The sequence below is a fragment of the Osmia bicornis genome, chromosome 4 (genome assembly GCF_907164935.1).
Source record: "Osmia bicornis bicornis chromosome 4, iOsmBic2.1, whole genome shotgun sequence".
Lineage (NCBI taxonomy): Eukaryota > Metazoa > Arthropoda > Insecta > Hymenoptera > Megachilidae > Osmia > Osmia bicornis.
This window is the reverse complement of record NC_060219.1, coordinates 11,072,748-11,183,938: the sequence shown is the minus strand read 5'-3', so window position 1 is coordinate 11,183,938 and position 111,191 is coordinate 11,072,748. Positions and strand designations below refer to the sequence as shown.

The 111,191-nt window shown below is 39.0% G+C and overlaps 11 protein-coding genes and 1 long non-coding RNA gene across 30 annotated transcripts; 5 read left to right on the top strand and 7 right to left on the bottom strand.

Annotated features, from left to right (window-relative positions):
• Nucleotides 1-655: 655 nt before the first annotated feature.
• Nucleotides 656-3,305, top strand: LOC114875365 (heart- and neural crest derivatives-expressed protein 2). Its single transcript, XM_029185559.2, has 3 exons — nt 656-1,039; nt 1,214-1,857; nt 2,623-3,305. The coding sequence occupies exons 1-3, from the start codon at nt 958-960 to the stop codon at nt 2,755-2,757; spliced, it is 861 nt and encodes a 286-aa protein (XP_029041392.1). The 5' UTR covers nt 656-957; the 3' UTR covers nt 2,758-3,305.
• Nucleotides 3,306-3,806: 501 nt separating this feature from the next.
• LOC114875373 (PBAN-type neuropeptides-like) lies at nt 3,807-6,925 on the top strand. The gene is made up of 3 exons (XM_029185573.2): nt 3,807-6,169; nt 6,280-6,519; nt 6,651-6,925. The coding sequence occupies exons 1-3, from the start codon at nt 6,073-6,075 to the stop codon at nt 6,893-6,895; spliced, it is 582 nt and encodes a 193-aa protein (XP_029041406.1). The 5' UTR covers nt 3,807-6,072; the 3' UTR covers nt 6,896-6,925.
• A 437-nt stretch (nt 6,926-7,362) lies between these two features.
• Nucleotides 7,363-28,396, bottom strand: LOC114875347 (la-related protein 1B). 5 transcript variants are annotated; one of them, XR_003789246.2, is made up of 18 exons: nt 26,570-28,396; nt 19,584-19,657; nt 19,295-19,348; nt 18,831-18,999; nt 18,655-18,759; nt 18,404-18,573; nt 18,071-18,192; nt 17,808-17,997; nt 17,030-17,572; nt 16,809-16,966; nt 16,518-16,743; nt 16,289-16,456; nt 15,958-16,217; nt 15,719-15,879; nt 15,257-15,511; nt 14,942-15,075; nt 14,059-14,865; nt 7,363-13,972 (listed from the first exon to the last, which is right to left on the bottom strand). XR_003789246.2 is itself a non-coding variant. In XM_029185529.2 (18 exons), exons 2-18 carry the CDS (start codon nt 21,583-21,585, stop codon nt 14,374-14,376), a joined length of 3,318 nt encoding a protein of 1,105 aa, XP_029041362.1. In that variant the 5' UTR covers nt 21,586-21,723; nt 22,320-22,539; the 3' UTR covers nt 7,363-14,373. The 5 variants fall into 5 exon arrangements, 4 of the variants coding, with proteins under 4 accessions (XP_029041362.1, XP_029041372.1, XP_029041382.1 ...); XM_029185529.2 differs by lacking the exon at nt 26,570-28,396 and adding exons at nt 21,549-21,723; nt 22,320-22,539 and having other exon boundaries at nt 7,363-14,865; XM_029185539.2 differs by lacking the exon at nt 26,570-28,396 and adding exons at nt 21,549-21,687; nt 22,320-22,539 and having other exon boundaries at nt 7,363-14,865.
• LOC123987735 lies at nt 19,754-21,534 on the bottom strand. Its single transcript, XR_006829340.1, has 3 exons — nt 21,098-21,534; nt 20,723-21,007; nt 19,754-20,658 (listed from the first exon to the last, which is right to left on the bottom strand). It is a non-coding gene; the product is annotated as an uncharacterized LOC123987735 (long non-coding RNA).
• Nucleotides 28,397-28,615: 219 nt separating the features above from the next.
• LOC114874966 (protein ABHD18) lies at nt 28,616-32,354 on the bottom strand. Of its 4 annotated transcripts, none has more exons than XM_029184766.2 (10): nt 32,054-32,354; nt 31,213-31,293; nt 30,895-30,979; nt 30,653-30,835; nt 30,436-30,548; nt 30,204-30,342; nt 29,934-30,131; nt 29,578-29,854; nt 29,094-29,379; nt 28,616-29,018 (listed from the first exon to the last, which is right to left on the bottom strand). In XM_029184766.2, exons 1-10 carry the CDS (start codon nt 32,065-32,067, stop codon nt 28,958-28,960), a joined length of 1,437 nt encoding a protein of 478 aa, XP_029040599.1. In that variant the 5' UTR covers nt 32,068-32,354; the 3' UTR covers nt 28,616-28,957. The 4 variants fall into 4 exon arrangements, with proteins under 4 accessions (XP_029040599.1, XP_029040618.1, XP_029040625.1 ...); XM_029184785.2 differs by having other exon boundaries at nt 29,689-29,854; XM_029184792.2 differs by having other exon boundaries at nt 29,094-29,361; nt 29,689-29,854.
• A 228-nt stretch (nt 32,355-32,582) lies between these two features.
• Nucleotides 32,583-35,334, top strand: LOC114881271 (guanine nucleotide-binding protein-like 1). The gene is made up of 5 exons (XM_029198010.2): nt 32,583-32,888; nt 32,965-33,290; nt 33,367-34,012; nt 34,087-34,509; nt 34,575-35,334. The coding sequence occupies exons 1-5, from the start codon at nt 32,795-32,797 to the stop codon at nt 34,817-34,819; spliced, it is 1,734 nt and encodes a 577-aa protein (XP_029053843.1). The 5' UTR covers nt 32,583-32,794; the 3' UTR covers nt 34,820-35,334.
• On the bottom strand, nt 34,808-51,624 carry LOC114881269 (otoferlin-like). 4 transcript variants are annotated; one of them, XM_046285453.1, is made up of 26 exons: nt 50,809-51,624; nt 47,642-47,700; nt 46,030-46,218; nt 45,634-45,914; nt 45,142-45,409; nt 44,562-44,738; nt 44,359-44,421; nt 43,918-44,002; nt 42,792-43,135; nt 42,061-42,371; nt 41,697-41,940; nt 41,232-41,468; nt 40,841-41,149; nt 40,570-40,722; nt 40,030-40,230; nt 39,696-39,947; nt 39,513-39,563; nt 38,782-39,083; nt 37,436-38,716; nt 37,199-37,369; nt 36,902-37,071; nt 36,522-36,840; nt 36,242-36,440; nt 35,956-36,174; nt 35,794-35,894; nt 34,808-35,659 (listed from the first exon to the last, which is right to left on the bottom strand). In XM_046285453.1, the coding sequence occupies exons 1-26, from the start codon at nt 50,885-50,887 to the stop codon at nt 35,479-35,481; spliced, it is 6,246 nt and encodes a 2,081-aa protein (XP_046141409.1). In that variant the 5' UTR covers nt 50,888-51,624; the 3' UTR covers nt 34,808-35,478. The 4 variants fall into 4 exon arrangements, with proteins under 4 accessions (XP_046141409.1, XP_029053840.1, XP_029053842.1 ...); XM_029198007.2 differs by lacking the exon at nt 39,513-39,563; XM_029198009.2 differs by lacking the exon at nt 39,513-39,563 and having other exon boundaries at nt 39,699-39,947.
• Nucleotides 51,625-52,768: 1,144 nt separating this feature from the next.
• On the bottom strand, nt 52,769-55,396 carry LOC114881272 (putative fatty acyl-CoA reductase CG5065). The gene is given in 9 exon segments (XM_029198011.2): nt 52,769-53,181; nt 53,248-53,505; nt 53,584-53,823; nt 53,902-54,097; nt 54,181-54,290; nt 54,539-54,735; nt 54,911-55,108; nt 55,200-55,372; nt 55,375-55,396. Coding segments are annotated over 9 exon segments (1,557 nt in total). The 3' UTR covers nt 52,769-53,018.
• A 13,790-nt stretch (nt 55,397-69,186) lies between these two features.
• On the top strand, nt 69,187-70,272 carry LOC114875701 (biogenesis of lysosome-related organelles complex 1 subunit 4). The gene is made up of 5 exons (XM_029186304.2): nt 69,187-69,367; nt 69,473-69,544; nt 69,621-69,842; nt 69,904-70,078; nt 70,165-70,272. Exons 1-4 carry the CDS (start codon nt 69,287-69,289, stop codon nt 69,994-69,996), a joined length of 468 nt encoding a protein of 155 aa, XP_029042137.1. The 5' UTR covers nt 69,187-69,286; the 3' UTR covers nt 69,997-70,078; nt 70,165-70,272.
• Nucleotides 70,273-70,722: 450 nt separating this feature from the next.
• On the bottom strand, nt 70,723-71,935 carry LOC114877148 (thrombospondin-1-like). The gene is made up of 2 exons (XM_029189365.2): nt 71,347-71,935; nt 70,723-71,256 (listed from the first exon to the last, which is right to left on the bottom strand). The coding sequence occupies exons 1-2, from the start codon at nt 71,525-71,527 to the stop codon at nt 71,063-71,065; spliced, it is 375 nt and encodes a 124-aa protein (XP_029045198.1). The 5' UTR covers nt 71,528-71,935; the 3' UTR covers nt 70,723-71,062.
• Nucleotides 71,936-72,025: 90 nt separating this feature from the next.
• On the bottom strand, nt 72,026-73,685 carry LOC114877141 (transcription initiation factor TFIID subunit 11). Its single transcript, XM_029189352.2, has 5 exons — nt 73,202-73,685; nt 72,866-73,125; nt 72,699-72,786; nt 72,532-72,628; nt 72,026-72,465 (listed from the first exon to the last, which is right to left on the bottom strand). Exons 1-5 carry the CDS (start codon nt 73,343-73,345, stop codon nt 72,332-72,334), a joined length of 723 nt encoding a protein of 240 aa, XP_029045185.1. The 5' UTR covers nt 73,346-73,685; the 3' UTR covers nt 72,026-72,331.
• Nucleotides 73,686-74,051: 366 nt separating this feature from the next.
• LOC114877193 (serine/threonine-protein kinase tricornered) lies at nt 74,052-110,559 on the top strand. 9 transcript variants are annotated; one of them, XM_029189461.2, is made up of 11 exons: nt 74,052-74,453; nt 76,841-76,974; nt 106,598-106,674; nt 106,794-107,027; nt 107,090-107,297; nt 107,371-107,488; nt 107,564-107,703; nt 107,943-108,143; nt 108,270-108,422; nt 108,503-108,661; nt 108,745-110,559. In XM_029189461.2, coding segments are annotated over exons 1-11 (1,542 nt in total). In that variant the 5' UTR covers nt 74,052-74,451; the 3' UTR covers nt 108,861-110,559. The 9 variants fall into 9 exon arrangements, with proteins under 9 accessions (XP_029045294.1, XP_029045312.1, XP_029045284.2 ...); XM_029189479.2 differs by lacking the exon at nt 74,052-74,453 and adding an exon at nt 74,519-74,603; XM_029189470.2 differs by lacking the exons at nt 74,052-74,453; nt 76,841-76,974 and adding exons at nt 92,909-93,065; nt 94,166-94,465.
• Nucleotides 110,560-111,191: the final 632 nt, after the last annotated feature.

The window sequence follows — 111,191 nt, the reverse complement described above, 5'->3', positions numbered from 1 at the left end:
TCATATCTTGGAAGATACAATTTTTAATTCATTAAACACCGAGTCGACGAAGAAACTGATGAACGATGGCGTTGACGGTAATGAATTGTGACAGAAAGATGGTTTTTTGTCATTTAGAGAAGCATCGCCCTGGGAAAAAGGGAGATAAAGCCACTTACGCTTGTAAGTTGGCTTGAAAGCGAGCTTCGTACGCTGACCGATACTATTTTCAGCCGTTTTTGCCGCTAATTACGGCGCTCGTGGAAGGAGCGACCTTTATCGAAAGCCACTCGACTAACTAAGGCTCGATGCTTCAGATTAAAAGCCCGCCACGAATTTAAAATAGAATACTCTTCGGTGGAATTCAGAGTATTTCCTTCAATAATTTAGTCGGAAGTGAAGGGGGTTGAAAGGGGTCTGGTATCCTGGAATCCTTTTTAAAATAAAAAAGAAGAAATTTATAGTTGCACGATCGATATCGACAGAATCGCGAATAGGACGTGGAAGTTCCGATGGTGGTATCCTAAATCATTTCCCTCCGCTGAATCCCCTTTCAATTTACTAATTGAATCGAAAAAGTCCGCATGGGCGTAAACGAAACGAAGCTCCGCCTTTCTGCTTGGCTACACGATCCTCTCGTTCGTGTCTACACCCACTACATTGGATAACGCAGGCAGCAACGCATGCTGTGGGTGCGCGTCACCCAAATCTCCCTTCTTCTCAGTGGCACTTGGACTGCATCCGGAAACGCATGTCTCTTGCATCCCTCGCGACCTCGTTGATTTTTCTTCGCTGGCATTGCAGCCATTCGAATAACAAAGGGTTGTTCTCGGTCATTGGGTGTCGCGGTGAATTTCAGGAATATTCTATGAGGAAGGTGAACGGTGAACGGTGTGACAAATTAGTGTTTATTTTAGACGAAATTAAATAGTTCTGTTGGTGGATTCTCTTGTGAAAGTTTGTGATAAAGAGGGTGCAATGCTGGGGGGTTACGAGACGCAGCCGGATTATTATCCGCAGTGGCATCAGCCCTACAATTATGTCACACAATTACCATATGGTAAGTGGTATTTGATTATTATTCTTTAAACCGGGGAAAAGCATTGACTCACCGACCCGACGCTTCTCACAGCTTCTTTCCATATTACACTGTAAAATTAGTCTCAATGCTAATTAAAGTAAATTAGTAGCGACGAAAGGAATCGAATCGAAAAGCAACCATTTCTGAATGCAGGTCCATTGAACGTTCCCGACGCGGACAGCCAATCAACGTATTGGGGTGCGGATTCCGGGATCTCCGGGGGTAGTTCCGGCGCAGGAAGTCCCACCGCCTCTACGCCACCCTTGATCGAAGAAATTGGTGTCCAAGAGACCAGTTACTCCCCTTTGCAACAATACTCTCACCCTTCCATCAACCAACACTACTCGAACCTAATGTATCCACCTCAACAAGAGCTTCCCCATCATCTCCATCACCACCATCATCATCAGCAACAACAGCCACAAAATCATCGAAGAGACAGCAGTTATTCAACGATCACCTCGATGAATCAGGTGGATGTTTCTCTTCAACAACACTTGAGACAAGGTACAAGAGAGGGTGGTGTCGTGATCAGACCCAAAAGAAGGAACACAGCTAACAAGAAGGAACGAAGACGAACGCAGAGTATAAACAACGCGTTTGCCGATCTTCGTGATTGCATACCGAACGTTCCTGCTGACACGAAATTGTCGAAGATTAAGACGTTAAGGCTGGCAGCCTCGTACATCGGGTATCTTATGGCGGTACTCGAGAGCGACGAGGGAGAGGAACCGCAGACATTCAGAGCGGAAATTCTGTCGAACGGAAGGAGGAACAAAACGGCTCAAGCAAATCAGGTTGGTGATTTTTTCAGAAATCGAACGACAAATATGGATAGTGTATTAAAAACTAGGCCTTTAAAATTTTTATAAGAACATTACCGAAGAACGAATGCACTCTAAATCTCTCCCGGAACACTTTCGTAAGCGTTGCCATCGAGTAAACATCGCTCGTTTTAATTGGGCCTCGTTCTTCGACTCTTAAAAACTCGACCTTAAACTCGTCATCGTACCACGAAGTTGTTGAAGAGCGAGGGAGAAGAGAAAAATCTCTTGTACCGTTCGCGTGCTGTTGAATTCTTGATTTGTCCCCATCGTGTTGTGACAGAAAAACGTTTTTTATCGTCGTCGTACCAGATTTTAGTTTCACTCCGACACGTGGAGCTGAGAAATTGAAGGGAAACACGAATAAATCCGAAGGGAGGACTCGAATTGTCAAAATGTTACTGATTAGAAATTTATTCTCAAAACTATTTGAAATATGCGCTTAGAGTAATCGTAAAATTAACAGAATCGAGGAGGAATTTAATGGGAGGAGATGGATCGCGGTTAGATCGCCAGGTACCGCAGGTTTTCGGACGATTATTTCAAATTTCATTTTAGGGACACGCGTTTTCATCAGACCCTGTAGTTTGTGGTTTTCCCTGTTTTCTTGCCACCCACGCTGTATTTTCTTCCCTTCTAAGGTCGTAAACCTTCTCCCAAGATTTCCTATTTCTATTCTACTGATTATTAAACGTTCGAATAATTATTACAATAAAGTATTGTTATTTTTTATTGCAGAACGAGTCGTGTTTGCACGCCGCGTCGAGTCTCGGCTCGGAGGAATCGTCGAAGAGTAAAGGAAGAACCGGATGGCCGCAACATATGTGGGCCCTCGAATTGAAACAGGAATCAAACACCAACCAAATGCAATAAAATCATCGATTTCTGTCTATCTATTCCACCCATGTTTTTGCAACGATTCGATGTCGATAGAGTAGATGTAAAAAAAAAAAAGAAGCGATAAGTGATCGTTCTGTAAATACGCGTTTACGAGTGTACGTTACATGTGTAAATAGAAGTGTCTTGTTTCTTAGTTGATAATTAGTATTAATTAGTCCCCTGCATTATCTTCGTTTCTATTCATCGATTACGGTGAGTAAATGTTTCATTTAATTTTTTCAAAATTCTAATAATTAGGAGAAATGCAGGGGGCTAATTAAAGTATAAGATGTATATCCATTAACCTATGAAAAATAAGGGATGAAGGAGTGTAATTAATTACGTAACTGGTAGGACTACTTCCTTGATTATTTCAATGCAATATTAAATTCATTATCATTAAAATTCATTCCATTTTAACTCGACAAGATAAAACTGTTCGTATTTCAATTTCTACCTGTTCTAATTAATTATTTTTAATCAATTGGGTTTAAGTTGCCTGTAAACTTTTGTATAAAGTACCGTCAGCGACGTATGAAAAGTCACTAGCAATAAATGGATTATCGTAATTTAAATTCTCAAGATTTTCTTTCACCCTTCTCCAAACAATTCTTCGCCGAATCGAACGATTTTTATTTTTCTTCGAAATCGGAAGTTTTATAAACAGTTTAACAGGCGCAGATTTCTTTTTCCGTCCCTCAAGGTTTTCCCATTGCGTGGAAAACGTGTTTTCCTTAGCTACATGCTGAGAAAGCATTGTTCAACGGCGACGGTTTCGGATTTCCTGGATATCCTGGCGCCGGTACTTGATCTCTTAATCCTCGCCTCTCCCTGATACGTTCATCGAAAAAGAAGAAGACGCTTTTGACTCCCGCGTGATCCTATCGAAGCCACTTAGCCATTTATTCGAATGATATGTTACAATTTTAATTCTCAGATAGTGGATCGTTGAAAAAAAAAACTATCTCTTACATCATCGAACTGTCATTCGCGTCTTCAATGATCCTCTAGATCGCTTAGCCGAGTGTAAAATAAACAGTTACTCGTCCGACGATCGATGGAGACTAAATATTTGCGGTACCTTTCGAAGACATCTCTTCCATTGTTTAATCCAGCCGATAACTTCACGCTGACGACATATTCTACATTGTTTATTGTAAATTAGCTTAACATCTAATTAGTCTCGTCTCCTTTGAGAAAATTCACGTTCGAAACGGTCCAAGAAATTGACTGAAGTGTTTAAGACGCAAATGCGTATTTACGTGACTATAATATAGTACCACTCGACGTACATTCCAATAAACAAACAGTCATCAATCGGTTTGCTGGTGTTGGCCTTCGGCTTACCGTCGCTTCAACACAACATCTCTGCCCGAGGAGATAAAGTTTTTCTTCTTTAATGACTTCGTTTAATCAATTCTCGATTATTGAGTCATTCTTCGTTCCGCTGCATATTTGAAGAAAAAAAGAATAATGAAAGGGTTAAGAAAACGTGGCACGTGGTATCCAGCTAGAAGGTGTTAAACACGAGAAGGTAAATCGCTACCGCTTTGTAAACTCTTCCCTTGACGAAGCCCAGAACACCTCCCAACCCCAAATCGACGATATAAACACTCCTCGCCACCTAAGGAACTCGGTTATTCTCGGTAGCAGCGAAGAGATCGTTGCTTCCTTGTTAAAAATCATGGCTACATTAGAAAGATTGTCCTTATGGCTGTAAGATGGAAGGAGAGATAGGGCAGAGGGAGAAATAGAAATTGATGGAGCACTCCAATATGGTAGCCACGAGTTTGATGCGATCGATCACCATCATCGGTGCTGATCAAGATTAAACGGAAATGCTTTTGGTAATGTCGTTTGGTGAATTTCGAAATGAAATTAATTTTGAACCTGCATCTGGATCTGATTAAGTAAACGTCGAGCGAGAAGGAAAAAGATTTCTTTACGTGGGAATATTTTCAAGACATTAATTCTAGGGAACAGCGTGTAATCGCGAGTTCCAAATGTGTAGAACGCAAGTAAAGAAAGAGAAAAAAAGTATGAAGCGAGCGTTTGTTTGCTTTGACAAGTATCGAAGGTCTAAGTACAGAGCAATAACTCGGCCACTTGGCCTGGTTATGAAAAACTGTCCCTTCTCTCTCGCATGTGTCTGCCTTCCTTAATTGACCCAACGGGAATCAAAGAACAAACCCTGCTACTGGTAAATGAAATCGTAGAGAAAATGAGGAAACGTTTGCGAGGAATGCTACAAATCTTCCATCGAATTGTTTATCCTTCGAAACTACTGCGCTTTGGTAAACAATGCTGTTCACCGAGAGATGGTTCGCGTCTTCTGCTCGAATTTAGTGTCTCGCAAATAGCGAACGGAACACTTGTTGTGACGTGAACGCTTTTAGGTGTAACAAACAATTTTAGGTATATCCAGGGTAATTTATAATTATTTCAAACGACACGCGTGGCTCGGCGATCGGGCAATAAATGCGTCGATCAACGGGGACAATCGAGCTTTTATAGAGGAAACGGTCGATATTCAACGCGCCACCATCTCGTCGATCCCGAAATTGAATTGGTTAATTGACAAGCTTAATCGAGAACAGATTGTCCCGACGGAACCCTCCTGTGTTTCCGACGATAGGAAACCGAGGGTGATCCGTCGATTCTCGCTTCCAGATTCAACTTTATTTTTCCTCCTATCGCGTTGAACATTGCAAGTCATTGTTTTAAATTTTCTGAAATCATTGATCGCCAATCAACGGCTTAATTTTAAGAAAATCTCCTTTTACTTGAGAATTTATCAAAATAACGAAATTACCAAAATATCCTATCGTTGAAAGAACTATTTGAAATTCTTACTATATTAGGCCTAGGAACGTTATTTAGCCTTCCAACGAGAAAAAGAATAAATAAGAGAAACAAAGGGAAAGGTGGAGACAAATGGCGGTGAAATCCCAGTCGAGTCAATGAATGGAAAGCGTAGAAAGCGTTTCCGGCTTGCAGAGGCGTCAGGGGTGGTTTTGCAGCACGCATACCTCCACTCATTAAGTATGGAAGAGCGTGGATCACGATTGAAATTGAGACGAATCGCTTCGTAGGACGTCAAGATTGTCCCCAGCGGGGTTAGATGTTTGCGTTCGAATTGAAATCGAACAAAGAAAAGGGAGAGAATAACGTGAAGAACAGAGAAAGAAACGGAAACGTAAGCAACCCCCGAAGAAGGGTAGCTTCTGCGACCCTATAAAACCTGTGCTTCGCCACTGTATCGACATCATTCGGCGACGATTCTCTTGATACGGTGCATTTCAGTGAGAGATGATCGGTTCCGTTGTGATTTCACCCCATCGCGCCACCACCTTTTGCGCCCTGCTTTGCCTGCTATGCGTGGTGTCCTCCACTTCCGGCGAATACGGTACGTCCTTTTAATTCAAATTATTATTAAAATTATTATGTTTTAGAAGTGAAATAAATTATTATTCTGAAAAATCACGGCATTGCTTACATCTAAGAATAATTAATTAGAAGGTAGAGAATCATCGAGCAGCGTGAGCAATGACAGAACACCGGGGAACGAGTTTGGCTCGTGCACCGACGGCAAGTGCATAAAACGTACGGCACAGGATATCAGCAGTGGCGGCATGTGGTTCGGTCCGCGATTAGGTCGACGACGAAGAGCCGACAGGAAGTTGGAAACCGATCCGGATCTCGAGACTCTCGCGAACATCCTCGATGGCTCCCGTTGGGCCGTCATCACGATTCCAGGTATTTTTGCCAACCAGTTAAACATTTATTTTCTCAGCGTGTTTAGTCTCGATCGTGTTTTCCTCGAATACGTGAAATCGGGTAATATTTTTGACAACGTCTAATTAGGAACTCTGTTAATTTCTTTGCAGGAGGCGAGAAGAGACAACCGACTCAATTCACTCCTCGGTTGGGAAGAGAATCGGGAGAGGAATTCTTCTCCTACGCTTTCCCGAAGGATCAAGAGGAATTGTACGCCGAAGAACAATTGCTTCCACCCCTTTTCGCGCCTCGTCTAGGACGTCGAGTACCATGGACACCATCCCCTCGACTGGGTCGTCAATTACACAGCTTTCTCGAGAAATCAAGACAGTACCCGGAGGATTCACGTTTTTAAGACTGGTTCGACTGGCTGGAAGATAGATAAAAGACATAGTGTAATTAAGAGCGTCAGAAAATAAAGGACTTGTATTTATTTGTATTATAACGAAGCCGCGAGAACTCGTTACCCTATCCTATTTTCCTTTTATTAGTAAAAATTCGTAATTTGTGATGTAATTAAAATGAAAAAATCGAAATAGGAAACGGGTGTTATTCCTGTGTCCCGTTGCGATGGTAAATGGTTACTCGGGCAAAGAGAGGCAGAAGGTTAAATTGTATCTGCTGGCAATGTTTCCAAGCTTTATGGTTACGAGCGGAGTTGTACGTTGCCACATGGCCCACGGTAGTTCCGGTCGAGAAATTACAAGCGTAGTTACCCTCCCCCGCGTCTCCTTTACACTAAAAAAAGAAATTCAACCATAATCCATTGCACTTGCCTCTATTCTACAAAATGAATAGAGAAATAAATAAATCGACGCGATACTTTCTTTTGCAGTCCGGTTTTTTTGTCCTTTTTTTTTTCTTTTGTTTTATTTTATACATTCACAAACGTTACAACCTTACTATTCATACAGGATCCGGAGATCGTTCACACGACACCTCTCTTCACCACAATTTTCACCCTTAATTTCGCGTACGTCCCTAGGCAAATATACTACATCTATAATATGTAAATTATATTATATATATATATAATATATATATATCTATATTTTTTTCTTTTTTTCATTTTGCTTTCTCCGTGTATTCAATCACACACACGCATACACAATTGCTCCTCGCGCACGTATTTTTCACCTTTCTATTTATTATTTTATGTATATTGCTCATTACGCTAATATATGTATACCGTTATTTACATGGTCGAAGTCAGCTCGACGTCGTTTATTTTTTTATTTTTTTCAATTTTTTAAATCGTGTATTATGCAAAAAAGATCGTCGTACGTTCAGATCGGTAAGAAACCACTATCTATCATTGTCTAAGTGCTCGTCTAAATCTGAAAAAATACATCGGTTTATCCTCCATTCTAGCGAAAATGACCGGATTTAATCGCCTGGTTCTTTTATTTAAAGGACTCGGCGAGTTCGCTGTGAATAAATACGTTTTTTTATTTTTTATTGGAAAATTAATTAGGTGGCGTGTTTCTCGTTATCGAGTGATACAGCTATGATAGTCTTTAAACGTTTTTCTGCGGATTTTTCGTCAGTTCTGTGTCGTGAAGCTTTACAGTGGTTTGAAATCACGAAGATACGGCGATAACATAAAATAATTGAAACTTGGAAATCAGTGTTAGTTCGTTAATTATATTATGAAATTGGTGCCATGTTTCTATGATTTCATACCACTGGAAGCGTTGATCGCTCGAGTGAAAAAATGCTCGAAATTGGTATTTTTTTTCAGTCAGGCACCTTTTTTAAATCCAGAGCAGAATTAGAAGAACCGAAGAACGAACTGGCGAGTGTTGAAGATACATTTCAGTCGAAGGCACTACCGCGCGAATGAAAATCTTCCATATATTTCCCTGCGACCCTTAAAGCGTATAAATTTATAAAAAGGAGAAATAAAAGAATTTTTTTTTTTCTCTTCGACCATTTTCATCTCAACGAGCTGCATTTCTATCGCAAAGTCCCGCCAGTTTCTTTTTTGCCAAATTTCGTCTATTATTTTCACGGCGTTTGGTACATCCCGCTGTTCATTAAGACTATTTATATTTAATTAGTGTAAAAATTTATGTGAGCCAAAATCGATTGAAACACGAGATCATCGTAACAACGGAAAAGATAAATAATCGTAATATTTTCATTTCGTGTTTGTAAAAAATAGGAACAATATAGTCTATAAAATAATGTACGATTGAAATGAGGTTTGAATAATCCAGCTTGAATCTCCTTAACATTTCGTGCGAATGAAATTCAATTGGTGACAAACCACGTGCACGAAACTGGTATGGAGTACATTTTCTACAGGAAACATTGTTTTTCTAAACACGTTATCTTCTTTTTTAACCCCCCCATCCCATGTGAGTGTACGTTTAGCATAAGCCTTAAGTGTAAAATTAATATTTTATTAGCAAAATACATATATATAGAATATATATATAGAATATATATGTATGTATGTATATAAGTAACAGTATAAGAACTTGCAATATGTGCTATCTTTTTTATTTTTTTTTTTTTCTCCCCTTTATAACAGGGTATTGGCCTGGTGACGTGATTCCAAGGACTTCCGGTAAAAATTATTTACATTTATTTTATAGAATCGTCGTTTGTGGAGAAATGTACGAGGGTGAGTTGAAATGCTTTCTTTTTCTGATTCTTTTAATTAATTTTGCACTATTATCTCTGTATAAATAAAGCTTTCATATTTTGTATAATTTAGTTGAATAAAAATGATAACTTGTTTATTTTCTTTACTGAAATGAAAACAAAACTTTTCGACCCATCCTCGTAGATCACTTTCAACCCCTTATCGTACCATTTAATTATTATTTCCTTCTGTTATTAAGTTTCGTGGCAGCCAAATGTATCTTGGACTCCACGTTGAGATCAAAGTATCATTGTCTATTGGAAGCAGGATTTTTTTTATTAAACAACAATGATGTAAAGTACAATCGGTATTCTATTTTCCACTAACACAATTAAACTACCCCCTCTATTTTCATATCACATTTCAGAGCACAGATTTGAACACAAGATTTCATTTTCTTCAACAATTGCCAGAGCTTATTAAACCTATTAAACTTCTGATAAACATAGAACAATATCGATGAAACATTGAAAAATAATTGATAAAGATATTCACCATAAGCCCCACACAGTATTAATCGAAGGAAAGCGAAGAGTGGTAGCATTATAATCCATAAATCTCCATCATAAATGAAGTCTACTGTTTTATTTTACTCTAGCACTGTAACAATAAATAACTAAGACAAGGGATTAAATCATTCTAAAAAAAAGAAATGATTTATTTTTCTAGATCATCCAGAATACTTGCAAACTATAAATAATTCTATTCATATTCAACTGTAACAATCTTTTGTAACGAAAGTGTTCACCGACACGTAATTTTATTTTTTTTATATATTATTGTTTTTAGAAATTTCACTGTCGATTTAAAAACTACGTAAGAAATTGTTTAAACAATTTTTAAATGAATCGTTCTTAAACGGTAGAGTACGATAAGGGGGTGAATCAATTTAATATACAAAATCCGCGTTGATGAGCGATCACTATGAAAAATCTATCATTATTTCTAATCATACTTCGATTAATCCTACGATCATTCATTTTTTTTCCTTTTGTAACATTACTTTTTATTCTTTTTTTTTTTCTTTTTTAAAGTAGAGAATCGTCATTCGCTTAAAAGCTAGCCTAGTTAATTCTACAAGTGTCACCGTGTACAAAATGGCAAAACGGAGACTGTTATGTACGTAAAGTAACCGCGGGACATTTTTTCTTTTTTTAAATTATTTTTTTAACTTCTGGCACCGTTTTTCTAGCATTCGCGTTGTGCTAATCGATCTTCGTCCGCTCGATATTTCGTCTAAGTTTAAATGGTCGGTCAGTCAAAGAAAATGAAGGGTCAAATTTTGACCGATTGCCATTCTTTCCCCTGTTATATATAAAGTAAAAAAAGAACACGATCGAGTGACTTGAAAGATGACCAGTTAATTTTGAAACTATTGTAATACTGCATATTTTCACGGGATTTTAATGACAGGAAATTGAAGATAAATAACAAAAACAGAAGCTTAACAGGAAGTTATAACGAGTCATTAAAAACCGGAAGTCTGATGCAAACAATTATCGATTGGAAATCAATGAATAATCCTTTGATCGTTAATTCGAACGGGACATATAGGAACTCTAAAATCATATCACTATTTCCAAAGACAAGTAGATCGTCTTTTTGATTTCTTTTTCGTTAGAACGAGTTTAGCAAGGACTTGCACAATTATGAATCTGTTGGGTGTCTATGAAAAAAATGGTCTTTTTAATTACTTAAGGATTCTCTGTCAAAAGTTTTCAGATACTGAAAATGTATTACTTAAGGAGGCCATCTTCTTCAGACACCCTTGTGTATTTTACAATTACAATTGATTCAAAGAGGCAAGAAGTACTAACTAAGTGAATCTGTGAACCTCGTCGATTTAATATCTTTCTGGTGCAAAAATAAAGTTGTGGATGAAGTTTGGAAAACTGTAATATGAACTTCATGTTTTGGTTCTAGCAAAGATTCAATGGGAAGACGATGGAGGGAAGAAACTGTATGAATGCAGAGAGCTTTTTGTTATTCCTCTATTGACACTTTGCATTCGTATGTCCATTCTGATTCGAGTTGATATTACTCTCATCTAATAAATAAATAATTGTATATTTCTGTTATTCACTTTGAGAGGATCACACAATTAGAAGATACATGCAAATTCTTGAAAATGTAAAAAGTTAGGTCGATTTCTGCTCTGAGATAATTGCATGGATGCGTATAAATGATCGCGCAAAGAATGAAAATATTCTTTGCTGTTTCACGAAACTAATGAACACATGAAAGATTATCAATTTTTCAGATGGTAACGAAACCATACGTATCGCTTAAGGTAGTCTTTGTCATTTTGTCTATTACAAAATTTCCTATGCTTTCTCTGGAGGATAAAATCTCTCCTGAGCCATTGAAAAGTTGAGAAAGTAAGTTGCAATAGATGAAACTTTAATATTTCTAATTTCATTTGGAACTTTCCTCAGTGGCCTCTGGCTAAACAGAACTCGGACGAAGTTCGACGCGCGATTAAATTCATTTTTCTATTTTTAACGCCACTGAAAAAAAGAAATTTCAATAAGTTCCGGTAGCTAATTGCAATATTGCTATCTACTTGATCATCGTCAAGATTTCTCTATGGATTTAACCAACGATATATCCAAATATTTAAAACAAAAAAAAAAACAGAAAAAAAGAAGTATCATCTGGATATTAAAAGAAAAAAAATAATTCGTAGCCACAGAAAAGAGCGAAACATTGATACTTTCAATCATTCAAAATTTCCAAACGTGTTAAGGAACATAAGAACAAGAAATCTTTTATCCTATCTGGATAAATTGTTCTGTTGTAAGTACTCCGTCAATGAAGAATGCAAACGAAGATGATCTCTTTCGCTATGAGACGAATAAGCAAGTTTTCAGAAAAGAAACTCAACTTTGTTACAAACAATTTCAAGAGAACTACTATGGTGTTACAATTATACTTGTTGCATTTGTTACAAGCACGATATTCGGTTGACTGAAGTTCAGAACGGTGCATTTCGACTGCATTTGACTCAGTGCGTGACTAGTACCATTTAAAAAGCTAGAACATCATGTTTCAAAGAGTGTAAAGCGTTCGTTATGCGTGCATTATGTCGACTTTTCAACCCTTTCGCATTCTGCAAAAAAAAAAGAAACTGAGAACACTGGGTATCCAGAGAATGAGCCAGCCATTCGTCTCTCAAGATACTTTTTCTGTTGTTCCTCGTAAACAATAAAATTCATTGAAAGTTTTTGCCAAGTTAACAATTTTTCTAATAAACTACTTCAACTACATCTCCATGCAACTACTCAATTTGCATTCTTTATAAAACCATTAGTACTTTGCAAACAATTGTACGTGTTTCTTTTATCCAAGTGAAAGATCTTAGATATTTTATTTTGCTTTTAATCACTTTGACTCACAAAGGGAAGTTGAATGGAAGTTTTGTGGAGTCCAATCCTTTTCACTTTCTAGATTGATTGTACACTCGTTAGGCTTATAGAAATATCATCTATACATAAAACTTATTTCTGAATCTTGATTATTTTTAAAGGAAAAGCGACTCTTGGCCAGCAATAGTCCAAGGTTGTGTTCACCGTCTATGCGAAAGGGGAAAAAGTAGACAAATGTGCCTTTTTTCTGATTCACAAAGAATTGGAGAAATGGATTCGCAAAGAAATTTGATTAGAAGCTCTATGTTTTGAGTCCACGAGTCAAAGCACACATGGCAGAGAACGTTTTTGGTGATAAAATTGACTTTTTTTCTCACTGACAGTGCAAGTAAAACGAAGCAAAGTATTATGTATCTAAAATTGACATAACTGTTCACCATTGGTAACTGATCCTTGGTAATAGTTCTTTTCTATCAGCATTAACAGAATTAAGTGTATTTTTATAGAAAAAAAAAAAAAGAAAAGAAAAGAAAGCCTTGTACATTTCTATACTTAAAACTAATAATAATTCATTGTGCACCGGCCACGAACTGAGTACGTTTCATTTATCAACTTTTATACAACCTCATGTGTAATTTTGAAAGGTTCACTTGACTCGACCCTTTAAGCACTGATGTCGTTTAACAATCTAATTATTTTGCCGTGTAACTAAACGTTTACCTAAATCGATGTATCTTTTAGAGCTTTTCCTGGCCAGTAATTCAACACTTTGTGCAAATTACACGAAGACATTACAGTTATTGGTATTGAAAAATGACGAGTAACAAAAGCACACGCGTGATATGTTTGGTAAATTTAAAAATTGAAACCAGCGCAAACGCTGCCGTTAAATATTTGTACATTTTGACGTTCTCAGTAACTTGAAGTGTCAGTGTCCATTCGAAATGAGAATTTTGAGTACGATCAATTATATTCTTAAAGAACATTAAAAAAGGAGTAAACAAATTAGATATGTCTGCCAATAATTAAAGAGACAATATTTAGTACCGTTCACTTTGAAAATCACGAGGAATCTGTACCTCTTGAGGTATAAAAATTTCATTATAAATCACCCTCGATAAATGTGAAAATAACAATCGAATAATAAAAAAATAATCAGAAAAGTATTTTTCATTTTTCAATCGTTATCGGTAACGAATCAGGTGTTTGAAGAACGATGACAAACCTATGACTTCGTGTCTCGTCTCTTCGTAAAAAGAAAAGAAATTCGCTCGAACGATCATTTTAATCAAACGTATGAATTCAAACTGACCTTATCAAACGTACACGCTATCGTACCTGGATTTTTCATTTACTCGTCCACTCTGGGTCCTTCTCATTTCCGCTACGGTATTTAACGAGCATCCTAACAGGACAACTGAGCAAAGTTTAATTCAGTACAATCCTGATGCAAGCAAGAACAGCCGAATATATATATCCGTAAATACAACCTTAACGAACTACCTTAAAAACAGCTCGATGAACTTTTTGTCTCGTTGACGAAGGTATCCTTCTTTCTCTCACCTTCGTCCACAGGGGTGTTTCACTTATATTCTTTCCTAACGATCCTCAACGTCAAGGATCTGACATACTTTGTCTATATACAGAAAAGTTTTGTGCTCACAGTTTTACGCGTTTACCAGTACTTCCTGGGTTTACTTCAAATGTTCGTCTCTTTGTTTAGAACACAAAGTATCCTATTTTCCAGGAGTGAACGCGTTTCGTATCGATTTAGCAAATCGAGCAAGTGCTTTGCGCGCACTTACCCTTCGGTTGATCTCACTTTTGAGAAATCAACGTGCTCTCCGTCTTGATCGTAACCGATTTCGTCTGCTCAGACTTGAAGGTCGCTTGCAACCGATCTCTGGCAGTGGACTGAGATTTGCTCACTTCCTGCGGCTTCGTACAGGAACCGGAATTGTGTCTGCTTCGGGGTGGCTGTTTATTCAAATCACGTTGGCTGGTCGAAGAGGAAGCGGTATCGTTCCGTCTTCTGGAATGCCCTAACCGGCCGGAACCGAACGAACCGGTTCTGTTACGAAGCTGAGAAAGATTAACCGAATCAACGCGAAGCTTCAACGCGTTATGATTGTTTTCGGAACCCAATGTTGGCAGTGTTACGGTGCTGGAACCACCGGACAATCGACGAACTCTACTCGTCGGTGAAGCCTCGCCATCGCCGGCACTTTCGGATACGCTTCTGTTGCGTCTCTTTGCAGCCTGAGATCGCGAGTGCGCGGCAAACCCTTGCAACATTTCATTTATTTGAGGCTGCAACATATATCATTCTCAGTGTTACCGGAAAAGTTGATCAATCACCAGTGAGAATGAAAACTGACGTATTTACCTCAACCACTCTGAAATCTTCGATGCTCTTAAACTTGGATAAATACTCCTGTAATTTTGGATCTACCTGAAGTTGATCGGAGTATTTGTAATACTTTAAAAACGCCCAGAATTTCTCTAATCCATACAACTGACCTGCACGACACAAAGAAAGAGATAAACCTGTTGCTATGTTATATGCCACGTCCGAGGTGATTGCAAATAAACATATAGTTTGCTGTAGCACAAGTTAACTGTTCAGCTATCAAAGAAAATTGATAGCTAAACAACCTATCGTGTGCATCAAGTTCAGTATTGATTAATTAAATATACTTACCAGTCTCGTAATCGTGTATCGTTTCGATTTGGAAATCTCTGTATAGGTGATGTCTAAATCTTTTTTCCAAACCGTAGCTATAGAATCTGAAAAGACATTCCAGACCGTATCGATAACCTTCGGACGCATCTTCTTTGGCTATACTTCTGAATTCTTCGTACATGGTACGATTGAAATTTTCCCGTAAAAAGAACGACCAGAAACGGAAAAGTGTATTCATTTCTTGAGACTGACCGATTCCTAGCCTCTTGCGTTCTGAAATAAAATATCACGTGATTAGGATCGATATCCTTGAATCGTTTAAAGCGTTTCACGAAACGTTAAGAAAGCTTCAGATCATCTTTTCTCATCACTACTATCCCTCAGCCGGGAAAAGAAGACAAAATAATATGTATCATCATTTAGTTTAAAATAAAATAATCTTAGATACGGGTTGGCTAATAAATACTTGGGGATTGGTACCTTTTAAGCAACGCGAATGATACTTGTGATAAGCTTGCTGGGTGAAGCCGTTCTCTTTTAAGAGAGCATGACTTGGATGCTGGAAAGCGGGCAAAGATTGCGGCACGCTTCCATAACTGCTTGCAAGGTAACCTTCGTTTGGACTTGTTCCTGCGCTACTTCTAAAATCAGAAATGAAGTACTTGTTTAGCAAGCAATGACAATTTGAGCTTAGTTTCGTTTGCATAACGAAAACATACCCTGTAGAATATGTACGCGGTCGATGTTCCCGAACGTCCATGATCCAACCGACATGGTGTTCGACAGGAGGATTATTACTGTGTCGTGTTTTTCTTTTCCGGGGTGTTCTAGGATCTACCGATGGTTCGTCCTTCACTACAGCGAAGAAACGAGGAACCACCCCTCTTCTACCACTTCTACTGAGTCTTGATTTATCATTCCACCGGTTTCTATCCATTCGACGATTCCTTCTCTCTTGATTGTCCAAGCCTATTGGCACCTGACGATTTAAAAAATAAAAATGTAAACATTGTAAATTTAAGTAACACTCGAAAGAGAAAAACGAAGTACCTGTGTTGGAAGCGAATGAGATACCTCGAGATCATCCATCGCGGAAGGAGGTGGCGGAGGAACTTCTGGATTAGCTTTCTTAGGCATTTTTGGTGCCATTTTTTCAAAATCTTCTTGACTAATCACATTAACAGTTTTATAACTTCCAATTGAGGAAGATGATCCATACTATAAAATGATGATTCAGTTTAAATATACTACTAAAATGTTTTAGAATGTTTCAACTTACCCTTTGACCATCTTTTATCCATAAATCTTCTTCGTAATAATACAATCCATCATTGATGGCTTGTTCAAGATCTTGAGTCATTTTTACCCTAGTTGTCCAATCACCAGTTCGATCATGACCCTCGTGTTTTGGAATTCGTGTAGGCATAGATACCGTCGTTTGTGTAAAAATTAATAGCTTATTGACATCTCCATCTGACAATTCATTATCTTCTTCGTCTTCGGACCTATCAAATTAATTACACATTAACTTAAATTACACGAAGAAAATGTTGAATGAACAGTAACAAACCATTCAGAGAAGGCATTGTGACGACCAGTCGGAGGTGGAGTATCGAGTTCTTCGTCAAACTGGAAATCCAACTCTTCTCTTTCTTGGCTTTTAACGTTATCAATTTTCTCTCTTTCTTCATTTCTCTCCTTATGCGATGATTTCACCCTTCGCCTTACCTATCATTTTCATTAACTCAAGTTATTCGAGGTGACGTTGAGGATATACGAAAAAGAATTTACCTCTTTCCAAACGTTAACGCCAGATTGCGAGTCTCCATTAATTTGTACCTCCGACGCTTGGGTTGGACTAGAACACTTGACCGTTGTTGACATTTTAGATGATTCACTGCTCGAAACCGTCTCTGAATCATCGTTATTCGACGATGCTGGAATGCTATTCAGTTCATCCGACTGTTCCTCGGTTTTTGCTGGTTCATTATCACTGTTAGGCGCAACAGCTTCATTATTCTTGTTTGTCAATTCATTCGGTATAAACTCCGGCACGTCAGGATTCAAACTGTCGCCTAACGACGAGGATACACTTTCTGATTCACTGACTCTTCCTACTGTTGAGACAATGTGGTTGGATTGAAGAACACGTGGAACTGGGGGAATAGGAATCGTTGGTAAGGGTCTGGCAGCGGGGCAAAAATCGGACGATTCGGACGCGGAAAGTATTACTTCATTTTGAGACGGATTTGCAATGTCAGACGATTCCGAGAACACAGGATTTCCGGCTGCGTCCAAAATAGGCCACTTCAAAGGATCTATTTTTGTTCTCACCTGATAAATAGAAAAATAATATTATCGTTTCAAATTTAATTAATCTAATGTCTTTTTAAAATCGTTTGTGAGGAGGTCTACTTTCAAACCCCATTCATTGGACTTTAAGCCCGAACAGTGTCAGCGAATCCTCTTCTATATTTTCTCTAGCACAAATCTTTGTATCCGATACACGTGAAATGTAGTTGGATTTAAATTACAATTTGTGCAACATTTTCAAATCATATTCGTTTACCTTGAATCCATCAACTAATTCCAACTTATCCGATCCCATAATCGCTTCGATAACGAGTCCTACGTCCATCGTTAAAGTCTGTACCCGATGGAAGGACGCTATTAAAGTAATAGGTAAAAAGCCTTGCGCGTCCATTTTACGACGCAGGAAGAAGTCTCTCAAAAGATTTTCCTCGCTGAAGTAATATTCTCTGAAAAGTTACAATATTGCAATATAAGATCTAAACATCAGTTTACTCGTCTAAAACGAATCGTTAAATTTACATTTGATTCCTTATGTATTCCTTCAGCGTTACCGTGTCTAAGACGCAATTTGTGCTATTGTAATAAAACGTTCCTACGTAAGGCATCATATAAGGAGGATCCAGATGTCCGAATTTATGCATCTATAAAAACAAAGCATCATTTTTAATACTTGTTCCAAAAAGGTTGTCTTTATTTTAAAATGTTTAGTGTAAAATCAGGTCTACTTTCATTTGTTCTCAACATATAATGTTCTGAGAGATTCCCAACAAATTGTTTCATCATGTTTATCATTATCCAATTATTTTAATTGCTTACTTATTAAGTTATAATACAATGAACGTAAATAATCACCTGCATATAATCTGCTGTGAAATTTGAATAGTCTTGCCTATGCCTAAAGCTACCACGATAAGCACCTCGTCCACCTCGTCCTCCTCTGCCCCTATAACTTCTGCCACCCCGTCCACCTCTTGTATTATAAGTCGGTCTATCGTGTTCTCTGTTTCTGTAAGAATCTGTGTCTGTTGAAAAAATTGTTTTAAAATTATTATCCAGCAACATTTCAAACTACCATCAGCAACGAACTAAGCTAAATTAAATACCGTCTCCACTTTTGTCTCTTTGATTGTGATACTTTGGAGAGCGTTCCCTTTTACCTCGGTTCTTCGTTATGTCTATTTCCAATGGTACCCATTTTTGCTTATTCACTGAAAATTTCAAAGACAATTAGTTTTACCTTATTTATATTATACCGACAAGAGAAAATCAAAGATTATACCTTTTTTTTTCTTTTCAGTGACATCTGTATTTTCATCACTGTCCTCCTGACAGTGATTCTGCTCCTTGTTCTCCTTCCCTCTATTTTCAGTAGGGGTTCCACTACTTTCTTTAACAGTATTTTGTTCAACCACACCATTCTGCTTCGGCGCGGTCACAGCTGTCTTTTTCTAATGAAAAATATTATTTGTTCGGTGAACGTGTACAGAAATATTAACTACTGTATAATAGAACTTTAGTCGTCAATTACTGTACGAGTCGAATAATAACCCCACGGACAAACAGTTTGTCCGTAATGAGGCCAGATTCGACGTTACTTTGGCAAAAGTTCTACGCTCATAGGTATATTAATCATACTCTATAAGTTCTAGCTTTTGCATTTTCAAAATACTGCCATAACAATGTAGAACAGTGACAAAGACGATACATAAATATGAATAAGAACAGTAAATAAAGTCAACCTACATCTCCTTGAGCTCCCAATGAGGGCCAATCACCGATGTCTGAGAAATCGCTCGCCTGTTAAAGTTACAAACTAAATTCTAATTATATCCCGTAAACAAAAAATCTGAAATTATATTTATTAACCCTTTCGTTACCGTTTTATACAAAAATTTTTGCCATTTCTCTACCCCTTTTCTTGGTAACGAAAGGATTAACAGATAAATTATTTACATATTTCCAGTTAATGCATAAAATATTGATTAATATTATTCTGCTGCTATGATTGATCAATGATAGAATCACCACGAACCTTTTGATTAAATTTTCTCCTATCCTTTGACGCTGTAACAATGGTAGGGTGGTTTCCTGCGTTGATACCGTTCTCTGTAACAAACAGCAGAGCACTAGATTAATATTAAATTTATAGAATTAAGGATGACTTTTTCAATTGAAACTTGCATTCTTATCGTGACACTTATAATCTATACAGAACTTGGTGACCTCGATTATCTTCGGCACACGTGTTTCGTAAATATTTTTATCTATAACTGTCCGCAGCTAGAGTTGAAAAAAATGTGGTAAGAAATAAAAGTGATACTTATTGTCGCGTTTTATTGCTACATCGTGCAAAAATAGTTAAAACTTAACATCAAAGTACAATGTAGTAATCTATTTCTAAGGTAGATTGCACTTAATCCGATCGATATTATTGACGAGATAAAACGTTATAAAAATGCTTCTGTCTCTTCCAGAGGCAATCTTTCTTTGAAATGTAAATTTCTGAATATTTTAAGAATACACGATCGTAAACACCGAGGGTGTCCCATAAATATTTCACGAATATTTCAACGGACACCACTGTCGCTGGACAGAGTTTGACATTATCGTTGATTTCCTTATTTTCTATAAATAATCAATGCAGCGTGCGGCCGGTAGAAGTGAACAGCTAACTCTAACCACAGCCTGGTTACGCAAGTGATACAGTCGTAGATTTTCTCGTTGACCTCTTTTTCACTCGTAGTCGATCTTTCCGTTTGCTTCAAAAACACAAATCAGCGCAAAAGCGAAAGTAACCTGCCACCGTTGCGCTTCTCGTCTTACAGACTCGATTATCTCATACCCTGTCGAGCTGGAGAAAACTTATCTCCGATGTAGAATTCCAAGGAAATTCAACGAGTAACGAACTATTGATGAAACTGCAGGTGTTCTTTAGACGAGAACGCGAATGATAATCAACTAGCGCCTGTTATAAAAACGTCATACGGTTATTAAAGTGAATCATTGCGTTCGCGTTTCTCCGGTCAGTCTTGATTATTCAATCGGCTAAAGTTAATCCTCTATTTGTCGACATGTTGTGACACCGATGTAGACTTCTTGTATCTTTCCTGTACAAAAGTTTTGTTAGAAAAAGAAAAAGAAACAAAGCGGGAGGTAAATTATTAGTGTCACCTTGTAAAGAACCGCAAAAAGTCGTTCTGTGTTTAAAGAACACGCGTGACTTGAACGTTCCAGGTTTAAAAAGAAAAGAATACTGATCGAATTGAGTAACTTCCTCCTTTTTCTAAGTTGGTTAAAAAACTTTTTTAGCCTGTTTTTCTGACACCGTCAGAATGGTTGGAATTTTAACTGATTGTTTGCTGGTGCGGGAGCTATCTAACAGCATTATCTCGTTGGCAGACCGGGCTACCCGAATTTTGTCTCGTAGCCAAATTAGCTCTCGAGAGGGGTGGAAGCCTGAATATTAATGGCCAGGTGTAAATTTGCATTATCAACAACCGCCAGATTAAAAATAATGAACAACATTGTTTAGTAATATACAATTACCGTATAGCTAAGTACGAATACCTTGGCGGTGTGTTTGAAAACTGGCACACCGACAGCTATTGACACCTAGTGTCTGAAATTTCAATTTAAAAGGGGTGCGATTTAAGCTGTTATTTACTCATTGTAACCACCCTTACGTATCTCGAGTGCCGGGAAGAATTGAAAATAAAAGGCTAAGAAACAAAGCAAAGGAGATAAAAGAATTATGAACGATTATATTACATACAGTATTATTCCACGCGAGGAAAGAGATCGTTAAAATGCAAACGGCTTGTTTTTTCCTGCAGATTACATTTAAAACTTCATACTTTACTCCATATTAAAATTCACCTTAAGTATAATAAACGTGTGTGCAGAATGTTCGCGATGAGATAAGAGTGTATCGTTGGATTATTTATTACGTGGTACTCTGTAAATATCGGTCGTACGAAAAAGAGTGCGAGGAACTCACGTTGAACGATGTCACCTTTATTTTTATTGATCTTCATTGTAACAACCGAGCGTAATTTTCTTCTTTCAACACTCTACTTTATTATATTTTCACTAGACTTCACTTCGCGTCGTTCGCACGTAGAAGAGGATACCTCCAACTTTTACATAACGTTTACATAAAGCGCGTATACTTTCTAAGAACGAGAGAGAAATAATAAAAAATAAAAAAAGATAATACAATGGGACTGTACTCGACGTTACAATTGCATACGTATTTAACGCTCAAACGGTCACTTTACCGTGGCTTATTTCGAGCAACCTTTGAAATAGTGCAACAGGTGTGCTCGTATACGACTTCATTCATTTTTCCCTTGCTCTGTAATTAAATATTTTTTCCAATTGGAACCGGAGAAAAAGAAAAACACGAGAGCTGATGTAGAAAAAATATAAAAAGAAAACACAAATTTTTTTTAATATTCCATCAACTTAACGATTCGAAAGAGATAATTTTAAATATTTACTCGAGTTTTATTTCACCGGCATAATAAACGTAAAAAAAGGACAGATAAAAGTAGCGTAAATTCCTTGCCATATGCTATGAAAATTTTGCACTGCCTTTTGTCGAAGATAACGAATAGCACAAACAAAATACATAAATATATTTTACTGGAAATTATCGTTTTTTAAGGAACACAATACGAGCAATGTACGTCGAATTTTATCGCTTTAAAACCGGTAAAAGATGCATTCCCAAGGTATGATGCAATTGCACGAAGAAATATTCCCCTACCTCCTAAATTACGATATTTTTATTGGATATTAAAGCTTTTTCTGTTTGTTTTCTTTTTGAAAAGTTCTCTTAAATTTGATGATTTTTAAAAAATATTTTAAATCACTCCCGTTATTGAACACACCGAGAGAAAATTGTCCCCTTTTTCAAGTCAAAGACGTAACGAAAAGCCCGCCATTCTGTTAACGCAGCTGCAGCTCGAGAGTCAACGGTGCACTGAGCTGGCAGGCAAAAAGGGAGAATCGAAGAAGGCTTGCAGCGACCAAGCACGGTAAATACTGGCAGCTGCTGGTTCGCTAGGCCTTTTCACGTGCAAGCAGCATTAAATGCAATTTTCATCTCCTTCGAAACCAGCCGGGAGCCCTTTTGTCATCGATTTCGGAAAGTCCGTTACCGGTTAGATAGCAACAGAAACGGATACACGAGGAATAAAGCGATACCGATTTCGTTTCCTTCAAGTACTACATAAATATTTTTTACCCCGTTATCTATATGTTACATACACACTGGCAACTAGCCAACGAGTTAGATTACAAAATAACAATTGAACAAATATACTGATACATCAAACAAATCTGATCAAGTACCTGTAATCATATTCATTTATGAACAGGTGAGCCACTTGTCCACGATATTTCCAAAAATTAACTGGAAATACTTATGATAAAAATGAAATTCTTTAGAATTGCTCCGGGCCCAGCAAATTCTAACAACGGCTATGCCTTCGATATTACTTAAGAGTATACCGATAACTCTATCGCGTACTTGTAAAAGAGAATTTTCATCTTTTTTTATCATCAAAGTCAAGGTTTCAAGATCTTTTTAACAAATTTTTATCCCGAATGACGTAAATAGGTCCTAAAAAATATTTGCTTGTGGTTAAAGATTATACATTATTATCCCTACATCATCAAATTAGTCTCCTTACCGATCAAATCCGAAACACGTACCTAAATAATAATAAAAGTTCAAAATATATAATATAGAAAAAAAAAAAAAATGAAACGATACCGTTTTTATTACTATTATCGTTATCGTGTCGTAGCGTTGCGAATATTAAATTTTTCCATATCATGCCGCACGCAGGAAATCAATGTGTTTCTCGTGAGTGTAGTAAAGAAGTAAAGTTTGATATGGCAACCGATTTGTTCCATCTTGTTACATCGATAATCAACTAACACAATACTGCACGTACGCACGTTGAACAACTTCCGGTTAATTCAATACATAAATTCGTCGCAGGAACAAGCCATGGGTGCTGGTTACGAGAAGGTTTATAGGGAAAACCCGGTTTCAATTTAGCAACAATTTGATAATCTTGCTGATAATGAATTTTTTAATCGCGCGAGTTTTGCCGCAAAAGTATAATAATTTTACGTTTCACGCACCTGCGGATGAAAAAGAAAAATCAAAATCAAATTAAAATAAAAGCTACAGATTTCAATAATTCAATATTTTTGAAAAATATCTCTTTTGCACCTGGTGAAAGTAAAATTTCCGAAGGAAGAAGACAAGTTTACAAATTGCATCGGGTATGTTTTACCGTTTCGGAGGCGAATATTCGAACCGTTTAGGTTCATCAATATTCCAAAGCTGTCTACGCGTACGTTTATCACGTAACTACATTTGTTCGAAAACAAAAGGAAATGATCTTGACACTTTACTTCGTCTCTTTTTTTCCTATTCTTTATATTCTTATTTGAAATACTTGTTCTACGCGTGTATACATTTGAAAGGCATTCATTGGCCTTTACGATTCTACTTTAATCGAAGGTAGAAGGCCTACAACTTGAAACTGGTTTCACCTCTCACCACTCTCACTTTCTGCGACACATTTTCATACAAATATCGACCGTCCGTTTAACAAGGAAATCGATAACAGTCGATCAATTCTTTTTTTTTCATCCGCAGGTGTGTGAAACGTATAATTATTATACTTTTCCTGCAAAACTGACGCGATTAAAAAATTCAAAAATTGATTATTAGCAAGATTATCAAATTGTTGCTAAATTGAAATCGGTAGCTTTTATTTTAATTTTATTTTGATTTTATTTTTTCATCCACAGGTGTGTGAAACGTATAATTATTATACTTTTACTGCAAAACTCGCACGATTCAAAAATTCATCATTAGCAAGATTATCAAATTGTTGCTAAATTGAAATCGGTAGCTTTTATTTTAATTTTACTTAAAATCCCGTGTATTTTATATTTACGGATCAATCGTGTTTGCTGTTTAGCGGGTAGATACTATAAGGATTCCAGAGTGAATGTCTCGATTACAGCGAAAAATGTAATGCAGTTACGAGGCTCGCGTAATTGCATCACGTACTCCGAGCCACTGTCAACCGCTTAGAAAGAGTGTCAATGTCGTTGCCCCCATCGTCTTTGCAATTTGCGTGTACGAATGCAATAATTGGATCAATAAACGAATATGAAATAACTAAATCACAAGTAACAAATAGACTTTAAAAAGTGAATCTGATCAAATACAAAAAATATTAATCATCATATTTTACGAGTTTCTATATTCATCACTAGACGATCGTGTGTCTGTACTCTTAATTTCTATGATTAATTACTTCATCATATTATAACTAATTAGGGAGGGTTTCAAAATTCTATATAAAATATTCAACCATCTACACTTTGAAATATCGTATGTAACACTCGGGTTTATTATAATGATATTATCAAAACCGGTTTTTTATCAAACACTCGATTGTCTGATTAACCAGTTAGCAACTGACTAGAGGATTGGAATACGTATAATGATAGGTGAAATAGTATTGGAGCGCGCGAACCGATATTGTGATAAAGTAAAGAAAGGGTTGTCGCGAGAAGAAGATGAAAAAAAATTTGTTATGCAAATGAAGAAAGACTATAGATGACGTGTTACAAGTTGATTGCCAGCATGGTTGTTTTCTTGCCACGTGTACCGCGGACTCGTTGCCAGATAAGATGATCGAATCGGACGCTCGAAATTGCCTATTATTATCATCGTAATGATCAAACACCTGAATTATCGACGCGTGTACCATTTGCTCGGCTACTTGTATTCGAAATATACCCGTTTCTTTCAATGCTGTGACAACTGAATAAATCTTGTTACATATGTGTTATAATGCATATAAAAACGGAGATTATTTTCCTCGCTCTCTTGGTAACGAATAACACATAACTGCTTTCGTAACTGGCAGACAAGAAAAATAATTGTAACTTTCCTAAAAATGAAATTACGCTTAGCAGTCGGTTAAATGTATTATGTACACGATTAAATCTATTTCATAGATAAAAGTGTTTTTCCCAACTTTCTAATATCGTGTTAAATTGTTGAAAATTAAAGTAATTGAATATTTGATGTATATATATATATATGTATCATCCAGTTTCTACATTCGAAGAAATTCTCTTTGAAATTAATCGAGCACGATAACGCCACGTATTACTTTAAATTCAGAATTTTATACGATGATTACGATCAATTGTTCGCGATTTCCGTGAAGCTTCGTGTCCATAATTGGGCATCCGTAATTATTTTTCGAATCCATGCATTGCGAAATGCATGCTTCCATATTTTACACGGGGATTACACTGCAATTTAACTGAATAAAGTTTCTTATCGGTTTTGATTCCAATGTAAAATTAGATCGGACGAATAACTGTTAAACGATAATTTTTCATTACATAACATTAACACCAATAAGTATAAAGCTAATCAGCAGACAACAATATTCAGCTTTATCTTTACATTGTACGGATGAAGATTAATCGACCTACTCGATTTTTTTATCTAATACTTTTATTCATGTAATACGAATTGAGTAAGTTGCCATAGATCTCTCTTAATATTTAACCCATATCAGCAGTACCTTTGAAGAAACAGAAGCATACTTTCATAGTTCAAATTAGATAAGAACCTCTTTCAACATATGTACAAAGTACAAGGCTTCTTTGATACAGAAAGTACAGAAAAAAGGAAAATTAAAAATTTATAACTTTTTATGTTAGCCACATTCAACAGATTCTATATTCAATCTTTCATAAATTTGAATGATTACCGATAATCTATGCTCCAAAATGAATAAAACATTTATGGATATTTTAAGATACAATAAAGAATAAGAACACTGAAATTCTAAAAGAGATTATAAATATCTCTGTAATGCAATAAATTTACTTTTTTTGTTATATTTTTTTGGTTTTAGAAGAAACCAAAGAAAGATTGTTTAGGTGTATTTTAACACTTACCAACAATCCCTTGTTGTTGCGGTTGAAGTACCCTCTTTTCTTTCTCAGTCTGTTTCTCAGCAGGTGGTACAACTGCTGAAGGTATAGCGGGAACTGAATTTACAGGTGCTGCTGGTGGAGTCAACATTTTGCTTTTGGTCCAAGGATTAACAGTAGGTAGAGGAGCTTCTACATATTTGACTGGTGTCGAAGATTGATTTTCAGAGTCTGTCTCTGTTTCCTCTTTTTCTTTTACCGCATCTTTAATTCCTATAAAATGATCTCTGTCCCCACGATCTCGTTCCTTATAAGATCTCTCGTTACTTCCATTATGACCACGAAGAGGATGCCTGTGATCACGGTGTCTGTGTTGATCTCTGTGATCGCGTTGGTGTTCTCGTAATTTTTCTTTCCTCCTAGCACTCTTTGGTGCTACCGTTTGAAATTCTCCATCGCTGCCAACATCGCCGTTCATCTGTTCATTTCCAACAACATTTTCCTGTTGTTGTTCAGCTGGAGCTTTCTTCTGCACAGCCAATTGTTTCTGTTCAGTGGGAGGTGGTGTTTCATTTCCATAATGCTTCTCCAGTTTGTTCTGGGGATTAAATCTTCTTTCGCTTCTCTGATAAGATTTTCCCTTGGTAGTTAGACTTTGGGAAGCAATACGATCTTTAATCGGTACTGACTGTTGCTGAACTACTTGACCGCTAATATTTTCCTTATTATTACCCTTATTAACAACCCGATTTTCAGTTCCACTCTTAGGATTAAGGATACTTGCGTAAGAGACCCCAGGGCCCTCCTCTCTGTCGGTACCTCCCTGAGTGCCGCTGGCCACCTTGGCCGCCATCTTGAATAGTACGCGCCGAAAGACAAAACACGAGGTCTGAACCACGAGGATTTAACTCGAGAAACTTTTACAAAATGTTGCTTCCTCTCAGGCAGTCGAGGAATCCCGAGGAACCTCGAACACCCTCGGACACATTAATCTACCCGAGCAACCTCGTTGCGTGATCAGAGATCGGAAATGTTCCTTGCGTCGGATTGACTTTAAAGCACCAATCTAGGGACATCCTCCATGCCGTGGACCGGACGCATGTCTCTTCTAAAGTCCGTGCTGTTGCACGAACAAGCTGAATTCAACGAAAATTCTACGACAATCGTAGAATTCCAGCTGCTAGTTCTTTACCGGCCAAGAGAACGCCCACTTCAGACTCGTCACGAGGGATCGCTTTTTCCAGAAGGTGCGGTGTGCACACGCGGTCGTTACCGAATATCCGAAATTCGTATTTCACTCGTGTCAGAATTTTTTTCAAATCCAATAGAGAAAAGCGTCGAAAAAAATTACTCCTCTTATAATCCAACTGAACGTTTAAGGAATTTCGAATATAATATTACACGAGGCGATCAGTTGCGTAGTTGAGAACACGCTGACTCGGCGATTTCACAAGATGATCGAAAATCAGCCGGTATGAATTTTCTAGTTCAATGAAGATTTATTAAACAATGATTAAATCTACCTTCTACGGATGAAAAATGTTGATAAGATGCACCATGGACATACACCGTGCGTGCCAAGTACAAAAGGGGAACTAGTAGACAATCAGCGTACACTTCGTTAGTACAAGTAATTTTTCTTCCTCACGTTCCTTATTTTATGGATCTTCCCTGGTGTGCTTGTGTTCGGCTTAAAAATTTTGTCACAACAGCAGCAAGTTCAGGAGCACCGTTCCAACGTCACGTTACCACGGATTACGTAAACACGGCATTTTCGACGATCTTTTTCCACGGAAAAGCGGTCTGCAAAACACATGTGGCCAACGCTTGCTCCTGGCCTTTACGCGAGCGGCTACGGAGCTTCCGGTTTAATCGATTCTATTCTCGCTCCTGTAGGTAGCGCCACGCTATTTCCTGTTTTATCTTACCCGCAAAATTTAAGTGCTATTTATTATGAATCATTGGTTATTTTGAATTCAAAAATCATGCGATGCTTATGATATTTATTTATAATCTAACTACATATTACTATGATTAACACATATTAAGAAAATTATTAAATAATAGTAATAGACGAATAAAATAATTTATTGCTTTTACAGAATATACTATATACAATTTATTCATATTTCATAAAATACACGTTTCATTTTCTTATTATATCTAATAGTATAACATTTCGTAAAAATTTTAAATATAAAGGGGACGTACATGATTATCTTCTCCGATATTCAAAATAACCAACTTGTTTAAATATAAAAAAATAGTCAAAATTGTAAAGTATTTTTAAAAAAGGGGTCAAATAAATATCATAAGAAAGCGCATAAAATTGCATTCCAAAAATAGTCGCTTAGAAAAGTTTCTTTACATTATTTCTAGACGATTTAGTTTATCGCTAGAATTACACATATATCAACTGATTTGTAAAGGATATTTCTTCATTGATCGTTTGAAAGCTTCGATAATGGTGGATCTGAAAGTAATAAGTATGCAAACGTAATTATGCTTCTTAAGAAAACATGTATACAGAAGAACGTTTTTAATATACCTGAATACTTTCTGATGAAGAAGATACGCAGATACGTGCCCTGCATCTATATAGCGAATTTCAGCTCCTGGCCAAATTTTATCTAAACTCATACAACCATCGCGCGGTACGTATGCATCGTTCCTCGCACAGACAGCAATGATCAGTTCAGTATCAACAGGTACTTCGAAATTTTTTAAATGCGTACATTCATCCATTATTCCGCACATAAATTGCAATGCTTCTCGTTCACGCCATTTACAATCCGAAAACAGTGGATGTCGCGGCACTGGTAACAAACAAATACCTATTGCCAAAAAAAACAAGTACTATGATCATGCTTATATCACACCATGCTTTCGTAAAAATAAACGAAAAGGAATGTTATTGTTCAGTAGCTAGGAACTATTATTAATTACAATTGTTAAAAAATCCTGAACATCAAAAATTATTTACAATTACTTTATACATGCATACTATGACAGTATACATGCAAAATACCTGCCTTTAAGAACACTTGAATCTTTTAACTTGAATCTGTTAGATATAAGGTTCAAAGGAAATATTCTTGCTGCTCTATCTTCGCTAATTTCATTTTTTACATTATTGTCCTCACTTTCAGAATCATGGTCCTTATTTGTTTCTTTGTTAATCACAGTTGGAGTGGCAGTTATAGTAGCTACTTCTTCATTAGCACCTTGGGGCTTATCTTGTAATTCACTAATCCTTTTCATACTTGCAGGATAGTGTTGAGCAAAATGTTGACCAGCTAGGAATGCATCCTAAAAATCATATAAATTAAATATTTGTTATACGCGTATAATTTTATACTATGTACTCCCTTATACTGTATCTACTTGCCTCTTCGCCAATAATTCTAACCATTTTAGCGAGATCGTTTTGGTAAAGTTCATTTGCAAAATACTGATCTTCTAAAAGAGTCCAATTAATTGAGGCACTCATTACTCCTTGAGTGAACACTGGTGATGCAGTTGACCATGAAAGGCAAGGAACCAGTGGTATTGGTTTTGGCCAGTTAGTTGCTGCTAAAGAAGCCATCTGCAAGTATAGATGGATTAATATTCACTTAATATTCATTTTTGAATAAAACTTAAACTTGAAGATACAAACATGACCACCCATTGATAGTCCTGTCAAACCTAAGGGTCCAAAACCTTGTTGCTCACACCAATTTAATAATACAATTGATTCCATTATTAAGCATCCTCCCATGATAAATATGTCACAAACATTATGTAAACAAGAACGTCTGTGAAGTGTACCAATATTAATGTAAATATAAATATATTTTGTTGTACAATATGTCTTTACTATTACAAACCTTCAGTGTACAAATTCTTACATTTGATTTTCTGGTTTTCTGGAACCATAGAATGGATTTTCTAATATTAAAGATCCAATTCCAGATTCTTTCAACAAGGGTTTAGCAAATAACTGTCTCCTTCGCCAAAAATACTAATGACACATAATCAGTTTATTAATATAGAGATACATTTATTACCTAAAATGTATATAAAATGTAACAAAATATAAATTTCATTAAATGAAACTCAACTTACATGATCTCCTGTACCTGCAAGGTGTAAACAAATGGGTTTTATTTTATGAGAATACCATTTGCATGGCAGAACTAATTGAAAATGTGCAGTTATTGTTTCATTGGGCATTATACCAGGAAGATGTTTATGAAGTGGAGTTTCAAAGTTCCCTTCTATTATGTGACAGTCTGACCATTCTTCATCCTAAGATATATTGGAACAATATTTTATTTATTTTAAATTATGTTTAAAATATGTCATACCTTAATTATATTGATGGGATAATCTGAAGGTATGAGGTTGTAACATGCTTCTCTATTAGCAATAACTTTTCTGAATTCAAAAATCCTGAAATACAAATTGTTATTAGTATTAGAATTATTGTATATTTTTTAAATTATTTATTTTGTTTATTATTCTATCAAAATAACTGAAAAAGAAAAATAGGTAATAAGTTAGTGCTATAGAAAATTCATTGAAATGTTAATGTTCTATAAATAATCCAGAAGATTCTCGAATGCAAATATATTGATAAGATGTGTTTTAAATTAAGAAAACAAGGTTAAAACATTGTTCCTTACCTCTTCAAATTTTCAGGGCTACCCCAGCCTTTTGTAAAAAATTTTGTGAGTAAAATACTTCTGTACACTGCATCTAAACGACTGCGTGGCATTGTAAATCACAGATTATTTTTAATCTTTAAATATATTGTCAGCGGGTGGAAATTTTCGAAAAATTGAGAGAGGTAATCAATTTCATTTAGGTACTTGTTGCTTTGAGGTACTTAAATGAACTTGAATATTGTTTCGTGAAAATTATCATGTCACGATTCTTAAAATACTACTAATGAGGCCGACATTGCTCTTGAACTGGTTGCAGACTTGCCGCGGGTAGGTATCGTATGTTTTAATCAAGCGATAGGTATGATCTGATCGGGTGACGTCCCGCGAATATATCGCACAAGAACATCCGTTTCTCGCATTTTCGACTGTGTACAAATACAATCGTAATTTCAATGAATAAGTTCTTTAAATAACGACCATTAGTACGAGGACGTTGCGCCCACCACAAATGAGCGCAACACCTTTTCGGTATTGATGCGTAACGAAGGTGCAATGATTACAAAGTGCATTAGATTGTTCAATTATCGATACTCGTTTTACCCAAACACATGCGCCATCTAACGATCATTCATTTTAATAGACGATAATTTTGCTATTATTCTTTTATATTCAACTGCGCATTGAAAAAATGCAAGGGACTGTACAGAGGATGAATCTATTAAAAGGTTAATAATTTAAGGCGAAAAAAAGATTTATAATTATTCAAACAACAATATGAATTGGTATCAATAAATGCATAAGAATATAAATGACGTACCTCAAAATATAGTTTTCAATGAATTCCTTATGATTATCTTACCTCCATATGCACATTTTATCACATTTAATAATTTTTTTAAAAGGATAAAACTAAAACTGAAAATATTGTTGCTTCCTTTTCTGTCAGCATGTACCACTAAAGTCGTGTTATTACTTTAGTCAACATGGATACGTCATTGAAGGTATAGATCAAAACCTTTTATCTATAGTGATTGTCCTCTATCTTACATACATATGTACAGTCTAGTATTTGGCGTTTTTTAAAACAGTACTCCAAAATTAATATGTATCATGCGATATTAATGAGGGTTCCTGAATTAAGAAGCAGAGTTCCACAAGTTTCGAAACATACCGTAGATAGCACTATTTTAAACGAAGAAGATTAAAATACTTTTATCACAGTTATATTTTATTTTGTCACTGAATCCCGTACACCATCCTACTTAAAGATTACTTTCATTTATAATATATAATTAATGTTTTTTTCATTTTATATCGATACGCAATTTGAAAACGGTACCTATAACGCTATCTGGCAACAAAAGTCGAAGTTAATGTAAAAAGATTAAGACGATGCGAGTATCGAGGCCGAACTTCGAATTCCGCGTTGGTAAAACAGTTAACGTTTCATCGAAAATTAGGTTGAACAGAAACTGATTCAAGCGCTACCTCAGTTATTGCATTCAACTAAGATCAGTGATTACAGATTTCTCATTGAATACAGAAATCTTTCCCTGGAAAGATTTTATCAAATTTATGAGGTTAAGATAACCAAAAAAAAATGCCACAAGGAACAAGGAAAAAACCATTTAGCGGTAAAGCAAAAAAACAACAATTGCAAGCTAAAAAACAGCGACAGACTTCCACTTTGTTCGGTACGTATGTTGTAATAATAAACAATGAATTGTATGCAATAAATATGTGAAAAAACTAATTATATGTTATAATCAGGAGCTGGAAGTCATACCAGAGATAATGAACAGAGAGCAAATTATGGCGATAACTTGGAATTCTGTAGCATACAAAAGATCAACAAACAACCAAAAGATGACAATTCTTCCAAAAACAGATATGCCTTACAGTTCTTTCAAGAGAGCAAAGAGGAATTAATGAAACGAAGGGAACAAGCTAGACAGAGTATTGAACCTTTATCTCTTAAAGACCAAGAGGTTTCTGATGATTATTTTCCACCAGAAATTGATATTCCCAAAAGACCACCATGGGATTTTAGCATGTCAAAAGCACAGTTAGAAATGAGAGAGCAAAAGTATTTTACTGTAAGCAATTGTAAATCTCACTTAGGTCTATTTACATATAGCTTTGCTATTAGTTCTAATAAGTTCTTGTTTTTAGGAATATGTAAAAGATATGATAAAGTTGAACTCCATCAGTTACTTTGAACTAAATTTAGAAACTTGGAGACAATTATGGAGAGTCTTAGAAATGTCTGATGTTCTGTTAATTATTGTTGACATCAGGTATACCGTGTTAATGTTTCCTCCATATTTATATCGTCACATAACAAATGAATTGAAGAAAGATATGATCTTGGTATTAAACAAAGTTGATCTAGCTCCTCCAGCCTTAGTGGTAGCATGGAAAGAATATTTTAGTAAAATGTATCCTAAATTGCATATTTTGATGTTCACATCGTATCCTACTTACAATTTACGCGGGAACGTAAGCGAAACGGAAGGATTAAAGCAAAGACGTAGAAAAGGAAAATTAAGGATGGCTGCAGAAGGGGCACAAAAATTACTGGATACTTGCAAACAGATTGTCGGAGATAACGTAGATTTGACTTCTTGGCAGAATAAAATTCAGGAAGAAATGCAAATGGAATTTGATTTAGACGACGTTAGTCATAAAGATAGCGTAACAATTGAAAAGGAAGATACAAGTTACTTTGAACACGAACGTTATAAAAACGGGGTTTTAACTATCGGATGTATTGGAACTCCAAATGTTGGAAAATCATCTTTGATGAATGCATTAATGGGTAAACATTGATATTTCATCGAAATGCGAAGAAATGTCGAACGATCAATTATTGATCAACAACGATTTTTGCAGGGAAAAAGGTTGTAAGCGTATCGCGAACACCTGGACATACTAAACATTTTCAAACTATATTTCTTACGAAAACTGTTTGTCTCTGCGATTGTCCAGGACTGGTGTTTCCATCAACGGTACCGAAACAATTACAAATATTAATGGGTTGCTTTCCGATTGCTCAAGTTAGAGAACCGTATACAACAGTTAAATTTCTAGCCGAACGAATAGATGTACCAAAGTTACTGAGCATACAACACCCGGAGAACGATGATACGTGGTCCGCCGTCGACGTTTGCGATGGCTGGGCCTTAAAACGGAATTTCGTAACTGCACGAACCGGTAGATTGGATAGTTACAGAGCAGCTAATTCAATATTGAGAATGGCGCTTGAAGGCAAAATTTGTATATACGTATATCCACCACAGTGGGTCGATAACAAAGGTAATTGTTACCTTTGTAAATTAATTTACATTTTTTCGTGCTTTGTAACACGTACAATTTTCCAGAAAAATGGGAGCAACATCCAGAAGTTGAAATAGTAAGGTGGATTCAAGCTAGAAATAAAGGAGAAGATCCTGCCGACACGGGAAAGGTATATTCGTCATCTGAAGATGAAGTCGACGAGGAAGAAAATTTAGAAAATGAGAAACAACAGAAAGAAGAGGAATCTGATAATTCTGATGATACATCGAGCGAAGAATCAGAAATTCCACGCGTTGTTAATAAATTTGAAGCACTGTCTGCGTATTGATCGAGGAATCGACTGGTTATCGATTACTCTTAAATATATATTTTATTAATTTTTGAGTACATGTTACTTACGTTAGGCTATCTATTTACAACAAGGTAGAGTATAATATTTATAACGAAATGTTTCATAAGTAAAAACGTTATATATATATATTACACGCATTATTGTTCTGCATCTAATATTTTCTAATTATTTATTGTACTGCTGTTTATATACACCTTTGCTTCTGCCATTGTTTCGTTGGTCCACTATACAGCAATAATTTATTAAATTTAGTTGTTGTACAAGAACAACCATTTCTTTTTTATTGCGCTATTCAAAATTCCTTGAAAAGAGAGAACATTTTTCGAGCGATCTAAAATAATAGAGATACAGGATAATCGAACTATTAAGGCCTATCAAATTTATGTGATAAATGCAGTGCAAAGCGGATAAATGTTAAATCTTGAAAAAATATGCTATATACGTTTATGTATACCTGTAACATGCGATATTAAAGCGATTGTTAATACGAATCTATTAGCAGATGAGAAAACTATTTTCTTCAACATTCGAGTCTATGCTTAAAAAATAAAACTGCGAATACAGACACATCAAATTTTGTATCTCTTATCAAAAATATCACGGTCATACCTACGACTGAAACTTGCAAGTCGTATTTAAGCTCCCAATAACTTTTTAACAGAGTAACCAGGTATCGCGTAGAAGAACAATAATACGAGTGCTATTAATCCGATTGTTACGAACGCTTTCAAAATTGCCCACTTGTAATTGTGCCATACAATATATTTGATGGATTTCAAGGGATTCAAAAACCACATGAAAGACGCATCGGGACGCCTGAAACAAGGAAGAAAAATCAAGTAATTCTTGTCATAAAAATCATCGATGCCCTCAGGATAAACGTCGAAGACAAAGAAATTCTGAAATTGAATTATACGAATTTATATTATATTTTTGGATATTATTCTTACTTCGGTTTGTCCAGCGGATCCGGTTCGTTTCTACCATAGCCAGCTGGATTCTTTTCAGCTTCTTCTTTCGTTAACAAATGAATTTCAGCTTCTACTTTACCCTGGTATTTAGAAATTTTTTAATTATTCATGTTCCAGGATCGAACGGAATTAAAAACCTACCGTTAATTCCATGTCTTCGTTCTCCTTCTTCACATAAAACGGCCACCAGCCCTTTATCCGTTTTTGCTTGAAAATATTTACCGTTGGCACAGTACCGTCTGTTTTCAACATACTCAACGTGCAGAGTTTGCTGTTCTTTGCACCCCGAGGAAACCGATTTAAGTCAAGGGTGATAGCACCGAGAAAATCATCAGCAGAAAAATGATCCGCGTCCCAGACCTTAAAGGCGACGATTACAAAAGTGTACGATGCTGAAATTGAAGCGTAAAGTACAAGATTTAATTACTTGTAATTCTAAACGAGCTGGAATCTTGCATTCGGTCTCGTCCCAGCTGAAGAGGCTCTCCTTTCGATTGATGACAATCTTTTCCTCAGCCACCAAATAATCGAACGGAAATATGAAACGCCAATTAAAATTTCCTTCTCCGGTTAAGGATCGATAGTGAATATCCGTCGACTGACAGTCCTCTGGACCTTTCAACCACCTAGCGAATTAACCAGGAATAGGTACATCATCTTCAGCGATTAAATTAATTGATCATTAGCAAAATTATCAAGCGCAATACCCTTTCACGTAAATATCGCTCATCTTTTCCCCGGTGAAGAAGGCATCGTCCTCCAGTACAACATCATCGGTGTTCCAAATAATGATCCTAAGCTCGTAACTCTTTGGTTTTCTCGGTGAAATATCGATCGACGCACCTGGCGAAGGCATGTCCATGGGGAACATGTCGACCCACATTTCCAACTTCCCTTGCTCGATACCAGGCTTCTCTGGATTATAAAGAGGACGCGTTTCCACGTGCTCCGGTACCAAGGCGCAACCAAATCTCGGGAAATTATGCCACTGATGAAGAACCGCCAATGCGAGCTGTTCTTCAATGCCTAACAGAGTAGCGAAAGAAAAATAGGAAACGAACTGGGACGAGGTTTGGATCTTTCTTACCTTTCGTGTGAACATAGAATTCCATTTCTTCGTTCGACAAGGAAAACGTCTTTCTTCCTATAGTTACTTTCCCGTGCGAATACACCGGTCCATCAACCTTTCCCTCTTTACATAATTTCGACAAAATTTGGGTCGGCTTCATCGCGTCTCTCCACTTGTTGTAACCGGATCTGGAATACTTCAATTTCAATAACTATGTCGGATCTCCGGAACGATATCTTTCGAATCGTACGAAATGTTTCCATAGCAGGAACGTAGATTAATTTATCAGGTAAACGTTCCAAGTTGGAAACTCACTCGTCGTATTTCTTGGCTAAACCGCAGGTGGCACGGTGCCTGCTGTAGAATCGGTTCTCCAAATCGATCTTCGTTTCACCGATCATGTCGTCTGCACCGACCAAGTCCCAGTCTAAGACTTGAACGGTTAGCAACGAGTCCTGGGGAAAGGTTGCTTCTACCTCGAAACACCTTGGAAATAAATGACAGGATAAAGATATTACGTCCTCGGGTATCGAAAGATCGATCGGTACGTACTTGCCAAATACAGGATTAAGTTGTTTCGAGACGTAATGTTCCTTGTCGCTGATTCTTTTGCCGCCCAATTGTAGAACAACGTAAGGATCTGCCTTGCCGTTCAAGTCGCAAGGATGAAGATCGTTAGCTTTGACGATGTAGACTCGCACCAGGACGTGGATCGGTTCGTTCGATGGTACACCTTGAAAGAAACCGTACTGGGGATCGAATCCCATCACCGTATGATCAATCAAGTCCCTGGGAAGAGGCCATTTGTAAACCTTCAAAGCACCCTTGAAGCTTCCAACTATCCTGGACTCGTCTTCGGGCTCGTCGCCGGTTTTCTTTCCTCGATACAACTCGAACGTGTGCAACCATTCCTTGAATTGTTCGAATTGTGGCTGAGCCTCCAATTCGTTCGGATAAATTTTCAACAACGCCGTCTTCGGGAATTTCTGATACGTTTGCTTCGGACTGATCTTCGAGACGAACCTCGCCGCGTTCGCGGTGGATTTTAGGCCGAACAGTTTCTTCGTGGCAACGCCGGGACTCCTCTCACCCGAGAGGTTCATTTGAGCTTGAGAGTAATTCTCCTCCAAATACATCGGCACGGTGCCGTTTGATTGGGCAGGGAACATTGGTTTCTCCTTACGGAGTTCTTTGTTCTCTTCTATCATCGCCTCGACCGAGGCGAAGTACTTCGTCCACCAGTCCTGGCAGCCGTCCTCGTCATCGAAGTTCGAGAAATCACCTGTGCTTTGATCGTTGACCAAGCTTTGCTTCTTTCGTATGTTCTGTTCCGTCTTGTCTCTCTTCGTTGGCCAAGCCAGCTCTAAACCTAAGGTAATGGTCGTGTCTCCGTTACTGAACTCGACGTCTGTCAAAGACTCTGGTAGAGAACTCTGATGATATTTCGTTTTCGATGTGTCGAAACCTGCCGTGTATTGCTGTAATTGATAGAGATTCTTCTTACGATCCTCGGCATCCTTGGCCTTCTTCGTTTGCGGACAGTACATGTATTTGTGAATGGAGTTAATCGTATGGGTGCCGACCAGAGTGTACCGTCCGAAGCTTCTACAGTCGACAGCTCTGATCGTTAACGGCGGACGATACAATTCCTGTTCCGGTAGCTCGAGTTCCAAAAATTTGATCGGCGTGTTGAAGTTTGGGTTCTTCTTCGCGTTCGCTATAACCGAAGAGTAGAGGATGTGACCGGCACATTCGACGTCCACGCGAGGCTTGTCCACGGTCATCAAGTGTATCCTCTTCAGGTCTCGCAAACCCCAGAACAAAACCTCGATTCTGCGACAGATAGCCAGATAGCTCGAAGGATGTTAATTATTTTCCCCTGCATCGACGCTACTTACCGATACTTCGATAGGGTCGGCCGGATGCCAACCGGTACCGGAAACATAGGTCCTTGGTCCAGGAGAGAGGTGGTCGTTTGCGGCAATCTTTCCTTCGGGTCTGGTAACGTTGGAAAACCGTAATCCTTCGTTGAAGGATATTCGAGCAATTCGAAAACAGCGAGGAGCTCGCCAGCTCTTGCCGCACCTCTGCTCACGTCGTACCATTCCAACGACGGTGGAAATTCTGGTGGAGTGTAAGATTCCGAGGCGAGTTTTACGTGAGGTCGCGCGACAGCTCGTCCTATGTACTCTGATTTTCCCTGAAACGTCACCGGTTCGTCTTGCAATCTTTTAACAATTTTCACCAATTATCGAAAAAAGATTCTTTTCAAATCATGTACGTCCTTGCTAATAGATGACGGATATGTTGTGAAACAATAAATTTAAATAATAACGTTTCGTTTCGGGATCGTCTGCCCCAGGCGCCTATAATCGCATGCCGGGGGACCGCTAGCGAGAACGGGTTCAATCCCGCTGCCACCTAGCGGTCGCCCGAACTAAGGGTGCCCGGGGAGACTTCCCCCTCCACTAAACGCCTACGCAATGATACACTGTTCGATACCAAAAAAAGAATAAGTTGACAGCATGTTTCGTGCGTATACGTGTTACCTATGGTGATCGAGTTGTGTGGCATGTAGTGAATCGTGTGATTCGATACCGTATGAATGTCGTATATATTGTATACAAACTGTTAAAGCAGAGTCCTCATGCAGTGTTATGTCCATAGTAACAAAATGACTCTGTAAAAAGAGAATCAGAAGAAGATAAAAATCGATGCGTTTAATATCTGTAAACTTGTATCGGGACGACTAAATAGAAGAATAGGCAGAACTTGGAAAATAAAATGAAATTCTACGATCTTTCGGACGTACCACTTTATCCTGATCGAAGATCTCGATGACGATCGATGGTGGATCCTTTTTTATCTCTTCGGCAGTGCCGTAGATCAAAATGTCGTCGAAAAGTAGAAGCTCGTCCCAGGTGGGGCTCAAAGTTTCGTCGATCACTTGCGTAGACTTGCAAAACTCGCCGCATATTACTCTAGCGAATGGATCGGAAAGACCGGATGCATCGCTGCCGATCAAAGATCGGGCTTGATACATATGCGCTCTTAACTCGAACTTCTACTCGATATAATTATTACAAACAAATTTAGTCCTATGAAACTTGTTTCTATTCGTTACCGAAGAAAAATCGGCCACCTACGTGTTTCTCGACGTAATGAATAATGGTAGGCGGTAGAGCACGAGGTCGGTCCACGTTTTTCACCTCGTGACTGATCTCGTATCCCTTTGGTAAACCTTGGATAAAGTACTTTTTGTGCTTCAAGATACCCATCCACATGTAAATTTGCAATTTCGTTTGTATCGCCCAGCCGGAAGGCCCGAATCTCTTTTTACCTGGAAGCTGCCGATACGCTACGTCAATTACAACGCTATTACGATCTTAGAAGCACTCGTGAACGAGGTGTAAATAAAATTAGATAGGTAAATAGACGGATAGAAGAGGGAAGAGAGAAAGCGGATTTAAAGGGTCAAAGTACAACAGGTGGTAGAAAAAAATAGCGAGGTAAAGTTCATCCGGTTATTTGAAAGCGAAGTAAGAGAGATGTAACGAGCAGAGAGAGGGGAGTGATTAGAGAGTAAAGAAATTAAGGGGATTAAGAGAAAGTAGATGACAGGTCATAGGCTAACGACGTTGGTAAGCGGCTAGACATTTAGTCGCTAAAAATCGAAACTGACATACTTTGAGAAACATCGTTTGCACTTTGCCGCAAGACTTGCCGCACTCCTCGTCGACGATAGAGTAGATCAAATCTCTCCCAGGTATTCTTTGATAAGCCACCCTTCTTCCGGAACTGATCACCCAAACAAAAACATCCGGCAAAGAATCTTGAGGCTGAAAAGTGACTACCTTTTAATACGGAAGGATCAAAGCGTTTTAAAATATAAAAATACGTAACTAATAAACCCAGAATGAAAGAGCCCTTTTATTTTCGACAGAGTCCGATACTCACATCCTCGAGAAGAAACTTTAATTTCTGCAGGTAACCCTGAGCAGTCTTCAATCTTTCCTTGAAGCTACTTTTAGTGACCACCGCTTTGAGATTCCTCGACATGATTCCAATATTCTCCAGTTCCCTTTGACACAGCTTCGTTCTTTCTTTATCGAGCTTCGTTTTTCCAACCCCCGGTCCAGTGAGGCTTGATTTGCTGATACTCACGTATCGATTGCAATTGCTGCTCAATTCCTCCAGGGTGGACTTTAATATTTTCTCACCGGAGCAATCGTCCACGTGCAACTGCGTCTCTGACAATCCTTCTTCCTGATGGAGATCGAAAACCGGATGGTGATTGTAAATTAGATTCGATCAACTGGCGATGAAATAATTTCTTTCTTTGACTTACCAGTTTGTCAGCAATTTTACCAATGATATTACTGTTGTACATTCTACGCCTGTAGTCAGGCCAGATGCTCCTAACGTGGAGACAAGGTTTGTCGTCCCAGTAGGGTAAGAAATAATAAATTTTATCGTGTGTCATCGGTTTGGAAGCTGGAGTGGTGCTCTGCCATGATCCGCTCAACACTTCCTGCAATTCTTCTTGGTCTCCGCTGGTTCCACTTTTTGGTCCCAGCTCGCACATCTGTCACCGACAAATTCATTATTTCCAATTTCCAACTTTTATCGTAATTAAGAGAAAACGAGTTTATCGTAATTGATTGTAAGAGAAAAACAAAGTTAACAAAATAAACTTTGTTTTAATTATTCATCGTTCTTCGGTTATTCGGTCAATCGGTCACGCGGTTCGGTTTATTCATCGATAATTCGTACCTTCCAACCCTTCCCGCCCCTTAGTTTCCCTATTGCTTACTTTGGAGCTTTCGTTGTGACCATCCAAAGCGTTGCCCGCGTTTCCTATGGATAACTCGAAGTACATCGGTTTATCTCCGAGCTTCTTATCGATCATCGTGGCGTCCATTATCGTGGCGAACAGGAAGAATTCTTCGTTCCTTGCGTAAGCTAATTCATTGATGGGCACCGTAGGCTCGACTTCAACCTCCGACTGAGCTATTTCGATGTTGTCGCTTATTTCCGTTCTGATTGCTATTAGTAATCTGAAATAACAGAATCAATTTATTCGAAATTGAGACCTTCGAAATTTCATTTCATCTTTAATTTTCTGGCGAAAAGAAGTAAAAGACATAATTCATAAATACACAAAACCGAGCAAATACCTTGCTCTGTAAGAGATTCCTTCGCCCAGTCCAACGTTCAGGGTTGAATGTTGATCGATGAGACTATAATCTCGGATGCTTCCATAAAAGTGAATGAACGCCGGTCCGAATGTGGGTAGAAAACCTTTCTCCCCGTCGTTGCTGATTTGTTTCAAATCGACGAAATGAGTACCGATCACTGTAGCGTGTACCGGATCGTTGTCGCACAGCTGGATTTTAATCCTTTGACAAAGGGGTGGGAACATTTCCGAGAAAACGATTTGCTCGTTCCAAACTGGCGCGTAACTGTGCCGTTTAACGCTTGTTTTGCCCTGGATCGCGTAAGGAACTTGTTTAAAACTTTGTCAATTTGCGAACTATGTTTATTCGCGAGGAACGATTCGTTTATTTTGAAAGTTAAGCCAATTCGTTTACGACCGTTGAGTAGACGGGAAATCTTTTTAAAAGTACACGCGTCGAATCGATAAAATAAATCTTAGCCTCGCCTAAGCAAATACTCGAGATTTCTCATGAGAGACCGGTGACATAAATGTGCGACAACCGTAAGTTTTCATTTTATGTGCCATCAAAAAGTACAATGATCACTTGTCACGTACAGCCAACGTATACGATTCGAATTAAGTTATCGTTGCGAAAACTTTTCCTTAGACTTGTAAATAAAGCGTCGCAATATTTCAAGAGCAAAGGGGCTAGTTGTCGGAATAAACGGAATCGAATTCGATTGATCTTACCGTCAATCCAGCGAAGGACACTTGAACGTAAGGATCGACGAGATCCTTGATTTCCCCTGTAAAGGCTTTCTTCACGTTCGCCATGATGCTGCTGTTCATCTTCGGCAGCCCATCGGCCCTGTACACCTTTACGATAAACTTTGCCCTTTGTCTCTCGATAGGCACACCGTCCGGAAGCAGAAGATTCCCCTCGATATCGTCCTCGTCTTTCTCGCTCTTTGGCGGAATTTTCACGGTGTCGCCTTTCCCGATCACGCTTATGTCGCACTTTAAATAACCCTTTGGACCGCCGGCCACGTCGTCCGGATCCGTCAGCAGCGCCCATTTATGGTAAAATTGGTGATCTACGGAGCGAAACGCGAGCGTTATTACGAGAATCAAGCTGAAAATCCTCCGACAACACGGTAACACGAAAAGAGACAAGAGAGTTCGAAGCGAGGAAACGTATCGCGACACCATTTACAGAAGAAGATTTATGAATATGCGAGACAAAGGTGCAACCCAGCAGTCATCCGCTTCCGATCAGTCCTTTCGAGATATACTTACATTTAATTTGAAATTCTTCTACGAGAAAAGCGAATCGTGATTCCAAGCTACAGAAGCGGCATGACTTGGAAACCTTAAGCGATATGCGTGTGAAAATATCGGAAGACGCATGCGAGATTAAAAAATGAGATGCCACGTTTTGATGTTGGTTCTCCAGCAGGTGGTTTCCGTGCTCCTTTTCGTTTTCCTTCGTCTAGAGATGGTAAGATAACGAAGGGAACCAGATTCGTAATGTTTCGTGTCCTAAATGAGAAGGAGAAAGATCGCTGATCGGATAAAGAACATGCACGATGATAAAAGTCAATTGATTGCCTGTTGAATCAACATTTCTAACGTTGTTCATGACGGATGATTAGCGTAAAATTTACACAGGGTGTTTCGTAATATAGAGGAGCGAAAAATTGGGAAACTATATTATATTATTGAAACGAAATTCAGATTTACGAGACAACCTGTATATCTTGTACGCTTCCTTGGATTCTTGATCTTTTGTCATGGGCTCGATAAACAGTGAGAGACAGTTATTAATGATCAGGAATGTAGTCTTTGGAGTTCCTTTCGGACGTTTGAAAAATTGTACCTGGTTGTGCCCATACAGTCGCGATGTCTAATTTAAAGATGCCCAGGGTTAGATTAGCGCGTAAGAGATTCCGCGATTGCTGCACCTGCGTATCAGTAGAACTTGTTCACTTCAAATAATTTTTATCCGTCTCGTCTGTTAACATCGAACACGTAAACTTCTCTTTTCAGCTTAGGAGCTACCTGTTCCCAAACAGCTGGGCTACAGGTATCGAAAATTCTAAAAATTGCTGTGCATCGAAAACTTTACAAAGCGAATTCCATCGATTTTCGATCACCGAAAACCGTGATCCCGTGTTCTGTATAAAAGGCAAGCGCGATTAGCGGTTTGCGATTTAATCACAGCACATTATCTACATTATTTTCTCGACAAGTATCAGCATCCTAACTTATCTAAAATAGCAGCTCTATAGAATCGAGAAGATTCAAAGGATCGACTTACCGATAGGGTGATGATCTTGTCGAACAGCATTACAGGCGGCATGTGAAAATCGAAGACAAAGTACTGAAAATCAAAGAGATGTACTTTGTGACAAAGTGGGATACGTATCGAGTGCAGCAGATTTCAATTACGATTATTAAGGACGCGGTCGTTCAATTCAATTGATCAATTTGTTACTTTATGGATGTGAAAGCGAATCTCACCTCGTTGTAATACGGACAATTTGTAGATTCTTTGACGCTGGTGTACTTTCGTTGATCACCTATTTGCACGCAAACCACAGGATCCATGTTCAGACCCGCCAATTGTCTAGCTTCGATAATGGTGATGCAAACTTGATAATCTTGCGCCTTCAACGCGGTTTGTCCCGTGTCGGTGGTCTGTAAAAGATAAACGAACACATCGACGTTGTGCGCTGGTTTCTAAAAAAGTTCGCCTTAGAAAAGTCTATCGATTCGAACACGACCGAGTTAATTCTTATGCAAGACCTGTTACTCAATTGGTCCCGCAATTTGCTTATTTCCTTTCTTTTCCTGTCGGGAAACGATGCCACCCTTTTCAATGCACTTCGTTTTATTTGCACTCGAGCCCCTTGAGACACCCTGACGCGGAATGAATTAACGAGCGACGCGACCGTTCGTTAACGTCACTTCCACCCTACCATGAAAAGCTGTGATGAAAGAGAAAAATAAGAGCCGTGCGATAAACCGACGATCGGCAACTATCGATCGCGAAAGAAAAAGAAAGGAGACGAAAATTAGGAGGAGAGTACTTTGCTCGAACCTTCGGTTTTGGTTTCTTCGCGGGCCTGGCAATCGCCTCCTGCGGTTCCGACGGATTCGCGCTGACCTGGCTATCGTAGTCGGACGCGTTCGATTCCAAAGAAGTCATCGAGTTTGCCCTGGAAGGTTCGTTGGATGTTGCGCAACTCGAGTCTCTTCTATCGAGCAATTCCCTGGTGTCCGAGCCGCTGTCGCAAGATCGAGTTCGCGGTGGTCTTTGCTTACCCAGCTTCATGAAAGACCGCATACTCTTCAACGTAGAGCTTCTACTGTTCGAACAGAGCGAGTTTAAATTGTCGGAATTAAAAACGATCCGAAATTTTAGGGTCGAAAGAGGGTATCAAATATTAAAAAGAAACAGTATCTCTATCTTAACGGCTTCCGTCGGAGGTTTCCAATTTCTCGAGAAGAAATAATAGGAAGCTGGATACTAGGAAGGTAAATACGTAAGAAATCCGAGAAGCCGTATCGAATTATCGAAAATGTGTCTCACCTCTTACGTTCCGGCGATTTCTCGGCAGCCGACAACGAACTACCCCTCTGTAGGAAACCCCTTCTGGAGCTTTTCTCGGGGCTGTGCCAAGAACCCTTCCTCTTACCGCTGCCAGAACCGCTGTTGGCTTGGTCGAGGCATTTCTCGAGATTCGCGATATTCTGTTCGATGTCTATCAACATCTGTTGCTCGTCCTCCATTATTTCGGACGGCTCCATTATTTCCGACGGGCTGCAGCTTCCATCGGGAGGGTTGTATCGAATTTCGAAGCAAACGACAGCCTACGGAATTTTATTCGTTTATAAATTAAGGGGAGAAGTCAAGTATCCAGAGCGTGATACTCGAATTAACACAGAACGGAATTAAACGTGGAAGCAGATAGAGCTTTCAACGTACCGGAAGAGGTTTGTTATTGAGGTCTACCAAGGAATCGGTGATAACGATTCGTCCTTCTCTCGCGACAGTTTGCAGAACCAAGCCGTACTTTGCGAGCACCTTCTCGTTTCGGAGAACTCCTCGCGAAACCACTGTCAATTGCAGTACTTCCGCTTCGTCGACCGGTCTGCCCAAATTCCAGATGAAACTCTGCAACAAGAATTGAAACTTCGGGAGAGAGAAAGGGTAACTTAATTCAAGATTTAAGCTTACGTTGATCGTTCGTCGACGCGTTATGTCACGAGCAATCAGAAGCATAATCGAGGGATATTCGAAAGCGTTAACCGTATACCGGGGCAACATAATGGATCGCTGATTTTACGTCACTCAGTTCGGATCGTGTGAAATAGCTTTGAAACTTGAGTGATATATGGAGCCGGCGATCGTCGAGGTAGTTAAGATACCAGCTCTAAAACTACTCAAAATCGGTTTTCGTCTCGATCGACTTGATAACTAGGTCACCGCTAATTTTCCGCTTTCCTTTCGTACAACTCCTGGCTAGCAATTTGTAAGCGGAGCAGTCGTTTATTGCTCGATATGTTATGATAAATTACGTAGTCGTAATGTTTTTAGATAGAGCTCATAGTGACCCGTTTTTGAATCGATCCTCTTATCACGCAGTTTTTTCTTTTCCTCGATCGAATTGTCTACGAGCGCAATCAACGCGGGTAATCGACCGAAAAGGGTTAATAATTCGTATTAAACCGTGCCGTGTCACGTTTTCACTGAAGCCAACGGGATGATTAACGAGAAACCTACGTGTCCGAAGCATACCGCGTCTGTTAAATTAGGAAATTTATTCAAGGAATACATTTAATACGCTTTTCGTATATTTCGTAGCCAGTTTCGGTTTAAAAAAGAGACATGCGAGCGCTAAAAATAAAGCAAAACTAGCTTCACATGAGTATTTACCTTATATAAAGAGCATTAAATCGCAAAAACGTTTTCGTAAACAACTTTTTAATCGAGGAAGAAAAAGTGGGTCAAGATAAGCGGCTGATATACAAGATATTCATTGCTCAGCCGTGCAATTTAGTCTGTTCGTTTGCCTCTTGCAACGAAAATTTCAGCTCCACGAGAGTTTCCAAATACAAACGTAGAACTCGATGCAAATATATTCATCTAGAGCCTGTTATGACTGTGTAAAATGAATACCGTTCGGTCTCTGATTCGAGCACGCCAGTATATAATATTGCAAACGTGCACAAAATTTGTATGAATAATGAAAGGAAGCAGGTTGTTCCGGAGACTTGCCCGGTTCGAATGAAAACGTAATGCGTTTTCATCGTTTTCGAACAAATTTTCATTATTCGAAAAGCTAAATTGCTTTTGAATAAAAAAGCACTGCTACTGACTTTTTCAGAATCTGGTCACTGTACATTTTGTGATAAAAATCGTGTAAAACATTTCTGTGATATAACCAATTAAAAATTTTTTTTTTCGTTTTCAAACAGAGTTGCAAAGTACTTGAATGAGTTTAAACGAGCAGCGTATTTGATTCGTTAATGAGCGTCCGCATAAAAAGTGTAAAGGGATTTATAAACGCTATAGAAAGATTCGTACTAAATCTTACCTCCTCCACCGCGATGTGATCTCCGTTTTCTTCCAAACATTTCGAGTAATGAGAAACACCTGTAAAGGAAAACATTGTTATTTTTATCCTAGGATCGATTCGAGTTTTTTCGATGAATAAATTTGCCGAATAATATGCGAAAAAACCGCGAACCTTAGCATAAGAAGCAAAGAATGTAAAGGAGCGTTCGTTTCACGATAAGTACTGGATGCACGTAAAAGCCAGGGGAAAAGGAAAATAGGATTTTCAAAAAGGTACTTCAGTGCAAGCTAAAAACATTTTAGAATTCCTGACAGCCAGCCATGGAAAGCTTTCACGTTGTTACGATTCGTTGTACGCTGATTATTTCGTAAATGGTGGTCGAAAATTTTCAAGGTAAATTCACAAAATAAATTCGCGTTCGATCTACATACTTTTTTAAGTAGCTACTTATAATATAGATACACCCGTGAAAAACGATCTGTGCTTTTAATTATTCTCATCTAACTATAAGTAGTAACTTAAATCATTGAGATTTTATGAAAGAACTTTTATGCTCCATAAAAATTGTTTAATCTCGCGCAGCCTGCGATCAATTTACAGCCAACTACGATGCCCTACTTTTTAACAAAAATATGGCTGCACAGGTCAGATTTTTCTATAGGTATAATAAAAGGTTCGCGAGCATGGAATAATTGAAATAACGCAGGTCGTCAAATTGTTAAGTATTCTCTTTTGATCCACTCCCAGCTCTTTGACAGAGGAAATCTTCAAGTCGCGTTCTCCGTATTCCTTATTAATGAATGACTTAAAAGCGGACATTTACTACTTCGTTTAACTTTTCATCCAGTCGAGCTTCCATTTCCAACGAAGCTCAACAGAGGCTAAAGTTTCCCACGCAAACACGCGTTCACTATTTTTCTTGTTAGCAACAAAACGTTGCACGCAATCTCTGACCCTACACCAGGCTCGGCGTTCGTTACCAGAGGATGTTATTTACGTTAAAGCTGTCGTTGGGATTACAAAGTCTCATTTGCCCTAGAAATTCACGCTTTACTCCTCTCTAGCGCGGAACACTTTGTGCACGAGATTTGCTCAAAGAGCAAAGGAGGCAAAAGTATCAGTCTACCTAGACAGAGAAATTATACCCACTTTACACACCCGAACAAACAATAAACCCCTGCCCTTTCTAATGCTCCCCTATATTTCCTGACAATTTCCAAGTATTCACCCCTCGAGCTCGATTTCATAACTTTTTATCTTTTTTTGTTGCGATAAACGAGGCAACGAATTTCGGTCGAGTGATTAAAAAAGTAAAGAAACAATAGCGGTAATTATTTTGATAGGCAAATTAAAACGATGATACAATCAACCCGTTAATCTAGGAAATCAGAGAAAAAACTGCCCAAAGGTTTTAAAGGGGTCGAGCAGAAAATCTCGCGACGGAAAAGTTGATGTCACGCGAGCTCGAGGACTCGGTGAACTAGGGCAGTCATGATTAAATGAAAGTTTAGCCAACAGGAGTGCAGGTGACCGACTAACGATTCATCGTTAACCCTGTTAAATTCGCCTACGAATTTACCTTTAAGTTGCTGCACGGTCCCGGGAGATAACCGGACCAACTAACCACCGACTGCCTCATTTAACCCTATGTTCAGCAAGTTTCCTAGATGTATCCTCCAGATACTTACGGGTTCCATCAAAAACAGATGCACACTACGGAAGTTGCAAACTGTCTTTTATCAATGCGCATCCATTTTGACGTGTCCTGTATACGTGAAATCGTGCGTTAATTCGCGTGTACTAAACGGATTACCAATATTTCCCTTCCGACCGCTAATTGAACGATTAACGCCTGTTTCCCCCCGGTTTCAGGCGAAGCTGCTTATCGAAACGCTGCAAATTGACGAGCAGCTAGACTCGTCTCGAAAAAATCAATCGCGTTCAGAATGAAACATTCTCGTTTCACAGCGGGCTGTGGAAACAAGTTAACGATCCACGAAACGTCAATCAACTCGTGGCTATCTCCACGAGAGGATGGAACGAGATATCTGCGCCAATTGAAGTGTAAATCAATTTCTGAAGGAATTATGCAAACCGTATACACTTCTTCTCGCGTACCATGCGATATCGCTTTATCATATCCGCCTTTTTTCCTCTCCACAGTTACGGTTACGTTTTTATAGCGTTACTCGTCAACATCCGCACATGTTCGTTTCCACCATTGCAGTCGATAGAAGTGTAGAATGGCCATTTCCACTCTTGCCAGTATTAAAGTGGATTTATAGAGGAGAGTAAAAAAAAAAATTTTATTTATTTAACAAAAAGAGATGGGATTTTATATGTTCTTGCTGGAACGGTTGCTGGAAATGCAAATACAGATAACAGGCTTGCGTGGGTGGGTATTAAATATAGTGGTGTGTTGTAATTAGTTCAACCTAGACAGCGCTACGATATCAACAGTGCTCAACAGTTTGTGGTTAGCGATATAATTAGTTAAAGGAATAAAAGTTACCCGATTCCGATTCAGTGTGAATTTCACAGACCATAATAACGTTCTAAAGATTAAATGTCGTGAAAACCGCTTGTAAATTAAACGCGATAATACGGTAAGTACCCGTTGCTCTGGAAAAAGCATTTATTTATAGAAAAACTAATTTTAATCGATACCTCTGATTAACCTCGCGATAATTAACAAAAAATTCCTTACAATCGAAAGTAAACTTTTCAACTGGTGGATTACTTAGATTAGAAAATTGTTGTGAAAAGGCTCGTTATTCTGCACGCAACATTGGTTATTTCCTAGTATCGATCTTGTAATTGATTTAAACTTTCGATACTTCGGACGCAACCTTATTTCCAGAAGTATTCGCACTTCGCAGCACTTTTCCTATGCTGGTTTGCACGTTAAACTACTTTGGTAATTAAATTTCAAATCTTTTTAAGTGATATTTTATGCTTTCGTTTTTTCGTCCCGTTAACGACCCAGCTACTTAAAGCATCTTTTATTCCCTGAAGAAGCTTGGCATAAAATATTCATCTCCTATTAAATTTGAAAGCGTATGTGTATACATATGAAATGTAGCTAATTAGGATAAAATATTCAAATTCGAATCGAGCGTTGCTATGACGTTAAGGGAAAATGTCAAAGTAACTTTCAGTCATCGACGTTTCAGTCTGAAACTTACCCCGGAAGTCAACCTTCACGACCTTGTCCCCCCTGTACTTCAATCCTTGAAAGTTCTTCACAGTAACGACCAGCGCCATTCTTCGTTTACCTACTCCACCGATTTAATTCGCGAGAACTTTAATATTGGTAAACGTTACGCGTTCCAGGATAATCGAACGGTCGCGTTGTATCGCATGGTTGGCCCGTTTCGTCGGTCATCCCGCGATTTCCTCTCGTTGGTTCAAGGGTGGCTTCGATTTACCAAGGTTTTCAGTAAAGATCCGTGGAAATTGGTGATCCCGAGACCGGTAGTCGTAGGAAAGGAACGAGCGTGTACGCGAGTCGGGCGACCGACAGCTTCGCACTGGCTCGTGTTCGCGCCTCGAACAACCCCCGTGTCCTGGCCGCCCTACCCGTCCTTCCCATCCTTACCAACCTACCCTAACCCGAACCTGCTATCCTGGAGAACTAGCGCAGGCGCCACTTGCCTCGTTCATCGCACATGTACATTATCGTTCAGAAATATCCGAACACCTGGTACCGTTTCAAGCAACGGTACCGTGTGAGTAGCCATGAATGATGTGAATTTCTGAATGAAAGTACCTTTTTCTTCGCTCGCTCGTAAATCAGATTATCAATTAACACCTCGAATGGAACAGTAAAAGTAGAAGCGGGTAGTAAATTATTTTCTGCTGCGCGCCGATAGTAACATTAACAAACTTGGTGAACTTAATGTAGATCGTACGGAATGAAACTTTTTTACAGGAATAAGGAAGCGTAAAAATACTTGTGGACGATAGTGTACACCGTATCACGCGTCATCGGCGCAGGTATCCACCACCTCCTTTCGCCCTCCTCTTCGCTCACCCTTGTGTCGGAGGGTGCTTGCATTAGCTCGCCGTAATCGGTGACGTGTGTTTCCTGAAACTAAGAAATTGTTCGAATAGTCAGCATACGGATGCAGGAAAGCGAACTGGTTGTTCCAGACCGTTCGTTACCGAAATTCCTCTACCAACCCGTACACATGCGTGGAATAACGCAACTCGTACGAACGCTCGTTTCAAGGGAGGCTATAAAAGATGCCTACTCTCGTTTTAACCGAGTTTTCTAGCCAATAGGTTTCAATAAAGTCGGAGGTCAAGTACATCGGCAAGCGGCTGCAAAAGCATTTTCAATTACTTTTACGGGGTTTACGATAAATCGTAATTATTTTTCAATGTAGCGATTGGAAAGCTATAATCGACTATCGCTGTCCAGCACGAAACAACCTGTGGCTACCGGTACTTGTTATAATAAAATAAAAATTCTTTCAAAGGATATTAATACAGAAGATATTACCTTTAATTAATTAAAGGGTTGTTTCCTCGAAATTCCAGTCGAACGAGAATGATGAGTGCTGTCGTTTTCAAAACGTGGATACGAGCTCATACATTGATACGTGCTACTAATATGATTGGAATCGTGAGTGGAATTGAGAGGACGCAACGCACATTTCCGATTGATGGCTAAATATATTTCCTTCGTCTATCGAGCTTGTACAATCTGTTGCGAATTTGAATTGGAAATGTGTCACGATTCGTTTCGTAAGATTTCAATAAAATGATTAAACGGTGTAAGGTAGCCGAAGTGAATTTCAGTTTATCCAGGTATCAGGGGATAAACTAAAGATTCAAATAAAAAACGAGCACGATAATCGAATTAACATTCATTTTTTTTCTTTTTTACCGAGTTATTTTAAGAAAGGTGTTCTTGAGATATGTTGCGGGTAAATCAATAATGGAATAGAAGTTGGGTCTAAAATTTCTCAGCGCCATCCTATCATAAGATTTGGAACTAACTGTTGCATTTTTCGTTGATTTTTCTACTTGAATTCATCAGTCAGGCACTAGTTCACTGTATTCCATTTTCTCAATTATCGATCCTTCTTTCAATTATCGTAGGGTACATAAGAGTGTACACGTTCGTGATACTCGAGGGCGTCAACTTAAAAAATTGTATTTTTATAAAATTATTCGTATACGTACATGTTTCCATTTGAGAGGCAAAAATATACAAAACCTTAACTACCTACATACTCCGAAGCCAAAGCTTCCGGAAACTGAGTATGTCCACCAAAATTGTCGAAAAATAAAATTCCATTTTTTTAATATCCTCGTAAACGTTTACTGAATATTAAATACCCTATTTACATTACATTTCTACGATACAACATTCCAGAGCACGACCTCGTTAGCGATGAATTATTTTAACAACCCCGGCTAAAATAGGCAATGATTTCATCTGGTCCATCACAGAATCTACGCATATTCTTACGATCTCGAAATTCTTATAAATCAAACAGGACATCCCAAAATAGAATAGATAGAGGGCGATCAGATGAACAACGTACATCCTGTAACAAAAAGAAAAAAAAATATTGTCTACTTATTTTCATACTTCCAAACCTGCAAACACTTACACTGCTTGATGTCTACGAGCTTTCGGCAAAGTGGACAAATCTTCCTTCATGCAATATTGTCTTGCGCCCAAAATACAACTCTTCATGTACTCCACCTCGTCGATGGCCAGGAAGTTGATTGGAAAAATTTCTTTGTCCTTTCGACTCATCTCGGCGGCCATCACTAATAAATTTGTATTATGGAAGATCCATTCCCTGGTGGTGAAGTATTGCAAAACCTCCAGTCCGGTCGATATACGATTCTGTAGTCGAACCATGCTAAAGGATGAAAGGTACTTCTTACGAATAAAATGATGCTCGTAAAAAACGTGAAGTAAAAATAGAAATGAAACTTACAATCTCTTTTGTCGGAATATCAACATAAGAAAATCAATCAAATAAGCTGGTATAATATGAAAGAAGAATACGATGAGATCGTGTACGAATTTGTTGCTGTGTATGCTACCATCTGGATACCAAACCTGACCCTCGAACGGATACTCGTAAGCGATTTTTTTACCTTTGTCCAATATCTCGCCCCAAGTGACAGGCATGATACGATTCTGGGTGATATTGTATACCTGTATGTCCTTCGTTCTAAAAGAAAAAACGTTAATACGTTTCAGATCGTTGATAGATTATTAATAGTACAATAAAATCCAGTAGAAAAGATACTTTTCATCGGTAGCCGTTTTATGAGAGATCGCGATTAAAGCGTTAATAGCAAAGTCGACTGGTATCACTTCGGCGTGGTAGGTTTCGATGCAGTGCATCGACCTTATGACACCCTTTCCTGCGCCCACCATCAGTCCCACGGGTCCGTTCAGGTTATCCACCCATCCTGCAACCGGCTCTCTCCAAGCTGGGGTTACTAAACGTATCATTTTTCTTCTTTTAATAACTAGGTGTAAACGCGCGAACCATGAGAGAGTACAAAAATATAAATTATTCTACCGATCGATGGCCTGGCAATGCAGCACGGTAAATTAGGATACTCTTCCGCCACCAGCTTTTCCGCCAATCTTTTCGAATAGGTGTAAGTGTTTGGATGAAGCTTCAGTAATCTGTATTTAATGAGATAAAAAGAGCCATGTTATTAAAAGAAATTTGTATAATTATTAATTTTTTGTGCACTTGGAAACTTTTTACCCGTTTTTGGAAAAAAAGGGGATTTTATATAAATTTAATCAACTTTTCCGTGACGCAAAGGAGCGTAAGAAAATAAGGACAACAGTTCGATAGGTCAAGTGTATAGATATACCAACGGCACTCGTCACAACGAAACCCTCATCCGTAGAAATCAATCAATTACTTGGGCGTGATCTGATCGATGGAAGTTTCATCTAGCCATTGAACCATTCGCATAATGTCGTGTGGATCTTCCGACGGATCGTAAACTCGCTCGTCCAGCTCCTCTTTATCGGCGTAACAGAAAGCAGTGCTCAAATGAACGAAAGCCTTCAGATTCTTCAGCCTTTTCGCAAGATCTAACATCCGTTTCGTTCCAACCTTGAACAACATCGTTTGCATTTCGCTCGTGTTTCATTAATAACAAAACAACCTTTGCGATTGAATAAACGAGAATTAAAGAAAGGCAAAGTGATTTTAGAAATTTTAGACTTAGGAATAAATATTACGCTGTTAAAGATTTTTCAATTGACTGTAATTGTCAATTGAAACTTACAGTGTTCATTTCAATAGCTTCCTTCAACTTGGACTCTAGCCTGAGCGTTGCCGCGCAATGAAACACTATGTCAACTTCGTTGATTAACATTTTTAGTTGCTCGTTGGTCAGTCCTAAATTATCCGTGGTAACGTCACCGTTCAATGGTATCACTTTCTTCATCATTTCTGGCTTTTGTTTTCGTATTCTTTGAAACAGCTGCTCGAAATAATATGGAAGAAGTGTGAAACTTTGGAAATATTCGCAATGTTGTTAATTGCTGGCGAAGGGATAGAAACGAGTAACTTACGGGTAATTTAAACATCTCGGTGATACGAGCTTCGGGAGAATTACCTCTTTTCGCTCGTGCCAAAAGGTAAATCTTATTTAAATTACTACAACTGTAAAGTAACTTCTCAACGAGGACTTTTCCCATCAAACCGGTGCCTCCGGTTATAAAGATGGTTTTCCCCTTATAAAAGATTGTATTTCGGAGAGTTCACCCATGTTTACTGAAAATCTGCAACAAACCAACAAGGTAAACTCGATTAAACTGTACATAAGCTGCAATCTCCTCTTGCAGGCCACGAAATGCAGTCGATCAAGGACGAAGATAAGATACTTTCGTTTACCATCATTTGCATAGCATACATCCGGAAGTACATTACAGGCTAAAAATATGAAACCTCCTCTCGGCAAACATATTAAGTAAAAATTTTTACATATTTTGTATAATATTTTACTGAGAACAATTCCCTCTCATGAATCATTTTTTTAAATGAAAAACGTGGCGTATCTTTTGATTTTAAATTTAACTATGAGCTGTAAACTCGAATCAAGCCACTTTGACATTTATCAAAATACAAAATAATCCCAAAACAATTAATGATGTATCTTTTTGATTACATAAGTTCCTCATCCTTGACTGGCATAAATCAGAGGTAAACAAAACTTTCTCTTTTGTTGATGATGTACCGAATCTTATCGAATATTGATTTTCTTCGAAATATCTGGGTCAAGTTTACTGAAAACGATACAAAAACTGTGACACGGTAATACCATCGTCTTGTTATCGTTTGACATTTCGTTTCTTTTTTGTTCCCCTTCACTGGCTCGCCAGGGAACATTTCACGAAACCCAGTTCTCCTATATTGTCAGTTTGTAATATACTACGAGTTCGATCGAATTTCGCTATAAAAGAGAAAATCGGTGAAAGCCTGAACGAATGTGAACCGAGAGAGGACATACGAGAACAAGTCAGCCAATGCTTTTATATGAGACAGATTTTTTTACTCTTGATCCGGACTTTAGTGCACTATCGATTTATTTATTCCTATTATCGCGTGAATAGGTATTTTATACTTTTAAAAACGTTAAAAAACTTTTGAACTATGGTATACGCATTCCGTGGGCGTGAAAATGTTTCGCAACGTATGTATTCTTGAGAGAAATGAAAATTGGGAGACCGATTTCGACCTTGCAATTTGTGAAAATAAAACCTTTAACTTTCTATGAGAATTTGCTTTTATCGAAAACAGTTCTCATCGAACGATAATGACCACTTTGATTAACTATCATTTTCTGACGTATTTGTGATTAATTAATTAATTGCAATCAATTGCAGACGCGTGTAATTCTATAAAATTACATTTCATTGAAGTCGCCATGATAATTATAATTGGACGGCGATTGCTGTTAATTAGTACTTTCGATTCAATTGCAATTAAATTTATCTGTTGGCTGCTTAGAATATTCAAAACACTATCAAATATAAAAAATTGATTTCAATTTGTCTTTACGTTTCAAAGTAGTAATGTGTTTAATTTCTTCAAGCAGAAGTTGTAACTCGAACCTCTCGAATTAAATCTTGATAATTAATCTTTTAAAGGAAGCTAATATTTTACGGTGACCCAACAGCCTTGTATTGCGGAATTCTGCCTGAGAAAGTAACAGTACAAATTGGACGATACACTGCTGACCACTCGTGTAATCAAATGAATCGGTAAAACATGTAATTGCAACCTTTTTCTTTGCGATATCAAAGAAAATTGCAGCAATAGCAGAAAAAAATTCTGTGAGAGAAGTGTCCAGTAGAATTATCTTTCCTAAATATGTGTCAGTTTATTTATTTTGAATCGATAAATAGATTGGAGAAATCCTTAACTGAATATATGGAAACGTGAAATTCGACATTTCGCCGAGAGCACATGTTGCAACATTAAACAAGTTTCATTTAGATTGAGCAATTCGATCGACAATAGTATAAAATATTTACCTTTCAATTGCAACATTATTTCCAATTACCTTCTGTTAATGTTATTTTTCAATAAGTATTAGCAAACATTATTATTACTAAATTGACATTTAAACGACTTTACTCACACGAGTTTAAAAAAACGTGAAAGCCAATGTTACCAGAAAATTCATTCACAATCTGATTCTTTGATGGAAGACGATTTGAATGCGTTTACAATTCAAATAACGTTTGATAAAGGTATGCAAATAAGTTTGAAAGATCTAGCAACAAGATTTCTTCTCTGGAGAAAAATAACACCCAGATAGAAGTGGTGGTTTTGAACCTCCTCACCTTCTGGACTGAGTACTTTCGCTTTGGTGCTCGGAAACGTTTACCGTGAATAACAAACGCAAGTTTTTCTACGATAGATCAGAAAATCCTGTTTCCACGTCAGCTAGAAAAAAGAGGATTGCAAGAAGAGAAACACTAGTGCACCAGGTAGGAAGTAATCTTCGATGCCAATATTCATTCATAAACTTCATTCAGAAATACATTACACAATTGTGTATTGACATTCATGAGGAGGCGTAATATTAAATTTGTCATTGTAACTAATTGTTTCCTTTCATTTGTCAATGAACACTTAAGACTAGCTAACTTTATATAAGATTCAAATGTACCTATACAAGGTCAGAAATTATTATATGCTGTTTTCTAAAGAAAAAGTATTTTCACCTTTTAATTAGAAAGCCGGTAAAAGAGCGAGAGAATGAAAACAAACTGTTGTCGATAGTTGCTTGACCTGTTATTTGCTTCGATTGCTTTCAACGATATCGACTGAACCGAGTTCGATAGAAATAAAGGTAATGAAATTTAAAACGAAGGTACAAAGTGGACGACAACGAATGGAGTGACTGAATCTCTAACAATAAAAACAAGAAACGGATGTAGAGAATGTAGAAAGGAAGAATGTGCTTACCTAACGGTATTAATCCTGTCGATGTGAAATAAAATTGTCAAAGAAGTTTTAGCAAAGAACAGGAGGAGCTGTGTAATCGCGAATGCAACGCGAAACCAACCACTTTGGCCTGTGCGAATAAAGAGGAAGAGTCGCGAACCACGCGTTCGAACTCACTGAGCTTCAACCTGGAGCCGGTGTAGGAAGTCGTAGCCAGAGTAACGTTGCCTCCCCACCTGCATCCAGTTTCTTGTTTTACGCTTTTTCTTCTTGTTCCAACAATTTTTCTTCCAACGTCTTCATCGCTCGATGCACCTAACTGATACACTTCTGCCTTCTCTTTATTCTTCCCTTTTTTCTATTTCATTCATTTTATCCACGTGACAAGTTTCCACGATTGCCCTGTGACGATTAAAAGATCGTCGTAAATTTAATCGGAAACTGCGTTCGATTTCACACGATTTTTCAACTTTCCTCGTACGTTCTCTACGATAAACCATCAGCTTTCCATTCATTTTTTGTAAACTCGTAGTTTATAGTAAAATGCATTTAAAGAAGAAGGATAATTAAAGAATTTTTGAAGAGCATCGACCTGAAAATTTTTAAAATTCCTTCCAATTTTATTTTAAAAGAACCGACTTAATTCACTCGAAACTTTCACTCGATTATTCAAGTATATAAGATTTTTAGAATATTCCAAAATGAAAATCTGAAACCGGACAACAAAATTTTTCACGATTCAATGGAGTTCCTGATTTTCCCAGTGGCTTTCTCGAAATAATTGCGTTAAAGAAAAACTAACATAACAATTAAACCTTAATTCCAAGATAAAAATTACTGTTTTTTATAGGCTCGCAAGCAGAACAGCAAGTAAAGTTATCCACTTAACACTAACTAGACTACTTCGAGACTGAAAGTACTCTCTCTTGAGACACTGACGGACGAAACTCAACGATATTAATACAGTGCGATCAACTTTTTCCGAAAGTTGTAGTCACACTTAGGGCCATATTCAATGTTTCATAATCTCTCTGCCTTTTACTTGCTTAACCCAGTGAAACGTGGTCAAACTTTGAAACCGAAGAGGTTGCTTGCTACTAATTCATCGTGATTAGTACTACCGAATGTATAACGTTCATTCAACTGTTTCATCGTTTCCTTTGCAGTCGCATTAAGTCAAAGCGCTAATGGTCTATGTCTTTTTATTTATGTTTTTATCAAGATCTATCGGTTGACTGCGAAACAAAACTGTTATTAAAAAACAGTTATTCACTGTGTATATGAATATGCCTGCAGGTTCGATTAGTTAGAAATTAAGCAAAAACTTCCTTTCACTTAGAAATATTGTTACACTTTCCCTATTACTACACACACTCTAAATTATTAACGCTTTCGAGGGGAAACATTACGCTGCAAGTCTGCGATAAAAATCATCATGTTGTAACTACAAAATTATGCAATAAATCATCGATCATATGGAGTAATTATTAAAGAGCATGAAAAATCGTGTAGGTACATCTATTTTCTTAGAGCAACGTGTGCGCATATGAAAACGATGGGATTGATCGGTAAACTTTTGGCAATTTATTTCTTAAATCTGCGTTAATTACGCGGTTGGAAATTGTATTTTCTGTAGGAATTTTAATGCTTTTCGGAATCTCGTCCCGACATAGAAGTAGAATTAATATGATTCCTTAATGACATTTGACCAAAAACACCGGTGCAATCAAATAAATTACACTGATTGCTTTCACTAAACGTGTATTCGTTGTTCCGTAACTTGTTACGGGTATGTCAAAAATTTCCGTTACGCAAAGATATTACGTAAACTCGATGCACATTATAGTTCATCGGCTTTTTGCATTTCCTTTTGGAAAATATCTCTTTGCTTTCCTCTTCTCTTTTCTCATCCGATGATGCAAGCGTCGAGGCTGAGCTCCGAATTCTGCATCGGTAAAACAGGCCATGTTTGATCGAAAATTAAGCTGAACAGAAACTGATTTAAGCGCCACCTGAATTATTGCATCCAACTAACGGCATGCTATACTACGTTACCTTTCGCAAATACCTAAATGACACATGTATGCTATATGTATAAGTACATAATTAAACAATACTGACTATGCATTCATTATTATTAATTTTCTTTCCGTAAAATTGTATTTGCAATGTGGTACACTTCAGAATCTTGTAGACATAGTTCCTGAAAAAAATATAACAGCGATTAAATAGAAAAAAAAACATTTTCGCAGCCAATTCGCTCGTATTATTTGCTGCATAATTAATAAATATATCATAGAAATAATGATACAGTTATTAATTAGTCATCAAATAATAACGATTGCCCAGGTCTCACCACGGGGAGGTTGCTGCGGTTGGAGACCCGCCCTACCTCATCCCATCCACCCTCCATTTATGCAAATTTTTATTTTTATTCAATACCATCATCCTCTTGATGAACATTTGCAAAACATTTTTGACTGTTGTGCAAACGAACAACAAAAGGAGAATTATTTTTATGTACTACCTACCTATCTACTTATCTATACATATATTTACGTAGATTTTTGCTTTTTATTCCTAACGCAATATTTTTTAATTTTGATTTTGATTACAGATCTGTAATTAATAAATATGCAATTGCATATTTGTCCTACATACTTATACTACTAAGAATATCTACCTATCCGAGCGCTCGTAATTATATTAAAAATTCGCTTAAATCTAACGCTTCCTAATTAAACACTGCAGTGTTTGACGATTATATCTTAATAACTATATATATATATAAATAAGTCCAATGAATTTGTTGATTTTGTTGTCCTCACCAGAATACTTCCTAAAATAAAACTGAAAATGATTAAACATAATTTAAGAAAATAATAAGGCTCGTGTAGCCTTAATCATAAATTTACAACCTGCCTGAAAGAAACAGAAAAGGATTAAATACAATTTTCGAAAATAGTACGGTTTAAATATTACCACTTATAAGAAGCATTTTTCCTTTTCAATCATTTTCACCTTGTTTTACTTAATTGGCTACATTGCATTCCATTTATGGACGCTACATTTCTTCCAGTCGATTATACGATATTATTATTTCATACTTCCTATAAAGATATTTCTCTGTAACAGAAACTGATTAATTGAATCCAGATAAAGACAAAAAAAAAATTAATAGCTGGAAAGAAGATACATTAGTAACAATAAAATTTTATAAAAGTCAGAGTGGTTGTTAATAATTCAAAATCAATTTGATACGAAATATGAATATGAAGCAAACTTCACTACCAAAATAAAGAGAAAAAAATTCAGAAAAATATATATTTGAGTTAAGTGATTTGAGTTAAGAACATTAATTATTTCATTTTATTGTATTTAATATTCGTTCATTTCGCGACAAACAGCACTCAATATTTTAATTGAAACAACTGCCTTTTACTGCAATATATAGTACGTACAACCACGACTCTACTTGACTTTATTGCATTATATTATTCAATGCAGCTTTCAATGCAAATTTATTGTAAATGGAGAAACTGAAAAAAAATTACGAGTGGACTTTGCTTTTCAGGAAAAGAATTTGAAAATTTATAAAAGTAATTTAATTAGCTTCTCCGTAAGCTTGAAACAAAACATCGCGATCAAAAATTAAAACTAAGCAACTCGAACAACAATTATCCACTACTTTTGTTTAAATAAAGTAGAATTAAAATTTAATAAGCTATCTCGAATGAACAAATATTCCTTGAAATAATTTATCACCAATCATCACAAAATAAAATGAACTTTCATTTTAAATAAAACTTTGAATAAAGTTCTATTTAAAACTTTATCGTATTTAATGAAATTCTGAAAACATTAAATTCATATATTATTTAACAGTATTTCCAACAACCGAATGCTCAAAATTTTCAAAATTAGAAAAAGGGAAGAAAAAAAATGAGGGCATAGCAGTGGGAGGGAGGGTACAGGGGAAGCTGAAAAGAAAAGTTTGACTGCCCATAAGAGCAATCCCTAAGCAAACCCTATAACACAAACCGAAATCACACGCAACACTAATTTCAAAATTGCAAACATTCTGAACTATGACAAAACATCGGCTGGCAACGAAGGGTCTCACGCCCCCTAGTCTTACGCCAGACGCTACATACCACCCACCCCGCCTGGACGTCGTAACGCCAGGACAGGATGCACCCCTTCGCTAAGAGCGCTACCCGCCCGTCCAACACGTTGCATCCAACGGTGTCAGATTGACGGACGCCCATAGTATAGACAAAAGGACTACAGTTTAGAATATGGTAACATATTTTCATATGTTCCGTATTCTAAAGCTGCGCCTGCAAAGGCCTAGTAATGCATGGGTTTGTCTCCCATGAGATGGTGTTCACGGTCTCAGGCCGCGGAATCCTTAAAAGGACTCCCACCGAATGTGAGTCATAGTTACTTCCACTAATTAACAATCGCGAATTCATTCGCAACACTAAATTCATTAATTATATAATATGTACAAAAGCGTACGCGTGTAGGATGCTCCATTATGCGCAACACTAAGCTGAAAAAAAGAAAAAAAGGAAAAACGCGAACTGTAACGCAACACTACTCAAATCTACCGAATTTTGTAAGACGCAACACTAATCTAGAAAAGGGGTACAGCCAATCCAAGGCTGTACCACGGCAGCTGGTCCATAGCTGCCTTATGAACCATGGCAACTCCACTGGATCGTTTTTGGGCATTTCTAATGCAAAACGCGAATATTCATTACCGCAACACTAATTAGCAGGGAACTCTATAAACTAATGAAAAGCAATCGCGTATTTACCTATAAGTCGCAACACTGGGAAACAATCGCGCTAATGTCATTCGCAACACTATCTTTAACAGACATGCAATTAAAATGCAGAAAAGGGGGATTCTCAAACCGTGAATTTTTTACTCGCAACACTAATTTCATTAATTATATAATATGTACAAAAGCGTACGCGTGAAGGCTGCTCCATTATACGCAACGCTAAGCTGAAAAAAAGAAAAAAAGAGAAAACGCGAACTGTAACGCAACACTACTCAAATCTACCGAATTTTGTAAGACGCAACACTAATCTAAAAAAGGGGTACAGCCAATCCAAGGCTGTATCATGGCAGCTGGTCCATAGCTGCCTTATGGACCATGGCAACTCCACTGGATCGTTTTTGGGCACTTCATCATATATCGCAACTCTAATGCAAACGCGAATATTCATTACCGCAACACTAATTAGCAGGGAACTCTATAAACTAATGCAAAGCAATCGCGTATTTATAAGTCGCAACACTGGGAAACAATCGCGCTAATGTCATTCGCAACGCTATCTTTAACAGACATGCAATTAAAATGCAAAAAAGGGGGATTCTCAAACCGTGCATTTTTTACTCGCAACACTAAAGCAATGAACATTAAAAAGCAAAATTCTCAAAAATCTTAAAGCAATCAACATTGAAAAATTAAATTCTATTTTAAAGCAATGCAAGAATGAAACGCGATATTTAAAATTCGCAACACTAAATGAAAATCGCGATAATCATGCATACGCAACATTAAATTGAACCGTGATCGATATTCATTCGCAACACTAAATTGAACCGTGGTCAATATTCGCAACACTAAATTAAAAACGCGATTTGCCCAAAATCATGGGGGTCACGGGCCCCCTCTTCTCCTGCAATTACAAAACTACAACTACAGGCAAGCACAGTGACAAAGTAGTAACGATAATGATTTCCCATCCTTTTTTGCAAAAGGATGCAAAATCATTAATAGTTCCCCTCTTGAAAGACAGTTTGTCGGGGCGCTTCGGCATGTAGCCTCTTCTTTTTTCGGGCGGTCCACCCACCTGAAACTTATATCTAAAGCTCGAGACTTGCAAATTCGCAACACAAAAAAAAACAATCAACAAAAAAGAAAAATCGCGAAACTCTAATTGACACGTGCACGAAAAAGGACTTTATACATATAAGTCGCTGTTCGTGCACACGTGCCGTGCTCGAGCAGAACTTGTGCGTTTCGTGCCATCGCGATCGCGTATGACGACTTATGAAGTCGCCAAAAATTTGAAAAATTGTACAGATAGATCAAAGGCAAACGGCATACTCCATTCGTATCGATCGTATCGTCAATTCTTCAAATATATTCCAGGTACAGGTTGATCACGCGAAATCGCGCCTACCCGACCAAGAGACTGTGACAACCTGTCCCGGCCCTACCTAATTACAATCTATCACACACACGCCAGAAGGTATACTACCTACCTACCTAACGCTATATTTAAAAAAGGCAAAATCACATTCTCACGAAAATTCATTCCACGACCCCCATACACTCCACCCGGGCGCAAGAGCCTAAACTAGGGAGAACGTCCCGGGACGCCTCCGTCACCCGAGTTTCATCTCACATCACACTCTACGGTACGTACCATTTTTCACTGAAATCGTCTGGCAAGGCTAGCAATCATTGCGTATAATGATAATTACAAAATTTAATTAACTACTTTGATATAGAATATATTTCATAATAATGGTAATAATCATGGTAATAGTAATGGCAATATAGTAATAGTAATGGTAATAATATTATTTGGTTTGTACGTTCATTGTACATCTTGTTGAATAAAATATTATTTCAAATTAAAAATAAATGAAAAAAGTTATTAAACCGACGCAATCCCACAGCCTAAAAACACACACACCATATGTGGAAATTACGTCGTGCACGGTATACTAACACAATGCCAGCCGCTTATTAATTATTATTCTTATGAACTAGGTCATCGTGCCCATTGCCTCTACCCATCCAAGTAGCACCTGAGCACGTGAATGGGCTTTGGCAATAAACACGGAAGGGGTTAAACCTGAAAATCCTGATCTACAAACATGATTAGTACATAAACATCTAACGGGCTAATATTTCACTATTTTAATTTAATAAAAGTGACTCGACTTTGTAAATATTGTATAAAGCTTTAAGAACAAATACTGAAAAGTAAGATAGAGCAACTATGACGCAAAACATGGTGCACTGCTAATATCAGCTGGCAACGAAGGGTCTCACGCCCCCTAGTCTTACGCCAGACGCTACATACCACCCACCCCGCCTGGACGTCGTAACGCCAGGACAGAGTGCACCCCTTCGCTAAGAGCGCTACCCGCCCGTCCAACACGTTGCATCCAACGGTGTCAGATTGACGGACGCCCATAGTATAGACAAAAGGACTGCAGTTTAGAATATGGTAACATATTTTCATATGTTCCGTATTCTAAAGCTGCGCCTGCAAAGGCCTAGTAATGCATGGGTATATCTCCCAGAGATGGTGTTCACGGTCTCAGGCCGCGGAATCCTTGTAACTACTTTCATTAAATAAATAATACATTGGATTGAGTTTAAAAACCAAAAGGATTCCCACCGAATACTAGTCAGTGCATCGTCACATTTACTCCCGCGCTAGAAATTTTTCGCAACACTAATTTAAGAAATGCAAAATTCTAATAAAAAAGAATTTGATGTCTCTAATTAAGAATTCTTTGTAGTGAAAAAAGAATTTATTGTGAAAATTAATAAAACATCCTCGGGCGACTCCCTCCTCAGAGTGAATTTTCAAGAATACGCAAAATGTGTTGAAATAGATCACTCTGACTTGGAAATCTACCCGTCACGAATTGTCTTCTTGTACATGAATTGTTCATTTTTTCATGAACGTGTAAATAAGTTAAACTACTCGTAAAAAATTCTCAAATTATATTTGAATTTATAGTGTACAAAATGTAATCAGATCAATGTAATAGCATCATTAATATGTATATCCAGTATACGTATTACATAATACTATCAATATTATATTACTTTGAACTATCGCAATGACTAAGTCAGATAGTATCTGAGTTTTCAATTACAGACAAACTAAATAAAATTGTTTTAGTATTAAAATATTCTAATTCCACATTTAAAAACATTTAAGAACATTTAAGAGCATACATATATTTCATAAATATCTATTGAAATATGTGGAATTGAAATGATATTAAATCGCGGAGTACAAGAAGACCTAGCCTGAACTAAATGAAATAAAACAATAAAAATGTTACAACCCATGGATATGATTAATAACCATACCCATGGTCACTATGCTTGCCAAACATGTATACAACTAGTAGCCCGTGCCGATTCGGACCATTCGTCCTACGACATGATTGGGCACCAGAGGAACCATAAAACATGCAACTCACCGTTCGCAGATATACTCTTCTTCCGACAGTCAAGTAGGAGGATGGACAGCACCAGGTAGGAGGTTGCCTTGTAGGAGAAGATTCATCTGTAACAAAAAAAGAAGAATTACGGTTAATTTTGAAAATTATCAATTTTTATTCTAATAAAATTAGATATGAAATTGAATTTTATAAAATATTAGCAATTAAAAAGAAATCTCAATTATCAAGTGTTGAAATTGAAAATTATTCTATTTTAATAAAAAGCAATTAAGTGACGTACCAAGACGGAAGTCGTGAAGAAAGCCATCATCAGGATATCCAGGAACTCGGCAAAATAAAAAATTCATCTGTAACAAAACAAAAAAGAATTACGGTTAATTTTGCAAATTGAAAATTATTCTATTTCAATTAAAATTAATTAAATAAAGTAATAAGATACTTACACTCTTTCCTCATGGAGCAACGCCCAAGACTCCTCTTCAGTGGTGCACTGACTCTAATACCGGATATATCGAGCAATTAAAAAAAAAAATTAAAAATAAAATATAGATATGAAATACTAGTAACGCGACCGTGAATAATTTTCGGCGAACAATTGTAGTGACTCTACTTTCACGATGAAAAAGGGAAAAGCAGAGTCGCGATACTCTAGAAAATATTTTATAATACGCAGCAAACACTGACTCTACTTTCGCGTGATTTCTAATTGTACAAACGCAACTCTATTCAGGGCCAGTTCACCCTTGAAAAAATCTAAACATTGGAAATATGTTCGTACAAACACTGACTCTACCGACCGCCTTGCTCGCGGCCACAACAATTCCTGGAAGAAAAGATTAGTGAGGAGGTTGGGGATGGGTGGAAATATACAAAACAAAACCAACATTCTTCTTATTGAGCATACGTTAAGGAAATATTGTTATGTGTAAATGGAAATATCAGAGAACACGAATATTATTGAAGTTGAATATTGATCCTAGATTATCTCGTAATAACGAAATGTATTAAATAATTGTTGATAATTATTCTAATGAATATTACAAGGATAAAAAATCATTGTTAAATACATATAATAAACTATTTTATTAAAGCAGTGGATTTTTGTTGTTGAGATTGTAAGCATATTAAAAATTGTTGGAAATTCTATTACGTAGTAATTTATAAATTATCTAATTCTTTTCAATAAGCAAAATCCAATAATTAATCATGCTTAAACAGCATGTGATTTAAAAACGTGATTCTATTTTAATTTAAACTTGCATCGAAAACTGGATATTATAATATAATTACTATGATTTAACAAAAATAGATTGTTTAAAATAATTAATAATTGCAGAAGAGAAGCAATCATTTGCAGTAGAATACGAATTATTTCAATTTTGTTCTAGTTTAAAACAAATGTATCAAAATACTGGACGAAATTATTTAATAAAATGAAAAATTAATTATTCTTTTTCTATGAATTGGTTAAAGAAAAAAAATTCTCTAATCTTTTCTTTCTTGACTTTGGTAGCAAGTAATTATCAAAAATGCTTACAATTAACAACGACTCAATAAAAGACAAGTAATAATAAATGTTAATCATTGATTAGAATAAATTAGAACAATAAATTCTTACGAAATTCTATTTCAAACCCATATCATGGCGTCCTTTCAATATCCATCAAATATCTGTAACAAAAAAGAAATACGAATTTATATACATAAAATGTAATCAACAATAATAAACGATCGACCTATAATTTATGCAAAAGATTTTAATAGTTACAATGCTCACTTATTACTTATACGGAAGGATGCTCTCAACACGTCTTGTCACTTCGACGTTCGCGAGAGAAATGGCGAGACCTTCCTTCCCGACGAAGACCGGTCGGCACCGTTTCGGTATTATTCGGTAATGTTCGTCCCCAGCCGAACCGAAGCCGGTAGACGAACAGATCTCATAATATTACGATGCGCAAGAAAGAACGTTATTAAATATCAAACAGTAAATTGTGTGAAAGAATATTAAAAACGATCAATATTGGTTAGGAAATTAGCGATATAAAAGGGAAAGTAATTTAAATTCTGCTGTTCCAACCTCATTGTACAATCGCGGCAAGAGCACAAATTTTCAACTCTTGTATTTTTGAAGAAAATGTCGAATTAATGTCAAAGATCAAGAATCTAGACTTCTCTTCGATGGTTTTTTCTGTTTTTTGTACTTTTAATACCCGATCGGCAATTTAATTTAATATTTGAAGATAATTTAATCTTACCTGTTGCAGACACGTGGAAGACGAACGAAGCTTCAAGACGACTGTTGCACGCCACCACACTCCGCGCATTGCACCCTACAACGATAAACCTGATTGGTCGAAATGGAAGGACGCCATAATAGACGACCAATCACAGCCATTGGTAGAAGGTTCGAAACTGTAATGCTAATCGTAATGGAATCGTTCATACAATAAATATCAGCGAAAAAATCGAATAATGTACTTTTTTTAGCAACACCTGTCTTGTATTATATTTTATATTATTGTAATTATGTAATAAATAAAGGGGAATATTGCTTTAATAACACTTTCCTATGGCGTGATTTTGATACAAAATATTTAAGAACATATTATTTCAGATATAAATTTTGACACTTATAAGGATACAAGTAGTCGTACTAAAGTTTGAAATTATACTACATGAAATTAATAAATCACAACTTTAAACAATAAACTTTTATATGGAAAAAAATCAATAACTGATGATGTCAAAGTAATTTAAAAAAAAAAACGAGAATAGTAAAGAATAATTTTTCAACTGTAAAAAAAGGATACCTGTATCCTTTAAATTACCTGTAAATTAGGTTTTACATTTGATTATTTTATTAAAATTTTATCATAAGAAAATGGCACCCTGGATGTTTAAAAGTACTGTGTCAAAATTAATGAATTTGCCATTTGAATAAATCATTTTAAAGAAATAAAAATGACTTCGCACACTACTCCAGTTGTTGAAGAATTGGCCAAAGATTATGCAAGTTATGCAAAATTAGATTTATCCAATCAGGCAAGTATTGTGTTTAACATAACCTCTACGTACAGCTGTTGAATCTTACAGTTTGAAAGGAGTATTTGTCAAAATATATAAATGAAATGTAAAATTATGTCGTAGATGAAAAGTTTTCACGATACGATTGAAGATGTGATGATGCGCTTAGAAGAATTCCAATCAATCATTGAAATGGTTAGAAACTACTGTTCACATTAATTAGTAATTTTCAATAAATGGGCTAGATGTATGTTATATTTTATGTTAAAAGGTTCAGTCTGAAAGTTCACAATGCATGGAACAACATATTCCAAGATTGCAAGATATGCAGCAAGAAGTCATAAACCTCTGCAGAAGAATAGATGCTTTAGAGCACGTTATTGCAATGGCTAATGTAAATCTAACTACATTAGAAGCTGCTGTTGATAATGCAGAAGCTGAATTAGGCATTTCTGATAGACTATTTGGAATGTTAAATCCTTTATCTTTCTTTGTAAGTTCTAATTAAATATCTAATGTTGATTTTTCAATTAATTTACTATGTTATGTTTTAGAAAAAAGCTCAAGAGCCCATGGTACCAACTAAACTACCAGCATTTGAACCTCCAACAATTTATAGAAGTGATGATTATTTCAAAAACGAATAAACAGTGCATTTTACAAAGAAATAATATCCATTAATTAGTCTCATGCATATACATATGTCAGATGTTAATGAAATATCTAGAGGTTTGTAATAACAGATGAATTTTATATATTTCTTTTCAAACACAGAGCAGATATATTTCAATATATTCAATTACGATTTTTTTCAGGATAGATACAAAATGTTACAAATGAAACTTATTATTATTATCCAGCTCTAATATATTTTGTTTATTTCAATTATAAACATGCAGTAAAAAGTATGTTTTGAAAAACAATGTTAACATGCTGCAAGAGTACATGTCCTTAATTGTGCTTTTTTCTCGCCTAAAAGACAACCTCCGCTTACACAGTGCCTCCATCTTGTAAGTTTTCCAACTCCACAAGTAACACTACAACTAGACCAGTTTCCCCAGTGATCCCATATTTTTGGCCCCTCTCTATCTAATTTACCTGTCATTAAATTGTTTATGTATTAGTTGTCATTCGTTACCAAAGTAAAAATTAATGATAAAATTATTAACAATATTTTATAAATTACAGTTTTCTAAATAAATTGTATAGATTATATATTGTAATTCATAATGTTTGTTACATGTGTTTTATATAATAAATTTCTACTGTTATAGCATATAAATTTGTAAATAATGATTATAAAAGTTATTTTAATAAAACTATCGTTATCAGAAATTTAAATATTTCCATATAAATTAAACTATACTTTTTTTATCTTTCTTAACGATGTTCTTGACTTTTTCATTTTCTTCACTCGGATTATTGTTCCCTACAGAAGATGTTTGTGTCACGTATTGCAAATTTTTGTTTTCAGTGTTCACGATTTTGGATACAGAAGATGTTTGTTCCTGTGAAGGGACTATTATGGCATCGTTTAAAGATTTCTCGGACTGTAACATTGACGTACATTCCGTAACAACAAAAACGATTAATAATAACTCAACAAATTTTCTCAGCAATTTGTTTAACATTTGCATTACTAATTAATTATCCGCAATCTGTTATCACTTCAAGTCGGATTTATTACCGCTTGAAATTATCTGAAATTTATTATCAAGATTTAATGCCAAGCCAGTGAAGAAAAGTTTTAGAATCGCATTGTTTTTGTCGACAAGTTTTCATTTGTGCTTTCTTCAATCCTTTTGTGCAATCCCCCGCTAAACAATGGCGCCAACGAACTTGACGGCCATTTCCACAGGTCACGCTACATTTACTCCAATTGCTCCAGTTATCCCATAATTCACCATCTACAGTATTTAAAAAGTTATCAATATTAACAAACCAAAAGAAGAAAGCATGTTACATAAATTCTAGATAATAAACTCTTATTTACTTACGATTTTCGGTATCTTTATTGGTTTCTTTAAGAAAATCGTTTAGTCCTGTATTATCTAAGTGAGAATTAATTTCGTCTGTATAACTGAATAATTTACGACGATGATTTTGAAAAATCTCATCGCAAGATGAGCATTGATAAGATCTCAAATTTGATAATTCTTTACTGTGCCCTCCTGGCATTAATTCGCGGGACTATTCGATTGAATTTAATTGGTATCATTACAAAATTATATTAAAATTGTAAGAAGCATAACTGTTTGAAATAACTGACTTTTAAGTATCTATTTTTCTTAATATTATATGCAAAATAATGCAACATGATTTTCTTCCTATTATTTGCCGGACATTTTTGTGTGGAATTTCCATCTTCCTTATCACGTATGCTAATTTTACAAGCTTAACGTTAAAAGTTAGGAAAATTTTAATAAATCAAGTTATAATGTACCATTCGTGTATTAAAATAATTGCCAAAATATTTGAAGTAAGTTTTAAGACACTGCCCGTCGATCTAGAGACGTAAAAGTTTTCAAATTTCATTACATCGTTGGAATCTTCTGAGAAAACGTAACTGAAACAATGTGTTAGTATTAGAGTAGATAATAATCGCATATCATACTAATCCTGGTCAATATTCTGTTAATTCGATTAAAAATAGTGAGGAAAATAATTTTCATTAAATATGTTCAGGTTATTTAATACCCAATAAAATCGAGATAACGATATTTTTGATATTCGTCTTATTTCGTATGTATAAATATAATAGCTATATAATGGAAGTTATTTTTTACGCGAATACAAATAATATGAGTATTTCAGTGTACACAAAACATTTACAGCAGATATTTGTTACACCTCTAATTGAAACTCGTTTGTACTTGCTTCTAAATTGGCTCGCTTCTGTATCATGCATTTATCAAATTTCTCTTTTGTAGAAAAATAACAATCTTCTAAATTAACGTATATTTAACATTAGCCACGAAGTATTCATAGCCTAAAAAACGCCTTATGAGCACGACCATTCGGAATCTGTCCTTGAAGTCTTAATCTTCGAACGGCTTCCCTCAAATGTTTCGGTTGTAATGGCCCTGTTTCTTGATGAGTTTCCATAACATCAAGAGCTACAGTATTAAATTAGATAAATACAATTTCTCTGTGAAAAATGTTAATCTAAAGTTCAATTTTACCTTCTTCTACAATTTCTCCAACAAACACCTTTGCGATACCAGACATAGCAATAACTACATTCTGTGATACAGAGCAACCTGTTATAGTTTGCATAATCTATAATAAAGAACGTAATCGTGAAATATTTAATAGCACAAGATAGTATAATTAAAGAAGAAGATATTACCCTTTTTATCGCTGCTTTTGGAAAAGCAGCTCTTCTATACATTTCATATCTGTCCAATTGATCTTCAGTAAAATTTGAAACTAATACTCTGTTAGGAAATAAACAAATATATTTTTATGTATTTGTAGAAAATAGTAAATATAATAATGTAAAAGTTAGACATGTACTGCATCTTTTCTCTCTCTTCTTCTTCCAACTCTTTCTTGCTTTTTTCTTTGCTTTCTCTTCTTTCTTTAATACTTGTTGGATTCGCATGAGGTAGAACTATATCATTTTCAAACATGTCCTCTGTAGCTTGATCTTCTTCTCTCATCTCAATTTCATGTTTAACAATTTCCAACTGATCTTCCACAGCTGTGCACAATGAATTGGATCCTACTTCTTCAACATCAGATTGAGATTGAGAGCTCATGGCATCTGATTCTACCTAATAGTTACCCAAATTTAAAATAGTAAGATGAATTAAACTTAAAAATATTATGATTTGTGTGTTATAATTATACCTTGACCTGCATACTATCAATATCCATTGACTCCGCATCCTTAGTTCCAGAATGTGGAGAAGGACTACCCTTCTCTTCCTTTTCCTCCACATCTATGTGCTCACTTTCATTTCCAGAGTCCTCTTTCCCAAATATGTTATCCATTGTATAATAAAATTTATTGACGTGTAACAGAAATCATTAGAATACAACGAAGATCATATTATTTTAGGTTAGGATAGTTGTTACAAGGGATATGAAAGGCATTTGTATTTTAGGAATGAGCTAGAAAAGAATACTTTATTCAAAACAGGGAAAATAAATTCTATCGGCAGGAATAACAATAAGTACGTTTATTTCTTTATATTAATTCGACTTTTGAAATAACGTCAAATCCCCTCTACTAATCCTTTATTTACATACGTTTTGACAACTCCATCATGATTTTTGGTATAAAAAAAATTGATCAAAAATAAGTGTACATATTATTTTATACAGTATTATTAATCATAAAATAAGAAAAAATAATAAAACTTGTATTATTATAAATATTATACATATATAATTTAATTTTTCTTGTGCGTGGGACACCTGTGATCTTTCATTTAAATTGTAAATACCATATTAATCCGAATCATTGAAATTGGGAAGAGTCATTAAAATAAGAGTAATTAAAAGCCTCGAGGAAGGTGGGATATAAACATTTTCCAAAAAACAGATACTTTTATAAGTTTTGGTAAAAAGAATATTTCGACGAGTCAAAAGGACCTTAAAGTTGAAAAGTGGCGCCACCTGGCGGCGGAATAAAATTTAGTCGATGGTGTCGCGACGCCGCGACGTATTTGTCAATATCTCATCGTTTTCACAATTTTCACGGTCCGTACGGGTTCGTTGTAAATCAAATCGTGATTATTTGTCGGCCATCGGTCCCGTAGTGATTTCGGACAAAGGATATTCGATATTTGTCGCGGGTGGAGAACAAGTTCGACGCGGCTGAAAAAAGTGAACAGAGTTCTCGGCGCGGAAAAGGGAGAACGAGAACTGGCCGGGACTCTGAACGATAGCTGGTAGGTTGGTGGTAGTCTCGTGAATATATTGCCTATCTTTTCTCGAGGATCGCGGGGAGCGGCGGTAGTGAGTGGAGTGGAGTACAGTGAAATATCAAAGATCGAGAGTAACATCGAGCGAAATAGCTGACGCGATATCCTTGTATCGAAGAATCGAATAAACGGGCCTACGAATGCAGCTTCAAGACGGAGTCGCGTATTAAGATGTGAGTACGGTGTGCCTTCGAATACACGACGTTTCACGGGCGAATTATGGCGAAAGGAGAAGAAAGGGTTTCGTTGGCAGCGAGCATTGCATCCGTTACGACGTCTCTTCACCGAGTGTAAGACAGTGGAAAATACTGTCTTCGTAGACGGTACGGAAGACTGGCGATAACCTAACAAAAAGTATTCTTGTAAACACTAATCATTTCCATTCATCTCTGCGTAAGATCCTTTATTATACGGTTCGCGTTTGACGCGCGTACGCCTCTTTTCACGCATACTGTCGTACGTTTTATCAACGGGTATCGTTCTACGACACCTTTGTGCACGAATATCGTGACAGGGACGCGAGTGAAACCGGTCTCGTCTCTTTTTCGAGTGTCTCTCGATACGCTCCTTGCTCTCTTTCCTCCATGAAAACGTCACTCTCGCTTCACCTTCAAATTTCGCTTCGCCCTAATTCATTATTCGACTTCTCGTTTATCCTCGATCGTATCGCGATCGAACACTGGCTACTTTTTTTTTAAAACTCTATCGTGTGAGATACGCTATCGTTCTCGTTTCTATTTTTTAAACAGTGCAAATTGATACATAATTGAATAAAAGCAAGGATTAGACGGGAGAAAATAATGGTAGGTAGGAGAGGAAGGCTTTTCAGCGTCGCAGCGCAGGATACGCAGGTTAGAAAGTAGCGGGTTTCCAAGCGGAATCGATCGGGAGCAAGGTATGCACGTTGCTCTAGGAGATCTATGCGCTGTTCGGATATAGAGGGATAGTCTGTTTGAAGGGAGGGCGGGAAACGTCGCGTTTACGTAGAGGCTAATGCAAAAGGGAGCGTCTTTGAAACTAAAGGTGTAGCGACGGTCGTTGGCCGAAGGAGAAACGAGCCAAGAGTATCGCGAGAGTAGAAGGAGCCTGTTTCGCTACGGGAAGCGAGTCGACTCTGTTCAGCCTATGAACTTCCAAGCGGTTCCACGAACAAACGATAACGTTACGCTAACACGCACAGGAATTAGCCTGTTTTGTACTTTCGATCCTGGCCTTTGTTCGCGTAAGAACGTTGCTCGTACGTTACATGTCGAGTGATTTTTCAGAAAAGCAAAGATCACGTTTCTGCGTTTCGTTTTAAGAATTCGAAACAGCGCCTCCCCGATGACTGCAAATACTTTCTGCTCGCTAGTTTAATCCGTACGAGTCCCCTTGCCGGCGGAGAGGTAGAAGACCGCTTAATCGTTAAGCGGGGCAAAGCGTCGCGGAATAAGAAAGAAGTATCGTGACGCGAAAGCTTAAACGAGCGAGCAAAGTGGTCGCGTGCGAGATATAGAATACGTGTTTACGACAATCGGCATCGCGGAGGTCAATATACCGTTAGAGACACCGCGATATATCCTCCTCTCCTCTCCTCTCTTCGCTCCGTTTTACAGAGCGCATCACGCGTGGCGCCGCCGCGCCGCGACGTCGCTCCTCGGTTCGTGAGCACCCGCGTGTTTCCTATTTTCTAAAATATCTATTTCTTCTTCGCGTCACTCTATCAATGCGTTACTCGTATAGTTGAACCGCACAGGATGCAGCCAGATAACGTTGATATTCTCTACGGACACACCGTTGTTGCGTTCACGCAACTTTCAGTTGTACTCGCGTTCACGGGACGGGCAAGGTCGCGAACTTGCCAGAAATCGAGTTGTACAGATCGAATACTTTGGTAAGTCGAAGAAGCTCGATTCCTTTGTCCTGAAAACGTTCTCTTATCTAGCATGCCCGATAATGCCTTTTAGAAGGCGTTCCTGAGAAGACTTAAAGTACGTTCGAGCGTTTGAAATGTTGTAAGCAGGCAAAGTATTTACGGTTCGCGATTCGAATAGGTGTACACGTATTTCGGTTAGCTATCAATGAACTGTGTTTACACGTGTAGACGTCGCAGTCGGTTCGCGCTTTGTCGTTTCTCGCTGCGACTGCATCGGGTCCTTGACTCGACTCTCTGCCACTGTCAGTAAGTAAAGCGAAACTTTATGTAAGCACTTTCTACCTGCGAAGGCATGAAAAGACGATCGGTAAAAAACAGCCTGTTGTGGCGAACCGCGATCGCTTGGAAATAATGTCGTGGGTGTTCACCACACGAACCGTACCACCTTCCATCCTTGCTCGAATTTTCTTCTAAACGACAGGGGTAATCCTTTCACCGCGGTCTTTCGTTCTTTATTATAGTCGTGAATCTGATGCTGAAATTGATTGCTAGTTTCGAGTCTGGCAGAAGAAAATTAGAGGAGAAAGGATTAGTTCTCGTGTAACATATCGTTCTATTTGTGTATCTTTACGCGCACGCGTACACACGTCATAAGGTGATCATCCTAATAGAAAATAAAGATTTGCGATGTCTGTTTTATTGCAGGTGCGAAGAGGCTACAGAAGTGGAGACGCATCATCAGCAAACGGCAGCAACAACGATGGGCGTCGCCGAGGATGAGACGCCGTCCTCTTTGACTTCTCATCCGAACCCTAACGTTAATAACCCCAATCAAGAAGGTACGTGTCCTATCCGAATTTTATACTTCGTTTCTACAGAGAGAAAGTTTCAAAGTAAAAAAAGGAACAAAGGTAAAAGGTTACTCACTTTCGAAGCAAAATTATGAATACGGCAATTTATCGAAAGAATAAGAAGAAAATCAGCTGTCTCTTTCTTAGCATTCATAATGTACCATGTTCGTTTCAAACTTGTACCATTGGCTTCGAAGCTTTTTATTTTCTTCAGAAACTCGATTTTACGCCACTTATTTAGAAATAGTTTGATACTTACGACAATGGTTCTCGGGTTACGCGAACACGGAGAAGCTGCTTTTTTTACAAGTTTCTTTTATGAGATCTCTCGGCGCTTAGTTTTTTCTATCGTTCGCTTGCTCGAGATACGTGAATGGTATCATTTTTTTATCGTCTTCCTGAAACCTGTTCCTTTTTTCCCGTTTCTTCGGCGGAGCTCACCGTTTCCATTGATGGACTTCGGCGCTTAAAGGGGATATTTTTTATATTGCATTTCTTTATGCTTAAAGGGGATATTTTAAAATAACTTAAAGTAAATGTTTCGCGTCTTCAAACGATTAATTGACAAATTGATAATGTAAAGTGGCGACTATAAATGGAATATACGGCACTCTTCCGGATTCGCGATCGACGTTAATCACGACTCGCGTTAACCTTGCACATTCTCGCGTTTTAACTTGAAACCAAGTCTGAACGCAAAACGCGCGCTCATTAATCCGTTTAATTATGCCGACGCGGAAGCAGTAAACTCCCAATGCGACAGAAGCGTGCAATGCCACTTCTCACCCAACGATCACCGTACCGGACCTAACGATCGCTATCCTTTCTTGTCTCTTCCGTGCTGTGTCCTATGCACACATTACATTTCCCTTGGTTAAGAAAAGGTGTGTGGAAAGAAGCTTCCCACTGTTCTTCCTACACGTTCCTTTTCCTCGAGTCTACTCTATATTCGTAGAAAGATGGATTAGCGTTAGTAGGAAAGATAATAAAATTCTAGAGCTAGGTGTTGGTAAAATAGAAACGTTTGCACGCGGTCCTACAGTGGAACAAAGTTAAATAGTAATTACCGTTATCAAACGTGACTTTCCTTTTTCAGTTTTACATTGCCTTCGCTTATAGTTATCTGGATTAGTTCTTGTACTTTGTCCAATTTTGTTATTCGTATTCGTAACGATAACGAGTGTCCTCGCGAAGAACGAATCGTCGAAGGACAACCTGTCGCGAATGAATAAAGTGTCTTTTGTGACGTATGTAGTTATACCAAGGAAAAGTTTTATCATTTTGACCGTATAATATGCGTTTTTTCAATGTATAAACGTGACTAATGGAGAACGATAGTTACGAGGTCGGGAAGATTTGTTCGAGCTAGTTGATGAAAATTGCTTTGTTTCGCGTGACCATTCTCCTGCTTGTTCATCGATCGCGTTAGCCATTTCTGAACTGATACGAGTAGGCACACGAAAAATTTAAGGTACGCCGTGTGAAATCTGTGCTAAGACCGAGATACTTTGCCGAGAAGCTATTCTTTTAAGCACAAAGATTACGATACGTATAAAATTGACGATAGAAATTGCAATCGAAGATATCCTGTGCTAGATGTTTATCTATACTCTTACTTCCGCTATTTTACCATCGAAGCAGGTTTTTTCCGTACGAAGGAACGGTGCTTTTGTGCAATGGCGTCTCTGAAGTGGCACTATCGTTAACGTAGCATCTAGTTCGAACAGTATTCGAACAACGAAAGATTTTAATTAGATCTGTTTGACGTTGTCGATCGTTCGCGTACGATACGGTGCAAATTTAAACTAGGTTCTCAAACTTTATGTTTTTCTCGGATTCTTTTCTTCTCTTGTTTTTCTGCGTCGTATTTTCCAAGCAAAGAAATGAAATAATTGCAGAGAAGATGGATCGTACACAGTGTGCGACGTATAGTTTGTTGCGCAAGATCTATTGTTTTCACGACTTGTCTGGAAGAAATGGAAAGTGTTTGGCTTCCTGTTAATCTTCCCTGTGATGCACGGGAACGACTTTCTTCGTGGAAAGTCTTTTGAAATGTTTGCGAAAATCTATTCGCATTAAGCGTATCGTAGGTGAACAGATTAGTTTATGTTGAATCGAAAATTGATAGGCATCTGGCTCGAATGGGCACAAAGAGCTAGCCAAGAGTTTCGATCGTGTTAGCGGTATTATCTGTTGGACAGGTTTACCTGCTGTCGCTGGTTGATAAGGTAGATATCTTCGAAAGGCGATCAAACTAAGCACGCTTGGGAACGATGCCGTGTTTTAGGAAAATTGCCGAAAGCCTCCACGCAGCTTGCTATTGTTAGATTCTACACTATTGTTAACGCCTACTGTGCTACCGTTATTAGAGTGGAAATCCTGCTCGTTGGTATTTACGCGATCGCTCTACCGATTCTTTTTCTTTTCTTCCCATGAAAATTATCCGTTCTATGCTTGGTCCGCCATTACTCGTCGAAGAACAAGTTTAAAACGACGTATTTTTGACTAACGTGAAATGGTTTCCCTTTCGAAAGGAGAATGTAAATTTTCAACTGGTCAACGTTTAAATAATCCATCTCTAGAGCGGACTAAAACAAAACTGAAACAAATTCAATCTCGCGGAGAAAGTACAACGACAGTTTTCCACCTTGTAGATTATACAATATATTCTTGGTTGGTAAAGTAACAGTTCCGCAATATTTTCACCTGGTATGCGACACGTAGTGGAGCACTGCAGTATTTCAGTTAGGTCGGACTGCGCTTTGAACCGCTGCCAACAACGTCTTCCTCTTCGTCATCCTGCTTTTACCTCCTCGTCTCTCGAGCCTTCTGTAGCCCGGTCTTCGCGTTCGTTTCACCTCTGGCTATTCTAGGTCAAGTGTGTGTTTTAACGATCAGCGTTTACGATGATTTTTCGATTCGAAGATCCAGAGTGATCGAGCAGAAACCATGTGGTTGACCGATAACCAGGTAATCTTCTCAGCACCGTTCTCTGAACGCATCTTTTCGCAAATGCGATCCGCGGCATGCCCTAATTTCGTCTCGCAGTACATATGTCGAATCAAGCGTCGTGTTTTTCATTGAATTTTCTCAATTGTAATCAGTGGCACGCGTGTCAGAGTCCTATCGTCGTCGGTAGGACGTTAAAGAGCTACTTTCTTTTCCGCGAGAAGAACAAACAACAATAGAGTGCATCGTTCGATTCGTAGATCTTATCCGACTCGTTTCATTCCATGTTTTCTCGCCGACTCGGCTAGCGTGCGATTAAATTACAGTAATTAAAGGTTAGTTAGGAAGATTTGGTCGCGATCGGTGGAAGAAATCGCGAGACTATTAGCGCGTGCCACGTGCTCGAATCTTTCGGTCGAACAATTCAACGCATTCGTCGATGCCGAACGCGTTAACAAATGCGGCTAATATGCGAGAACATTTTCAAAGTAATCTATACACGGAGGGCACTGTCTTTAATGCATTGCATAAGTTACACTCCTTACGTCGGTGGCGCCTCTATTTTTACACCGAGAATACCGTGCTGGCGTCCAACCATTTTACGATTAATTACTGAAATCGGTGCAGCTTCTGACCGACGACGCCGATCAACGTCCGCTCTAGACATCTTGATTTTACCGTCGTCGCTTTGAACGCGAAGGCGTACTCAATAGTGAACGCTTATTGACATTCGTGTCAGATCTTCGCGGCAGGACGTTGAAATTCAATTTCTTTTTTGTGATATTCTTATATTTTCGTGTCGATGTGATTTCATTCACCGTCGATACGAAATGACGTAAATGAATCCCAGCTAGCGATGATTAACAATTTCCGATCTAAAGCCGAGCGTGATAAATATTATTGCGATCGAGCATTCTAATCTGGACAAATAAAAGATAAGAAGCGTGTCGATCGTTTCTGCTATATAACAATATCAGTTTTTCGACGCGTCTTGGATCTCTGTTTCGTCTCAATGCAATTTATCTCTGAATGCTAGCACTGTTTCACAAAGTAAATTTTCATAGTGGATTTTGTAAACATTTATACTATACGATTGATATCGGAATATATAACCAGCACGAAATGTAAACGATGTCGCATATAAATGAATTCTTGTTAGTCGCTTAAGTGATCATTATCGGGCGTGTATCAAATATCTTACGTATCATTCATATCACTTCAAACCAAATTTGTTATTTTTGAGATAAGTAGAGGCGAAAAAAGGAATATTGCAAAATTAAAAATTTTTAATTAAAAAAAGAAATTTTTTTTTCAAGAGATTTTGCAACTCGAAAGAGTACATATCAACGGCGGGCAAACAGGAAGACGCGGGAAGAGCCGTGAAGTCTCACTGAACTCGATCGGACACGCTTTCTGTTTTTACATCGTCTTTAGAACGAGCGGTTACGCTCCCCGCTCGAATAATAAATACAACGACTTTCCATTTTCAGCTTAAACGATGTTTCGTCGATTGCAAAAAGAAATCGTGGGTGGATCCTTACGAAATCGGGCTTTGGCCGGCGACCAAACACGCTTCGATCTTACCGGGACGCTTTCTCGACACCGTAGACGCGAGTTTGCTTCGCGTTATCGTTCGTTATCAGCTGAAATCGAGGAACTTCGATAATGCAGGAAAGTATTAAAATTGAAACCGCATCGAGTCGAATGACAAGGTTACGCGTTGCGGGCTCGAAACGCGACGGTTAAAAAGATTCGAACGTTGGCGCGCTAGGATCGCGTGATCGCGGTATGCAGGTAAACAAGGAGCTCGCATGCCCTTGCGGGCACGACGATGCACGGGGCGAGAGGAATCGAGAAGGGTAGAACCGCGACGAGTCAGGTTAGGCTGTAGGTAACCGCACAAGAGCCGCGCTTCTCTGTCAGTCAGCAGTCACGGCGCGTCAGCTGAGGCGAATGCGCATCCTTCGTTTCCCTTTTTTCTGCTTCGCTCCGTTTTTCGTTCGCTCGAAAATCGCCCACGAATCGTGTCCAACGAGTACGTGTGTCGTCTCGCGTACGTGAAAACGCGTTCCGTGTGCAGTTCGGTGCGAGCGCAACGTGTTGCTGTTGGCCGGGAACGAGAGAGGTGAGTTGCCGCCACCGCAAACCTATATGTATACACGCATGTACGTTTGTGTTGGTCGCGACGTTTCCCAGTTGTGTATTCGCTAGGCGAAAAGAGTTAGCTAGAAGAGGGCAAGAGGAGGAAAGAGAAGATAAAGAAATGGTTACGAAGTACCGAGTGCGAGAGGGAGTTGACCGAAGAAAAAGTGTTGGCGTGGTGGGGCGGTTAGCGACAGTCTACCACCGCACCGGTAGTGGTAACGCGGGTGTCGGTGTTGCTTGAAGGTGTATACGCGTGCACGGATACAGGTCTGATACACTAACACGAGTAGGAACTAGAGAGAGAAGGAGAACAGCAGGGAGACAGAGGAGAGACGATCGGTAGACAACGGTAGAGGAGTGGTAGAGAAGCACGGAGAGCAAGTTGGCAGAGACAGTGTCGAGAGAAGCGGTCGGTGGCAGTTCGAGTCTGTCGTCAGGTCGGGAGACGCGCGGTCAGTATCGAACCGTTCGCGAGCTTCGCCACGTTTTTCAACGATTTTTCTATTTTACTCTTACTCGTGTTTGCCGCGGGCCGAACGAAGTCGTACGATCCACTCGTTTTCTTTCACCACTTACATATCTCAAGATGGGTTAAACGGTGTTCCCGCAACGTTGTGCGATTTCACGCAAGACCGGTAATTCGATTTCATACGTATACCTGGTGTGCAAACTTCGCAGTGTTTCCAAGTGCAAACAAGTGTGCTCGTTGCGAGAACTCGATCCTTCGAATGCACTGTACGGATCGAACGATATCTCGCTGGTTCGTGTACTGCTCGTTCTTTCGGATAGATCGTTTCGATAAGAGAGGAGAAAGAATATTTGCTTGATCATCAGGAAAGAAAGGTGTAAAAGAAAGAGATACGCGTAGGTACGAGTGTGATTCGGTTCGAACCGAATGAATCGTGCGCGTCGGCGACGACGTCGAAGACGAGGACGACGGGGATAGTTGGATAGTCGGTTGGTTGTCGAGGAGACGCGGATAATGCGGCAACTACGTGACCGACCGAGCCACGTTCAACGATTCAGTGGATCAACCTCGACCTCCAAACGTATTGTCCACGGGGAGTATAGTTTCGAAGGATTCGTCTAGCCAATTAGCTAACGAAGGACAAAAGAATATCCTTATTCGCGTGCGAGACTTCGAGTCGATCGTAGAAAGATTTGTTGGCGTCGACGAGCAGATTCCTGCACCGATCTAAGAGAAACCGTTAATCGAGACTGGATCGGATCGTGCAAAGTAGGACAAAGTGCAATAATCCTACTTAAGAAGGAACCTATGCCGTGTGTACCTTCGCGAACCGTAGGAAGCCAACGACGAGGATCTTCGAAGGATATCGTTGGATCGCGGTTTAAAGGTCGTTGCTTCTTCGATCCTCGAGTATTCGATGACCATTCCACGGTAGCGTAGTATTTACACAGGAAGTCTCCTACGAAAACGAAGTACCTACTAATCTACCAAATAAATCAATTAGTTCTCCTCTTGATTAAGAACAATTTTACACGTATAACCGCATAATTAATCGCGCACAACGAGCAAGAAAGAAAAAAAGACCTAGTAGGAACCGTATCCAGAATACGGAAAGAGTCGATCGAGGTATGTGCAACAAGTTAAGGGGGAAGCACGTGACTATAACTACCAAAGCAAACATCCGAGCGAGCGTAGATAAGGGGTTGGAGGCGACGACCGCAAACCTACAGATGCGCGCAAAAACCATCCTCCTGCGTAATCTTTGCAGCTTGTCGCGTGTCGAGTCAAAACTATAACTCGCTGGCCGAGTTATCCGAAGGAAGCTTCGAAAGATTGCATTGTAATCGGTGGTTGATTACGACCAACGAAAAAGCGTGGAAACAACAGGAAATCGTGTGTATTCGGAGACGATGCATCGTACCGGTCGAATTTCCGGTACAAGCGCAACACCTTGAATGACTTTCCCGTTTGTGGCTTCGTTTTCGACTCGTCCGACGAGAGGGCGAGACAAATGCCCGTCGCTTCGGAAGATTGGGTGCCGCACCCGGCTAAAATAACCAGTTCCATCACCACCGTCAAAGGTGCCACCATTCAAAGCACCACCACTGCTTGGATGTCGCCTTACAGCAGAGCAGCACCCTCGGAACGTTCTACCCCCAACAACAATAATAACAATAACAACCACAACAATAACAACAATAATAACAATAATAATGGTGTTGTTATACTGGAGGGATGTAGACCGCCCGCCGCGACCACGGCCAGAAGATTCCTTAGGTGGTTCAGTAGACTCGGCCAACCACCGATGGGAAAGTCAGGTAAATTGGAAAATTCTGCTTTTCACCCCAACGAGTTACGTCGTTATAAGATAACCGATGGAATTACCTCGTCGCATTAGGTCCTCTGGATTTGCTCGTAGAAAAGTTTGGATAAGACGAAATCGATACTCCTGCAAAGTAACATACGCGAACGTAATCTCCGCTTATTATACTTGACTACGCGGTACTGTTAGTCATCACAGGTGTTCCGTACATATGGCAGTGGCCATTAATAAAAAGACCGTGCTTACGAAGCGAACACATGCTCGCCGTTGCTGTAGATAATTCAATAGAAAAGTTCTACGCGTACGATTAAACGGTTCTTTCTTGCTGCTTAAACTAACAAATCAAACGATACGAAGAGTACCGTGAACAACTTAATTTTTTAGTTTTTCGTTACTCTTGTTTTGTAACGTAAATCATTAACAAACACGGAGTAAAATAGCTATCCGCAACCGTGCTTTTATGCCATACGTGCAATCTCCGCAACGATCAGTGTCAAGTTCCTGGTATTTAACGATGCGTCGAGTATTTGGTGCAATGTACTCGGGCTACCATGACGAATGCAGAATCGTATTAACGGGGCTTCCATTGTACGATCTTTCAACAGGCTATACCTTTACAGAGCGCGTTTTCCTCATCGAGCATCAGCTCGTTGACTTTCAAAATTGCATTCCATGTGTGTTTGCAAGCTGTCGCATCGGGTATCATTTTTTCTTTTTTACATTGCGTTCGCCTTAAAAAACTCGATCGATGATCCGTGGTACTTACACGGAACATGACTTTAATTAATCGTAGAAAGGTATTTTTTATTCGAGCTTGAAACAAGCGTTGCACGCATTCTGTTTCGAGCGAAAGGAGTTCATTGTTCAATAGTGCAGTCTATTATAAGTTTGATAGGAAAAGAAAAAAAAAAGCATATGCAGGCTTGGCGTGGCGGTAACGAACGATAAAGGAGCGAGCAGTTGCGTGACGCAAGATGTATTTGAGTGTAAAAAGAAAAAAAATAATTCTAATGCAACGCTAATTGCAAACATTAATCTACAACGAATGCTTTAATTCCCGTCATAAATATTCAAAGGATCTCTAATTATAAATATATACTGACGATAAATATTTATATTTTGGGAAACTTTTTACCTGGAAGAGCATAGAACGTTGGCTCGGTCGTTGCGTAATGTTTAGTAGTTCGTTTTAGATTTTCAAGGTGCGCTCTTTCGGGAGGAAACGACAAGAATTATGATTAACTGGAAATTCCAGGCTACAATTTGGAGTTGTGTTGTCGACAGGAGGTGGGTCGCGCGCGTGTCGAAATACAAATTGGTCGGTTAACGTTTCGTTAGTGGCACAGGGAGCTCACACGTGCTTTCGCGTTCATTATTTGACTGATTGTGAGTAACTCCATTAAACGAGTCGACGTTGACTCACCGAACGTTATTACAAAATTTACAGTTAAAGAGTACTTGGAATTATAGTACGTGTTCTCTACCATTGCCTAATACCTAGAGCTACGTTTTCGAGATAGCCATTCAAAATTGCCTGTCCGACTTCCAGGCTGCTCTGCTTAAAAGTAGGCGACACGGATATCGGTGCATTAGGCACTGATCTACGTGTGTTCCTGAAATTTTCTCCGTTTACTCTCTATCAGGGGAAGAAATAATTTACTCCGTGGTTTCACTGGTGCAACTTCTCCAGATAGAATGATGTAAGGTTTTTAAGATTTTACGTATCGTAGAAGAACGCGTGTCTACGGAATCGACGTAGACATAAGCGTAAGGTTATCTGAAATAACGAGTGTTCCGTGAACAAAAGAAGATTATTCTTGAGATTGAAACAGCCGGCAACCGTAGCACGACACGATAACTAGGCCGGAAAGAGGACGAACCGTAAACTTGATAAATAAACATTAGACTTGGTGTGCAAACCAGGTCGCGATCGCTGCTGGCAACGGCATGCCGCAGAATTTGTAATAACCATGTTACTCCATTCTCTCTTCTATCTTTCCTCTTGTTACAATTAACTATCCACTAACGGTATGTCTACTGACCTTTTTTTCTTTTCGATGCTTTTCATTTTTTCCCTTTAAATCAGTTCAGAGAACTCCTTTTATTCCAAAAATGAAAACTAAGGGGACTAGTTGCGTAGACTATTTTCTTGTTTGAAAAAATATTTTTACCGCGAACACCGAGTTACCAGGCGCGACGATGTTGCACACGACGATAATGTCGCACCATTATTCGAGTTTCTAATTAGTCTAATGAGTGAAAAAAACAAGTTACGTAAGATTGCCATTTATAACCGTCAATGTCTCAATTGTTCTATCTTGCTTGCCCGTAACTTACATCTCGTAAGTTCTATCCCTATGTATCACGATCGAATCGGCCGACTCGTTAGGTTCGTTACAATATAATCAATCGCGAACCATTTAGAAACATGTATATTGCCATCTTTACGATCCCAGCTCCCTGTCGAAATGGAGATTGATCGTCCTTGTCTGCTTAACTAATAGGAGCCTATTTTCGTTTGGTCGTCATAGTTAAAAATTGTCTTCGCACGAAAATTGAAATATTCAGAACCTCGAACGACGAGACGAAATGTAACGACGTTCGATTCAACTAGGCAAAGTGAAATGAAATTAGATCTAATTAAGTAGTTAGGTTGCAAGCAATTTCGTCTGGACGCGCGATCCAACGGAATAGAAATCAGCCTATTCGACGAGGAGCGCTTTTCAAACGCGTTGTGCAATTCTTGGCTCGTTCACGCGTGGGCGAAGCCGTGTGTACTACCTAGCAGTGTTATGCGTAAAATGGAAAAATGTAATTCCAGTCACGATCCGCTTTTATTTCGTCCTAGGAACACGCATCAAATATTTCCGGGAGAGAGACTCGTCACTCGTGAGAATACATTTTTGCGTTTAATCGTCGTGAACGTGTTTACTGGATATAAAAGGTAGACAGGTAGATAAAGCATTGTCCACTCTGAATTATAAAAATGATAATTACACACGATAACTGATGATAATTAGAAAGGTTACGAATACGAAATTTTGTTTTCGCGTAGGCTGTTCGCGCTCGACTTGCGGTACAAGAAGGTAATAATAGGATAAAAATTCGTTTCGGCGAAGAATGGAGAGCGTGTTCTTTTCGTTGAGAGAGCGTTGTCACGCTACACGCTATCAGATGCGAGGTCATTGGCTCGTAATCTTCCAAGGAGGTTACACGCAGGTGCCCGAGCGAGAATACGCGTCGTCTGTGTCACCTGCTTTAAATTGTCTTTCTAAGCGAGTGCAAACAACTACTCAACTCCTTCTATCTACCAACAGCGTAAACGCACGCGTTTCTTGGAAATACGAATGTTTCCATTTCGTGGAGAAACTACGAGAAACATCTCCGCTCGGAATAATCCGTTTCTGATCGATCATTTTTCACCGTCTTACCTTTCCATACACGATGACTCGCGCTTTTGTTAACATACTTTTGAATTCCAAGAAAAAACGTGGTTACTGCGTTTATACCTACTTTATGTAATTATTCATGCTATGTATCGTTAATCTTTTAACCTGCATTCGCTTTCGAAGGTGACTCTAAATTTGATAATTACCGTAGATAAGCACGCTTTCTGTGCATGTTGCCACCCACGACAGTGATCGTGATAAAAGAAAAATATTCTTTAAACTTTAAAAGATTTACGCAAATAAATATGTGCGAGTCGCCGTAAATCGTTGCTACGATAACAAGTAGTCGGTATCAGTGACATCGCTTACTTTATATAATGTCGTAGTGTTAAATCTTTGAAGAGGAGCAAGGAGGAAAATATGTTCTGTAAACACAAGAGTTTATCATGCGCTGACACGGTCTCGGCGCTACCAAAGATAGGGATTTTCTTTCCCTCGGCGTTTCCAAGCGCGACGAAAGAAACCGGGCATCTTTCGAAGTTAGATACGTTAAGAAATCGAAAGTACGATTGTTTTTCAAGGCACGCGCACGACGCAACGGTGTTTCGAAATTCGGAGCAACAACATCGAGCATAGAATCGAAATTCTACGAAAATACCAACAGGCGTTAATATTCTCTTGCTTCGACCGCGAAGGTTATCGTTCCAAAGAAATTGAAATCGTTCGCGATGGTTTCAATTATCTCGATGACACAACGAGGAGATTTCTGTTTTTAAGGAACGTAGAATTTACTGGGGTCGTAGATCCTACGAAGCGTTAAATTTCCACTTTCTGTCATTTCGGTGTAACGGCACGATCAGTTCTCCGATGAGAATCGATGCAGCAAAGAGGCAAAATGTAATCTCGCAAGTGGGGTCAAGGATTGCTCGCGAAAGAGATTAGTGCTTACAGACCGTGGCAACGCGATTCGTTGTCTACATCGGCGAATATACGTACGTATATTGTAAATACTGGTTGACGAACAAAGCGACCATTGTCGTGCGACGCGCGTTCGCGCGAAATTATATTGCATATCTTCTCGTCCTGATTTTCGGCCTGTGTTTGTTAGCGAATAAAATTCCAAGGTCTGCCTCTCGCGCGACAAAAGTTCTTAACGTCGCACGGATATGCTACTTCGTAATTTCCTGTACACGTTATTTTTCTATGTTTCCCGAACGTAATGCTATTCATCGAGGTTCTTTCATGTTTCTAATGGTGACACGTTTCTACCAAAAAAAAGAGAGGAAAGATGCGGTTACGTAAAATCTTAATCGTACCCTCGTGACAGAAAGAGAAAACACAAGAAAATTTATACGTTTTGCAATCGTAGGTAAAGCTATGAAAATTAAGAAATCGAAGACTCGAGGAACCAGCTTCGCGTTATCGTACCAGGTTTCTTCCGTAAATCACACGGAAGAAAGTTCGAATCCGTAACGCTGAATTTTATAAATCAAATTCTGCCAACAGATTTCTTTTTCTTTCGAGGCATCGCGTTTTGCGAGACAGTAAGATCAACAGTCTCGTTGACAAAAAAAGAATCGTTTATATTAGATAAAGAGAAAATTCCAAGGATCGTGCTTGGCGTGTGCCTATTTTCACGTTGCGTAACGAAGCCGGTGCAAGCCACCATAGCTTCCTGGAATTACATAATACAGGTGCACTGTTTGAACGAAAAATAGTTAAGTATCATACGTGATTTTTTTAGATCTTTAATTTATCCCTAAAAAACGGGGTACAATCATTCTAGGAAACGTCTCATTTGGTCGATAAATAATTCATTTATTATTCGAGTAGAATGTTGAATATTAAACATTACTTTCTCCTATGTTGATTTATTACTTAATCGCAGAATAAATAGTACACGGTTCGTGGCAACAAGTTCGCCGAGTGCAAGAGAAAAACAAGGCTCTCGATCGATCGTTTCGTTTTACATAGTTGGAGCGTCAGAAGGATTGGGAAAACGTAATAAAAGAAGCGAAAGAGTACGAAACGAAGAGGAACGGATGGTTGTTTTAGAAACTGTGATTAGAAAGCTTTTTGTTGTTCGTTTGCGGAACGATCGGAATTATGTAGTGGTCGAGAAGAAGAAAAAAGAACATAGGCGTGCAAAGAGTACGGAACGTCGCGCCACCGAGTTCGACGCTCTATCGCATGCGTGACGTAAAGTTCTAAGTGCAACGTGGTGTGCATCCACGTTTGCATAAGATCAACTTCTTGGCAGCGTTTAATTTTCTTGATCAAAACTCGCGCGAACCAGACACCGAGTTGAATGAAACCATTGGTAATTGGAAGAACGAGATTTATGTTAATCTTCCGAGGGCGGAGTTGCATTTCTCAAACATTGGATTTTACGTAACACAAACACATTATAGGTGTCTGGTACGGTCGTTCCGTTGTAATATTTTATTAGTGCTAGTTTCATCATACCTGGTATGATCTAAGAATCAAATTTCGCTCTTGTAAACGCACCATGAAACACAGTAATTACAACGACGACCGGAATATTCGCCATTAATTGGTTCGCGTATATGGGTAATGTCACTGCATAATGCATATCGTGAGAATTATTTGCCCTATCGTTATCCAGTCGCTTCGGATCAATGAGCGTAGTCGAGACACAAGGACTGTTTGCAAAGTGGACACCGATAAAAGCATAGAATCCTCCTTGGTCAATTGAAAATTAATAAATGCTTAACGCCTTACGAGCTTTCTAAATGAATCCACGTCAGAGAAAATTTTCGAAAAGTAGAAATAAAAGTTTAAAAAACCGTCGAGGGAATTCGCTTCACTTTTAGCTTTCTATTCCGCACTCCTGTTCGCTGTGAACTAACGACGCGGAAACTTCAAGGCTAATCGAGTAGTACATATTTCGTAAGTAATCTTAAATTATCTCGCCTTTTAAATGCAATCGATTGCATTATCTGCTTATCGTTTTCCCTTTCGCTTTTCCATTCTTTCACGCGTACACGATCGAAATAAATTTGTAATAATTATTGAAATTTTTGCATATCACCACCTGGTTTCGAACATTCCATTTCTGCAGCGAAACGCTCGAATATCTAATATTTCTTTTTATAAAAAAAGAACTAAAACTAGTTCGTAAGCTCGTTTGCCTGATTAGAAAACATCTGACGCAGCCATAAGTTGGAGTATTACATGCAGTTTGTGTCATCGTTGCGATCTTTAAAACATGCGGACGAGGAAAGTGGGTCTTGCTTCTATAATGGAAATTTACAAAAAAATCTGACGCGTTTTGTGTGATGTTCTTTCTCTCCTTGGAAACAATCGTCTTTCGATTAGGTCGAAGCACAATTTATGAATCGGTACTTTATAGGATCGCGTCCTTGACACGCGCGAACGTTAACTAAAATTAAGCCAGAGAATTCGGAACCAGGGCCAAAGATCGACGCTACAATTCTGGCTAAAGTTTTGTCAAGCTCGTTCATCCGTGTACGTATAATTGCACCAACATGAAACATTCTCAAATGATAACCGATATTTTCATGTTTCTAATATGTATATCAAAAATGGTATCCTGAAAATTGTTCTTCTCTTTTCCAAAGAAAGCATCTTGAAAACGTTCCTCGCCAAATCGCCGCCACTCACGGCGCATAGTTCCGTTCTATTTCTGTTCTTTTGTCCTCTCGCGTCGCTTTTCATCGTGCATCGAAACGATCGAATTGTATGCAAAGTTTTGCTAATTTTCCTTCATTGTTCGAAACTCATTACCCGTCGATGTCTACGCGAACAGTGCGCCGGTTACTGAGAATGCTGATCGAATACCAAAAGAATGAATTGTTCGACTGATACTGGATATTAACTTGAACTTTTTGATTCAACAGTTGACTCTTGGATCCGTGTATAACTGGAGCCGAATTGTTCGAGGATCAGATGTATTTTTGTCTGTCCATTTTTTTAGAACAGAGGTAGTTTATCTTCTTCGCACATTGTTTCTGAGAAAAACAAGGTTTATTTTCTCTGGTAACGTCGTGTCGAAAAAATGCTTTTGAGTTGGTTCCAGCGAATTTGCAGCGTTTCGCGTTTCATCGTGGTCGATCTACGCGACCTTCGATTTGTACCTTGGGTTTTACGAATTTTTTCTTCTACTTTTTTCTACTTGCAACACTCGTTCTGCCGTCTATCTTTTCAAGTTCGAGGACAATAGATTTTCAGTTTAGGCAACGCGATACAAAGTGGCTGGTTGTTTCAAAGCGTGCACGCGTAGTTGCTTTTGCGTCATCTAATTGTACGTCGCCACCATCCTTGAATCCGTTTTCCAATGACCACCTCCGCTCGCTCTTTGTTTCACTCTTTCCGATTATTGATAGGAGTCGTTTAAAATGGCGCGTTGTAAAAAATGTACGTAGACTACTCATTTTTGACTTTAACCGTGCACCCTAATAACAAGTTTAATTTATACAGAGGCCGTCGGTCTCTTGGAAGTATGTATTAAGTCGAAGGAAGACGCGTGCGTATGCGGCTCATGCTTGATTCGAAGTACAGTTAATCGAGAACCGCGTGCAACTTTAGACCGATGTCGTCACCGAGAGCGCCACCGCTATTTACCAGCACCACTGTGCGACCATCGGAATCGACCACCGACCAATCGTTCTCGATTCTCTTCGCAACTCGCTCGACTAATTAACTGTCGTACACCTGCTTACCTTAACGTTATTCTTATCTCAATTATTTTCTGGTTATTTTTTTAAAGACCGTTTCGAGGGCAAATCGATCACCGATATTTATCAGCCTGCGTTACCGAAAATCAGAGATAAAATTTGTTGCCACGCACAAAGGAATCGTTCGAGTATCGCGTGATCGCAAACACGATGATCGAGCAATTAATAAGCTATCGACACACGAAACATTTACGTCGATAACGTTGATTTTCGCTCGATTCGAACACGATCCTAATGTAGCCGTCTAATTGGAGTGGCAAAGCACGTTCACCGATTCAGCGACCGCCAGGGTACACGCGAGAAACGTGCTCGATCACATACGTTCACGCGTGGGCACACATTCAGGCCCCCATATTTTCATACCGCGTGTCATCCAATCGGACTCGCAAGCGTTCGATCGACCAACGAACGGTTAGTCGATCGTTCAGTCACTCGGTTAGACGGTCACCGAGTTACGTTCGTGGCTGCGTTCGAACGGTTCCAGTACGATTCTGTCTCGTCTCGGATCGGAATCGTAACTTCTCCACGCGTGTCTTATCCTCCTTCGAGTGTGTTCCATCGTTTCGCGGCTTGGCTTCTTTTTTTAGGTGACAATTTCGATCGTATATTTCATAAACATCACGCGACACCAGTCCTTCCAGTTTCGATCGTGTCATTCTCCGATGGTATTCGTACAGTGAAAACGCCTTGACGCTTAAAATACCGTGACATTTAAATGCCTTCCGTTGGGTGGTGCTCCGAAAATTTATACGAACGAATTGAACGAATAAACGCGTTGCGACGAGTATCGTTCGTTCCATCGCAACCGACTAATCGCTGTCAAACGATCGTGGCTCAATTTTCTTTTCTCAGAAGTAAATAAATTAACGTGTAACAAAGTGCACTTGCAAATCAGTAGATCGTCTAACGCACGAATTAAGCGTCGATTATCGATGTCCCCTCGAGGCAGGAAGTTTTCGTCGGTCAGGCTTTTATCGGAATATCTTGAACGACGAAACCTTGAATACATATTACGAGTCGGAAATAGCGGTCTTCTAAGCATTTCGACCGGTACATAACGCGCGTGTGTCTCATAATACAGACCTATTTTTTGTATATTTTTCGCGTATAAACGATGCATTCGAGAAACAGATTGGTTGGATAAGCGGCGGTCCATAAGCTTCTCGGTGACGTAACTTGCGACAAGTGCACCGCGCCACGGGTGCGAAGGTCGTGTCTATGTAGCAGGATTTAATAAAGAGTCAAGGATAATAATTGCTTATTTATACTCACCGGGTCTGACTAAAACCGTCGAGATTCGCGATGCGCTTCCCGCCGTTTGCGTTCGACTTACTATTCGTTCGCGCGACCAACGACACGTATTTATCGATGAACCGTTATCAGTCAAGCTGTTTTTCGTGTGTCCTAATTAAGAGAATATTTGACGCAACGCGTTTGGATATAAACGGGGAATCAAATCGCGTTGAAACGAAAATCCAATGTTAAATAGAAACCTTAAAAGCGATTCTTACCCAGCAGGTTTAACGCGTAACGGACCTTGCTTTTAATTCGAGGACGCGAGGAAAAACTCGTAGGTGTGACTCCGCGTCATCGTTTCTAACAATCTTTGCATCTTCGTCCTACAAAACTTTGCATTCGTCGCATTGAATTTAGAGATACTTTTAATCGTGTTTTTGATACTTTCCAGAAGGGTTGTCGGTGCCGCGTAGGCGCATACACATTTCTCGTTATCGGTTACGTAAACTGTGAATCGAATAGAAATTTTGGTGGACAGTATACGCGAGTGGTAAAAGAAAGTATTCCATCGATATTGTAACGATAGCACGTTCGAATCGTGGAGAACAAGGTCGAGCAGACGTAACGATTTAGAAGGAAGGAACAAGTTGGCTGCATTTATCGATGTACGATTCGGAACTGTTCAAGACTCTGTGGACGAAGATAGGGCAGATGTGCAGCTACATTACCTGTGCCAAGTCTTATCTTTCAGGTCAGTTCGACGATTCGCAATGGAGTCGTTCAATTTTATAACGTACGCCAAATTTTTCAGTTTCGCGTAACGTAAGAAGCTGTACATACATTGTGTACGTAATTGCACATCTTAACTGACTTTCCATCGAATAAATTTCGTAATGCTCGAAACAAATAGAAATCTGTTTGAATAAGACCGCGCTAACATCGTGGGTTAATGCTTTTCAGTTAAATTGCGATAATTTGTCAATAACGAAGTACATGGTCCAGTGATATCGCGATGAGGAGCAACGTTCTCCGCAGACAGCAATTATGGACATTCTCTTTTTATTTTCGTTCAGTTGACTATTAGAAAGCTAATTAACCAGCTGCGGCGGAATCTCGCGAGTCAACGACATTAAACGCCTCCTGTAAAAGAAACTGATACAGCGCAGGAAATAATGTATTTACTCCTAGAAACCGAACGAATTTATTATTTAACCTAATATTAAGTTTGCCACGAAATACGTAGAAACGAAACGTTGATCACTAGGCGGATGTACTTTCACTTTCCGGCACCGAAGTCATCCATTACGCGCTAATTTATTCAAACGAATGCACAATGTTGTCGCATTTTCCGTACTTCTGTAATATACGTACACATATCGTGTCCTCAATTTTTCTATTTATATTTTCTGATAAACGGACAAACAGGTCTGCGAAAGTATCGTTGGAAATTTGATTTTCTCGACTTAGCTTGTATTACGCTCGAGTTGCTGCAATCACTTTCACTACATCATCTTTTACGGTTCAAGCGTATCGTACGAGCGAGCGTAAGTGTGAAATAATCTAGAAGCAAATAATAATTGCTGTCCATTAATTAACGCTTGAAAATTGTTAGTCGAACGAAGCTGTCAGTTCGATGCAGCTTTCCCTGTGAAACGTTTTCTTCCTGTTTGGCAACGCGCCCTAGCAATATGGAGTAGGAGGGTTGCTGGATTCTCAACCGACCCTGGAGGGAAGAAATTCAGGACGAGGTCAGGTCGTGTACGATATTCCCGCAATTACATCAAAACAGTACTTGGGATATAAATTTTCTGCGATTAGCGACGACATTAACGAAAACGATTAAATAATCTGAATGCACGTTGAGCGTGCGACACGGAAGACGAAAAAATAAAATAGGACGTGAAAAGATGTATTATGGCTTTTGTGATCCGGGTTGCTGCTAGTTGAAACTTCCGGGTGTAAAGTACCTGCGATGCTGGTGGAACATCGGGACGTATTATTTCTAAAGAACGGAGCGTACAGCGGAAGTCTCGAGCATCAAAGGAGAAAGGAAATACAGATTTCGATGAAATTGCGACCAGGGTTGGATCGAATTCGATCCTTTCGACGACAAATTAGTTATATTTTGAAAGTAACATTAATTAGAGGTGGAAGATTTTCTTTTTAGTGTCTGGTATGCGGTGCAAGTTCATCGCCGTCTACGTTTTGATCCCGGTATTCTTCCTCTCCATTTCATACCTGTGTGTTGCCACGGTAACAGCCTAGATTCGAGAGGTTGGTAGATGCGGACCCACGGAGGAGACAAAGGGGCAGACGGAGCACGCGCTCTTCTTCGCCTACGTACCTACACCTACAATCTACACCTACACACCTATACGCGTTTATAGATACGCGATACATGCAATATGCATCCAAAAGAGAAGGGTATTGTTTCAGATTTCCGGTAGCATATCGTACGAGACTCGACAATTAAAACGTATTGTACTAATCATAAGCAAATAATCAATCGTAATCAGAAAAATCAGGTTCAGATATTTTTCTGGATATGAAATTCTTCGGTTGAAAAATTGAAGTCTCTAGTTTTGGATATGCTTGGTGATTTTTTAGTTCATCCTAAAAGATCCAATATACTTTATGAAAATTTGCACTCAAACTGGTCCGTAGGAAATAGGGCAAAGTGGCGGTGTCTCCCTTTCCAACCCCTGTCTCGTTTGGCCACCCCGCTCTCCTTTTTTGCTCTCATCGCAGATCAGATGTTCGAAAAATCAATAAAACTTCCTTCGTTCTCGGCAAGCACAGACTTCTCCCTTTCTCGACGTCTCGTTCTTTTAGCGAATCGCGTTCAGTTTCTGGGGTATTTCAAGGTTTTGCCAGTGTTGCTGGCACGTCGGGAAGGATTACGGTGAATCGCGGAGGAAGATTATGAAACGAGGACGAGCAGCGACTTGCTGGCTGACCTCAAAGGTCAACTTCTTCTGTTCCAGTGTCCGCTAAGTGTTACGGTTCTTTGATTCCATCTCGCGATGCAACGTACTTGCTACACACCGTTGTTCCTTATCTGAAATCTCCTCCGTGGGAAAGTCGAGTGAATTTCGGCCGGTTGTTTACTTTCTTCAACGTCTCTACTTTATTCCGAACGATTACGTCGCTGTCTACGAGAAAGTCGTGTTCTCGGATATCCCGTGTCGTGTCTCCGCTCGTGTAGACGCAACGTAACAAAGAATGCCTCGTTACTCGTTACTCGTTACGCGTTCCTCCGAAGCGGATGCAAAAAACGTTCGAGCGTGTCTAGATTGTTGGTAAAAGCTTGACAATCTTATAACGAAATCCTTAGGATATTAGGAGGAAATATTTGATTTTATAAAATCTGATAATTGATTGGTACATAGGAACGTACCCGCTAACAACGCTATAATTGAACGAGGTTTCGTAACTCTTTCGTATACTTGCGTCCTCGAAAATCATAAAAGGTGCCGAAAATTTCGACTCCGAAACGAAAAATAAATTGCTTATGAAGTTTCAGTAATTGTTGCACAACAGAGGAGACGCGATGCACGCGGTAGATAAACCGCGCAGGTTAACCCACAAAGTAGTAGAAGCATAACTGAACAGGCAAGTAAGAAACGAGCAGAAAAGGGAGAAGGACGGATGGTGGATAGTGAACGGATAGGCAAGCAAAGCCGAGCAAGCGAGTGAGCCAGCTGACGCTGCGAAATCAATATTCCCACGTGAAGAGGTAGAACGAACGGTATATATAGATAGAGGGCAACGTGAGCGCCGTGTCGGTGCATTTCTACTTGCAAACTTGTACTCCGAGTCGGCCGCGAAACGGTGGCCTCTACCGGACATCAATTTTCCTCTTTATTTGCTTTTAATCTACGCGTTGATTCTCTTCCGAAACGATTATCCGCAACGCTTCTTTTCCATCGGGAAATAATTATAAGTAGCATTAGAAGTATTGGAACGTCAAAGCGTTAGACAGTGCAGAGATCCATCCGCAGAGATATAGATAGTTGACGGCTGTTCAAACAGCAGGATGCATCGACGAAATAACTATTTTTACCTTGAACGTAATCGGCGTGATCGCGGCAAAGCCGTTTCGATTCTCGATGTAAAATTGGATTAACCAGATATCCTGGTGCCGCTGGTAAATGCGATCAGTCTCTTTGTGCATTGCTTCGGTCACGTTAAACTCGACCAATGTTTTGCGATCGCGCGCAACTTTTTCGCGCCTGACGATGATTCACGGCTCGGTGAAGCAGTGAATTTAGTATCGCGATTCTCCTCCACTCTCGAACAATGTACCTCTATTACGTAGTGGAAATTTGACAGCGAAATCGTCCGCGGATGTGGTTGCTAGATACCGTATATTTTTATTCCGAAACGCGTTGTGGAATGCCTATTCTGGGCTTCGAATCGTAAAACAGATACGCAGGTAAGACATAATAGGGAGATAATAGATCGCAGGCTAACGACCAGTCCCATTAGTCACGAGAATCTTAAGGATCTTTTATTTTTCTTATCGTGCAATTACTGGTTACTCGCGTGGTAGCTATGTCTGTGTTTTCAAGTCGATTAACATTCGAAACGAAACTTTGTTGGTCCGGGTCACAAGCCTGCAGGATGCCATGTGATTGGGAACGTGGAATTTCTAGAGGACGCTTCGTTCGAGACGTTAAAGACTAAATTCGGGGGTGGTCCATGGGGGTGGAGAGAAAAGGGGACGGTGGAGGCGCGCAGGCGGACGACCGCGATCAGGTGACGAGTCGCCACCGTCCTCGTCTTCTTCGTCGTCGCCGTCGTCGTCGTCATCCTCGTCGTCGCGCGCACTTTCGGCTCCCTTGCTTTCCCTCTCCCGACCTGTGTCGTTTCTCCACCAGCTTCTGCTTGCACACGTATACACGTCGAGAGACGGACAAAGAAGGAACGAGTGAGAGAGAGAGAAAGAAGAAGAGCGGAGAGGAAGAGGCGACCAGGAGTCGCCGCGTCGCGCCGGTTGGCACTAGTGCGGCGCGTTTCGTTGCGGTGGTTCCGCGCGCTTCGACCACGCTCCCTCTTCTTTTCTCTTCTCCTTTTTTCTCTTTTCTTTTTCTCCTGTTCCGCGTTCGTGTACCCCGGGAAGGAAACTCGAATGACGAGAACGTCGTATGAAATACACGCAACTAGCCAATCGTGCGGTGGTTCATCGAGGAACGAAGGAAAAGTGGAATCTTTCGGCGGATGAGCTCTCGCGATCGTTTCGAGGTGTGCGTGCTCCGCGCTCCTGTCGAGACTCGCTAAAATTGGACGCGTCGACCACGCGATATTCGCAGCTGACCGAGACCAAAGAAGAGCCAAACGATGCGCAGTCGCGTAAAACTGTCGCCTCGACAACGACTACGATAACGAACAAGGTACATACACGTTCCTTTGAAATTTTCCCTTTCGATTTCCCCGTTACTTCAATTTCTCTCCTTGGTCGCTCCGTTACTATGACGAAAACGCAACGTTCTTGCTAAACGTAGAACATTCTGGGAATCACCTGGAGTGACCCCTCCACGCGGTGCTCCCTATCTTTGAGATTCTTTCGAAAACTTTGAAATCCATCGAAACAGCAAACGGTTGTTTCTTTCCTTCCACGTGCGTTTGAATTCATAAGGAAGGTTTGCGCGGCGAACCGTCGCCGTCAGTAGCGCTTCGACTAGCACCCGAAGCGGAACTTTATTTCGAGTCGGTCCAACACGGATATTCCGTGGCCCGTGAATCAACGAAATACTTTGTCAATCTCTGGAGAACGTAACGTTTCGTAAACGCCGGTACGAAAAATTGAGCCGAACGATACTCGTCCGTAAGAGGGCCTTATTTCCCGTGGCATCGTTATTAACGCAAAACGGAGCATTCGGCAAGAGTCGAAGAACCGTAATGCAACCGTTAGTAGGTGAAAGAGCACGAGACCGAAGCACGACGAACGCCCAAGCGAAAGAGCGAGCGAACGGGAGCGAGTGACTCACAACAGACTCGAGTATCCGCGTGACACAGATATACGCGCCGCCACTATTGTTATTGTTCCATTCTTTTAACCATTTCGACGACCTGTAACCAACGAGAGTCGATCTGCGCTCCTCTCGGAACAATCGAAAATCGGAAATTTCGCAAGTTAACCAGTTGTAAGCGTGAAACGCGAGATCCAGCGAATCGAGGATCCGAGAACAGAGTGCTTGTGCCTCGACGAAACAGCTTCGTGAACGTGAGTTCGCCTCTTATATGGCTCCTTTCTTTCATCGTACGTAAGCGTTTCATGTTATTCAACGCTTTGTATTATTAGAGAAACCCAACGTTTTTCAAATATTAACGAACCGACGGGTTATTGCAGATTTTTTAAAAAACGTATTTTAAACAAAGGAACAAGTAATTGAAAATTTGTAGCGTTTGAATTGGAAAGCAACTGGCAAACCACTCGCAAAGGTAAAAATACTTTGACGAGTTATAGTTTGCGTTCGAGCGAAAAGGTTAAACGCGTTGAATCGATGGTTGTTTTCAACGTTGTTGGGCTGAAATTATGAAAATATCAGTTGCAAAGTTTACAATCACTCTGGATCGATTGGCAAAGCGACTTTGTATCGTTCGAAACAGTAATTGTGGCTGTTTGAAAATCGTTGCAGCGGTTCCTCGAGGGGAAAATCCTTTCCTCGAGGCACTCCTTTTATCGGTGGTTCACTCGAGACACGACCGTTTCGACCTAAATACACACCGATCGGATCTCGATCGTTTGCGCGCGGAATTCACGATCATCGACACGCTTTTCGCGGGACATTTGACGCGCGTCGAGCAGAAATCGGAAAATAATTTCGCGAATAAAGTGCGCGCGAAAGTGTGTCAACTCGAAAATTCCATATACATATTGAGAAATTACAATATCAGAGCCGACGTAACGTTCGAATGTATTCGTCCATCCATTACGGTACTGTCTCGCGTTACAAAAACCTGCGCTAGTCTAAATACGCGTTTCGAACTTGCCCCACTTTCCAAAACGATCCTCTTCTTTTTTGCTCGCTTCGAACGTTCTCGTTCGTTCTGCCTATTTTCGAAAATACCAAACGTTTCAACATATTTGTCAGAATTAACTGAACCATAAATTAACTATAAATTCAGCCACGTTCTATCATCCTACTTTGTCGGTTGATAATCATCGGCTGTCTAATGCTTGTCAGGAGATGTTTACATCGGAGAAGAAAGGAACCGTTCAACCGCGTCGTTTCGCGTTAAAACCACGTTGTTGACCTCTCGATACCAATCGAGCAGGCATATCTGCTCATGTCAGGAAAGTAGTACAGAGTAATCGTATTTTCGCTCATTTCTTCCTCTCTTATCGTTACATTTGTTTCGTTGTCGCGAAAACAAACGTTGCTCGCAATTGAAACGGGTTCGAACGGATGATCGAAAAAGGTCTTTCCTCAGAAAAGCGTATTATGCTTGTTCGTTCGTTCGTTCGTTCGTTCGGCTTTGTAGGTGAATGTACCGTTTGTTTTATTCCGCTACACCACACGATGGATGATTCTCGTTTGGCGTTACTCGAGAAAATCGATACGCGGCCCATTAAAATTTATCACCGTGGTTGCTTTGCGGCCACGCATTATCTAATTGTTAATTAGGAGAAAGCGTTCGTCCGTGACGTCCTTCTGGATTTGTTTTACATTTTTAGCTGGGAAATATTAACGAACGATGGAAGAACATCCAATTTAGGCACCACCCGTCGTTGCGAATTTACGTGGAAGAGGGAAACGATCGAATTTCGGGAGATCTCCCTGTCTATTTCGAGAAACGTATTCTACAGATAAAATATTCAGCCGTTTCAATGTATAATCTTACCGTTCGACGGAAATAAAAGATTTTCGAAGGTAAAAGAGTTACTTTCCGTTGAAGCGAATGGAACTATCTCTTCCGTTATCGCAGACGTGTGTTCCTATGATTGAATGAGAATCGCTGTTTACTCGGTTCTTGATATCGAATCGAACGCAATAAGGAAAACGATGTCGATATCGTTTACACTTCCATTCGAACCGTACTTACGCTTTCCCTATATCAAACTGTTTCTTTTGTTTCAAGACGCGTTTTCCTGGAAAGTTCAAAATACTTATCGAAATCGTTTGCGTGGAAAATATGTTGAAAGAAAGAAGCAAGATTCGAAATGTGTTATTTTACACGCGTTATATTTGGTAAGATACGGTTTCTCCTTCTAAAAGCAACCGATTCCATATCGATTCGCGACGACAAGCCGTATTTGACCGTGAGATACTCGCTAGAACGAAAGTTTCCAATGGAACTTCGCTTTTCTAAACGACCAGTTTCTTTCGCATCGAAGAAATTATCAGATTTCGTTATTGGGAAAATGAAATACACTTTCGTTTACATTTACGGAAGATCGTGTTGCGAAAGGATAAAAGGGAGATTCGTTCGGGTAAAGTGGGAATGAAGTAGAACAAATTGTCCAAGTCCTGTGGAAGAGGTTCGAATGTTTGCGAGATTTTCTCGAATTTACTGGCCAGCACGTATCGATCGGCGTTGCACTCGACGGTCGCGTGTATCCTCGAGATAAATTTAGGCGCCGCTTTTCAGATCCGTGGCAACCGGTGGCGTTAGTCGTTAAGGTTCGCTCGAGGTTATCGTAAGCAACGTGGCTCGTGCTCTCTGTTATCGTGGAAAAAACGAACGGATCGCGATCGTCTCCCTTTCCTTTCCTCCCTGTTATCGTACTTTTCGCGAGCAGACTATTGCCCGCGTTGCTAGGTTCGAGCGGAATCGATCGGTCGTGCTTTTTGCGCCGTCCTCGGACAAAATTGACGCCTGACGTAACGAAACACCGTGCGTTGCCCTAAAATGTGACTCGTCGCGTTTTCGGGATTCTTGCGTACGTGCCACTTTTGAAATCGCGAATCTACCGTTGAAAATTCGCGGAGCACGCCAGGATTACCTGGATTATACGAATCGATTAGTTACAGGTTGACCGGTCGATCGAACTTCTCGTTTAAATAACCACCTTCCGTTCCACACGAAAACTGACCATTTATCACGTGTACAGAGTGTCGCGATAAGTACCGTTTCAAATAATACTTGAAGCAGTGATTTATTTTTTGAAAAATGGTAGAGAAATTATTCCTCATTTTTGACAAGAAATCTGATGGCGAAAAGGTTCGCTCTTTTTTCCTTAAAGGTGGTTCCAGCGACGCTTGATGTGGCAAACCGTGATAACCATCGTCTGAAAAGTCCAATAAAAATTCACCTTTTCTAACTTTTTGCTATTCTTTTTATAAAGAGGGTGAATCTTTTAATACTCGAACTTTTTCCCAGTAATGTAAGCCCCGTTTCAAATGATACCTATCATAAAACATCTTATACTTTTCGATCATCTTCGTCTACTGACGTATGTACCTTCCCAATCTTTCTGACTCATTCAATTGCGTATATTCTTAAACCTCTTAACTGAGTCATTTTTCAAGCAGAGCTCCGTTCTCTTCTTTGCACGTGTAACAAAAACCGAGTAGAGTTTGTTTATCTTATACGCGACGTATGCTAATGTCATGTATTTCCTTCAAAGAAATCTTTCGGTAAGTGCTTTTACTCGATACCTTCAAAGAATGACTTTTTTCATGGTTCATAGATTTTACTACGTTCGATGCTATCAACGTTTCAGAATGCACGAGAATGCATTATTCGTAATAAATCATTCTTTCTATCGGTCTTTTCTTTTCAACCACCTTTGTCCACCTTCGTACGCTATCCAGGTAGAAATAACGAGTAGTATATTCTGAATTAAATATGTCCCACGAACATTCGAAAGTTTGTACCAGCTGTAGGTAGTAATTTTCTTACTCTTCGTGAAAAATACAGTTATTATTCTAGCTTGGTTAAAAAAGAAACTCTGGTACGACAGGCGTGCAGGGCGTTGGAAGATGGTTTCCCATCGTGTGACGGACAAGATGGTCGCTGTTCGTTATTTACACGGTCGTTGAACGTAAATAATTCCTAAAAGTGCTCACACCGATAACCGTGTTATACCATCAACCGCCTACGCGCATAGGTGACTCATGCACTCTCGATGGTCGCGCGTAACACGCGATATAGGTACGACTTCCTCTAGGTACTCGAAAACGAATTGTCGCAGGTGCAGATTTTTCCAATTTAATAATCGTTATACGACGAGTATCGATACGTTCCAATCGCTGTTTGAAAAAAGTGCAAACAATTGTGTGCACATAATTGCATAGGATGTGCACGTTCCTTTTCTCCTTTCACCTTTCTCTCGGACCGTCCACGTTCGCTCGCCGCGTTCGATTCTTTCCAATTGCTAACAATGGAACAAAAGCGTTTACAGCATGATTTGAAATTGCGCGATCGATCGTCGATATTTCACCTCTCGATGGCAACGTAATAAAATCAAAATCCTGTTTTATGTAGTTGATTAAACGCGACTAGTCTCGGAAGGAGAAACACGACGGGTCTTCGTGGTTGCAAAATATTCCTTCGATACGTGAGCAGTGTATGTATAGGAACAGGCAGTATGAAACTTGGATTATACGATAGGATCGCGACCACGTAGGTGCGGCTGACGCGTCATTTCTGCTCGTTATCGCGGACTGTTCGTTACTGCTTTCTGACCTGCTGCGTATACGATTTTTTCCACCTCTTTGTACATTATGCTCTCTCGATCAAAAGTCAATGCTTAATCGCGGGAACAAATGAAACGAGACATGCTCGAGTTTTCCGAGTCCGCTTTACATCGGAGGACGTCGTGACGCGATGGTCGTTTTCACTTTCACACGATTTCTAGTCGAAGTTCAACGGCGGTGTAAAAGTATCGTAACGCGTCCATGTTCTTACCATTTATCGTGTGCCAGTTTTTGTCGCGATTCCGTTTCATCTATGCCGCCTCGTCGCTTTTATTTCCCTCGCTTTAGCATATAACGTGATATGATTCATTGCAAACGCGTTTCTGTTACACGCTTACGTACCCGTAGCGTATCTTAGAAACTGAAATGAACTGAAACGACGTGGACATTTTCGACAAATTTGCGATGCGAAAACGAGAGAACGGCGATTACTAACGTAACAGCGTCGCGCATACCATACGACGAATAAACCGTTCGCGATTGTTGCGCGATTCGAGCGCAGTTTACGTAATCGGTGTCGAAGGGAAGTCGTACGATCAATGATAGAAACATTGACGTTTCGGTTATCACCGTCTTGTTTATTTCGTGAATCACCCATGAAATTTCGATGGCTAAAACAGATTCTGTGGCAAGGGGATCGGGAGCTCTGGAGGCGGTATGGGGTGAACAACGATGGAAACGCGAGAAACACGGTACCGAGCGCGAAAAAAGCGTGGTTGTGATGGTTCGCGTGTCTTACGTTACCCTTTATTTGCAGACTGAACGCAAGAGACGCGCAAAGTACGGCTTCTAGAATAGTTTAATGCGGCCTTGTAGTCCGTAATGTAATCAGCGCATGACGTCATTGTACCTACTCCCTAGTTCCGCGAGGATCACGAAATACGCATACCTTGAGGACGAGCACGTCGGAAAGTCGCACGCGAGCCCGCCGAATCTATCCAGTGAACCACCGTTTCTCACGATCGATTCCTAACGATTCTTATCGATTTCGGCTCGCTAACGAACCACCCGTGTTCGCGCCAGCAATCGCCTCCTCGTCAATCCCCCTCAACTGCTTTCACCGACACGCCAACTTCGCTGAAAATCCCTCCAGGTAGAGTAACTTTCGATTTTTTCAAAAAAAAACTCTCGGTACACCATTCAATTTATTAACAAAGCCGTTTTAATTAGCGATAATTCAACTTTCCTTTCACTTTTGTCGATTGCTTAGATATTGTTTCGACAATAAATATTTCTAAATAGACACACTGTAACGAGGTGTACGAAGACCGTCTGACTCATCGTACTTTTAGTCGTTTAAAGAGAATTATTTATAATTGGGCGAGATCGTTGTCTGTAAAATTATGTTAAATGAGTCCCGTTAACGCGTTCACTGTGACACTAAAAATACCTACGTACAATACGCGTGTTGTATTTGATTTTTCAGTCGAACCTTTGAGCTCGATTTCTACGGACGAAAAAGGTTGCAACGACATTCGAGCGTTGCACGATCGTTCACCGGAGCCATTATTTAATAAACTCCAAGGTTGGTGGACCTTTCCTCCACGCAAAACAACGTCCAAGTTAACACCGTTTTCGACACCCTGCTCCGCTGCTCGACGAAATTGATCTTAACCCTCTATTATCTACCTATTCCATTTGTCACATCCTCAACTCGTTTGCTGTCTGCCAGTTATCACTGTGCAGAATCTTTCCTCGTATTTCCAACGCAGTTCTAATTTTAGTAATAAACGCTACAATGAAAGTCAATCGAACGCAGCAAGCTTACTTGGCTTTTTGAACTCGATCGTCACGTTTATGCGGATCGCGCGATAACATGTCTGTGCATGGAAATTAATTTATATCAAAGTATGCTCGCGTGGAAATCGAACAAGGAAAATCGTTACGAAAACTTTTGTTAAGGAAAACATATTTCAAAATCCGTGATTCTATTTCTATCGCTTCGATTTATTGTTTATATTACGAACGATGATTTATCGAACGATGAAACGCGATCACATCAGTCTTAGCTAAGAATTTCTTAAACGATACGTAGTTAGGAATTGTTTTTCGCAAATATTTGCTAGAAATAAGCAGAAAAATAAGGGAAACCGAGGTGAGAAGTTTCGTCATTGGGAATTTTGAATCGGATCGAGAGATTCGAAGGCGGAAGGATCTGTGTCATTGTCATGACACGAGAGCTCGCTTCTGGAGACTGGTGTGCGACACTCGGTGACCTCCTTTTGCGTATGTTACAGGGGTGTTGGAGATGGCAGCCACAGAGAGCACGATCCGTTTCAGCGGCCACACGTTGGACAAGGCTACAAAGGCCAAGGTGAGTTTCATAGCTATCTCACCCTTCCTTTCCCTTCTAACATCTGTGTTTTCATCAATGTCTGCTGCTTTTCTACGCTCGTTTCGACACGGAGGAAATAAATGTACGTCGATCCGTAGGTAACGTTGGAGAATTACTACAGTAATCTAATAGCTCAGCACATCGAGCGAAAACAGAGGCTGGCTAAATTAGAGGAGTCGTTGAAAGACGAGGGACTGTCGGAGCAGCAGAAGCAAGAGAAACGGTTGCAGCATGCTCAGAAAGAGACCGAATTTCTTCGATTGAAACGCTCCCGTCTCGGCGTCGAGGATTTCGAGCCTCTCAAAGTCATTGGTAGAGGCGCTTTCGGAGAGGTAAGTTTCCGGCGAATAAAATTCGATTCCGAATAAGTTGAGACTGCGTTTCATCCGAATAGGTGAGACTGGTGCAGAAAAAGGACACCGGTCATGTGTACGCGATGAAAATCCTTCGAAAAGCCGATATGCTCGAGAAGGAACAAGTCGCGCACGTCAGGGCCGAAAGGGACGTGTTGGTGGAAGCGGATCATCAATGGGTCGTCAAAATGTATTATAGCTTTCAAGATCCCATTAATCTCTATTTAATAATGGAATTTCTTCCAGGCGGTAAGTTGTTTCCTCTCACAGTTCCTCTTCTTCGAAAGATCATCGATAAATGTATGATCGTATATCGTAACAGGTGATATGATGACGTTGCTGATGAAGAAAGACACGCTTTCCGAAGAGTGTACACAATTTTACATTTCCGAAACGGCATTAGCGATCGATTCTATTCATAAGCTAGGATTCATTCACAGGTAAATTACACGGTAGTGAACGAATTCGAGGCGTAGAATATTTATATGGATCGTTCTCTAACAATTTCTCTTCAGAGATATCAAACCGGACAATCTGTTGCTGGACGCACGGGGTCACATAAAGCTTTCCGATTTCGGGCTGTGCACGGGTTTGAAGAAATCTCATAGAACCGATTTCTATAGAGACCTCAGTCAAGCGAAACCATCCGATTTCAGTGAGTAATCGTCAAATTGAACCGTTGTTTCGAACCTAACTTCCTGATGTCCGTGTAAATCGTGTCCTTCTTTTCCTTTGGTGTTCCAACGTGTTGCGCTAAAATTACAGTTAGCTTCTTCAGGGTCGAATGACTCGCTGATCCAATGTCTTACATCCGAAAGCCACGTACCGTGTTCGAAACAACGATCCGGCTTGTGAAGTTTCGAAAACAATTAAACCTTGATCGTTTTCCTTTAGTGACGTCCTGTGGAAGCGGAAGCGGTGGAGCGATGGATAGCAAAAGGAGAGCCGAAAGTTGGAAAAGAAACCGAAGAGCGTTGGCGTACAGCACAGTGGGAACACCGGACTACATAGCTCCAGAAGTATTTTTGCAAACTGGTTACGGTCCTGCCTGCGACTGTTGGTCCTTGGGGGTTATCATGTACGAAATGCTCATAGGTATTGTATCGAGGCCTCTCGTTGCTAATCGATATTTCTTTCATCACGAAATCTTGATACAACGCTGAAGTTCTTTAACGTGTTCGAGAACAGGAAACTGATCGATCGTTTTCGATTTCTTTTCAGGATATCCTCCGTTTTGCAGTGAAAATCCTCAGGAAACTTACAGGAAAGTAATGAACTGGAGAGAAACTTTGGTGTTCCCACCGGAAGTTCCCATCAGCGAAGAAGCTAAGGACACTATAATCAGATTCTGCTGCGAGGCTGACAGAAGATTAGGTTGATATCTCGATCACGTTCGAAGCGTTGAACAATCGTTTCGTAACGGATAATAATTTGCATGATCCCGTTTGTTTCAGGCGCGCAAAGAGGTATCGAAGAGCTTAAACTGGCCCCGTTCTTCCGTGGAGTCGATTGGGAACACATCAGAGAGAGACCAGCCGCGATACCCGTCGAAGTGCGTTCGATCGACGACACCTCCAATTTCGACGAATTTCCTGACGTGAAATTGGAAATCCGTACGTATCGATAGAGTGTTCGTTTCTTCTTCTACAGCTGCGGATGAGCGTAAGAATGTTTGTTTATTTTTAATCCGTTACAGCATCCGCCCCGATGCCTCAAGACGGAGAGGTAATATACAAGGATTGGGTATTCATTAATTACACGTTCAAGCGATTCGAAGGTTTGACGCAACGAGGCACGCCGACCAAGAAATAGCAACACTCCATTTCATGCTCGGTTTCAACCAGTCAGCAGTCTGACGCAACTGGAATTCCGGCCTTGGTACATCATCCGTACCCTTCGTTGTCATCGACGCTATCATCGCGGATGGACGGCTGATCCGTTTCGATTATCGAACACGGCCCAGTCGATCATCGGGAACGATTCGTTCTTACATGTACATACGCGATGCGGCGAGCACAATGCGCGTACGTATGTATATGTTAAATAAAGAAGAAGCGAACAGGGTGAAAGAGAAATTGGTGGAGGAGGATCAAGGGAAGAGGAAAGAAAATCGAAGCGAACATGACGTAACGATGATCAACGTGTAACAAGTCGTGGATTAATTATCGTTTATAAAGGGACAAAGAACGGTACGATAATAGATTCTCGAGACGAGCGAGTGCGATAATTCTGATGCACATGTGATAAGGAAGAAGCGACATATTTTCATGCGCACCCTAATCTTGAGCGATTTTTCAGTTTTACTGTCAAAGAAAAGAAGAAACACGCGTTTCCTTTCCGTTCTGTTGTGGATATATTTTCAATCCAACACTTCGATACGTAGCATAATAAGCTCTCTGTAGTAAAAATATGAATAGAAAAGAATAGGGAAGATGGAGCCTCGGTCCCGTGATTCTCGCAGTGAAATAACGATTTATTTTACGTAACGTGTTTTTGTTCGGTGTGTTTTCTCTCTTTTCTTCTAACGATATACCGGCTCGACTCTCGTATTCAGCTCTCTTCTCAACGTTGTATTTATAGCTAGTGCTGTGATATGAAATTATTTCAAAGTTTTGTATACAAATAGCTGTTTTGTCTGTTAACGAATACTGAACTTTACGAACGTTGTATACTTTGTTCGATCGTGCTTACGTTTTCTTTAAAAAAAAAAATTTAGAAATTTGTTGGTGTAAAAAAGGGTATTATTTTATATTTATATATACATATATATATATATATATCTTTTTAGAGCTTTTTCCTGAATATTTATTATACTATTGTGTTGTAAAACTCCACGGAGAATATATGATTACTAATTCTTCGAGGTGAATCATATGTATAATCGTGTAGATTTTCTCAGTTTTTACATTATCGATAACCATCCTGTAAAAACGTTTTGAAATTTGTATCAGTATATTCACGGGTTTAAAAAAAAAAACTATTTTTTTTCTGCGCGTAATTTTGGTTTCGCTATAAAATACCATAGCTGAGAGCAGATCAATTACAATATAAGCTTTATGGCACAAGCTTTTATGCGTAACTTTTGCGCTTTATGGTCTTTTGTATCGACGCGTAACGTGCTGTTAAATAAAGTGTACTACTTGAGCTAATTAACCGAGTAAGGAAACGATCAAGCCGCGCGAAAGGGTAGACGGCGTTGAAGGAGAATCATACAGGTACCGGGTCTCTTTCTTCAAGAAAAACTTGCAAACACAACATTTTTATTTGTGCCTGCGTATTATGAAAATCTGGAAAAGCGTGAGAAAAAAAGATTTTTTAAAATACAGAAAAAAAAAATGTGTGAAAACGGAAAACAATACACTCGTTGAATTTAGGGCTCCTTCGTTGCCTTAGCAAGGTTCCTAACGCGTACGCGCGCGCAGCCCAATATGAAAGGCTGCAAAGGACGAAAGAAAATTTATAACGCTGGGTATAATTCGTAAATCTAATAAAAGCCAAAAATATTCGTTGAGACGGTTGAATTTTATCCTTGTTTCGATGTTACACCAAAAACTACAATCATTTATCCTGCATTTTCAACACGTTTTCTTACACCGTGTTTCGTTCGAACAACGGACCAATTAATTCGCATCCGGTTCATTTAAATCGAATCATCAATGCCCAGCAACGACTGGATTCACGCAAAAATTTTCCTACGCACGAAGGGAAGAATAAATGAGTGTGTCGCGCATCGTATGTAATTTTTATTTCGAATACAACACTGTGAACGATACTTAGCGTTTACATTCTGTAGTTGACTAACAACCAGGGCACCACGGTAGTGATAGTACTAATGATAAAAATGAAGGGCTAGATAAAGGTATAAAGTAACGCGCCAGAGGTAGCTAGAGACTTATCCGCGTTCCGACTACCGTTACTCCTCACTAACTTTTTCACACCTTCCTCCTACGGACCCGATGTGTCTCCGTTAACGATCATTGCGAAACGTTGCTACACAACATACTCGTACACATATATTTAATAAAAGAATTAGTTTCGTACGGCTTCGTTCGCGAGTACTTCCAGCGTCGAGCACGAACCACGGAGTTTCGATATTTTTCCTCTCGACCTGCGATCCTCAAATTTTACAAGATCGTAAAGATA

Bases quoted from the DNA above. Each gene is read 5' to 3' on its own strand.
- LOC114877148 (XM_029189365.2), bottom strand. From the start codon at position 71,527: ATGCCAGGAGGGCACAGTAAAGAATTATCAAATTTGAGATCTTATCAA. The intron at 71,257-71,346 runs GTAAGTAAATAA...TAAATACTGTAG, and splicing joins CAATAAAGATACCGAAAATC to ATGGTGAATTATGGGATAAC.
- LOC114877141 (XM_029189352.2), bottom strand. From the start codon at position 73,345: ATGGATAACATATTTGGGAAAGAGGACTCTGGAAATGAAAGTGAGCAC. The intron at 72,787-72,865 runs GTACATGTCTAA...ATTTCCTAACAG, and splicing joins GAAGAGAGAGAAAAGATGCA to AGTATTAGTTTCAAATTTTA. The intron at 72,466-72,531 runs GTAAAATTGAAC...TTAATACTGTAG, and splicing joins TGGAGAAATTGTAGAAGAAG to CTCTTGATGTTATGGAAACT.
- LOC114875365 (XM_029185559.2), top strand. From the start codon at position 958: ATGCTGGGGGGTTACGAGACGCAGCCGGATTATTATCCGCAGTGGCAT. The intron at 1,040-1,213 runs GTAAGTGGTATT...TTCTGAATGCAG, and splicing joins TGTCACACAATTACCATATG to GTCCATTGAACGTTCCCGAC. The intron at 1,858-2,622 runs GTTGGTGATTTT...TTTTTATTGCAG, and splicing joins AAACGGCTCAAGCAAATCAG to AACGAGTCGTGTTTGCACGC.
- LOC114875373 (XM_029185573.2), top strand. From the start codon at position 6,073: ATGATCGGTTCCGTTGTGATTTCACCCCATCGCGCCACCACCTTTTGC. The intron at 6,170-6,279 runs GTACGTCCTTTT...ATAATTAATTAG, and splicing joins CTCCACTTCCGGCGAATACG to AAGGTAGAGAATCATCGAGC. The intron at 6,520-6,650 runs GTATTTTTGCCA...ATTTCTTTGCAG, and splicing joins GGCCGTCATCACGATTCCAG to GAGGCGAGAAGAGACAACCG.
- LOC114875347 (XM_029185515.2), bottom strand. From the start codon at position 27,398: ATGGCGGCCAAGGTGGCCAGCGGCACTCAGGGAGGTACCGACAGAGAG. The intron at 16,967-17,029 runs GTAAATTCTTTT...TGAAAATGATAG, and splicing joins GCGTTAACGTTTGGAAAGAG to GTAAGGCGAAGGGTGAAATC. The intron at 15,880-15,957 runs GTATGTTTTCGT...TTCTGATTTTAG, and splicing joins CCGCGTACATATTCTACAGG to AAGTAGCGCAGGAACAAGTC.
- LOC114881269 (XM_046285453.1), bottom strand. From the start codon at position 50,887: ATGGCGCTGGTCGTTACTGTGAAGAACTTTCAAGGATTGAAGTACAGG. The intron at 45,410-45,633 runs GTGAGACACATT...CTGTTCGAACAG, and splicing joins AAATCGCCGGAACGTAAGAG to TAGAAGCTCTACGTTGAAGA. The intron at 35,660-35,793 runs GTAAGAATAATA...TCCTTGTTTCAG, and splicing joins GATCCGCTGGACAAACCGAA to GCGTCCCGATGCGTCTTTCA.
- LOC114881271 (XM_029198010.2), top strand. From the start codon at position 32,795: ATGCCACAAGGAACAAGGAAAAAACCATTTAGCGGTAAAGCAAAAAAA. The intron at 33,291-33,366 runs GTAAGCAATTGT...TCTTGTTTTTAG, and splicing joins GAGAGCAAAAGTATTTTACT to GAATATGTAAAAGATATGAT. The intron at 34,013-34,086 runs GTAAACATTGAT...CGATTTTTGCAG, and splicing joins TTTGATGAATGCATTAATGG to GGAAAAAGGTTGTAAGCGTA.
- LOC114874966 (XM_029184766.2), bottom strand. The intron at 30,980-31,212 runs GTAAGGAACAAT...TTTGTATTTCAG, and splicing joins AGCCCTGAAAATTTGAAGAG to GATTTTTGAATTCAGAAAAG. The intron at 29,380-29,577 runs GCAGGTATTTTG...TTTTGGCAATAG, and splicing joins AGATTCAAGTGTTCTTAAAG to GTATTTGTTTGTTACCAGTG.
- LOC114875701 (XM_029186304.2), top strand. From the start codon at position 69,287: ATGACTTCGCACACTACTCCAGTTGTTGAAGAATTGGCCAAAGATTAT. The intron at 69,545-69,620 runs GTTAGAAACTAC...TTATGTTAAAAG, and splicing joins TCCAATCAATCATTGAAATG to GTTCAGTCTGAAAGTTCACA. The intron at 69,843-69,903 runs GTAAGTTCTAAT...GTTATGTTTTAG, and splicing joins TAAATCCTTTATCTTTCTTT to AAAAAAGCTCAAGAGCCCAT.
- LOC114877193 (XM_029189451.2), top strand. From the start codon at position 84,060: ATGCCCGTCGCTTCGGAAGATTGGGTGCCGCACCCGGCTAAAATAACC. The intron at 107,489-107,563 runs GTAAATTACACG...ATTTCTCTTCAG, and splicing joins AAGCTAGGATTCATTCACAG to AGATATCAAACCGGACAATC. The intron at 108,662-108,744 runs GTACGTATCGAT...AATCCGTTACAG, and splicing joins TGACGTGAAATTGGAAATCC to CATCCGCCCCGATGCCTCAA.